Source organism: Chanos chanos, chromosome 5 (genome assembly GCF_902362185.1).
Source record: "Chanos chanos chromosome 5, fChaCha1.1, whole genome shotgun sequence".
Lineage (NCBI taxonomy): Eukaryota > Metazoa > Chordata > Actinopteri > Gonorynchiformes > Chanidae > Chanos > Chanos chanos.
In genome coordinates, this window is record NC_044499.1 from 16,563,457 (window position 1) to 16,685,352 (window position 121,896).

The 121,896-nt window shown below is 40.7% G+C and overlaps 5 protein-coding genes across 7 annotated transcripts; all 5 read left to right on the top strand.

The window, feature by feature from the left end:
- Nucleotides 1-10,478: 10,478 nt before the first annotated feature.
- grin3ba (glutamate receptor, ionotropic, N-methyl-D-aspartate 3Ba) lies at nucleotides 10,479-34,704 on the top strand. The gene is made up of 9 exons (XM_030774706.1): nucleotides 10,479-10,931; nucleotides 22,860-23,500; nucleotides 26,029-27,124; nucleotides 27,319-27,464; nucleotides 28,962-29,077; nucleotides 30,448-30,599; nucleotides 32,799-32,963; nucleotides 33,592-33,659; nucleotides 34,125-34,704. The coding sequence occupies exons 1-9, from the start codon at nucleotides 10,479-10,481 to the stop codon at nucleotides 34,702-34,704; spliced, it is 3,417 nt and encodes a 1,138-aa protein (XP_030630566.1).
- Nucleotides 34,705-43,584: 8,880 nt separating this feature from the next.
- plppr3a (phospholipid phosphatase related 3a) lies at nucleotides 43,585-48,945 on the top strand. The gene is made up of 7 exons (XM_030775608.1): nucleotides 43,585-43,668; nucleotides 44,526-44,711; nucleotides 45,045-45,174; nucleotides 45,590-45,785; nucleotides 46,229-46,286; nucleotides 46,860-47,033; nucleotides 47,629-48,945. Exons 1-7 carry the CDS (start codon nucleotides 43,588-43,590, stop codon nucleotides 48,943-48,945), a joined length of 2,142 nt encoding a protein of 713 aa, XP_030631468.1. The 5' UTR covers nucleotides 43,585-43,587.
- A 7,871-nt stretch (nucleotides 48,946-56,816) lies between these two features.
- Nucleotides 56,817-69,171, top strand: palm1b (paralemmin 1b). The gene is made up of 7 exons (XM_030775840.1): nucleotides 56,817-57,183; nucleotides 62,713-62,758; nucleotides 63,382-63,462; nucleotides 66,184-66,311; nucleotides 66,487-66,565; nucleotides 66,717-66,738; nucleotides 67,214-69,171. The coding sequence occupies exons 2-7, from the start codon at nucleotides 62,714-62,716 to the stop codon at nucleotides 67,609-67,611; spliced, it is 753 nt and encodes a 250-aa protein (XP_030631700.1). The 5' UTR covers nucleotides 56,817-57,183; nucleotide 62,713; the 3' UTR covers nucleotides 67,612-69,171.
- Nucleotides 69,172-70,627: 1,456 nt separating this feature from the next.
- Nucleotides 70,628-81,943, top strand: ptbp1a (polypyrimidine tract binding protein 1a). 3 transcript variants are annotated; one of them, XM_030773353.1, is made up of 17 exons: nucleotides 70,649-70,656; nucleotides 71,463-71,502; nucleotides 71,944-71,957; nucleotides 72,302-72,329; nucleotides 75,227-75,293; nucleotides 75,405-75,577; nucleotides 75,870-76,016; nucleotides 76,185-76,340; nucleotides 76,435-76,545; nucleotides 77,625-77,802; nucleotides 77,894-77,974; nucleotides 78,061-78,218; nucleotides 79,503-79,536; nucleotides 80,550-80,642; nucleotides 81,188-81,404; nucleotides 81,489-81,566; nucleotides 81,681-81,943. In XM_030773353.1, the coding sequence occupies exons 1-17, from the start codon at nucleotides 70,649-70,651 to the stop codon at nucleotides 81,811-81,813; spliced, it is 1,716 nt and encodes a 571-aa protein (XP_030629213.1). In that variant the 3' UTR covers nucleotides 81,814-81,943. The 3 variants fall into 3 exon arrangements, with proteins under 3 accessions (XP_030629212.1, XP_030629213.1, XP_030629214.1); XM_030773352.1 differs by lacking the exon at nucleotides 71,944-71,957 and having other exon boundaries at nucleotides 70,628-70,656; nucleotides 71,463-71,510; nucleotides 72,299-72,329; XM_030773354.1 differs by lacking the exons at nucleotides 71,463-71,502; nucleotides 71,944-71,957 and having other exon boundaries at nucleotides 72,299-72,329.
- A 5,437-nt stretch (nucleotides 81,944-87,380) lies between these two features.
- efna2a (ephrin-A2a) lies at nucleotides 87,381-121,681 on the top strand. The gene is made up of 4 exons (XM_030774707.1): nucleotides 87,381-87,493; nucleotides 118,452-118,744; nucleotides 121,086-121,151; nucleotides 121,560-121,681. Exons 1-4 carry the CDS (start codon nucleotides 87,384-87,386, stop codon nucleotides 121,679-121,681), a joined length of 591 nt encoding a protein of 196 aa, XP_030630567.1. The 5' UTR covers nucleotides 87,381-87,383.
- Nucleotides 121,682-121,896: the final 215 nt, after the last annotated feature.

The following is a 121,896-nucleotide window of genomic DNA, read 5'->3' on the forward strand; positions in this document are numbered from 1 at the left end:
GCACTTCACAATTGGGACACCAGTGCTTTCAAAGGTAATCCAGCCCCCTTTCCTCAATGCTTCTGAGAATTGTTTCCCTTCAGGGTGCTCTCCTTATCACTGTGGTCTGAACCGCTGCAGAACACTAGACATGGAAATTTGGTATCTCTGGAAGCTGATATTAGACACTTCACTCGTTTGTCGAAAGCGTTATTTAAAAATCGATTGCTCTATTTCGTGCTGATTCAGTGTCACGCTGAGAGGCCCTCACAATAGGTCACGCTCTCCAACACTCTCTAAAACAGCACAAAAGCCACGGCACAGTGAACAAAGCTCACAATTGCCGAAGATGATTACTGAGCAAAGCGTTGTTACATCTGGTAGGAGGTAAAAGACGAACATGTCTTCTTCTAAACCTCCCAGAGAGACACATCTGTGACTTAACGATTACAAGAAATTCCACTGATGCATTATTGGCAAAGACTGTGATGCAGGGCCCAGCACCAGCACCCCGAACATCAGCAGTTCTCCTGATGCTGCTCCCGCTGTGCTGACTGCTCCTACTGCTCCCACTGCTCCCTCTGCTCAAGCTGTTTGGCCTGTGTGTACTCATCTGTGCCCTCATCACTCTCTCAGTGGCCCTGAACACCAGATTTACTGCTGCTGAGCCTCTAGTACACATTACACCTCAATCTGTCTCGCTCTGTAGATGGAGCAACAATCGCTGTTTGATAAGCAGGGTGTTATGACCGGCTGTTGAAAATTGAACACCGATGGTCCGATTACAGCGCGGGTCATCTTAACCTCCGATTACGATACATCCACAACTTTTACTCCTTTCCTGCCAACTGGAAATTACCACAGATGTCGCCATGCAAATGATCCGTGCTTTGCATGTCGAAACCTTTCAGAGCAACGCTTTTTTGTTTTTTTTTTAAGAGAAGTCAATTTTTTCTGCACTATTTGACGTAATTGTTTCCTTCACACTAAATTTCAGAGTAGCAAAAAAAACATCAAGCAGGTTTTTTCGTCTTTCATTCTGCAGTTAAACGTGTGACGCTGTGCCTGGTCCAAACCCGGTATATTGACAGAACAGAAGGTTACTCATCAGCATAACCTGCAGGGTTCTGACTCTGACAGGGGGATATTCACTGTCAACAGCAGAGACGCTAATCCTTGTTTTGGTAACTTGGTACAGAGTGGAAGGGAAAATCAAAGCCCTGGGCACAATATAACAGCGTGTTGCAACTTCAGTTTTTCATTTTGCCATTTAAGACTGTTATCCGCCTGTCAACTGTAAAGTTATCCCAGATCAAAGAAAGAAAAATGCATCTCATCACAAAGCGTGTCTAATCCTTATGATAAGTTTTGACGACGCTTGATGTCCAGCATTTTCCCGTGTTTGTCGTCCTCCCCCCCGCCCCCCACAGTGTTAAATCCAAAATGTCTGTCTGTCTGTCTGTCTGTCTGTGTTCTCCTGTTGTGTTTCGCAGCAGCCAACAACCAAACAATGATCCTGCTTCTCGTGAAAATGATAATTGCCTGATTTAAATATCAATTTTAGTAAAGCATTGCTCACAGCCAAACAAAAGAAAAGAAAACAGAAATAAAACAAGGCCTTTAAGCAGTTGCTATGAGAGACGGACTCAGACGAACCAAGAAGACCAGCTCTGTGTTTCCATTTCTCACACTGAGACATAATAGAAAGATTGCATTGCCTCCATCCTTGCTCTAGTGTTCTGAATAATGTATAAAAATTCAACATGTATTTCTAATTACAAGAATCTATCAGTATGTGCATATTCTCCAATAATCAGAAAAACAACACAGAATTGTATTGCAGCACTTGTATTTCAGAAATGAATGTTGCAAGATGGTATTATAATATTTACAAAATACCACGATTTCAAATGGTTCGGAGTCAACCAAATCAACCAACTTCATGGTCAACCAGATCAGAAAATTTTTCTTCAAAAAGTTTTTCCTTCAGTCAGGATTCATTAAAATGACACGAAATTGGGAAGAACCAATAATTACATCGGCACCCAGTCAAGCATTTTATTCTTCAAACAAATACAAAAAGAATGTGAATAACTCATTTATATCTGTTTTTCAACAGACAAATTGGCATTGATGTCTCTGTGGTTTGGAGGAACCCAGGATCTGGTATCATATAAGCTCTTATTTGCATATTTATGGGTAACATATGTCAGATGTTTAATATGTCAGTTTGGGAATTGATCTAGAATCATTCATTGCATTTGTAGAGACCACAGTATTGCTTTAGCACACAGACATTAGAAACAATGTCAACACCAAACCAGTTCTTCCATGGATGAGGAACAAGCCCAAAAAATCAATATTGGTTAAAAGTTTCTTTGCAGAGGCAAAAGTTTATCCCCAACAGTGTCCAGAAGGTCTTCTAGGAAAGTAAATCTGCTTGTTAAAGGCATTAGGCAGGCTGAGCCATTAGCAATGGGTGGTTACCAAACTGTAAGATTTACATTGTGACTTTGACAGTATAAATCAGGGACATGGTATTGTTAGTGTGCTTTTGACCGTCCTTGGCTTGACAGACTGCTGACTCAGCACTCCCCCGAGGAGGAGTTACTGCTCCTCAATTCTGCTGTACCACTGTCAGGAGTTCCCATCTCTCCTCACACACCCAAACACATATAGGCAGTACTTCACTGTTACAGTCCCACTAATCATTGATGGAGGCTGGTTGGGATGTACCTGTTGAGGACAATGCCAAACGTGAAGAACAGTACACAGATGAAACATCAAATCAGAGATGTATGAGAGACTCAACATGTTCAAACTGATGGTGGTCAGCAGCCTTTTTTCTTTCCTTGTGTGGTCCATTAGCATTCAGTAAGATGCTAACACTAATCTCTCTGCAGCGAACGGAAAATGTAAAAGATGCTAATCGATTTCTTTCAGCTATCAGCTAGCTTATCGTCCATTAAAAAACGAGATGGGCAGAGTGCTAGCCAAAGCTATGACACATTAGGCATCTGTCACTTATGTTTTTAAAAGGGAAGGCTTCAGACAGCAAGGTCACAGAGGCTAAATGATTTGTTACAATTTTCTCTTTATTATGATCTGTATCTAATTTTGTGTCATCAGTTCAAATTAGCTCTGATGTCAGCCATCAGCATAGGACACGCACTGAAGGATGTCAAAACCGGTTTTAATTCAAGTCATTCTCTAGCTTATGGATGAGTCTGCAGTTCAGATGATTTACTGATTATTCGTATAGGATGATAGTTAAGAACATAATAAAAGAGCTGGGAAAAATTTCAAGGACTTCTTTCATCCGTGGATTGATCTTGGGATCACAGAGGAAGGAAATGGGACTTGGTCAAGTCCTCAGCATTTTCCACTGCTTATCTTCACACACACACACACACACACACACACAGACAACTAAGAAAAGATTCAAGATGTTTACTGTATCTGTCAGTTGGTGAAATATAGTATTTATAAGGACTCCCCCTTCCCACTCTGTAAAAAGCATCAGGAGCCTGGTAGATTCTCTGAAGGCTTTTTTGGCACACTGCCTTTGTCTAATAGATGTTTTAGGCCAAAGTCTTCATTTAAATATTTACTTCAAGGTAGAGCTCCGGTTTCTTTCTTATGCATCGCAGTGGGTCTGCTGTCTTGGTTGATGGATCTTCTGACCAGTGGTTCCACAATGGCACTTTGACATTACAGCTGTTTCATCAAGCAAACTGTATGAGCGCCCACGGGTTTCTCCACGACACGCGAGTTTATGAAGTTATGAGACCAAAATAATGCAGCAAGATTAATTGAATTGTTCTTAATGTGATTTCAGAGAACATGAGTGCAAAGTCATGATTGAATATCTCTGCGGCAGAGATAACCGTGCTCTGCCGCATGCTGCTCTCCATCATCAGCATTGAGAGCGTGACTGACTGTGGCAATTTAACTTTATTAAATTCTCTAGATTAAATGGATTATATTGTTATGCTTGAGTCAGTTTTGATAGCTTAAATAAAGTACACCAGGCTGTTGACCTCACAGTTTGTAAAATACTTTATTCTGATTTTCACCTGACACTGTGATATTTGGATAATTTCTGGAGAGGTTCGTGTGATTTATATTTATATTGGAACTCTTACGTGGGTGTCCCTGTGATACATTGCCTGCTGTGCTCATTTTAGAGTAGACATTTTTGCAGAGAAAATCTTTTTTATAGAGCTTTTATGGAGTAATGAAGTAGTTTTAATTATTCATTGATTATCGTTGTGTTATTACAAGTTTATAATAATTATTAATTGACTAACAGTCAATCCTATTACTAATTATTGTTAATTACTAATGAATGACAAGTTTTATTGCACGCAAAAAACATTTCAACCACTGTTAGATTTTAGCAGATGAAGTCTTTGTTGTTGGATTGACTCATACATAACCTATGTTGTTTGTTTGTTACTTGTTGCATTTGTACTTAAAGAGGTTGGAAAGACTGCTTAAAATGCATGTCTTGTCCACAGTAGATGAAAAGAAAAACAACCATTTTAGTGTGTGTCCACTGATGTTTTCTCTTTCATCAGCATCCTCATAACAGGCTTGAAATCCGTAAATTGTATATTTTTGTTTATTTGTTTTCCAGAACATATGGAATATTTCAATTCTCTTGCCTCACTGATTGGTTTCATGGACACCTTTACTTTCCACATTCTGCATATGTATTTGATATCAGAGTGTCTGAGGCTCTGTGATGTAGGGGGTGAGAGTGTGTTTGGCTGTGTGTCGGCACGGAAGAGCACTCACTGTCACGAGGACGTCAGCAGTGTTGACAGCAGTCATGTCAAAAGCGGCGTAGTTAGAAGAGCAGCAACCATGACCACACTGTATTTCTCATGCCAGCTTTTCACATGAGCACTTTCCTTTTGCCCCTGAACGTGCACAGGTCGACCACTGCAAATCACCACGGGAGGAAAGAGACAGAGAGGGGGGGGGGGGGGGGGGGGGGGGGGGAGAGATGGTGATTCCACTCTCTTTTATTAAGGCTGTCTGAAAGCCGTTAGCCGTGAACTACAAAAGGAATCACTGAACCCACTAATCATGCAGCTTGTATTAAAGACACGCTTCGTAGATTAATCGGATCGAAAGCTGAATGGGTTACATACGCTGATATTTTCGGTGTGACAGGATCAGTAGGGAGTGGGTGTTAGCCATTTAAAACAGAAAAAGGAAACAGTTAATGATATCAAGGTTGTGTTTTGAGACAGCTCGGAATGGTGGTTCGTGGCCTCTTTTATTCACCATTACTGACCTCAATTACCTGAGAATGTAAAGGCCAGGAACCTAATGATGCTTTGGACGGCTGAGAGAAAAGAAAGGAGACACTGTGCTCCATGCCCTGTTTGTCTTAACATTTTTTGCTCTGAACAAGTGTCATGCTGTCACACTCTATTCTTGCCTCCTGATGACTTCAAAGGGTTCAAAGAACAAAAATATTGTGTGCGTGTGTGTGTGTGTGTGTGTGTGTGTGTGTGTGTGTGCGTGTGTGTCTGTGTGTGTGTGCGCGTGTGTGTGTGTGTGTGTGTGTGTGTGTGTGGATGGTCTCGGTTCTTGTGACACTGTGTGGACCAAATGACTCCATGAAGATAAATTTCTCACCAGTGGGGATAATTGTGTTGAAAACCACTTTTTTTAATGATATTGCTTTCTGCTCTTACAGTGTTCACTTCTGCCTTATTGCACTGATGTATTAGCGACGCTATGAGTTGTTAGTTCTGACGGAAAGCAAGCACTTAAACGGCAGTGTCATTAAACTAAGGTATATGTCTCTTCATCGTCAGACAGGCATTCATTACGTCTTTAAATTTTAGTGATAGAAGTTGTTCACTGTTTCAGCTATAAAAAAGTCTCCTGAACTATGTAGCAGCCTCAAACTAAAATTTATGTTCACTGCAGTAAGAGACAAGAACCATATGCTAAATGTTCTCAACTACACAGAGCATGTGTGACTGTTGAAAAGGCACCATAGCTTCTTTAAGTGAATTATGGTTTATAGTCGATGGGTAAACCTAATCTGTTGCCTCAACATTGTCCTTGTGCTAAGGCATCTGTTTAAAGATCAATAGAGCTATTCCTCATGGTGCCTGCTCTGCCTTAAGGGAAAAGATAAGGAACTAGATGTCACCAGTGCATGCTGAATGAGTGGTGGCTTTGAACTTCATTAACACACACATGCACTCACACACATATGCACCCGCACACACACGCGCACACACACACACACACAAAAGCACACACACACACACATACAGCAGGCTAAACTAGTTACTTTAGTCTGGACGACCCTATCTGTATTATGTGAATACAATGCCAGCTACATAGCACCAGTCAGCACAAGCCGTAATCGGTGGAACATACTAAAAGAACAGACATCGTTTCTGTCCAGTCAGCTAAGAATATGTGAGAAAGAAAACTTTCTGGTTATTCTCAGTTTTCAGTTCCAGTTCACAGACTTAACGCCATTCTGAGTGCAAAGGCAAAGTTGTGTGTGTGTCATTGTGTATGTGCCCTTTTATTCACGTAGCCCAGAAAATAACCTACTCTCTGCCACACACAGCTACATCACAGGTTTTGCATTGAGACCAACAAAGAACAAAGTTCTGCAGTCCACATCAGCATAATCTCAGCCTCAGATTTGCCAAGTTCACCATGGTGTGGCATTTAACTTTACACAATAAGTCATAAAAAAGTTAATTAAGCACAGAAAACTCATTAGCTTTTATCCACAGAATCATCCTCACCCTGTGAGATAAAACAGAAGGGCCATGAATTGTTTGACCAAATTAAATGAGGTTTCATGCAGATACCCTCCTGCTGACAGCTGGCCCATGAGCAATCTCTCTGCCTTCCAATGTTTTTTCAGGTGCCCTACTGTAACGCAATCTTTCATCTTTCTCTCAGCTGTAAACGTAAGGCAGACACCAACAGCATTTTCACATAACCCCAGCAGCAAAAAAAAAAAAGAGAAAGAAAAATCTTGTCACGCAAGAGGAAAATCTGCATGTTCTCCTCTTTGTATGTTCTTCAGCGGTCCAACACGCAATGGAATAATACCGTATAAATAAATATAGTGTTTCAGATTTCTATACACCTGCATGTCCTTTACAGTGGGAAGGACTCAGATCAATTCATTACGCCTTCTTTGTGGTACAGAACGTTCTCTTTTTCTTCATTAGCAGTGTTGGCTACATAAAATGTACGGTAATTACTCAAGTAGGATGTGCCAGGAATGTAGAAGTCACTCACTGACATTTGAAAGCAACCTCTCCTTGTCTGAGGTTCCTTTGTAGCATTAGGGTGGATTATGGAGTCCTGTGACATCCATTTTTATAGCTACGTCACCAGCGCAACATTTATCTACATGTTACAATGGTGAAGCTTTTGGATGGAGGGGTAGGTTCCTTAAGGCAACTCTTCAAATTCAATTTTAACACACAGACAAAGTGTGTCAGTGTGGTATACCAAACAGTGTAGGTGTGGGATTGCTTTCTGTAGTGTCCGCGTTACAATTACAGTGCGAAATAGTGCGGAGGAAAAATGAGGGGATTATCTTTATAGGAACTCACACATATTAAATAAGGTGGGAGTAATCCCACCAAGATAAATTTGTATTTTAATTGGTTTTCTGATGAAAGTATAATCCATTTTTTTCAGTATCAGAAAGAGAGTAACAGTCTGGGGAGGGTCTTCTGATATTGCGTGGTCAAATTAAAATTAGGGGTGTATGAATGAATATTCATTCACTCAGCTGGAGTCCACTAGAATGAAGGTGAGTGAGGGAGTGCACTGGATTCCTCCACAGCACATGAGTTAGACGGCAAGATCAATGCTCAAATGCAGGACAGTGTTCCAACAGCGTCGGTTTCTAGTGAAATTTTTATTTACTTTTAAAATCTCCTGCCTTGAGGACACGTCAGAACATTGTCAGTCTCAGAGCAACTGAGCTAAGAAACAGAAAACCAATAAAACAAGAATCATCGAACGTACCCTACACTATTACTGACATTCACGGCACACCACACGCCATTTAGTTGGAGTAAAACATACAAGAGTGCAAATTGGTTTTGTGGAAATTACTAGAGGGCAAGAAATACGCCTCGCAGTGGAAATAACATGATCTATGATATCAAATTTGCCCTTGAAATGATTGCATACGACAGACCAAAGGGTTAAAACTGGATTAATTGTGAAGGACTAAGGAGTACAAACAAATTTCCCATCATCTCTCTGACCACAACATACAGTTTTCTGTATTTGAGGGGAAGGGCTGACATGGTTTTCTTTAATTCTAACACGGTTCATATGATCCATGCTCAGCCAGTTGTGTTTAATCCCTATTTAATCTTTGACATCCGAGTCCTTATTACCAGAAAATGGGGTCGGGGACGGAAAAACAGTCCAAAAAACCATAAGTAATATTGTAAAACAGTTGTGGCATATGCCAAACCAAATAGTTCTTTTTTGTTCTTGTAAATGGAGAATAGGGATGCTCAATACTTGTGCACCTGTCAGGTGTCATCCATATCTCTGCATTTATTGCAGACATTTTTCAGTGGTTTTAAATGTGCCTAGATGACATAGGCACTTTTTCTCTTTCTTGCTGATTCTTGATGTGACCTATATAAGACATCACAAACAGGCTGCAGTGAAGCTTGAACTATAAGAGGAAAAAGGTGCTTAACAGAAAAAAAAAAAAACTATCATACCCGCAGGAAAATGTAAAGCTCTCCTACCCTCAGGAACCTCACTGCTTTCACAATAAATAAATAAATGAAGTAAAGAAATAAATAAATTAAAGCTGTTGTGAAATTTCCTTGTGATAAGCGAGTTTCTCTTCACAAATTGACACGACTTGGAGAAATGGAAGAGGGGGGGGAAAAAAAACATTAAGCTGCTTAATTTTTGTTTCTTATTTTGAGGGATCGCCGGACTCCAGAAAGACTCAGTTCTCTAATGATGAAATGCTTGATCTTGTGGTGACTCTATGACAACTATGCATTAGAGCTCATTTTCTCAAATACATTAGCTCGGAGCTCCCAATCCTGTTAGGCAGCATAAGCTCTTGTAATTAGCAGTTATCTATGGAGATGCTGTATTATCTGTGAGGTTATATGTGAGGTTATATGAGCAAGGAAAAGAAGGACATTATAGTTTAAATTCAAAATCACAATATCTGTGTCTCTGTAAGATGTATTTTTATATGTCTTGTATGAAACATCCTATCAGGAGTGCAGCCATTTGTATATAATACCCCATGGATTGATCAAAAAACAAATTATGAAGCAAGTTAGATCACTTTGGTTACACTTTCACACTGACATGCCTTGTACTTATATGATAACTGTATCAGCAAGTATTAGTATTGCTGCAAAATGTATGCAGTTTGCTGTATTGTAGGGTACAAACTTCTCACATAGTCATTAATTGCTAGCACAGACTCATATTATAATCACAAGCGTGTGCTGACCCATGCAGGCACACAATGGCTCTCATGTCTTGTCTAGTTAGTTTCAGATTTATTAGAGACACTGGTTATAAAGGCGGATGCAGAATGTATTAACAATGGAAAAGCATGAAGGTAGATGTTTGTGGATATCCATTGTGTGGTTTGTGTTTCCTACGGTGGCTTATGCAGGAAATTCAGTGAACTATAGTCACTGAAACAGTTCATTTATAGGAGTTTGTCCATAATTAATAGCTATTTTGGCAAAGAGGAATGGTTTTGGTTGAGTGTCCTCTCTTACTATGCTACTAATAAATAATATGGAAAGCTGTGGATGTGGCGCCAGCGATTGTATGGTGGCTTTTTTATTGAGTGTTAAGTAGTTGAAGCGATTAACCTTGAATACCACCCACCTGTCTGAATTAATAAGGCAATGCCGAACGCTGTCTTCTAATCCCTCCCTATAAAATCTGGCTCAGTACATAAAGTATGCAAGCTGTCAATGCAACCTTCAGAAGCTGTAGGTTTTTGAGTTATGATGCACCTGTTCCGTTAGTCTGGTTGCATTATAGCCAACATTTTGTTATAATCACCGCGTGCTCGTTATTTTCAGTTTATTCTACATGGCAACAGTTAGACTTTATTTGCAATGATTTTGTTATATTCTGATAATGATTATTCGGACCGAGGGCAACATTGAAAAGACGTTTCTTGCTTGACGTAGCCATCACACCCCAGTAGCAAGTCTTACCCAAGAGCGGAACTGTCCTCGCACCCTCTCATTGATAGGAAGGAGGCTCAAAGTATTGCCAGCACTCTGTCTCCAAGGCGCGAAGTCCACCTCATCTCCGCCACTGTGGGAGCACGTTATGCTTATACTTCGATCAATTTAACTGGATCCACATCAACGTGAACGACAAACGGCTAGGGACAAGGCAACTGGACAACGGGAGAGCGATGCCATCTTCTGACGAGACCTCATTCCAGTTGCGAACGGAGCAGGATGAATTTAGTGCTCTCAAGATTCTTGGCATATCTTCACGTTGGGTTCCAAGTCGCTCTTCATACGTTTATTTATCCCTGTCATTTGCATCCTCAGCCCTGTCACATCTTGGCACGCATTGGCCATACCGTGCGCTTGGGCGCGCTTCTGCCAACCCGCCAGCCGTCCAGAATACAGTCTGCCCTGAACCGCGCCCTTGTCCACCTTCGCCAAACTGGGAACAACTTCTTGCCTTACAATCTAAGCTTGGAGGTGCTGACACGGGAGCCGCTGAATGGCGACCCGGAGTCCCTCTTCAGATGCGTCTGTCAGGATATTGTTGTCCAGGGAGTCTCCGCTGTACTCGCCTTCCCACAGACCCACGAGGAGCTCATACAAGTTGAATTTATGTCCTCTTTTCTGGAAATACCTTTCATCAGCATCATTGAACAGGGCGAGCCGCTCAGGACAAAGGCAAGTGATTAACTTTTTAAACTGATAGCACGCGTTGAGAATAGAAAGCTACGTTCGAGTTACAGCTGCTCTCCTCCTCTTAAATTAAGACGTAAGATACAGGCTACGCTCTTCTAGCCAAGATATTTTCCTAGAAAATGACCGTCTAAAATTGGATTCGGTCACTCTCATTCTGAAATGTGATTTAAACTGTCCTAGACGCAATGTTCCTTATTTGACTCCTTTTCTTTTTCCTCTGTTTGATTTTTTTTTTCTCGTGTGTGCGTGTGTGTGAGTGCGCGCTCCTGTCTAAAACCGGTTCTGTCACTCTCATTCCCAGCCCGCGGCGTCCTTTGCCAAGCACAGTCTGCACTGGACTGTAGATATGGATGGATTTGGTAAAATAATCTCATGAACCAGGGAGTCACATAATGAACCAGAAAATGAACTGGTGGAATACATTCACTTTCTCAGCTACAAAACAGTATAAAAAGAACTCATAGGATATATTGGGTAGATATGTACCCAATGTATTCTGAATATTCTAGAAATGGAAAAATTACTCTTAAAGAGATTATTATCATGGTCATGCATCTTCTCTTTCACACACACTGTTCATTCAGTCTCCTCTGACATTCTAAGCTATCCCATTAGCACAGTCTCAGTACTGTTTAAGGTTGATAGCTGAGTCCAGTGAACACCCTTTAGTATTCCCAGCGGCCATCCAAAAGGGTGCCAGTCACACCAGTTGTTTCTGGCTTCAGCAGTATAGCCCCTTGCAGCAGTGTCCCTTGGCAGGAGAAGCTCTGAGGAGTTTTTTATCATTCATCCTCTGTCAGCATGTGGGCTCAAAGAAGCACACATGCCACAACATTAGGCCGGATGAGGACGGAACATTAAGTCAGAAAAGAGTGGGTCCTACATTTTTAGTGAAAACATCTCTTTCTAGAAGGGCCACACAAGTTGAGAACTCTCATTTTCATAAGTGACTTGACAGTTTTATCTGTGATTTCACTATCAGTCTTGTTAAATTTGCTTCACTGTGGAAGGCAGTTGCTTCACGTTGGAAGGCAAAACTAATATTTTCTTTTTTTTTCTTTTTTTTTTCTTTTTAAAGTCATCTTACATCCTGAATCTGAGAAAGGCTTGCAAAGCCCAGAAATTGAAATTGAGCCATTTGCAACAGCTCAGTCCTTTACCACAGCACATACACCACACTATTTCTAATTGTTCTAATTTGCTGTTTTCTATGAAGAGTGTGAAATAGTGTCTTCCTTTTCTGAGAAAGTGCCAGTTATACCATGCCTGTCAGCATTTAAAGCTGTGAACATTCAAAGCTGCTTAAAAGAATAAAAAACGAGATAGATCAAATACTGAAAATCTCATTTCCCAAACTCATATTGGAGCTCATGCATTTATTCCAGGTCATTCTATGATGACACACTTAAGATTTTGAAGCAGGCAGGAAAGTGTCTGGTAATTATTCAGCCTTGGTATTATTTCTCCCATCTTAGGCGACTTCAGTGTCCCTCCAGTGCTTTGGCTAGAATTTTTTGTTTGGGACATCATCTGAAATTTTAATCTAGTTCTCATACCTCAGCTAAAATTGTGCAGTTTATTTCATTTCAATGTTAGAATCCCAGAGCAGCCAAAGAAGATGATTATAGCATCCCTTTGTCATAAATGAGAATGTTTGCTGACTTAATGCTGAACTTCATTATTTCCTAAGTCAAAATTTTCATGCTATCAATCCGTTCCAAAGTTGAGCTTTCATTAACTTTTTCTCTGTCCTTAGAAGATATTTCTGTACAAAATGGAGATTAAGACATAAAAACTCAATTTTTCCCTTTGAATGAATTACATTGTAATCCCTGGGTCTTCACTAAATTATGTTTCATTGTGTCTCAACACTGGACAAGTACTGGGAAGGTTATTAAGCTTAATGTAACCTCAGCTTGAGAGAACTCTTCTTATGTCTTCCTCAATAAGAGGGGTCGTGCGTAGGGGATGTCTGAGGTTCGACAGCAGCCAAGGAGTGGAGATATGTTTCAGTATGTTGAGTCTTGTATAATTCACGTAAACTGTCAAATCATGTAAAATACTGGACTCATTGAAATGTTCAAGGCCTCCAAGGCCTTGTTAGATATATTTTTGATGGACTTTCCTTTGAAGATATTGTGGTAGCCTGGAAAACCTCCCAGATCTTAGGACTGCAGGCTGGAAACCAAGTGATTGTTGGTTTGAATTCAAAGTTCAGCCCTAAGGGAGAATGAATTGGTAAACAGTGAGCTGCAAGCATAAAGCTCCTGGTACTGAAAAGTGCTGTAGGCACCTTCGGCAAGGTGAAAAACTCATTATTTAGAGCAAATTGTTCAAAGTGAACCCACCCTGGTTGAAGGGGGTCTAAAAACAAAAAGAAATCATGCTTGGTTGTCCAACAGCCAAAGCAAGCATAGCCCTGGGAGAGCTGTATATGATGTTAACATAACTGTAGATTTTCGGTGAACAGGACAGTACAGCTGTGGTGTTTCTGATGACTGTTTAACATGAAATATTCAGACTTAATCTGCTCTAATAGAGAAATAAGTAACTATATCTATTCTGCTCCAGTGATGGCTCTCTCAGAGTCTCTCTCTCTCTCTCTCGCTCTCTCTCTGTCTCTCTTTCTCTCTCTCTGTCATGCACACATACATGCACACATGCATGCACTAGCGCATGCACACACATACATGCAGTCAATAATCACAAACAGCTACACACCCTGTATTTGTGTCAGCAAAGGGAAAAAATCTGCTTTTCATTTAGCAGGATTTGCACAAACACTTGAAATGTCACTGAAAAACTTAACAGAAAAAACTACGGACAGAAGAACATGGAAAGATTTAAATCATCTACCTAACAGACAATTACTTTCTCTTAAACGCTAACCCACAATTCCTCAAAATATTCAGAAGCAAAAACTGTTAAGCTATACATTTATGATAATACAAATGGATGAGCAGTGGGAATTATCTCGGTGATATCTTTCGTCCTATTCTCTCCATGCACACGTGCACACAGTCAATCCCTCACTCCCATCCCTGACAACACCGATCATCCGAGTGCTACCCAAGCAATTGTCTGAAGCCTGATCGTACCATTATGGGAAGGAAAGAAGTGTAAATAAAGTGTGAAATACCTGGAGGAGATGGCCTGTAATCTCTCACATGTGCGGGCCTGAGATAAGCTCGGCCAGGCCATGGGGGTATATGTCAATGGAGCCGCGTAAGAGGGGAGGTGCCCTCGGAGTCAGGCAGGTGAGGAGGAGAAGTGTTCGCAGGTCCATTTCGGAGGGTCAGAGTTGCACGGTGTTGCCTTGGCCTCAGGCAACTGAATGAGCCTGAATGATTAAACACCATCTGTATCTGCTTTACTGCCCATCTGGGCACTATATATACTAAGAATTGTCTGACCTATCAAAATTTGTTCATCAGCTTATCCAAGACTTCCTTCTGAGAGTTCTGAGTCTTGTCTGCCTCATGAATTCTCAAACAAATCAAGCTTATCATTTTGCAAGATCAACAAAACTGTTCAGAAAAGTTAAATACAATTGCAGTGTAGTGCGGTCCTCACTCAGGAGTAACACATGGGTAATTTTATGCTCCTAGCTATATGCTATTTCAAAAAATATTTCCTCAGATCACCCTGTACAAGAGCAGCAGCATACTGTCATGTCCTACAGGGCTGATCAATTTCTAAATCTCATTTTAAGGTTTTTGAGCTCTCTGCAGACATAGCAGGGTTGACCACATCATGACCTGTGTTACTGTTTGCAGTTGGGTTTTTTGGGAACCCAGCTTCTGTCACTTCAAAGTGAGACTAACTGCTCCCTTTAGTATGCTCCAATTCAGCATGAGGTTACTTGATTGAGTTTGTGTTTTGTCCTCTCTCTCTCTTTCTCTCTCTCTCTCTCTCTCTCTCTCTCTCTCTCTCTCTCTCCCTCTTTCTCTCTCTCTCTCTCTCTCTCTCTCTCTGGCAGTACATAGTGCTGGATCAGGCCGAATGAATCAAACTGGCACTCATATCTCAGCACAGAGATGATTCATTGTGTTTTCTCTGGCAGCTTCCAGCCTTATACTGGGCTTGCTGTTCTGGACAGACTACATCACATGCCAGTGATTTCCCTATAGCACATCAACATGGAACTAACAATATATTGCTCATTCTTGTTATATAAATGCTCTGAAACTTTCTGATTGTTTTTTGATTAGAGCATTAGAAGTTTTAACGGCCTCTTCGCTTCTGTATTACTTCATCAAAGCATCTTAAACTTTTAAAAGCGTAGAATCCAACAACAAAAAAACAAAACGTTTAATGTTAATTGATGACCGTAGAGGATTAAAGTCTGTGAATTAGTTGATTGATCTCGAATCAGTTGCACGCATTCGTGAGAAAATGGAAAGCGTGATGTCCATTCAGTTTGGCCCAAAATAAATACCCGATAGCGCTCACAGAGCATCCGAAAAAGGGAAAATCAATTTGCATAAGAGGGTATTACAGTTTTGTGCCATGGATGCATTTGATACAAAGCCAAGATCAGTTTCTTTGTGAGTCATTTTCACTCTTTTTCCTTTTTTCTGTCTTCTTTTTCTTTCATTTGATTTGCATTTCTTCTGCCTTATCTCTTCTGCTCAACTCTTTGACTGTATTTCAATTATCATCCTCCGCTACTCAGAAAGGACGGGGAGGGCTTTGACTGCATGACAGATGTCTGATATGATTATTGTTCTCATCACGAGTGTGGCTCATGAAAATCATGCAAATCATACATTTTGTGTCATGACACTTCACATGATACATGGTTTTGGTCTCGGTTGGAATGTTTCAAACCAAAATGTATTATGAATTTTTCCTGTTTTCTGAAATCCTGGGTAGGAGATGTCACCTTCTGAGCGGGACAATGAATGTAATAAATTTTGATAGCTGTTCTCTTGACCCGGACGGCGTGTACCCACTTCACTAACTTCACTCACTCCGAACGGTCATGCAAGGTTTGACTCTTCCTGAGAAGGAGATAAATGGTTGGCATAATTTTTTAATACCCCAGAACCATGCTGTGGAGTTTATGACACTTGTTTATAAAAATGATCTGATTTTATGTCTAGTTGTGGTCTAGTAAAAAGAATTAAGTAGCATCCTGCTGTCCAGTAAAATTCAAGCACATCTGCTTTGATGCAGTAAAAATTGAACTGTGTGTATCTCATAGCTAGAAATGCAATACTTGGAATCCAAATTTATTTCTTTAAAAAAAAAAAGAAATAAAGAAAGAAAAGCTTTGCCTTCTCATGCTGTAATGGTTCAGAGTTGATAATAGTCAATTTCCATGCATTCAGGAAAGATCTGTGTAATGTCAAACCTAGTTACTTGTAGAAGATGACCAGTGATGAATGCAGACACTGCAGCGAATTGCCTACTGTGGCTTCCCTTTCCCTCTGGCAAGATTTTCCAACTTGCGAAAGGCCATACCCTTTTGTACAGATTTTTGTCAGCTTTCAAATTTCCCCCATTTCTTCCAAAATGTTGCATAGAAATTTAAAGATACAGCCTATTTGAACACACTCACAGGCAGTAGGCGATTTGTAGGGGGGATGAGGGGGGAAGCTATCCCCCTTGTTAGCAAAATGACCAAAATCCATCCCCCTAGTTGACCTGCCATCGTCCTATATACTCTGTAGGGTAGTGTCAGTGACCACTGGGCCTTCCCTCCGTCGGCCACTGGGCCGTCCCCCCGGTTAAAAAATAACAAATCACCTACTGCTTACAGGTATTGTTTTGCTATGCCTAAGACTGTAGGGATTTCCGTATAAAGTAAATAAATACCCTTTGCAACAATTTTTTTTTTTGATCCCCAGTCAAGCTTTTTATACCGCATAGTCTATTGATCCTCTGCCCAATGTATTTAATTTAGTGCTTGTGTGCTTCATAAGGATGTTTTTTTGTTGTTGTTTTATATATATATATATATTATATAAAACAACAAAAACGATATTTTGTATGCTGTGAACAGCACAAACGCTTCCAAATTTGTATTTATTTATTTATTTATTTATCGGGGGAACCAAAATGACATTTTGTCTTTCAGGTTCATCACAGACATAAATGAACCAGACACAATTCTTCAGGTACACTGCATTGTGTCTCATTGGTGTATTTTATGGGGACTGGTCATTCTCTCAGACTCCTACACACAGACAGATTCTGTACTCTCTGCAACTACTGCGCTTAACAGATCTGACTGAATACATCAGTCCTCTCTTTATGTGTCATCTCAGTGAAACCTGATGACTTTTTAACCACAAACTCTCTACTCCCTTGACACATCTGCCTCCTGAGAAGATGAGGGCTTGCAGTTTCTCGGCACTGATCCAAAAATGTTATTCTCTCCGAGCGGCAACCATGCAAATGTCAAAACGAAAGAGAAAAAGAAACATTGATCCATGCGTAAAATCACACTATCTGCAGCCAACAGACTAGTATCCAAAATGGGAGAATTTTAACGATAACAACAAAGCACTGGAAAAGATTTGCAAAGAAAGGAAAAGATTTGCAAAATAATCCTTTTGAATGTCTTTTTTGATGAGCATTTTCCTATAAAGAGAATTTAAAAACTACATTTTCTCATACAAAATATATCAATACTGAAACCACGCTAATTACTCCTCTCATTAATTTTGCAGCACTAGTGATCACAAGAGCATTTTCACGGCATTTGTAACGCCAACTAAATCTTTTACAACTGAAATTGTTGTGAATGATTTCAGTACATTTAGTTTTCAGTGAATTCAGAGCATGTTAAAAACATGCCTCCTACTTTAACTAAATGATGAAGGCTTTTAAGGATGAACAGTTCTCACCTGCACAGGGAAGAATTCCTCCCCTGTTAATTCAACATTTGTTAATTATTGATAGATTAGTTAATCACAGGCCTGTCACAAATCTTCAGATAAATTACATTCCATGCATCATAAATTAAGATTCTTTCTTGAGCCTTTTCACACACACACACACACCACAGCTCGCGCAACGACAATTCTCTGCCCTATGTTTTCCCGTTTTTTTTTTTTTTTTTTTATCACATTGAAGATTTCAGTGGAGACTTTCACATGTGATGTCCTTTGCATGATCCTGAAGCTATCAATCAACATTTTGAGTGCAGCTTTGCATATAAAGCAGCTGGATGAGTCTGGACAGGGCTGGCTACGCATGCTGAGGCCTAAAGATAGAGGATTTCTCTGTGAGCACGGCATGTCTGATCTCTCTGCTCAGTGCTGGCCCAGCTAATAGAGTTAAACCCAGTTCAAACATACTATATGTCGCAGAGCAAAATTACCCCTTCGTTTGTTAATTAGCTTCCTCATGTTTAAAAGCTTTTTTACAGTCCATACATTTGAATTCATTTTTCCCCCACTTTTCCGCTTAGTACAGACGGTCAGTGTCTCTCAGTCTGAATAGATTGTTCCCTGAAATGTTCTTTGTCTGGCTTTAATGGAAGAGTTTTTTTTTTTTTAATCACTCCTCTCTGGCTCATTGACTTAAGTGGTGGTGCCAGGGGCCAGTGGGAGGTCTGATAATCTTAGTTCCTCTCCTCCAGGGTTTGGAGTTTCCGATGACCACAAACACACAGATAGCATTCAGACACTCTTAATTGCTCAGTCAAAAGTTACTGACAACTCCTTCTTATCAGTCTGATAGGCTAAAGCTGTTTAATGAGGAGGTCATGGAGTTTACACTATGCCTTTGTGTTTGCATCTATTTCTGGCTTGTTTTTAGAATATTGTTGAATTCTGCTACAGAAAATAATCTGTGATTTTGCTGTTGCATGTCTATAACTCTGCCGTTTAGCATGAGACTGAACTTTCAGTTATGATAGATTTTTGGTGGTGCGTTCATTTACATAATTATTTCAAAGGCTATTTTCATTTCATTTAAAAATTCCTAACTTAGGGGTCAGAGAAATATGAATGAACATTAAAGGTGATATTAGCTGTCATTGCCAACAAACTATGTTTTCACTGCCAAACAATGAAAGCTTTGCACATTACTGCCTGTGTATGAAAATACATAGATCTGCAGCTCTTTTGCACCTGAAACAGCATTTTTGGTTGTTTCAGTGATGATAATTTTCTACTTTATTCTCTCCTGTAATTTTAAAAAAAGACATTTCTGGGATAAATTTAAAGCCTCAAAGCCCTTACACCCCTGTGGGGAATCACCCTTAATACTTCACACTAATATCCAAATACTTGCTTAAACACCATGTTTCTCTCCTCACTGGGCTTTTGAACTTTCATCAAAGGAAAAAAAAAACCCTTCAACCTAAAATATCTATTGCTAAAAGTCCTGTGCAAGTGAATTTAGGCAGGTCATTTACTAAAGCACCTCATCCATAAACGTATATGTCCCCAAATGGCTCTCATTTTCCAGCATTATTCTATCACTCTGCAGGAGTGCCACTCATAAGGCGTAATGTGAAGGATTGCTTCTATTATGAAGTTTAGACTTTGGGTTGCAAAGCCCCAGACACCTCATTATGGTCGTGTTTTGTAGCCTATGGTGAAATGAATATATGTGCTTTGGTTCACACCCATATAATTCAGCTTTTTTTTTTTTTTTACAGTGGGGGTTTGGGGCTGTCTCTTTCAAATGGGATTTGGGAATATTATTAAGAATAATAAGGGGTTAGGACCTCAAGACCTGACATCTAATAACACGTTTGCTGTTAAGCTTTAAGAAAGCTGGAGGCGACATATGTACAAACTGAATGGATTACTGAACAAAACGCTCCACCTGGATAATCGATCAAAAAAATTTACAAGAGAGCATAGGACAGTTTGACAGACCTTTTTGATTTAGATCATCTGTATAATTCATTCAAAAAACTCCTTCATTTCAAATGATAGATAAGAGCTGTTGTCAAGGTCTTTGACTGCACATTAATTTCATATATGTATAGTGTTGTGTTAGGGTCATTAAATAATGTTAGTTATTGATGAGTGCATACCTGCTATAAATATCTCAGGAACATAGCTATGCATTTCATATCTGATCTATAGAGTTGATCTATAGAGCTGCAAGCATGCGGAAAATCATGAGACTGTGAAAAATGACAGACTATCACTCAAACTACTGGACAGCTACCCACAGGATATAGTTCATACCTGTATAAAGCAGCATAAATCCCCTTTCATCTCCTATGATTTCCATCATGCCTGGATTGGTAAAGAGGCAATTTCACTGTTTGTGATCTTAAGATTTATTTGAAATATCTCGGGCTAATAGAAATAGTTCTTCTCTTTTACATTGTGTAGTTTTAGACTCAGTACAGCATGGTTTGGGATTTTTTTTTCTCCTTCTGAAGGTGATGGAGATGCTGATGGAGGACCAACGCTGGCGCTTGGGTAAGAGAGTAATGTTGTGACAGATCAGAGTAAGGAGAATCAGTCACATGCTCCTTTGATGGATCAGACTGGATGTGAAGAGGCTGGAAATTCAGTCTTTATCTGATCCTTAAGCAAGCCTCTGGCACAACTTAACACACAGGATACCGGCAGGCTCTTTGAAATGGAACTTTAGTTGATAGTGTGAAAATTGGACTGGATGTATATATTAAACAATCTAGAATTCAGGTGCAAAAGGTAGGTACATATTGTCCTAGTGCGGACACATTTTTTTGCTTCTGGTCCCATGTTAGTGGAGATCTGTGAAACATTACTGCCTCTACATTTGCACATGAAAGCTTACATTAAATACGATGCTTCCTGTTTAATTATCATTAAGTTTGTAAAGCCCCTTCACATGTTCCAGGTTTAACTACTGTAAGAAATCATGTGACTCTTTCTATTTTATCAGTTTTCTATATCTGTAATTTGATCTAGTTTATTGTCTCATATTAAAAAGTGATAAAAACCTTAACCTGTGAAAATAACCATTCTTTAGGTCTTGGAAGCAACATAATTATTCTATATTGTTGTATAATGTATTTAAAAACTGATTCAAATCCATAACCTGGAGCAGTTAGCTTGAGTTATCCACAGTACCTGTGCTGAAGATTACGTGCAGTGGACGGCTCAGTGCTTATAATACTTTATAGTGCTACATCATCAGCTTATGCTGTTCTGGGTCTTAGTGGGGTGAAAATGAAAAAAAAAAATGCTGAATACAATAACCAGTCTATAATCCTATAATTATAAAGTAATTTGTTTAACTTGGCCAAACAGTGGCATATCTGAGAGGAAATCAGCAGGGTGTTTTACAGCCTAACTGCCTGCTATGCACAGATAAATGTAGTAATTTACTGGGAAGAAGTGTGTCATAACTGCAATATGTAACGGCCCAGTCTTACGACTCGCTTCAGCGCTTTGTGAGTATGGCAGATAAATACAATGCATTCGGCTTAGTGAACATGCAGAAGGTTTGGGTGAAACATGTAACAGCCCCATTATGCGTAATCATGTTTAACCAGGCATGTGGAATGTCTCTGATATTACATGTTAATGAAAGGTTAGCCAAAGTATTCATTCTCTGTGACTACAGACCATTTTCTTAACCCCTTTTGAAAATTTCTGTACTATAATTTTGTAACCTTGTAAAGCCACAGTCCACAAATCCCCCACATACCGGCTAATGCGGCATAATAAAATGCCTATGTTAACCTGAAAGCAAAAACTCTCGGGACCTCTCAAACCTTTTTTTTTGGCCAAGTTTTGGATCCGTTTTTTATTCCAGTGGTCAGGTACTGCTATTACAGACTGGATTTTTTGTGTTTGTCAGATACTGTCCATTCTAAGATCATTTTTTGTTGAGAAATTTCAAAGCGGGAGAGATCTATGTAGCAGATGGTCAGTTTCTCCGCTGAAGCTTTGTCCCACATGGTGAAGTTTGGATATGCTGCTAAATAAGAGATGAACCCACTGCTCTTCTAACTCGTGTGAACTCCCAAATGTCTGTACATCACTTCCCGAGACCTGGTGGTTTTTCGTATTTTTAATGCTTTTTTTTCCTTTGGAGGGGCAAAGAAGCACGAAAATCAATCGCTCTTCTGACAAAGAGCATCCTATATTTTGAATTCCTCCTCAATTTGTAGTGCAGCACAAAACTTACATTTTGCACTCATTTGCTTACGGGTGTCAGACAAATGAAGGTGACAGTCACAATGACACATGTCAGAAATGGATCAGTGCCTGTAATGGGATTCCAGTCACGCTATGGCTTTACCTTCACACAGGGAATCCTCTACTTCAACACTCCATCCCCTGCTGTTTGTTCACACAAACACACATACCCACATCCACACACACACACACGCACACACACACACACACACAAGAGGTTCAAACATGTCCTTTCCCTCTCACCACATAGGGAGCCCTTCTCTTAGCATATTCATGGACTTCATAGCATAGAGACCCATCAAAAATAAACGCGCTTCTCTCAAAAAGTATCCAGGAACGATTCCAAAGACTGCTCTGTTTACCTGTGGTTCTTCATGTTTATGAACTTCAAGCTATTTCTTTCAGGGAGCCCTAAAGAAGAGAGACTTCTTTTGCTCTGTTTTTCCAATATCCTGTCATTCAAACGATTCGGATGAATCTGTCTTTGTGACCTCTGTGTTGTCAAGTATATATAATAAAGAAAGATGTTCTTGCCTCCCATAGTGACAAGGTCGATTTGAGTTCAATTTTATAAAAATAAGCCATCTGTCTGTGTGCCTTTGAGAAAATGATATCATTAGGGAATATAAATCTTCTTCCTCAGAGTTTCCCCTTTTCTCATTCAACCAGGGAATAAAAAAATCTTCTCCTTAAGTTTTTTTTTTTTTTTTCATTTGGAGAGCTACTGTACTCAGGTGTTAAAGAAAGGAAGAAACAGAATGTGTTCAGAATGTATTTGACGCCCTTTTCTTGCACACAGAACCGGTTCCACCTGCAGATGACGACGCGTGTGCCTCCCTCTGGACTGGCAGAGCTGCTGCTGTCAGTCTTGCTTAGAAGTGGCTGGCAGGGTGGCAGTGCCCTGCTGTGTTCAGACTGGGGGAACATGGGTATCTTGGAGCAGCTGGAGGAGCAGGGCAGGCTTGGGCTAGATGGGCTACATTGGCATCTCTGGGAGACGCTGAACCTGTCCCAACCGAACGATGCAGTGTTGCAGGAGAAGCAGGTGGCAGAGCTGCTCTCTCAGCTCCTGGGCAGAACCCCGTCGGGCCTGGCTTCATCCTTGCTGCTCTTTGGCTCGGACCCCGAGTGTGTCGCCACCGTTCTACGTAGTGCCCACCAGCTGAGCCTTACTCTGCCCTCCTTGCACTGGATCATAGGATATCCTCTAACCCTTGACACTCTCCAGTCTATTGGTGCTCCGCTGGGTCTGCTGGCATATGGTGAGGTGAACCGCAAGCCTCTGAACTCCTACATCCGTGATGCATTACAGCTGATCGGCAGGGCAGTGTTCGCTGCTACAATGGTCCGGCCAGACTTAGCGCTCATCCAGAACATGGTCAACTGTTTCGACAAGCCCAATAAACATGAGGTGCCCTCTTCTGGACAATACCTTGCCAGGTAACTGCACTATTTGAAAGGGTGTGTTTGAATTAGCTTTTAAATTAGCATTGGCCTTAAAATTGCATGATTATGTAATGCATACATTAGCTGTGAACAATTGCTGACAGATTCTTTCCCCAGTGTAATTCCTAATTAATAAGACTGTCATCGCTTACTTCATTTGTTATAAGGCTGAGATCTTGCTCAGCATTGACAACTGAGAGAGACTGAAAGACTTAGGTATGCTACATGAAGTGAACATAAACCATTTTTCTTGCAAAAAAGGGTATTATGATAAAGGATATCACACTATATAATAATATATAATGATATTTTTCAACATTTTTTTACTTTTTTGTGACTCCAGTCTTATTATGGATCTCATGTCAAAAGATATTTTCAAATGAAATTACATTTGATTGATTACATTGACTCAAGGGCCTTTGAATATATCTTTACAGTATTAATCAATCTGTACCCTTGTGTATTTTCTTTAAAAAAAAAAACAGACCTGTCATGTTAATCAGTGTGAAAAATGACTCTGCAGTGTAAAAGTAATAGGGGAATACTTTTCTACTTCACTTTTCCATCTGCATCTTGTAGCTCCTCTTTGCATTGAAAACTCGTCTCAACTTCCATCAAGATGGACAGGACAGCTCATCTACATTCATAGGTCTTAATCTACCCTTTGACATTTGAAAGGCAATGTACAGGGCATTTTTAAAAAGTTGGATCCGTTCTGTCCACCGACCTTCAGTGTTGTTCTGTATCATTAAAATCCCAAGGCACCACTGGGAGACTTTGTGTGTATTAGTGATTCAAAGCTGAGATACTTGGTTACTTCCTGAAGGAGAGGAAATTAATGTATTTGGGCCTACGGGAATGAGGGGTTTACTACTTCTCATTCAGTTTAACAATCCACAAGGAATTGAGAGATACAAAACCAGAATACAAATTGGAACGGATGTTTCCAAGTTGTGTTTCGTTCCTACTCCACAGAGGGCAAGAGCTCTTATCACAGGAAACTGGAGTGTGCCGTATCAGTTCACTCTTGCAAAGAAGATTTTTTTTTCTTTTAAGTATATAACTTTCAGATGATCTTAATCTTTTTTTTCCCTGATGAGTAAACTTCCAAGAAAAGATAAAAAAAAGTTCACATAATTCAGTTGGGAATGGACTGCTGTAGGATAGACTGCTGTTACCTTCTCTTCATCGTCCAACTCACTATCTCACTCAAGGGTGTAGGTTCAGTCTCAACACTGGTTGGCACACAAACTAACGCTAAACGATATTTTAATTTTTTGATCAAAATTATTGCCAGGGACAATTCAGTAGTCACTGGATATTGGTAGGGACATGTCCCTGCTGTCCCTGCCAAATTCTACGCCCTTGGTATCATTCGACCCTTTAGATCACGAGTCTTCATACTTTTGGACCAAGCTGGGGGAGGGGGGGGGGGCGCTTTATGTTGCAAAATAGTGGGAAATGCAATGATTAAGTGGTGATCCAGTCTAGTACACCATTTGTTATTCAGTCATTTGCATTGCAAATCATTTAATGAAATGAAAGTTTAATGAAATCTGGCAGTTATGACAGGAGAACAATATCTTTGCTTTGGTCATGTAGTTACATGATTCACCAAATCATTAGATCATTAGAAATCTTCCAGCAATAATGACTGTGATGGGTTTTTATAAACTTTGTAAATATCCTGTCCTATAAACTCAAGAACTCAAACTTTATCCAAGAGGTGAAATTAATGAGGCAGACAATCAATTTAGCCTGTTTATTTTCTTTCACTCTTTTTATTTTTAATGGAGGTAGCGTGGAAGTGATGGCGCTGCACATAGCATAAATAGCTTCATTTAGTTCTGTATCTCAACCATTAAGTGATGAGCAATTTTCATTTTCCCTCACTGACCCAAACATCATCCAATGGCCCTTTGACTACCCAGCATCCTCTGCTGATTTATTGATGAGAACGGATCGCCCAACTAAATGCATTCAGCCCCATGAAAGCAATGTTGTGAGGGTATGCAGGGAATGGTAATTATATTAGCTATCCAGGAAAGCCATCTCTCCTTAGTGCAGCGTGTGTTCCTTGGAAGCAAATCACCTTCACTGACAGATGCTTCGCAATGTAATCATGTTTGGTGACAGAGGAGAAGGTGAGACAGGCAAGCTACCAGATATCTTCAGTAGCAACAGAGTTCATTTGACACAAGTCACTAATGATCATAATGTGTTTCTATCATTTTCCCTAATAAAAACTAGGTTAAATGAAGAGATTAATTTCCATTAATAAAAGCTGCAAAAGTACCTTAAACTAACTTAAGCTCTGTTCCACTTTTGGCAGAATACTTATGGTTCCTATGGAAACACTCTCTTTGTTTCTGCACTAGTTTACCCACATTTTTTACAGTTTGTGCCAATACAGCAGGTTTAGGTTGTCAGATTTGGCCTACTTTTATTTGTGCTGTGTGTTTAAACCAGGTTTCTCTCTTTCTCTTGCAAACGGACTCATCTGACATCTCTCCTGTGTTCAGGTTCTTGTCAAATACATCATTTACAGGGCTGACAGGCCCTGTAAGTGTGGAGCATGCCCACTCCAGGGTCCTGACCTCCCAGCGATTCCACATCTGGAGTCTGCAAAGGGATGCCATGGGTCAGCCCAGCTGGGTCACTGTTGCTGGCTGGCAGTCGGGCCATCTGGAGGTGGAGGAGCAGGGCCTGTGGCCCGGCATGAGTCAGCGGTTACAGGAAGAGAGCCAGAGCGTGAGGACAGGCATCCGTTGGAGAGCTGGCATCCCAGTGGCGGGCACCCGTTTGCGTGTGGTGACTCTGGTGGAGCACCCATTTGTGTTCACACGGGAGACAGACGACGAAGGCCAGTGCCCGGCCGGCCAGCTGTGCCTGGACCCTCACACCAACAGCTCAGATGTCCTCAACCAGCTTTTCCTAGAGCTGGAACAGGCTAACAACAGCAGCTCTCTGCCGGCAGATATCCGTAAGTGTTGCTATGGATACTGCATCGACCTACTGGAGAAACTGGCGGAGGATATGCAATTTGAGTTTGACCTCTATATCGTGGGTGACGGGAAATACGGTGCATGGAAGGGGGGTCGTTGGACCGGGCTGGTAGGTGATTTGCTGAGTGGGGTGGCTGACATGGCTGTTACTAGCTTCAGTATCAACTCTGCACGCAGTAAAGTAATGGACTTCACAAGCCCTTTCTTCTCCACCAGCCTTGGAATCCTGGTGCGTAGTAAAGACACAGCTGCACCCATTGGGGCTTTCATGTGGCCACTACACTGGTCTATGTGGGTGGGCATCTTTGTGGCCCTTCACATTACCGCACTCTTCCTCACCTTGTATGAATGGAACAGTCCCTTTGGCATGACACCGCATGGCCGTAACCGTGTCAGGGTCTTTTCTTACTCATCCGCCCTCAACCTCTGCTATGCCATCCTGTTTGGCCGGACCGTGGCCAGCAAAACTCCAAAGTGCTGGACCGGACGCTTTCTGATGAACCTTTGGGCCATTTTCTGCCTGCTTGTTCTGTCAAGTTACACGGCTAATCTGGCAGCTGTCATGGTGGGGGAAAAGACCTTTGAGGAGGTCTCCGGGATTCATGATGCTAAGGTAGGATGTGCTGCTGAACTAAACTATGAACTAGACATAATTTACAACCAAAGCATGTAGCTACAAGTCTTTCATCTGTTATAGACTGAGGGTATCATAAATATCACAACAGAATAATACACTATCTCTGTGTATCTTCCTCTTTTTTTCTCTCCCTGCTCAATCAATTCCTCTTTCATTTCTGCTCTTCTAAGCTCCATCATCCCTCACTGGGGTTCCGCTTTGGTACGGTTCGGGAGAGCAGTGCTGAGGATTACATGAAGAAAAGCTTTCCTGAGATGCACGAGTACATGAGGCGCTACAACAAGCCCACCACACCTGACGGAGTCTCCACCCTCAAGTAAGAAGAGACCAGAAAGAAAAAAACCAAGGGACAAAGACCTTACTTGGGAGTTCAGCTTAATCACACTCACACAGTGCCTTCCGAGCACAAGAGTTTAGCTCTTGAACTCCATGAATAAAATAATTCAAAAGCTTAGTAAGATTTAGTGAGCCACCCGGGAACGTGCCATCATACACTCAAGTCATGCACAGCGGGGTACCCCTGTAAATAGAATGCTAAAGCTTTGATGGCCTGCTTCAAGATACCATTCAGTGAATATTGTTCAGTAATTGCATGGTGCAGCTTGAGATGTAGGCATGCAGACAGCCATCAGCCCAGCGGCATTGGGCTTAAAAGCTCGATCCAAGTGAACACATTGGTCTTATGATGAAATGAGAAAAACACATAGCACTTTGAGAATAGCAAGTCTGAAGTGAGTACTCATGCTCTGAAGAGCTTTGAGGCAAGGACACTGTGGATTTATTGAATTTCTTGTTTTTTGCCAGAGGTATAGAAATATTTTAGGGAATTAAGAGCGCCAACCCACGCTCCCATATAAACAAATTACAAGAATGTCAAGAGACAGTAACAAGTGTCTCTGCTCGTCTCTGGGAATGTTTCTCTTTTTTTTCACAATGAAGCTCCGTTCAGCCCAAAGAGAGTGAAGACAAGAGCAACCTTCAAACGCCAAAGCAGGCAGAGTCAGTCACCCCCTCTCCTCAACCTTTTACACCCACTGCAGGGGGGATAGATCTCCTCAGAGAAGACAGATCAGTCCTTTACACATGCTCACACACACACACACACACACACACACACACACACACACACACGAGTCAGTGAGCATAACACACGGAAGTCCAGAGGATTTCTAGGATTTCTATTTATGTTTTCCTCCTTTTATGGTTGGAACTGATGTTTTCTCTTATGTGTAAAGTTCCCAACTCTGTCCTCAGGAGATGACTTACAAGGTCAGCATTTTTTAAAGCTGAACTTACAGTTTATTTCCTAACTTTGTATTTTGGTGTAGTTTTGCAGGTTATGTTCTGTGGCAGAGCTCTAATACTGGGAACAAAAAGGCTGACATTCTTAACTTTACAAAACTTGCAAGAAGCCACTGTTTCAATCCTTGAAAGGCAGCAATATGGTCTCTGTTAACAGAAATACAAATAGGAGGTCTAAGAAAATAGCCGCATGCACTCACATTGCCCCACAATTCATTTTCTTAGTATAGAATATGCCATTTGTGATCCTTGTCTTTAACGTTTTTTTCTTCTTTTTTGTCTTTCTTTTTTTTCTTTTTTTTTTTTTTCTTTCTTTTTTTTTTTTTTGCTTATTGCTTCATTAGTGCTTTTATTAGTTTCTATGAGAATTTATTGATTAATCCTCGTTCTCTTTCTGTCCTCAGGAAGGATCTGCGTTTACTGAGTAAAAAGAAATGAATTTTTAAAGAGCTGGGTATTTGGTCTGTTCTCCTCTAATTCCTTTGTCCTGTTTGTTGCCTGTGTGTTGAAGGACAGATCCCCCTCAGCTGGATGCTTTCATCATGGACAAGGCTCTGCTGGACTATGAGGTGTCTATTGATGCAGACTGCAAACTGCTGACTGTGGGGAAACCATTCGCTATTGAAGGTCTGTGCTCTGTATTTGATGTTTACCATTGTCATCGTCTTCTTTTTTTTTTTTTTTTCCTGTCAGAATAGCAGAACAAACCCTTCTTTTGCAGTCATACCTACCATTTCATATAAGTCATCGCTTCCATATTGTGTATTCTGGTCAGGTAAAGAAGCTTACCCTTATTTTTTCCTTCCTCTATTACAACTTGGTCATGAATATACACAAGTAAAAAGCCATTTACGACCTTAGTTTTTTGAATTTCTGTAGCTCAGCAGTCAAGGTTGGTTTTGATGTGATTTCCCGGCTGTACCACCGCATCTTACATTTGCCGTTTCTTTAACTGTGCTCAAGGATTTTTAGCAGAGCCTGCTCAACCTATGATCCCCCACATCCGCTTAAGCTCAGAATTTATTCAATCACTGATCCAGGAACAGCCCGCAATTAGTGTTCCCACTCTACCTCAACCACGGGTCAGTGAACAAGTTCGATGGAAATATTCAATAATGGCCATAGTTATAGTTTGTACCCTCAATACAATGGACTGCTCCTACAAGCGCTGGCAAAAAAAATAAAAACAAAAAATCAATTTGCCAGCTGCAAGCAGGAGTCTCTGCATTCTTTGTGATAAAGTCTCTGCAAATTGATTATGTTGTAATACAGAGAAACCCTCAGTTCATTGCATGCACCGTCCTCACAGAGGCAAGTGGTGGGAAAATCCCTTGCTTATTGTTTGAGAGGGTGCCAAATAGTTTATGACTGCTTAGAGACTATCCATTAAGAATATTACATTAGGCAAAGAGTGAACCCCCACCCCTCAACCCCCCACCCACGGAGTTCAAAAGCACACATTCGTTTTGTTCTGGCAGGGGTCGGTCTGAGGGGAGTCTATCAGGATGCGGTAGGTGTTGTTGTTGTGGGGTGGTGTGGGGGGAAGGGGAGGGAAAGGGGGGGAAGTGGGGTTGGGAGAGGTGGAGAGGATTGGTTGCCAAGAGTGATGTGTGGGTTTGCTGTGAGTCTAGAGCTTTGATGAAATTCATTGAATGTCAGGGCACTACTCGTAGCTCTCAGCCTGACTGGCTTCGAAGACAGAAGGGTGACAGACACGCTGTCTACTGTGTGTTGGCACAGAGCAGCTAAGATTCATGGTTGTTTCTCTGAAGCAGTTCGGACATATCAATAATGCCCATAACAGTAAGAACTCTTGATTCATCCCACACTAAAAAAGAAGGATAGTCTCTCTCAGCATAATATAGAAATCATGCTAATCTTCACTAACCATCAAAACCAATAGGTATTCTCCTGTAGCTGCTGCGTTAAAAGACAGAACATTCAGGGCGGTTGATGTTGCGTGACCTTCAGTTGCCCTTGTGCTTGTCCTGTCTTAGGTTATGGGATCGGCCTGCCTCAGAATTCTCCTCTCACTCGCAATGTGTCTGAGTACGTGAGCCGCTATAAGTCGGATGGCTACATGGATATACTGCACGACAAGTGGTACAAGGTAGTCCCTTGTGGCAAAAGGGTCTTTGCTGTAACGGAGGTGAGTCATCCTAATGAGATGTTTGTATGTGTGTGTGTGTGTTTGTGTGTGTGTGTGTGTGTGTGTGTGTGTGTGTTTGTGTGTGTGCGCGTTCAGACGAGCATGTCCTTGGCTTGGACTTTTTAAAAGTTTCAGAAGACTGTCAGGAAGTGGGATGAGATATTTTACAGATAACACGCTTTTTACTGCGAGGAAATGACTGTCTCCAGCGGGCTGATATGTGTTTTATCAATGGGTCTTGGTGTGAATATAATCAGTTCTCATTCCCAAAGGGCCTCATGTCAGGTGTACCTCCTCAAACCTGTGGGGGCTGACTACCTGCCACCCACGCAACCCATCACCAAAGTCTCATCCAGTTAGGATGTGAAGCCCGCAGCCCGTGAAACAATATGACATTGTCGTGAATACACTGGCTTCATTAGCAAACTGTGATTATGAATGGGAAACTTCATCAAGAGAAACAATGGCATTTGTGTTCAGTCACTCTGCCAGCTGGAACTCAGTTTGATGTATTGTCACACTCTGGCCCTGTGCAGGAGCAGAAGCTATGAAGAACCCACACTGTAGCTGTGCCATTCTATAGTGTCGTGTAATTACCACAGTCTAACACAGTATATGCTGCCGCTTCGTATGTCTTCTTCTTTTCAGATATTTTTGGAGGTTTTTGGTATCTGCTCCATGCAGAGCTCTGTTTACCAATTGCAAACTCATACAGCAAAATTGCATCTTCTCACTTCTCTCTCTCTGATGGAATATTGACTGAAAATATATTAATAAAAAAACGCCTCTTCAGACAATAAATTGGTCTTTGGCAATGAATTACAGCTTACTGAATACAAAAGAGTAAGGGCTTTTTTAAAAAAATATTCAATTGGCAAAAACAACATAACTTCGGGACTTCAACACGACTTGATGCCGTCGACTACATTCCTAAGGCTGTCAAGATGTTGTAGATCGTTATCATACAACAGAGTATGTAAATTTCACTAATGAGATCCGAGAGGAGAAGGCGGCGGGTTTGGAGAATCAGAGAAGGCGGGACGGAAAAGCAGCGGTATATGGACAAACCGTTACACACTGCCGTGCACATTGAATCTCCCAGCATCCCCTCTGGCCTGTCACATATCTGACAGTGCTTGGCAGCGGCTGCCTGCAGTTAAACAGCACAGCAGGTTGTGTTTGGACTTAGGGGTGGATTGGGTAAACTACTTTCCCTTTTTAGAGCTTGTCACTTCTCACCTACCAACTTCTCTCTTTCTCTCTCTCTCTCTCTCTCTCTGGAGTAAAAAAAAATTGGCATCTGTGAATTGTGTGGCAAAACCTGCTATGTGTTGAAAATGGACTCCCACCTAGGGAAAAGATTGATGGATATTGAGGGGAAAGGTCCACTGGTTCATCGGCTCATGCGTTTAAATAAATAAATAAATAAATAGATGGCTCGGCATCGAAAGACTATTTTCAATCTTTCAAAATGTTACGGTGATAAATGGACAGATGGCATTATAGTTTCTGTTTATGGATGTTTATAGATATCTGTATCTACTAAGGTCCAGATCCATTTGCAGATTATAATTTTTATATGAGATGTGCCCCGTGAGAGAGAAGGGCAAAATTGAATATGTTGCCATCTTCAGCTATGCAACGTCAGCATGAGTTTAATTTCAATTAGGGAAGCAGTGCTTTTGTAAAACTGTGATTAGTTCTAGTCAGCAGGAATCCCTCTGCCCCCCAGATCAAAGGCATTTCAGGGGAAGATGGATTCCTCTCTGGATGTCAGTGCTACTGCTCAGGGGAAATTACTGAGGGTCAGGCAGTGCTGGAGCACATTCAACCTTGGCCACTAGAGTTCAACCCAGGAAACACGCTGCACTACAACTGCACAGTCTATTAGTAGATTACTCCAAAAATTGCTATCAGACGGCACCATCTGGATTAAAATCAGTAACTAAGTAAGCAGTTATTAAGTTCTCAATAGTGCTTAGTTGTCAATAGAGATTAGTTTTCAATAGAGCTTAGTCTTAATTCTGGATTCCAATTAATCCTCAGTGTGTGTGTGTGTGTGTGTGTGTGTGTGTGTGTATGTGTATGTGTATGTGTGTGTTTGTCTGTGCGCGCGTGCGTGTGTTTATATGTGTATGTGTATGTGTATGTGTGTGTTTGTCTGTGCGCGCGTGTGTGTCTGTTTGTTTGTTTGTTTAGACACTACAAATGGGCATCCAGCACTTCTCGGGTCTGTTTGTGTTGCTGTGTGTGGGGGTGGCTGGATCACTGCTTGCTCTCGCAGGCGAGCACGCTTTCTACCGGCTCATCCTGCCTCACCTGCGGCACCATCAGAGATTCAGATACTGGCTCCACACCAGCCAGGTAAGCCCACACCGGCCTACACACTGTGCTGTCATATGTAAGAAATAAAACAGTATCTGACAAGTGTTAGGATGACACAGAATATGGTAACGCTGTTTAAGTCTTCTGGTCAAAAAAAATCTATGAGTAGACAGAGTTCCAGTCCACTCATTTAAAGTGGAATATTTTAAACTTTTCCCACTGAGAATGTAAAACTCATTACTTTTCAGTTTAAACACCTCTGTGGTATGTTCACTATGGTAATGGGTGTCTTACAAAACTAATAGAAGTCACACAGTTATTTGAGCCGACTGGTACGCATAATCTTTAGGATAGCATCTCTTAACATCCCTAAAGTTAATCTTACATGATTTACTGTATCACAAATCCCTTTTATCCCGCTTTATACTGCCAAACTTAGAACAGTTAAATCAATTTTCCATCAATAAAAACATGAAAAAGCGTTGTAAAAAGTGATCGTAGTTTTCATGAGCTTTTTATATAGGATACAGGCTCCATCTAGTGTTGAAACAGTGAAAGTACTGGCTTACAAAGGGATATGGGTAATAAAGCTACTGTTATTGCCTCTGCTGTAAAAAATTGATCGAAGTGCATGACTGTGTCCTCTTTTCATCTTTCAATACTGTAGAAAATCCACCGTGCTCTGAACATGGTCTGCTCGGAGGAGAGGAAAAAGGAGATGAGCTCGGACAGAAGGTGAGCTGGCCATGACTGAAATAACGACGCCTAATCATCCCGGCTCTGGGCTGCATACAGCCATCAGCCAAGATCTGAAAATTACACAAAAACCTGAGCATAATGCTGGTATTAACATATTAATGCAGATGTAAGTGGAATACCTTTTAATACCTTTGTTAAAATGAAAATATCACATGGCTTAGCTTGTATTGAGTTGGACATAGGAGGCTGGGTGCAGTGCATAATGTAACACTGACAAAGAGAGACAAGATATAAGGTACAAGTCAATAATGGTCTTTCTTGTATCTCAGCGCTCAGTGGATCCTACCTCCCTGAACTGCTGTTTGCTCCATTAATGATAGATTACACTCACTCCCTGTGCATATTGATTGCTGGATGTCGTATAGAGCCTCTTTCAGCAGTGGCATGACTCTTGAGGCGTGTTTCTGTGAAAGTCTGATGGAGGTCATGTTTCTATTGCAGCCCTTCCCTATGTCTGTCTGAGAGCTGCAGTCTGCATCGCCTCCCGCCCACTCAACCTCCCTCTCTTTCTCCTTCGGCCCCCACCTCCACCTCCTCTGCCCCGTCCTCTACCACCAAGTGGAATAATGAGGGTGCCAAAGCCAGCGTGAGAGAGCCCAAGGACAACAAGCGAGTCCACTTCAACCTGGAGACGCTCAACAGTTATAGGCTACAGGCACCTCCTGCCGGGCCTGAGAGAGAGAAGGGAAGGGGGAGGCGGGGGTTGGTGGGCAGCCCCCCGACCCAGCTCTGCGAGAACGGGGGACCATCTCTGGGCTTAAGCCTGGTGCTTTCTCCACCCGCGTGCTCATCCGGCCATTCGGCGATGTGGGAGGGGGAGTTGCGAGAGCTCCAAGGCAGAATCGAGGAGATACGGGACCAGCTGAGAGCCGCCTTGGCCAGGAGAGCAGAGCTCCAGACCAGCCTTGAGAGAGAGAGGAGAGAAAACCAGGCCAGAGCCCTCACACAGACCAGCCAAGCTACTGACCATCCGCCACCCTCCACCACTATCTCTGCCAAGGACAACAGCAGTAGAAGGTGATGTATGCGTCTGGGTATGCAAGACAAGGGCAGAAACCAGATGGGGGTGGAACAGGATGTCCTTCACTTAGAGAATACTGAAAGCCTGAATCTTCGACAGGATGTGCTCTGTCACTGTTACTGGGAACCATCTTTCCGATTCCAAATCTTTACTGCTGTGGTGTTAGAACTGGATGTAATGGAATGTGTTGGATGTTCAGCTACTTGGGACTATTTAATAAGGCTCATTTCCTTTCAAGCCAGTGTTCACTGATTGAGTGTTCGGCCAGAACCGACTCAACTGGAGGTAGTTACTAGGAGCTTACTACAAGGACTTAAACTTTTCATGGATTATGCTAACAGGAGTGGGGGAGAAAAAGATGATCTGTCTGTATTACATAAACATTGAAGTGTTTTTAGATTTTTGTAAATAGGACCATTCATAACAAGGATCAGAAACAAATCAATGCAGATACTCTAAAGGGTTTGACTTAGTCCTGTAATAGTGCTTTCTTTTTCACATGTACATGTTTGTCAATAATAATCAGTGATGTTTGCTTGTCTGTAGGAAATGAACATGTGGCGATATGGTTCAAACAGGGGTACTTGATGTAGAGCTATCAATAAGCATCTAAATTAGAGTGTATTATCTAAATGTCACAGAAACTTGTACAAGCATTTTGAAATAAACATCATTTCTACATGTCCTGCGAAACCTTAACTTGAATTTTTTTAAAGCTGCCTGGAATGGCCAGATACACGGTTTCACTCAGACCTCCCTGTACAGATTCATTTTCAGGTAAATCTGTTATCCATGTAATGTAATGCAGGGGGAAACAATTGTTTTCTAACATTCATCTGAATAAGCTTGGTGTAGCCCTCATTGTGAATTTTGTTCTCTATACATCATGACTAAACTGGAAATCCTCAGACCTGTTTCTTATGAGGCCTTAACTCTGTCCTCAAGTTTTTTACGTTACCTCAGTTAGAAGTATTAGCATGTCTGTTGACTAATTATAGTAATGAGTGATTCATTAGAGGCAATGTCAGTCAACTGTCAGATTCCCTGCCTAAAAAAAAAGCTATTCCATCCAATCCATGCCAATAAGGTCCACCAGAAGTTGAGAACAGTGCAGCTGGCTGCACACGATTAGCTTCAAAGTGACCTTGTAAAACTATCTTTTATTGGTTAAGAAAAAAAACATTTGAAGACAGACAGTGTAAGGCTGAGGAGATAGAGCACTGGGATGACAGAGAAGCTGGCATGTTCTTTGGTGGGGATGGGTGGACAATAGATCCATTATGAAAATGCAGTGCTCTTTCAGAATGTGACCATGCTTGGCTGACCATTATGGTTTTGATGAAGTATGTGGTAAAAACGAGGAGCCTACACATCTTGAACTGCTGTCAGGAAGCATTTAAACACTTTGGCTCAGCTCCACGTTGAACTTTAAAAGAGGATTTTAAATTACGGGGTGAATGAAAAAAAAAAAAAAAAGCAAATGTAACTTTACCTCAGTCATACGCATTTGATTTTGATTGCTGTTATTGTTTTGCAAGACTACAAACTCCCCCTGGAATTTTCATCTGTCTAGTATCAAAGGAATGCACAGTAGAAATGTTTTTGATGTCCTTCAGTCTGTCTCAGTCTGTGTTTAACTGTCCGTGTATCTGTCAAAATGGGTGGCTAAATGAACTGATTAGTTGAGTACATCTGTGGACATGTTTTATGACATTTCTGAAATTGTGTCTACATCTCTGCCACTGTGCAAGTACGACACTGGTCACAATTCTGAGCCGTGAACAAGAGGATATATTGCCAACACATCAACACCTCTGAGAATCTGACTAAAGCTGAGGTCTGGAATCAAGAAAGAGGAAAAACAGACATCGCAAATAACATATGCTGTTTGAATTCTACTTCCTTAGGCCAGAAATGTTTCATATTTTGTCAGGAAAAAAATGTCAGTGTTGTATGTTGTATGTCTATGTTGTGTGAGGACGCAGCCGGTTCCAAATTGTGATGAATGGACGCGACAGCCGTCACTGCTGAATCCTGTAATTCCAGAAGTAACAGGACGTACTCTTTAAGGACAAAAAGAAACAGTCATATAGAGCATTGTCACTGTCACACATACTACAGTTTATTATCGCTGTCATCACCATATCTTTCACACTGGAACGTGTATGCTTCAGTAACCTCTTGACCCTGCTGTTCTTGATTACACAACATGTTCTCAGAAGGTGCTACCATATGCTACTTTGATTAGGGTTTTGTGCCTCATGCCGACTGCCACTGCTGATTCTTCACTGTCTACAAATCTGTGCCTGCGAAACAGGCTTGAGTCGACTGCTCCGTGGTGTTATTTGTTGCATAGTAGATGAAGTGTAAACATAGCCGGTATAATGATTTCATTTATTTAGATCTTCTCAAATAATTCTGCGACATGTTTGTACGGCAAATTCAAAAAATGACCTCAATAACATCAAACACAGGCAACAAAATTGGATATTAAAATATTATGCAAATAAGAGCAAGATACATTTGGTAATAATTCAAAGACACATATTTGATTTGTTAATATCTATCAAATCTGATGATAACAGCATTCTCTAGTAAAGTTGCATTCCAAGTTATATTTTCTTTCAAGTTCAGAAATACATGGAAATGGTGAATTAATGCATTGTTTATTTTTCACAATTCCCTCTGCTTCCCCTTCTCTGGCAGCTATCTGTCAGTTTCATTTCTTTTTTTTTATTTTTCTTGATTATCCCTCTGTCCCTCTGCATTTGTCATTATACTGGCAAATAGATATAAGAGAAAACTCTTCAGTTTTTGTTTTGTTAAAACATTAGAAAATATTTCAGAATGATTTCTTGTGTGAGGTCAGATGTGCGGTAACTTTAAACAGACTTTTAATAAAATCTGTCTAAAACCTTCAGTTTGATTTTAATTGAAATGGAGAAATGCATGTGATGTTCAGTTTATATCTTCTTTCATCCAGTTGTCTAGTGGGTGAACATCACTGACAAAAGAGACATTTTAGCTGCATATCGTCTGCTGGATTTTCAAATTTGACATTTCACAAATTTGAAAAATTATTTTTGCTTCCAGGGGCAGCATGTAGTAGGGCAGTGTTTACAGGGAAGAGCGTAGAGACACAAGCATACTACAGATCCGTGTGGAATAGTTTACATCATATTTACTGTACATATTCAAAAACAGAACCTCCTGTGGAAGTATAAAACTGTTTCCTACAATATTTTAACAGGATTCACCTCAGCACTATATTATTATAATATAAGGGACAAAGCTTTTTCCAAGCAATTAAAACACTGTTCTTAAAAATTCAAGCAGAACGGTTTTATCAGCAATGACTCAGAGCTCTTGTTACTATGACAGCCAGGTGAGAATTCTCCTAAAATAGTACCCTTAGACTCAAAGGTATTTTACAGAATTTTACTGAGAGATTCTAAGTTTAAGATATGTCTGAAGGCGCCCAGGTCAAAAGATCTAGGGGTGAGTTAAAGGCTGGGAGCTGAAGGCAGACAGTATGCAATGGGGTTGTGCTGTTCTTCAAATAATACTAAATATTTGTCCTTGACAATGGCATATATTATCCACCAGGGGTCGCTTAAGTCCTTTTACTGAGGACAGAGTTCCCCCATACGCATGGACGTCAGAATAATGGGTTTCCCAATAGGATCTATGAAAGCATTCTGGCTTGATATTTAAACATAAATTGAAAATTTATCTCCAGAGTGAAAACATTTACTCGAAATCTTCAACAAGAGAATAGATCCATGCTTGTAGACTAGAAATGTAGCTTATCGTCTGTAGAACACTGTGATGAGAAACAAAAGGAAGGTCCGTACACAATTACCTCATATGTAACAACACATGCTATTTTTACATGGATTGTGGTTATTTGTGAGATACCGGCCGATTTCCATTCCAATTTCAAAATATTACTTTACGGAATTCGAAGTCAGACCAGGACCACGGTTGTGTCACATTGCCAACTCAAGACGCTCTCTCAGGCAGAAACATGTAGTCGAGGAATACCTCCTGAGAATATCTGACCAGAAGATTTCCGTGGTGGCTCAGGAAAGCACAAATTTAAACAGTTGCCTTTATTTGCCGATGTAACCCAGGCTCTGAGGGGAACGGGGCCGCAGTTGAGAGTGGGGCAAAAATCAATCACAACCCAATCAGTCACAGCTAGCCCGTAAAAATGGAGTCGGAGAGGACGGGAGCAGTGCGTTTGGACGGTGTAATTGGGTCAACCGTGCGAAAAGTCAAGAAGCATTTTAATCAACTCAAGAAACAAATTGATCCCCGAGGCATTCAATTACCACTCATCTAGGCAAGAGGTTTTTAAAATTAAGGTTCTTCAATAGATTTGAATGTTTTAACCAGAACAGAGCATGTGACACTGTCAACACCAAATTGTAAGCTCCTGTCCGGCTCAATTTAAGAGACAGCGCGACTGCGTGCGTGTGTGTGTGTTTACATGCAGGAATTTATGAGTGTGTTACGAAAGCATAGAAAGCGTTGTAAATGCAGTCGTTCCACACTGACTATGCAACTAATTGGCTCAAGAAGACATTGGGAACGTAGCTGAATGGCTGAGTGATGAGTTTATTAGCTGTACCGCAGCTGTGCCCAACCCAGAGGTATAAGAAAGCTGCCCAAGAGGCCTAATACAATCTCCTGGGCAACCAAAAGTAAGCCTATTGCTGAGCGGAGACCCCCCTATTCTTCTAGTGAGGGAAGGAAAAGGGGGGGATGGATGTGAAAGGTTTTTCTACCGAATTCATAGCCTTCTACCAAAATGCAAACAGCGTGCAGAAACCAATGCATGACATATCAGTGGAGTTTCTTCGAAAATCCCATTCACTGTATACAATTGATTAGTTATTAATGGATGGAAGATATGCAGTTGAGTGGTTCTCATATTCAATGTACAAGATCTGTTTCTTCAGTAAAAGACGTATAAAGAATTCATAACCGTGGGAGTCCTGGATCGACAGATTAGGTTGAGTGTATGGACGATCACTGGTGAAACCAAACGCATACATTAAAATCCCGACAGAAAAATCTTAATACAGTGTTCAACACTGTATATGCTGTATACCATTATTCAGTCAAAATGTTAATATGTGGAAAGTGATTGTATGATTCACCCACGCGTTAAGTGGGGGGGGGGGGGGGGGGGGGGGGGGGGGGGGTAAGCATGCGCGTGCCTGACTCTTATGACATTTTCTCACTGGAGGCGTTGCCCGCCATGTGCTGTCTGCCTATCTGTGATGGAGAACATAGCGAGACACAAAGAGGCGCATGGTCAAAAACGTGTGTCCTTCGGTCGCAGTAGACACAGGAAATCATATTGCGAGACACACGAGGGCATTATATTATTGTATTCGACACGAGATATGTCTAACATTATAAGAAATCAAAACTGATTTGGCCATGACTCCGGAATAGACTTGCAGAAATAACAACAACAAAAAATCAAATTAAGCTTATCACACAATGTAGGATTCCCCGCAGCAACATAACCAAGCCCACAAGTATCAACGTCTTTTGTTCTGCCAGACTTATGCACTTGAATCCATATGTAGGGAGGAGGGACATGGCAAAGGATTTTGTGTGTGTGTGTGTATGTGTGTGTGTGCGCGCGCGCGTGCGTGTGTGCGTGTGTCTGTGTGTGTGTGAAGGAGCAGACCGCCTCCTCCCTCATTTACACGTTGTCCCCTCCCTCCAATACCCCCAACCCCCCCTCTTTGTGTCCACTGTGCCCTCCACACTGACTGCATTCCTATCACCGTTTACTATCACTCTTTATCAAGAGGTCCGCATTCTGAAGCACTCTTGGGAAAGTGGCTGAATACCCATTCGTCACGATAATCGCAGGTGCTAAGACAAGAACTGAATCTCGAGTTTCTTTCCGATGCTTTCAGTATTGTTGAAGAAGAAGTATTTTCAGTTAGACTTTCTTTACCCTGCACTCGAAATCTCGAAAGAAAGCTTACTGGACACAAATTTCGTGTCCATTCAGTCGAAGGCTTCGGTTTTAAGAGCGTGAAATGGATTAGGTTGCAATCAGGAAAACTGGAGCACCACAGACGATCGAAAAAACGGGGAAGGGGTCGCAAGGAGTCGTTGAATTTACACAGTCAACGAGAAAGAGGTGAGATCAACCTTGTATGTCTGTGCTGATTTGTGGAGTCTCTTGAAGGAAATGGAAATGAAGCAGGCATTCTACGGCATGCGGTTAGGGCTTGGTAAATCCAAAACATTCCTTCTCAGGTTATTGTTACCCTTATTGTTACGATTCTGTTCCATTACACTCCAAGTAGTCGATTCACACAAAGAGCATGTCGAAGTATTGCATTGCTAATGACAGATGTAGTGACTGCTGATTATGTCGCCATATGTGACAATATATCTCTCACACTGCTCCTCTGTCACCCCCTCAGTGGAGAAGAAACAGAGCAGTTTTAGCCAAAGCATGTTTGTCACACATAACGAGAATGCACTGAGATGCCCAAAGATGGTTTCATTCATTGTATTATTTATTTATTTTTTATGTCATTATTTCTTTTGTTTAAGTGCCACTTGACCAATACATCAAGGGTTGGGGGGTGTCCTCAGTTCGTTAGAAATTGTATGGGATAGGTGCACTTCTAGTCTACAATAATATGAGATTCATTTTTGTGGGTCCCAGATGTCAGTCAGTGCCTATTTTTCGTCTCATTATTTTCCCGGTATGTGAGCTCGGCATGCATTCATGCGCTCAGAATTGATTCAGAACCATACAGTGGACAGCGCAGTTTTACAGAAGCTCACTTGGATTCTCTCTCTCTCTCTCTCTCTCTCTCTCTCTTTCTCTGCTGCCCCCCCCCCCCTCTCTGTCGTGTGTGTGCGCGTGTGTGTGTGTGAAAGAGAGAGAGCGAGAGAGAGAGAGAGAGAGAGAGACTTTGCTTCGTCAAGACTGATTTCTGTCTCAGCTTGAGAAACGTTGACTTTTCATTCACCAGGGTGTAACACAGTATAGGAGCTGCAGAACAGATCAAATATATGAATATATGCCTATACTCAAATGTATGACAAAAAGACAGTACTGGTAAAGTTTTGTTTTTGGCAGTAATGGAACATAACTTTTTGTTACTATCAGAAATGTATCCTATATAACTGAGGTTTATATAACTCCCACACCAAACAGTGATCAACCAGGAGTAAGAGGCAGTGTCTATACAAAACCTTTTGCATATGTAAATTTTCTTAATAGAACTTAATCTTGGAGTGTTTCTCAAAAGAAAACAAGGAAATAGTTGGTATATCTGAAAGGGTTGGATGTACTTGGCATGTAAAATGGCAGTGGTTGTTTCTCTGCTCTCTCTCTCTCTCTCTCTCTCTCTCTCCCTCTCTCTCTCAGCCTGTTCTCACCCAGTCTGGTGAGAAGATTCCTTTAAAAGCTTGTTTGCTCCTTTCCTGCTTTGGATTTTTTGAAGGCTAACCAACAGACTGTTTCAGTGAACAGACTGGAGTCTGTTTAAAACCAGCCCTCTCCATATCCTCTACTCTCTCCAGAGACAAATGCAGCTAAACAAGATAAATAGTCCACTTTCCCTAGAAAAGAACCCCCTTTGTTTGGTTTAGTGTGTAGGCATGGATGCGTGTATGGCCACCATGTTTTGGCCCAAACTCAATTATCCCTCTGCCAGTGAGGCAACAGAGGACAGATCAAGCCTATTACATACCCTGACTGAGAATGTAAGGAAAGGCAGGAATGCATTGGATGTCAGGATACGGCCTGCACAAAAATAAGGGGGAGATGCTATCATCAGCTTAACCTTTCCATAGCTGGTTGAATTGTCTACTACAATCATATTGTCTTCCAAAACAGTGTTGGTTTGTGGTTAACAATCCCTGATTTAAAATAGACCTGTCAGGTGTCACACATTGTCAGTAACACTAGCCTATGTTTTCCTATCACTACCAATTCAAATCACATTATGATGTAAATGTAAAAATTCACATGTAAAATGTGCATTTGATTCATTTTCCTTGGATTTATTTTAAAAATCACAGAGAGAGAGACATTTTGTTTTCTGTGGAAAGTTCTAGCCTGATCTTAATTTTTAATATGCATTTCTTACATTGCATTCCAAGACCCAAAGACCGAAAACCCAATTATTTCATGCAGAAACTGACACAGGATTTTCAGAAAGAGCTTCCATAGTTGTCTCTGCAGCACTTTAACTGATTTATTTCCCTCTTTCAAAGATGAAAGCTGAAAAGACTACAATTTTAGAGCTTTTTCAGTTTTTCAATTTTATAGGGAACAGGGGAAAAGGTTTCATAGACAGGACGGCTGGTTACACCATTTGTTTTTCTTTAATGTCTCATACACAGATTGGCAGCAGCTTATCTTTTTTGTAAATCCATGGGTTCCCAAACAGATTGTCAGTATAAACAAGAATTGCATATCTCTTCTGACCGCAGGAAAAGTATGTGAGTGACCTACAGACTTATATTTCAGTAGGTCAAGCTTAATAGTTTTAAAAGGCTCTCAAAGAAATCAGAGATAAATCTTTTTAATAACATCAGTGCCGAAAATGCTGGACACGCATGCTGCATAAGACGTAATAAGAAATGTCATTCAGACACGTACGTTATCATTTTTACGTGGCTTATTTATCTCCACATCAAAACACGATTGTAGATGAGAGTTTGATTTTGTTCTGTAAGTGCCAACAGAATGTTTGTAGTTTTTATTACGTTGTCTAACATTAGATAACTAAACACTAATTCTGACTGAAAATTAAAAGGATATTAGCTCTTTTCATATCTGTCAAACCGTTCTTCTCAGGTTTTACCTCACGCTCCAGCCCCAAAATGATGTCTCCAAAAGACAAGCCCAAGAAGAAACCACCCAAAGACAGTATGACATTACTGCCTTGTTTCTACTTTGTAGAAGTAAGTATTGAGGGATTGACAATATGACAGAATGAAGCAAATGAGGAACAGAATTTAATTAAACATACCTGGAGGCACAGGTGACATGCATTCATACTCACAAGATTACAGGATAGTTTTTCTTCACTCGTTTATCATCTCAGTCTTGTGTTAAACTGTGAGACTCTATATCCCATGAGTTCAGCCACTCCAAAGACATTTTGACAATACTGCTCCCTCCACAAATGCTGTAAAATGATTCCGTAGATTCATATGCTTTTTAAAGCTGGCAATGCGATCGTTGGTAATTGTTGTCTTGTGGTATAACCTTAATATGTGGTCTTTAAATCTTTGGGTGTTTCATAGCTCATCTCCAGTCAAAGAAGTGACAGTTTATGCACATAATATTTTATTTGCGATGTCTTGATGGTTGTATTTGTGTGAATATTTACGTATGTTAATGTTAACTGAGTCAGTCATTTTGGGCCAAAAACTTAGAATGGCCTCTCCAATGTCTGAATGAGTTAATTGAGTGTGATTATATGTAATTGACCTCAGACATGGCTAATAGGCTTGTGTTGACTCACAACCTGGATTATTAGGGTTTAAACAGCTATCCTGTCTGTTTAATGAGATTAGAACTTGACGTGCACTTAGCAAAAGCAACAGATTTACTCCAGAACGATAATAAATAGAGCTGGTAACAGTTTGGAGAAATGATTTGAATAATTCAGGAAATTTCCATAATTCCTACCGTTAACAAAATGTACTGCTATAATGTTTCTTTTTCTGGCTGTCTGTACGTCTCTCTCTCTCTCACCCTCCCTCTCTCTCTCTCTCTCTCTCTCTCTCTCTCTCTCTCTCTCTCTTTCTCTCAGCTACCAATCGTGGCCTCCTCCATGATCTCTCTGTACTTCCTGGAGCTGACAGATGTGCTTCAGCCAGCTAAGGTGGGCTTCCGTTGCCATGACAGGACTCTGAGTATGCCGTACGTGGAGACGGGGGATGAACTCATCCCCCTGCTCATGCTACTCAGCCTGGCTTTCGCTGGCCCTGCTGCCTCTGTGAGTACCACACCACTACCACGTTTTATTATAACCTCACTGCCAACAGTGTGTCACTATGCATCATTTCATTACAATTCATTCACAATGAATGCCATATAACATTGTGCTAAATGCTACATTTTGGCAATGCGCGTGACACACTGAAACGGTAATCTGTAAACGTCTTTTACAACATTTAACACATTCTAAATGAAATATTCCCAGGATATTTTGCCTCATTCTGACTTTAACACTCTGAGTATCACAAGAGATGTGTTTCTCTATTCATATTTCCGTAATGACGTCGGTATTATTTAGTGTTGTTCTCATGGGGTTTTTTTTTGTGCTCAGATCATGCTGGGGGAGGCTCTGATGTACTGCATGCAGTCCAGGCTGAAGATCCATCCCAGCTCTGAGGGCAGCATCAATGCAGGAGGCTGCAACTTCAACTCCTTCCTGCGTAGGACTGTGCGTTTCGTTGGTACGTCCCATCTCTCTTTTCGTTATTTCGCTTGAACATTTTGCAATGAAGGACCACCACTTGTAATGATCGTTGAGTTGAAAAGACAGAAGACAAGCGGGACAAAATGCCTCCTGTGTTTGCTTAGGGCATTTTGTACCAGAGAATAGAATCACTGATGATTCTTGGCATTCATTATTCAGACAGTCACTGGCAGTTTCATGGGGCTGTCTATTTATAAAGAAACATATGGGAGGAGTGGCTCTGGTATAAGAACAAACCACCCCAGATGGTTACAAACAGTTCACCATTTTGTGCTTTATGTTGGTTTTTCTACTGAGTAATGCTCTCTTCTCCCCTCCTCTCCTCTCCTCTCCTCTCCTCTCCTCTCCTCTCCTCTCCTCTCCTCTCCTCTCCTCTCCTCTCCTCTCCACAGGTGTTCATGTGTTTGGGCTGTGTGCCACAGCTTTAGTGACTGATGTAATCCAACTAGCCACTGGCTATCACACTCCCTTCTTCCTGACTGTCTGTAAACCCAACTATACAGTGCCGGGTGTGTCCTGTGAGAAGAACCCTTACGTCACGCAGGACATCTGCTCTGGCCGAGACCAGTACGCCATCCTGTCAGCGAGGTGAGCGCATACGTCCAGTGCATACAGCGCGGAATGATTATAAATATCTGATATGAATGTTGCAAAAAACGTCCAGAAAGTGAACAGAGTTTGTTGTGAGTTAGGATCAGTTTATTTACTTATCTTACTCCAGTGCTCCCTGATAAGGATTAGCGGTGGATTTGAATCGACTTTGCGCCCCAAATCCCACACTGTAGACACAGATAATGGATCTGAACGCAAAAAAAAAAAAAAAAGAAAAATGTGGCGTTCGGTTTTGCATGCTCTCTTATTTACACGTGATGCTTTCTTCAGTCCTCCTACGTATCTCCTTCATCTGGCCTCATTTCCATATGACGTGAGACATGTGCCTCTGTTCTGACTGAATGGAGTGTTGATTTATACGCTAAAGTGTCTCCCTCTCTCTCTCTCTCTCTCTCTCTCTCTCTCTCTTTTTCCATCAGGAAAACTTTTCCTTCACAGCATGCCAGTCTCTCTGGCTTTGCAGCTGTCTACATATCCGTAAGCATTTCTCCCTCTTTGTCTCAAGTATCTCTCCCGTATACCAAGTACCGTGTTCACCTCGTATGTCTGTCTTCTCTAAAAAATAACTGATACAAAGTAATCTGATCCACTGACATTGAAATAGTGTGTTAAGCTCTGTGTTTGTACCAGAGTGACAGCTTTTCCCAGACCTGCTGTTTAGCATTTATAACATGTCAAATGCTGCCTGCATGAGCTCTGGTAATTGTCTAACAAGTGCATGGTGAGGGTTTTATAGGCCAGGGTCAATGTGCCCCCTCCCAGCTGTAGGGCAGACAGCTTTAGCCATTCATTAGTCCTCTTGTGTTAGTTATGCTTGGCTGACCTCAATGTGGGATTCCAACTGTTAATGAAGTGACTACATCTTTAGTGTTTTAAAAGACAAACAGACAGCTGCAGCTATGCTTTAAGTGTCACAGAGAGCACTGTGATATATCAGCTATGACACTAGACGGTTTTGAGAGGACGGACTCTAATTTTAGGGTGGTACGTGTCAAATACTGACAGGTCTTCAAAAAAAAAAGTAACATTTTATTTTCCTCTGGCTGTCAGATGTACTTCAATTCCACCATCTCCAACAGCACCAAGCTGCTTAAGCCCATGTTGGTGTTTGCGTTCGCCATAGCAGCGGGCCTGGCTAGCCTAACCCAGATCACCCAGTACCGCAGCCATCCCATTGACGTCTATGTGGGTTTTGTGATTGGAGCAGGCATCGCCATATACCTGGTAAGCACCTCTCTCGGTGGCTTACTAACTGTCCAAGATTTTTAGATTGTTCGCAGCCATTGGGTTGACCTCAAATAATGTATCATAAGAGCATGTCTGGTTCTCTCTGAAAAAAAAAATAGCCTTCCACCTTTTTCTTTTGGTCTTCTCTGCCTTGGTTCTGGGTCAGTGAAGGAAAACTGCAGACTTATTTTTCTATTGCAGTGTTTCCTAATCTGTCTAGTGAAAGAACTATTTATAGGAATATTATTCTGTTGCAGTGAGAATTCCTAAAGGATTTTTCAGCTGCGATTTCACAGCTTTTTTTTTTTCTCTTTTCTTTTTCTAAGCCCCGTCATCTCTTTACTCTTACTTCTCTCTGATGCTTTCCTTTTTACTGGTTTTCTCAGTGATCTTAGAAACAGCCTTCACTGTTCAGATTCAAATATTTTCATTGAATTTCACTGAATTACCCCTTGGTGACTGATGGATCGAATAAATATTTCATCTAAGAGTTGTGTTCGTGACAAAAAAAAGTTATTTTAATTTTAGCCGACGACCTCATCCGAAGTTTGTTTTGGTAGTCACATGGCACTTGTCCTGCTGTTCTTTCCAGGCACTGTTTGCAGTAGGAAACTTCAAGTCCTCTGAGGAGTCATCTCCAAAGCTAGTTAAACAGTCCCATCTGCACCAGAAGGATGCTCTGAGAGCGCTGACACAGCGTGGTCATGATTCAGTGTACCAGAAGGCACACGCCTCCGAGAGTAACGATGAGCTTTCCATCCCACCCCATGTGGCAGGCCTGAACCGCAAGGTGCGTAGGGAGAAGGCGTCCATAGGCAGTCTAAAAAGGGCGAGTGCTGATGTGGAACTCATGGCCCCGCGTACTCCCATGGGTAAAGAAACCATGGTGACTTTCAGCAACACACTGCCACGCGCCAGCACCAACGCCATGGAGGAGCCCGCTCAGCGTCACATGACCTTCCACGTGCCTATGGATCCACAGCGTTCCAGACAGCTGGTGTCCGAGTGGAAGCAAAAGTCCATTGAGATGCGCAGTCTCAGTTTAAGAGACGAGGAGCAAGAGGACATCACCGAGGCCAACATCGGGGCGGAAGGAGGATCCAAAGAGGAAATGGGCATGCCCCCCACCCTCTATCCGACAGTGCAGGCCAACAGAGGAGCCGCTGCGGCTGGAGCGGGCGCTAGGGTGGTGGTTTCAGCCAGGCCTGGGGCGCCACCATTAGTCCACATTCCAGAGGAGGCGTCCAAACCTCCGCCCGTATCCCCTAAAAGTGCCACAACACGGGCTAAATGGTTGTCCCTTACAGAGAAGGGCCCAGTGCCAGCCGCCACCCCAGAGCCCCCACGTCTGCCCAACCAGCCGCGTGTCATGCAGGTCATAGCCATGTCCAAGCAGCACGGCTCCGTCAACACAACGCCAAAGTCTTCGGAGACCGCCTCCTCGTCTTGCGCTACGTCAAGCACCGGCTCCGAGTCGCCTTACTACCGCATTCCCTCCGACCGCGATAGCACCAGCATCGTCACCGTGGACGCGCACGCGCCTCATCACCCCGTCGTGCATCTCTCATCTGGAAATGGGAACACCTGGGATTGGAGGAGCTCGGCCAACGGGAGCAGCGTGGACGTCCGCGAGGTTCACGAGCACAGCCGAACCCTGCAGAGGCAGGAGAACGTGAGAGAGTACCACCCCGTCAAAGCAGACTCCTTTGGCTCGTCCACCAGCGAGTCTGACCAGGCACCCCTGCCTCCACCCCCGCACCCTGACCTGCTGCTGGACAGCCACAGCCACCAGTCACCCCTCCACCGCAAACCCTCCATCTCTGCCAAGGAGTGGGACAACACGCAGCCCCACGTGGAGCCCGATCACTTCTTCAAGAGCTTACAGACAGACCGACGATTCAAAGAGTAAAACGGGAGCCTTAAGACCAGTATGCAGGATGCTGAAGACTGTGAAACTATCAGGTACATTTAAAAAAAAGAGCCCTGTCGATGTTTTGTTTTTGTATTGTTTTTTCTTTCCACGGTGGATGGAGTAAGAGTATCGTTACTCTTGGTAGGCTTCTGGCGAGCATCTGGACTGGATTAGAGCGTATGAGGGCCAGAAGGTCCATTCAGACTCGAGGGGACTGTCAAGTTTACATACGCAATCTGTGAGGAAAGCTGCCCTGAAAACCTGATGAGCTGAAAGGAGATTGTCATGGATTCATTCATCCGGAGTATGAAACCACACCATAAAATTTGTCATAATTTCCTATCGCTTTCATTATGGATTTACGAAGTGAGGACATTCACTGAGCCTCATAATCAACCCATTTTTACATGGTCTGTCCCATGGGCGTGCTCCGTGCCCAGCATTTTGACAATGTATGACATGTATACAATATCAGTTCCTCACTAACTGTTAGATTCACACATAATGATCCATAGAATATGAATTTGTACTAATTAACAGATGAAACAATTTCTTGGAGAGGTGGGAGACATTTTCAGTGTAGTGTTGTACTAAAGAAGGCTGGCAAATATGCTCACCACTAAACTTCTTTTCTGAAACTGGATGGTTGAGTTGCCTTGTACTGAAAAGCTTTTTTGTTACGTAGGCTTAGTGAATTTTCTCCCTTTTTATACTTAACTATTGAGTGCTGTCGCTTGTTTGTTTGTTTGTTTGTGTGGGTGTGTGTGGGTGTGCGTGTGTGTGTGTGTGCGTTTGCATGTGTGTTTATTTATGTACTGTGGGTGAAGTACTTGGAAGAACTGCTACATATCAGCAGAAAAAGGTTCTTTAATAAATTTCATAAAATGCCCATTGTTAAAGTTTTGGTCACAATAAAATTGTAAGAATACAGGAGTTATTTTTATGGAACTGCTCTGTTTATTTATTGGTAATTGGGTTATCTTGATGGTGAAAATAAAAATGCTCTTTTTGACAAGATAATATAATCTCAGAAATTAAATATAATGACCTGCAATATTTTCAATAGTAAAAGTGAAACATGCAGTATTTGTTCTTATCAGTATTTAACAAAGAGAGTTGAACAGTGTAGTGATATAGACACGATCAGATGAAACCATTGCATTTACTGTCCCACTGTATAAATGCAGTCTTTATTATTCATATTGCACTGCTCTGTAACTCCGTATCAAATATCTGAAATGAAATCTCCCACTCACTCAGTCAGAATGAAACCAGCGCTAAACATGATTCATGTTAGACCATTATAACCTGAAAAAAAAAAAACAGTATTTCAAATCTCAGAGGATGAAAGACTGCATACAGAAGCAAATCAATTAGATATTATCAGAGAAAGGACTGCATCCACAGAGAGGAGTGGAGGAGAGGAGTAGCATAACATGCCAGGATGGGAATGAGGTCTCGCTCACAGGGGCCTTTCAGCACCTCAGGCATGAGTCAGTGCTGCACTTGTGTGTGGTGTGTGTGTGTGTGTGTGTGTGTGATTGAGGAGCAGCTAGGCTAGGCACCTCCTTACTGGGTCATGAGGCGTCCCAGTCTGACCACACTGCTGCTGCTGGGGCAGAGTTCTGCCTGGCCTCTGACTGTCCCACGCGCTGACACAATCTTCTCACCCAGCTCTGATTCACCATGAGAAAATCAAGGGGGAGATACAAGACATGCTTTGTTGTCTTTCCTTGTTTTTGTTCTTCCTTTTTTTTGTTGTTCTTTGTAATGTTGTTTGTTTGTTTGTTTGTTGTATAGTTCATCTTGCTCTGACTGACTTCCAAACGTTCCGTGAGGAGGAGAAATCATTCATTCATCATCATCATCTGCAGTGGCCACCCACACCGGTATTTATGATCTAAAGTATCCGCACAGAATAACATAACCCCCACACATACCCGGGAAAAAAAACATTTTCTTTAGCTAGATGAGATGTGTGGCTCTTTTGTACTAAATGCAAATCTGGCTGCATAGACAAGCAAGCTTTGAGCTGGATTTTAAAACTCTTCAGTGGACTTGATGAAACACAGAATGAAACCCCTGAGTGCTAAAACAGCCTAATAATCCAAAGGTCTTTCCTTTTAACATGCAGATCTGTGTATCTTTTATAATGAGAGGGTCCCTTTAAAGGCTGCAGTCTCAGAGGAGGGAGTTTGGAGTGTGTGAGCTTGAGTGAATTGATTTGAATTTGCTTGCAGATGCATGAGCAAGATCCTACACAGTTATGCTGCTCTGAAAATATCCTGAAGGCTTCACAATGCACAATAACATAGTGACACAGTTATTAGACCACACTAATTAGGATGACTGTGTATGTTTGTGTGTGTGTGTGTGTGTGTGTGTGCGTGTGTGTGTGTGCGCGCGTGCGTGTGTGTGCGTATGTGTGAGCAAGTGAGTGACTGAGTGAGTGTATGAGTATGCGGGTAACAGAGAAAGACAGAGAGACAGACAGAGAGAGAGACAGAAAGAGAGGGAGAGAGAGAAACAGAAAGAGAGAGAGAGAGAGATGCTTGATTCATAAGGCTCTTGTTTTGTAACTGAAAAATGTCACTAGCTCAGGAAAGTACAAGTGACCCTGGTCATGGTGTCATGTTTTATTAGTTCACTGCTGTCTACCTGTGTGGCTTCATTTTCTCAATTACAGTACTTGAATAGGATTGACTACATGGTCTGTCAGGAAGAAATGTAATAGAAGCCACTGACAATGTAAAACCATGGCTCATTAAACTATACTAATGCAAGAGCTCATGCAATCGTCATATGTTATGACTACATCCAACTATGAAGTAGTTCTGTCTCACTAATATGCTTAAGATATAGCATTCACAGCACTGCACATCTATTTTGAACACAGTCAGAGCGGCTTACGTGCCCACTCTTATCACTAAAGAAACATATGGCTGCAGCTTGATTTTATCTCCGCATAAATTCTAATTAAACTGAGGCCAAGATTCTTCCGGGTAGGAAGATTTTCATCACTTGGAGTTTTTCATTTGGAGGGTTTGAAAGTTGGCAACGGTTACAAACTGACAGTTTGACCACTGCTCATTTCCATCAAAAGACAGAATGGTTATGAGTGAGGAAATGCTCTGGTTTCTTAAGAGACTTCAGAGGTGATGATCAGTGAGCGTTCATTCTGTTTTATTCAGTCTCCTCTCCAGCCTGACTGTTTGTGCTCATGCGGGGGTCCGTCTCCCCCCAGTCGAGCTGGTGCAGCTTCATTCTGTGAATCTGCTCCTGGCACAAAGCCCAGTTGACTGACAGGACACAGATGCCTTCACAGAAAACAGCCAGCAGCTGGTGAATGGAGAAGTCATATAGAAAAAGCTTTGCCAACATTTTGCACTTCACACAGCAGTGTTTGACCTTTTATCCGTGAGTAAGGTCAAAGAGGAGCAGGGACAGATAAGACCAAAACATTTCAAATCGGCGTGGTCGTCTCTCACCGATGGAAAATAAATCAAACGAGAAGAGGAGGCTTTCACAGTGGATGGGAAATGCTTCAAAGGAAATTTATCTTATTCTACCATGACAAAGTATCTGTTTAGATTTTGCAGCGGCTTCCTCATTCTCCACTTTCATTACACTGAAAGTTCAGATTTTCACCGCGTTTCCATTTATCATGCTAGCTTAAGACAAACTAACCTTTTTAAATTCAGAGATTGGTTTGATGCAATGGCGTGTCTCAGGAGAGTAGGATAGGATTTTTGATATCCCGACCCTTGCCTCAGAGACTTTGAGCGTCGGATTTAACTCAATTAACTTTAAAGAAAAGGTTTCACCGTGAGTGGATGGGCTGCTTGTTTGATCTTGAGGTTGTAGGAGCCCTGTGGCAGGAGCACTTCTGCTACAGTTGCTAATAGGCTTGAGTCTGAGCCTCCGGCAATTCATCCCTCTCACCTCCTTTGCTTGTAAAGAAGGACAAAAACACACTCAGTTCAATTTTTCAAGAATTTTAAACATTGATGTTCAAACATCTCAGAAGGTAGAGTTCATGTTAAACTTCTGATGGAGACAGCTAGCATCTTTTTTTTTGTCTAGCCACCCCCATTTTATCTTTTTCTTTCTTTTTTATTTATTTATTTATTTTTTGAGAGGGATGGGGGGGGGGCATATATATGCTATTGTATGCAAAGGAGAACAAAATGTGGGCTGCTAGCAGCAGCCAAACTAAGCATCCGTGAGTCATGCATTTCCCTAAAGGAAAGGAAAGAAAATGTAACCAGAACCTTTCATTTCTCAAACCATGGCGGGGGATCTCTTTGGCACTTTACTACCTCCTGCATAATGCTTTGTGTATCTTAAAGAAGGCACTCTACTCAACGGCATGCTCCTCATGTGCTTATTAATCAGATTTCAGAAACCACTAACCTGGTTTTGAAGATCAGCTCCAAGCGATGACGCCTTGAATGTACCTCAAGTGTCAACAAAGCTGTGTCCTCAAAGCATTCTCCGGGCACAACATCAGTCCCCTGGAGAAAACCACACTTTGTGTTGCCATGTCTCTGATGCAAGTGGAAGAAACTGTGCTGGTTTTGTTTTGTCATCCAAATCTTGCATGAGCAGGGCACATCCTTGTTATATGGGAGAGGTTACTTTGCACTGTGTATCTCTCAGACAGTGACATTTATAGCTGTGTGGGTTTTTTTTTTCTACAGCAATATTTGTTTTATTTTTAAGGGTTGTTATAGACAAAAAAAAGATCTTTATTCCCTGTTAACTTTTGCTTTGCCTTCTCCCACACAGAAAATGTCAAATACATCCTGAAGTAATAGCCACACAAATAGTACAGAATTTAATCCAGAATTACATACATACATACATATAAGCAAATACATACATATTAGCAAAGAGATATAAAAACACAGCAAGGCAGCTGACAAAAAAAACCATCATGAAGTATGATGAATTCTTTGTTGCTGTCAAGCTCTAGGCATTTATATCACCATTATGTTATGTTCTATATTCTTTTAATCATTTACATTTAATTGGAAGTGCGTTTATGTACAAGGTTCTTTATAAAACGTATAACCTGTAATATTGCAAATACATAGGGATTTGGCTGAGTACTTCTATATTTATTTAAAAATGCACAGCTCAGTCATAACAGAAAACACACACACACACACAATATAACATGATAAAACTGGAACACTAATGCCATCTGGAGGTTAAAGGAGATTTTACTTCAACCTTTGAAAAAAACTGTTTATATCAGTGGTTCTCAACTCCAGTCCTAGGGGGCCACTGTCCTGCACGTCTTTGTTTTAACTCTCCAGAGCTCAGGACTGACACACCTTATTCCACAGATCAGTTAAACATCAAGCCCTTGATTAGCTCAATTAACTGTGATAATGAAGAGTTAAAATAAAAACGTGCAGGACAGTGGCCCCCCAGGACTGTAGTTAAGAACCACTGGTTTATATTGTATATGAAATCCAGTTCTAAACAGCTAATTACAGGTTGCCCTATGTATACAAAGTTTGAATGTGTACTTGCATAGAAATCAGATATTTGTTTATGAGAAAGTAGATGTTTTTGTAAGTAAATTTGCTGCCCTTGCCTGTCACTTTTCTTACAGATCCAAAAAAAAAAAAAAAAAAAAGATTCTGGGGTAGGAATTCAGGACATTGAACATGGTATGCTGTATATAGAAGTCAAAATAACAATGCTATGTATACGTTTATTTTAATATACTATGTAATATGTAAAATTATTAAATTAGAGATTCTGTGCTCTGAGGAGACAAGAATCTCTTTGATGCTTTTAGTCGCCTTTATTTAGAGATGTGCGATTTTGAAGCTGATGACTTAAAATGAAAAATACTTCTCCAAAGGTAGCTTTACTGTGGAAGATAAAAATGTTATTCCCTGCCATTTAAATATTTTCCAATGGGATATTGTCATTGGTAAATTAACTGAGGTGCAGGAGACGCACTAAAAAGGATGACACTCTATTTTAAGGATCATGTGTTAGCTACCAATATATAACAATTACATCTCTGGACAAGTGCTCAGTAAAGTCTACATTACGTATTATTAATCATTTGTATATTGGTTATATTAAGATGACAGATATGTGATCCTTAAACTAAAGTGCTAAAACTAAAACTAAAAAATTGAAGTTGCTAGCCAGTTTCAAATTACTGTTCAGGTTTCTCTTGAATTACATTTGAAGTGACTGTTATGGCTGTGTGATTTTGGGATTACAGGTATGCTTTTAAAAACGTGTTTCAACAGTTATACAGAACAATGAGACACAAAATACCATAACATTAAAGAAAGTTTGAAAAAGTGCAACTAAATGCACCTTGCAACTATAAATAATAAATAAAATAGAAAAATAACATCCTCCGTATTTATAGCAAAATATCTTTTGTGAACATTGAGTACAACATTGTGAAGTACTTTTCATTTTTACATATCTCAGGGTTTCATAGAAAGATTTAAATTTAAATTTCATTCAAAGAAATGAAAGAGATGTAGGACAACTGTTTCACCACATAGGTTTGAAAATATTCATCAGTGAAGCCTATATGAATATAAGTGGGTTTTTAAGAACATTAATACAGAACAAAATAGAAACCCGATTGTATTTGGGTATATCTGACTGTTTTAGAGATAACCAACCATGAACTTCAAAACAAACCTCTTGATATTGAGCATGAAAAAAATCAATAATCTTTACGTTTCTGGAGCTACGGGACAGAGAATGCAAAATATAAACAATAAATAAAATATAAATGTGCCCTAAACCTAGCCAAAATGTTTACTTTGTAAAATTACCAGTAAAGTAAATAGAAGTAAATAGAAGATATAACAGTAAAGTGAGTTTCTTTTAACGTAGGTTGCGACTGAGTGTGAGATGTAGATGGAGAATGATCTCTCGCGTGTGAATGAATCTGTAGCTTGTTATAATGGATAGAATCATGGCTGGCTGCAGGGTGCAATGACTGAGGGGGCATTTGAGATTTGCAAAGGGGGCCAGCCAGGCACAAATGTAATGTGTACCTTATGATTAGGCGACAGTTAAAACTGAGGGGGCAAAAATTTTATCTGAGGGGGCACAGCAGCGCATAGAATTACTGTACACGCTACAGATTGTGTCTTGGATGACCTCTCAAGTTGATGTATTTTTATGAAAAACTATTTCTTACTGGGGTTAAAAGTAATCTATCTAAAAGTAATTCATTTGTAGATGGTGTGAGTATATTTAGAATAATCCTAAAATGTCAAAAAATATTTGGATTAGGTTTAACCCCAAGGTTTTGGACAAGCTTTACTGCCTAAAAACTGTTACTAAAAGGATATGTGTGCTTAAAACTTGTTTGAAAAATTGCCTTGGTTAGAAGGATTTTAGCCTCATTCATAAAGTGGAGCACAAAAATGTTTTTCTTATCCATCGTACTTTAAACACAGATTAGAATTAGAATTCTCCGGAAGTTCAAGCATCTTGGTTCATTTTCAGAAAGAATGCTGACAAACTGGGATAAAAAGGTTTCTCTGGAAATATCAAGCTTGTGCTGAAACAGATATTCTGAGGATGGGAATATGGATGATTTCACAAAATGTTACAGAGAACAGGAAATCAGTTGTACACACCTGTTAAACTGATGCCATAAGCATTTGCACAAACTGCACTACATTCAGAAATCCAGCAAAACACAGTTGTTTGTGTAGTTGTTTAAGTTGTGGGCTGTATTTGAATATCCATTATTAGCAAGGCCCCAGCCCCTCGTATGTCCTGAGGGAGGCGTATCTGGGTAGCTCTCTCTCCCCACTCTCACTACTACAGAGTAATTGCAAGGCTTGCCCGTAAAGCACTCGTGGAGTAGCCTGACTGCCGAGCGGGAAACAAAGGGCACTGTTGAGTCAATAGGATAGTCTGCGTCGTTCACCACCCATTCCAAACGCATTAAGCCATGTGAGATATCTGCTGTCTTGTTCGGTTTTAGAGGACAGCTTGAAATCTTCATTGTAGGGTTGAGCAGCGCTCCCCGAAAAACATTCGGACATCGCTACATTTTAGTCGTGGCTGGTAGTAAGTCGTGAGAAGATACAGTGGGTTGAGGATTTATGATAATCACAACGTCACATTAATAGCTTATTTCGTTTACGCCTCCAAGAGGGATTTTGTTTGAGAGGAGGCAGTGACATACGCTTCTGGAGGACTTAACCAGAGACAGGCTATTGAGTAAGTGAATGTTGTTTGTCTATGCTTTACCGTTTGTTTCCGTTCATTGACATTAATGACTGGTTGATAAATCGCAGACATAGGCTCTATGCAAGAAAACTCTGTACTGTAGCCTACAAAATTATGATAGAATTCTTCTATGAAGCCGTCTATAAAATATTTCCTGAAAAATAGATTTCTGTTTCCTACTATTCAATGTGCTTAGACTGTGGTGAAAAGCTCGCTATTTGTTGATATTTGCAATGGCGCTCTTAATCACAGATCAATAACTGGGACACATTCTGTATGGGAATGGACATCTGCGGGAATAGACATCTGTGATCACAAGATTCCCAGAATTAGTAGCGTGATTACGAACATGTTTTGATTAAAATGCATTTGGTGTGATCTTTATGGGCGGGACAGGGTAGGCTTCATGACACAACGTTAGGGCCATTCCTTTGCATTTTCCAAGATTTGTTGGTCCTTATATGTGTTGAGCTTGGGTATGGTGTCTTTTATAACAGGCTATTTTAACTACGTAGAGCAAGCTGCATTTCTACAACGCGTTGCTCTTTTTTACGCGAAATAAACACGGTAGACTACACTAGGTGTGAAAGGACCAGATTACACTTGCGTGTTGATGTGACCGGGTGGGATGCTCCAATATGGCCGTGTAGAACTGAATGTACCGACATAAAATGTTGAATTGCCTTGTGTTGCATTGTCGGTTTAGCTCGCATTTCAGCCAGTTTCTTAGATCAAAAGGAAACATCTGAATCCTATACTAACGTTTCGTTTTCCTTTGGATATACAGACTGCTATATTCGTATAAATATATTCGTATCCCCACCCACATAGTGTAGGGTACCTCATATAGGTCGTTTTAGTGGGGTGTTTTTTTCACTTTCATCTCACTGTTTGTTTCGGCAGTAAGGGGACCTAACGGGAGGTTCTGTCAGTAAAAATTCCGCGGTTCCAGATTAAAATCGGCCAGCACAGGATAACTAGCGGACGTGCTGGCGGATGCTGGGACAGAGAAGGGGCATGGTCACACTACTCTGACACTGTCAATGCCAATAGCTGTGTCAGTTAAGTTTGCGCCTGAGTGAACATCGGAGACACTGGGTTAGTGGGGCCCCCGAAACCAGGCCAAAGCAATATTACTGGACAGGAATGTCAAGATGTCAAGATGTCAGTTAAAAGCGCTGATGACACGATAATTTGAACCGCGGATTTTTGTTTTTCCCTGATATTCAAGTCCTGTGAGATATCATCTTTGGAAGTAGAGTGCACACTCTGATTCACTCACGTGGCTACTTATTGAAGAATAGAAAATTCTATGTATATTACTGCGTTCATTTTGATTTGTATTTGTTTGTCACAATTATAGCTAATAACAGGATTACACACTCATAAAAAATTACATTTTAATTGTCTTATTTTGTCTGGTTTGTGACTGCTGAACTGAATAGCTTTGTATTTTTGGACATTCCTAAGTTGCTTTGCTCAACACACATTTTGTTATAAAATTAAGTATGTGTTTTTCTGAGTAGAATGTTTTTCATACACAAAGGGTAGATATAAAATTGTTTCCAAAAACGTGACCTGCTTTGGTTGCCTGGACTGATAGTGAAGTGTGGCTGTTTTGAGCAAGTTGTAAATAGCTCATTTTGACATCTGATTGAGTTATTCGTATTCCAGTACTCCAGCACTACAGTCCTTATCTACTATAGGGTGGCCCCTGTTGAAACAGAGTGCATTCTTTGTTGAGATATGTGTTGCGCCCAGTGCATCTGGAACATGTTTAACACAGTGTTTTGTATCACTTAACCTCATATCCCTTCAAAAATGATGCATTAGGATTTTTTAGCGACTTTCGGTTAGTTATTTATATGTTTGCATAGAGTTCAGGTTCACGGCACGACAAGTCTCACTTTTAAATGTTAGATATCAGTTTATATTACAGACTAGACCGAGAAGTAATCAGCCATAGTAACCGCCCATCCTGTTCCAATTTATTTTTTGTGATGCTCTGCAACCTGATTAGTTGCATGATTTTAACATCTTGCGCTGGCCATCATCAATCTCCATTTAGTGCTAAAGTTAAACACAACTGATTACCCACTGATGTTTTAACTCTCACCCATGTCACATCCTGTCTCTATCTGTGCCATGTAGCTGATTGCAGCAGTGTCAACTCACATTCTCTCAACTCATCCTGTTGATTCTGAATTCCCATATCTTTCAGTTTTCTGTTTCAAAATAGTGCAAACACTGCATGACTATTTGAATGTTTGAAATGGCTTAGCTTCGGGAAAAAAAAAAACATCCACCAAAAACATACGTTCATGTTTTTGTTTTTGTTTTTTGTTTTTGTTTTGTTTTTTTATGTTTGTTTGAAAACATGACAAACTCCATGTGTGGACAAGGTTGAAAATGTTATTCAGTGTCAGATTGTGAATTTCAGAGGAACCGTATCTAAATAACAACTCTTGAAATTATTTAGAGAATTCCAGCCAGAGGCATTGTGAATCATCTGAGGAGTGCTGGCAACGGTTTTGGCTTTGATACTACATGTGGGCAGTGTAGGTCTGTATCTCTACTCAATGTGGTTGATTTAAGAGACCAGTAACCTCCCTTCCCTTTTCTCCTCCCTTCACCCAATGGGGCCATGCTTCATGAAGCCACACAAATGTGAGGCCATGTGCCCTTTAGAAACCGTGCCTTACCGTTCACATTGGACCTGTCCAGAATATAGGGATGGTTTTTGTCAACCAGTTCTAATATTGTTTGCTGTCTCCACAGTATGTTCAATATTTCAACAAATCTGCTTTTTAACAGAAATGTGGAAAGGATGAATGTTGACCTTTTCATGGTCCAAAAGTTGACTTTTATCCAGATCTTGATAGTTCTGACCAAAACCACATAAAACCGTCAACCTGATAGATCAAACAGAGTTTTACGAGTGCAAAAGTAACTTTTAGTCAAACGTTTACAAATGTAACTTTTAGTCAGGCCAACCTATTTATTTACAAGTTATTCAGATATCTATTTGTGGCCCTTCTGCAAACGTCAGTTATGGTGTGGCATAATGTATATCACAATATTGGTGTATAGTAAAAGTGAAAATCCATCCAATTGTGATACCCTTTAGCTCAGTCTGAATGGGGTTTTCTGATTCTTACAGATACAACAGTTGCACCTTTATTAACGTACATTCATGGAACCCAAGAAAAATTTGCACTTTTTCAGTTTTCACCATAAGATCAGTTATATCAAATGTTGAGTCTGGTTATGGCCAATAATTTATTGTTGATACATGAGCAATGGGTACTTTACTGTTCTTGTCACTCTAACATATCATCATACCATAATCAGCTGGCATCCATTTGTCACTTTTCACATTTAAATCATAATTATTGTCTTCTGAGGAGTCCTCTAGAAGGTTCAAGATATACTCATACTTCATCATCCAACAAAAGCACCAGAAAACGGAAAGTAGTTTAAAGAGAACTGCGTCTAAACAACAAATTTACTTTTTTTTTGGGGGGGGGGGGGGGGGTCAACTGCTCTCTCATCTTAAAAGGGTATATCATCAGATAAAATAGCTGTATGGCCCCATACATACTTTTTTCCTGTTTCATCCTCTTAGTGTACTCAGGAACCAAATGTTTTAGCTGTAAAACTCTCAGATCAGCTCTGTTTTCTGTGGATGCATCCTAATCCTATTCTTATGTGTTTGTTTTAGATAATCTCAGATTAGTTTGATGAAACCTGTGAAATTCAGGGTCAGATAAAATGTCTCTACGTGATAAAAACAGATTACAACACAGACGGCATGGGATAGCCATCAATACCAACATATCAGTTACTTGACTGAATAAGGCTCATTTGTAACAGGTAGTCAGGTCTGTATTGTGTGCAGTATGATATTCGTTTACCAGGGATTTAATAGATGGCTTGTTCCTGTTGGATTAGTTTTTCAGTACAAGACGTTTTCAATTATTGCTTGCTTGAACTGAATGTGGAGATTGTTGGAATCTGTAACCAGGATACGTTAAAAACCTTCAGCGATTTTGTAATGTTTATTTTTGTCTTCAACAACAAGGACTGGGAAGTTGATAGCTTTTGATGACTTAACACACCAGTTAAGTTAATGCATTGTGTTAGCTGAACCTACGAGAGTAAATCATAGTTAAACCGTTTTTCAGATTTTTGTCCAGCATGATCGGGCCCATTGTGAGAGATTCTCTTGAGTGTGAAATGAGAGGACAAAGAGTGAAAAGCGAGAGAGAGAGAACTTATACATAAACATTTGGCAGTTTGTCTTTTGAGAGGTTAGCATGTGACTGTCTCTCTGCATGGGTGGGCCATTCAGTTCTCTAATCAGCTGGATGACTCTTCCCTCCAGCCGTTTCTGAGGAGAGCAGCCCTTTTCTCAGTGGAAGAGTGCCCAACTCAGCTATAAAACAGACTTTGATAAAAGACGGCATTGTGCCATGTTCAACTTGGCCTTCCTTTGCACATCTCTCTCTTTTTTTTATGTGCTTGACCTCTTTTTTAACTATGTGTCCATTTAACTCTGATATTTTATGGCAAATTGTCTCAATTCAGGAATTCTGCGTTTTCCTCACTCTTTTATAATATGTGGATCAACACGATACATAACCACACATCAGTGATTTTGGAAAATGGGTAGAAGTAGTGTACACATTTACTTTGTTGCTCATAGTAGTACGTGGACTAACAAATCCCTAAAGCAAAGATCAACGGCTGGACGGTCTTTTTTTTTTTTTTTTACCTCTATAAAATTTTACACTCAACAAGTGGTCAAACTAAGCAGAGTAGTGTTTAATCAGAGATTTATCACTGATTGCTGGATAATCTTGTTTGGGTTTTCTTGAATTTCTAGAGCAGCATGAGGCTTCCCTCTGGGTCATCTTAGAAAAGGAGCTCTGGAATCAATTTAGGGAGGAATGCAAAAAGACTGTTAACAGTCCTAAAATTTACATGCCATTCATAACTCTTTCCTTCATGACTCTGGTGAAGTCTGCAAAACTGTGTTAAGTGATTGTGATATCCCTGCACGTCTTTCCAGTTTGCTTTCCGAGAAAAGGAAAAAGAGCTTTCCATTTTGTTATTGATTTCCATCGATCTGTTTTCCCTGAAAGGAGAAAGGTGCAAAACAGCCAGCCTGGGTTGGCTCATATTTTATCAGATAGGAACTTTAGCAGACAGGTACAGCAGTTCATATTTAACGCTTTGTTGATGTCTGTAAGGCATTTGTTACGTTATTATGTTTGTTATGAGGAGAGCAGGACGTCCAAAGTGCCCTGCATGTGAACAATCTGAAGCTGTATGTGTTGGTAGACAGATCTGAGGGCCTTGCCCAGACACACAAAGGCTCTAGATAAAAACAGCTACCCAAATGCTTTCCTTTCTTTCACTCAGTGTTATTTTTTTTTTCCCAAAGTACAGCATTGTTCTCACCTTTCCCTGATATCTCAACTGCTGTGTGAACTTTTCGTCTTTCTTCTTTCCTCATAGGATGTCGGAGGCTTTGTCACACCAAGAGAGACTTCAGGCCATAGCTGTGAGTAAGATCTCACTACACACTGAGAGTCATTTCTACATTAGCTAAACAAATTATAACTTATGCCTAAGAAACTCCAAATAGTTGACAGTGGACCAGTTTCCTCCTTTATGTAATCTATTGCAAGAGTGTAATAGGATAGGATTAAGCAGAATAGAGCAGTTGAAAACATGCCAAAACAGTACAGTCCACTGAGCAATTTAGCTCCTCTGTAATATCCATCGCATGGTGTGTCTACGACGTAGCGTAGATACTTAGCATGATGCGTGTCCAGCCTAAAACACACAACCCTTTTTTAAGGATAAATAATTAACATGGCTAAGGAGCTTCCCTTACCAGACATAAATAAAGACCTAATGTATTCCACTTGACTTGTGTGTACCTTGTGAAGATTTCCTGGATAAGATCAATGGGCATCTCAAAAATCTACGTCCAGCAGCAACATCTGCTGTAATGTTCTTTCAAAACTTTGCATTACATCACTATGTCTCATTCCATTATACTGTAGAGTAATGTCGGACCTGTCACACTGCAGAGCTGAGATTGATGGTATCCACAGGATTAACTTTGTGGCAAGTAATCAGATTTTTGTGTGTTGTTGTCTCTTGTTGTCTCTCTTTTAGGAGAAGAGGAAGAAGCAGGCAGAGATTGAGAACAAACGTAGACAGCTGGAAGATGACCGCCGACAGCTCCAGCATCTCAAAGTAACACACTTTTTTTTTCTTTGTCTTACTGTGGCCTGTCCCACTTCAATAAAGGATAATGAAAGTGTTCTTGCTTGTACACTGTCAGCAACATCTCTCTCCCATGTAAATGCATTACGGCCAGTGCGAGCAGACCTGCTTTTGTGCTGCTGCCTTGTGGATTAAAGTTTGGGTGTACGACATTAATAAGCTTCAAGGATGTTTGACTCTGTGTGTGTGTGTGTGTGTGTGTGTGTGAGTGACATTTTAAACTAGGCAAAGAGTCTTTGATAGGACTACAAGAGGTCGCCATTGTTTGGGCGTGTCTCATTTAAACACTGACCTCGCCTGTCTGAAGCCTGATGTGTCTATTTAAAACTCTGGTGTTGAAACTGGTAACGTGAGAGTGATTTTTGGCATTTTGTAGAAAGGGGATGGGGGTGTTTTAGCAGTAGCTTCCTGTTTTGAGGGTCAGGGGAAATATTCTGGACCCTCTGGCCAAGTAAACTGCTCATTGTTACAATGGGCTGAATTCCCTGAGAGATGAGTTGATTTTTGAAATGTCCACATTTTATCCCTTGTCCATCTCAAATCAGTGTGTTTTTCATAATGAGCCATTTCAAATGTGCCATTAAACTAATCATCTCCCACAAAATTTGTTCTCTGGAGAAACTGTTAAAGAAAGATACAAATTCAAAAACATTTTGTATAATACATATTATGCTTAATTTTTAGATGGAATTTAAACGGAGGCATTGGATGCTTAAGTTGCTTTTAAATACTTGCATAAAAATAATGTCATGGCATTAAGTCAAAGGTAGAGACTAAATTTCTGTGAAATATTTTGCAGAAGTTGAAATATACACAAATCTTTGAAAACTGACATGGATAACATGGACAAAACAGAGATTTACAGACACTAGAAACAAGCAAATCATCAGGTGGTTTTAGTTTGCCTGTGCACTACATTTAGCATCACTCACAAAGCCTTATCCAAAACTCATAGAATGTGTTACTTGGCACATAAAGAATTTAGAAGTGCTTACGTACCATCATCCATCAATTTTGTTTACTTGCAAAACCTCTTTTTACATCCTTTGCCCAATTTAACTATTCATGTAAATCTGTAAATCTGGTGATAAAGTCAAGCAACAACCAAAGTCCTCTGTTCAGGGCACGACCATCTAACAATAGCTTGGGATCGTGCTCCTCTCACCCCACAAATATCCTGTGAGGCAATGGCTTCCCGTTTGTTATCTGTCACTACGTGATACTTTTCGTTTGTTTGCTTTATATCTGCTATTGTCTTCGGGGCTTAAGAGATTCCATTTCTTTCTATAGGGAACAATTGAACAGGCAAGGGTTTCCTATTGAACAGGGGTTCTATTTCTTTGTGTTCTGCTCTCTGCTGTGACTGTATTGTGTGCATGTGGATGGGTGTGAACGCCTGGTGATGTCAGCAGATCTGTCACTGTGCCAGAGCTCTCTGCTCCACTACCAGAACAGGAGAAGGGTGGGGTGGGGGGGGAGCAGACCCTGGAGAGCCAGACTGTTCTTCGCTTCACGGCATTCAGAAACGCACAAGTCCTTAGCCAATGTAATTTTCTTAGAAGACAGATAGCTACTGGAATAATTTTCCATGCGTTGTAGAGTAGCCTATGGATTTTGTTCGATCCCGGCGCATAAATCTGGATTGAGGAGAAGCTGGATTAGGAAAGCTGAGAAAGGGAGTAATAGTGGGAAGGGCATGGTGTGAAAAAGAACCCTTTATATATATATATATATATATATAGAGAGAGAGAGAGAGAGAGATTTAAAAAGACCCATTTAAATAAGTGGTTGACACATCCAGTAAATATACCTAGCCTAGCTGCACTCACATCTGTCGCCTATATATCCTATTTTCTGTTCCAGAAGAATTTTAGAACAGGTTTTCACAGAATCTCTCGGTTGCCTCATCAGTTTCCTCTCACAGTCATCCAGCAGAACAACACTCCTGAGCCAATGACGGCAGTTCTAACCCGTGCTATGTGTGCAGTGGCCCAGAGCCCCGTCTCTTCATGTGGAAAATCTCTCAATACTTTTTTTTTTTATGACATTTTGCAAAGCTGAAGGTAACACACGGACACAGACAAACAGACAGAAGAGCCACTTCCCTTGGCCCTGGTCTCTGAACCCTACTGTCTCTTTTCGGCTCCAGGGAGCAGGGAATCATGGCAGGAAGCTCTGTTTTAGCTGGCGCCTGTCATAATGTTTCACTCACTAGGAGCGTGCTTGGCGTGCATTAGCAGCTGTGTGTTATGCCCCAAAGTGAAAAGCTAATGGATGGCTAATGGTCATGCGTATCTGCTGCCTGAATGGTTAATGATAGCCCAGACAGTCTGAGTGGAAGGATAAGGACATTGAATCACAGTTCATAGTGGAGCTGCTTTCTCCAGGGCTGTATTTTAAATGTATTGGAGTCAAGTTTAATCAAACTTTTAAATCCTTTCGCCGTAGACTGTACACATATTAATTGCGAAACTGTAACAGACTTGATAGAAAGTATCCCTATGTACATTGTCACCCAGTTGTTGGTAGTTTGTGTTTATATGTTTGTGCCTGTGTGTGTGTGTGTGTGTGTGTGTGTGTGTGTGTGTGTGAGAGAGAGAGAGAGAGAGAGAGAGAGAGAGAGAGAGAGAGAGCATGCATTGTATTCAGTCTGAGCCATGTCCAGTCTCCAACCTCTACCTCTAATCTCAGTCAAAGGCACTTAGGGAGCGATGGCTGCTGGATGGAGCGCCATCTAGTGGCTCAGGAGAGGATGAGATGCAGAAGCAGCTCCAAGAGGATGAAGCCAAGACTAAACAACTGGAGGAAAATATCCTGAGGTGGGCTGATAACTGATAGGCAATGACATGTTTTTTCAGTAGAGAGCAGAATACATAGATTTTCACACTGAACTGTCAGACTGCACTGCATAACCCAGCACACCATAAAATATCTTTCTGTCAATGAGAATCAAAGGTCCAAATTTTTTGAAAAGCTCTTCTTCTTTTGTGACAGACTGGAGCAAGAGATTGAAGAGCTAGAGACTGGAGTGCCTGCAAACAAACCCACTGGGGATAAACAAGAAAATGATAATGTAAGAATGCTTGTATGGAAAACTCCACATGCAGTCACATATCAAAAGATCATATTCATCCACTGTGTGGAGATGTGGTATAAAAATACTTGCTAACAGTTTGCTCATGATGACAATGGTATGACTCAGTTTTGAATCTCTTCTCTTTCAGTCACCTGCTGGCTCTGTGAAAGGTAAGTGCTTTGGTGACATTTACTCTCTCTTTGACCTCTACCCTTTTCAGTGAGATAAAAAAAATGAATGAATATCAGTATCAGTGTGTTTATTATTGTGGTTGTAATCCATGCAGTTGCACTGAAATCATGTGAATCAGCCTCTGGGCTAAAAACTTAGTCAAATGACCCTGTTCATTTCAGCCATATGTGCTAATAAAATACAAGAACTCTTGATACATAAAATCCTCATTTGTATGTCATGAAAAAGCTGATTGTAGTCATTCAGCGTGTTTTTGAACTTTTAACATAGCACTGTTCTAACAGATGCATCTGTAAAGCATTCTTCATTTCAAGTCTTCGAGCCTTAAAATCATCTCCACAAACAGTTCTCGGGTTTCAAACAGCCACTATACATTTAAACGCATTACTTATGGAGTCATTACTGCAATTCTCTCTCTCTCTCTCTCTCTCTCTCTCCTTCTGTCTTTTGCAGTGGAGAACGGTGTGCCCAGTCCTAATGCTGCCAGCGAACAAACTACCAGAAAGGTCACAGGCATTGAGGCCAAACTGCAGTGTACCAACCCTGACGCCGCTATTGAAAACGCCAGCGCGGAGCACCCCGTTACCATGGTGTTCATGGGGTACAAGAATGTAGAGGACGAGGAGGAAACCAAGAAGGCCTTAGGGCTGGAGAGCACGGTCAAAGCTGAGTTTGTGGTCATTGAAGATGGTGAGAGCAAAGGGGCTAGTGAGGAGGCCAAGGAGGACCAGGCTCCTCCAAACGGCAGCACGGCCAACCCAGAGAAACCCCAAGAAGAATCCAAGGAGGAGTCAAAGGAGGAGGTTAAGTCAAAAGATAAGCAGCCTTGCAAGTGCTGCACCGTCATGTGAGCTCGACTACTCACGTTTTAGGATTAGACTCTTCTTGGGGAAAGTAACAGCGCAACCACGTCAAGATTGAAAAAAAAAAAAAAATGAAACAAACTTCTGTTGTCCAATATGTATTTCTTCTTATTTTTTATTTCTATTAATATTTTTCTATATTTCTGTCTTGACATTTATATATACATATATTTTCATTATGTAATCTTATGAAGTTCAGTATTATTGCTTTTTGAAGGACAGAAGTAATGAGACCAAGATTCTATGTGGGGCTGAGATCTGGTTTGAAGGACATTGGCCTTCAGAAATGATGTACATTCCCCAACTGACTTGCATTGAAAGGAAACATGAAGGACACAGGTATCTCTCTATGACTCTTTAGCTATTTATCTCTCTCATATATGTTAGTGTTTCTAAAATAGTACTTTATAATTGAAATGAAACTATTATATTGATATGTAATGTTATTATGTTTTTATAATATGAGTATGTTTTTTTGTTTCGAAGTCATCTCCAACCACTGTGAGCATTGGTACATTGAGTGCAGTCCTTGTCCACAATTTTATTTTGGTAATCGTTATCATAGTGCATAATCTTTGTATATATAAGTAATGTTATTTATGACTGTTAATGCTGTGAGAGAACACTTTTTATCCAGAGAAAAATGAAATAAAAAAATTCATCAAAATTTCCATGTCTCAAAAATGGCTATCGGATTAAGAACACGTCACTTTTTGCAAAGATAACAGTTTCACGGTTCATCTCACACATTTACTGGATTCAAGTGCAGTGTTGTATTTTAAACCATAGGCACTCAGCTGAGTCCTTCAGAAGCATATTTCCTGTGTCTCCACCAACTCAGTACCTCAACACTGTATTAGACCTGATCCAACATGTCTGCTAATTGATTAGTAGGTAGCAGCAATGCAGTTTCAAGATACGTTGTTTCCAGGGACTGAGCTGGGTACCTCTGTTTTAAAAAAATTCAATCCAAAAGAATTTTGTGAATAACAACACAAGCTAAACATCTAATTCTAACTAAAATGCATATTTTGGTAAAACAGTAAGACTTTAGCCCCATTTCATATTTGCTTTTGAATTTACACAAAAAGTGAATTCTCTCTGTAACAAACCTTTTTTTTTCTGGAATAACCTCTGTCACCTTTTGCCTCTGTTTATGGACAATGGAATTTTCATTTTTGATGTACGGTGCTCACAATTCTGTTTTGTCGTTCGTGGTGTTGTTGCTGCAGTCTAACAATTTCCCTAAGAAAAGGGGCCCTATGCTTTCATTATTCAGATAACTGATCTCTCAGATAACAGATCATTGTATTGGCGTCCAACTTCATTGTCTTCAGTTGCTCTTTGAAACCTGTTTTCACTGTCAAGTAGTGAGGACTTTCCATATGTACAGCTTTACTGTCATTGTGATGTTTTAGCTCTAAATTGATTTCATTTTGGTGTGAAATAGTAGGCTTTGTGGGTATCTGAAATATGTCATGAGGTATAGGTGCTTCATTGGTATGGCCAATGCTTGTTTTGGTCCAAGTGTTAAAATCAGGAACAATAATAAAGAAAATGTTTGTTTACAAGCCATTGGTGTATACTCGACTATCATTTAAATGTATCTCTCTTTATTCTTAGCTCAGTCAGGCTTGTAAACTTATACATGTGATGTTTGATTACAAACCTAACTGCTCCTTCAGACAATATAGAGAATTGTGTCCATATTTAAGATGTCATCATTTCTGCTCATTTTTATGCTATCTCCTGCTGAACTGTTGAAGAGGTTGATAACCTTAGGAAGGTCTCCTCCTGTATTTAATCATGTTTGAAAAAAGAAAATAGATGGATAGGATAGTAACATTTGGCAGGGACCTTTAAACCTGGTAGGGATCCTACTATGCCTAATAGGAGACTGTTTAATGATGTCCATGGTACATAGAATATAATTGCTAAAATGATTACCTTTACACTTTCTGTAAAATCAAGCACTGGTTTACATGTTCACAGAAGATAGGTTCACGGTGCAGACATAGCTGTTATGATTACCTAAAAAAAAACATGCAAATTGGTCAAAGAAGGCAATCATTTTGAGACAAACACTATACCCAAAATCATATCTGAATATAATAAGGTTCTGTTTTATTTTCCTGATAAGATAGGCTGCCATCTGCAGGCTGAACTTGAGCAGATAAAAAAGGTGGGTGCTGGTTTAATTCGGTCCAAAATTAGTGATTCATCAAAACTCTATGAAAAGTGGGCAGCAGTGTATTGGAAAACATGGTCACAGTACAAATGTTAATTTTGTCCTCCTAAGTTTATCAGAGTAGCCGCGCCATTTTTTCATTACGACGTTGGCAAAGACAGAATTGATTACCTAAGGAACTGAGTTGAAGGCAATAGTTCAAAAGAGCATCAGGTCCACATTGTTACTGACTATTCCTTCTGGCCATTGATTTTCAAGTTAACATCGATTATTCTCTTCCTTCATCCTTCATCTTCCTCCTCTACTTCTTCGTATTATTATTATTATTATTACTATCATTAGTTGTTGTTGTTGTTGTTGTTGCTGACATTGTTTGAATCAGCAGTGGTATTAATCCGTTCTTACTTGCGGAAGAAAATGGTGTTTAAAGTTGGTCGAGCAGCAAACACTTAATCTCGGCACCTCGACTGAGTAAAAGTGTTATTTTCGTATAAAATTTTAGCCCTCCATGTATTATGATTAAAGCAAATCTTTTACTCCAAGAATGAAGAACTATGAGCTGTGAATAGTTACGCTGTGCATTCTGGTAGGAATTCCATGACGCCTTTCATTTGAGAAAAACTTTTCACAAACTTTTCAGGCCGCCTTGCAGGATTGAACGTCACTTTATCCAATCCTGTCTCAATTGAATATTTGAGTTGCCGCCCATTTTCGGTTCCTCCAAGTACATGGACTAATCAGAGAGCGCCCTTGCTTTCTCCGCCATTTTGTAGGGGTATAAGGAATTCTAGCATTTCTACTTCCCCGTTGCGCGAACCTGTAGTTTTCTGTAGTGCCATGGACGGGTAAGTGAAAATGCCTTGTACTTCAAGAATGAATAATATGCTGCCAGGTTTTTCCCTTAGCGGTTACTCTAAGTGTCTAATCGTGGGGTTAGTTTGTGTTTAAAGTCGGTGTGTATGCATCGATAAAAAATAACTTTTTGTTTGCGTTAAAAGAAATTAACGCTAGCAACCATGGTCTTGCGTGGGTGGGTAATTTAGCTTGTAAGCTAGCTACATGTGTTGCCTACCTTCGTAGCAACATGTCCGGAAGAGATGTTCATCGTAATTTGGCGATAGTGGTTGCGTACCGAAACAATCACCAACCTGTTGCTGAAAAGTGGTTTTTGACCATTTAAACAACATTTAAACAACATAATAACTTTCAGACCCAATATTCTCGTCTAGTTGACGTCGATTTACTAGACGAACAACGTGTCTCTGTTTCCGCATTGATGTTGGGTGACTGGCGTATTACCTGGCTAGCAAAACGAAATATCTAGCCGTAGCTAACATTACCTAGCTCATTAACACTGAACAGTAACTCAGTTGAGCGAAAAAGGACGGTTTTCCCCCCTTATGATGAAAATTTAGTCACGGGGTGAAGAATCGGTCCGTGGTGTGAACAACTTAATAATATAATATTTCGCCTTGACTCCAACAAAGTGAACACTTCCCTACACTCTGCTTAGTATTTTTCAGACACTTAATGATGTTAATAGTCATCTACGCCGTGACTAAACATAGCTAAAGAAATATGGGAAGAACTGTGGCTTTTTACGTGGCACGTAATTCACAAAGATGTGTTTCTTTTACTTTCTCCCCAACAGACGTTTAGAGACTGATTTGTATCCTCTGGGATCCAGTTACGTCACTGAGTAAGTTTTACGTTTTTATGCGTGCCGCGTTTTTGTTCCCTTGACATTAATTTAGTCTTTATCTAAATATGTCTGTTGTGGTTGGAAGTCTAACTTTGACTAACTGCAATAGTAGGTCGGTCCTCAAGCCATTTAACGTGGTGTGTTTATCTGAAACCAATTTTGTTTTCTTTACTGCTCTACCGGAACCCGTAACTTAACAGTAAATACCTCTTGATAGTAGTGTCATAGAGATCAACTTAAAAAGTAAGCCTTGGATTTTGTATGTTACTTCTCCCTTTTTTTAAAACTCTTGACTCATTTGACAAAACGATTCTCACTTGAAGTAATGCATATGCAGTCTGAAAAAGAATTTCCAGTTCCATTGGAGTAAAGAGAGACATAGTTGTTCAACTTGCATTATTTGTTTCACGTTGGATGAATGTTTGCACAGCCAGAAGACAACCTGTATCTCCTGTTTAATGTGAAGTCGAAGTTGGTGGACAAGTTTTTTTTAAGCCGTTAAGTGCATAGTTGCTGATGTGGCTTCTTTTGTTAGTCATTTAACCATCCCACTGAAAGCTTCCTCTTATTGCAGACCCTGTTTGTCCTATTCAGCTTGGCTTTACATACTATAAATGTTTCCTTGAAAGCTGATATCACAGTGCTCAAGAAACCACAGTTTGGTTTAATGTGTTGACTTAATGTTTGGTTTGTATATGTGTGCTGACTCATGAACGATGCACATGTTTACAGAGGTTGTTAGGCTGTCTGTTGTAACCATTCTAACCTCGGTTTTTCCTCTGCAGCAGTGTCCATGATATTACAGTTGGCACAAAGGTAAGATCATCCCCATTTATCTTAGCTAAAGACTTACCACTCAAACAACTTGTGTCTTGTGATGAGGATGCTTTTTACCCGGCAGTCTCACTAAAAAGGCAGCACATACAGCATTCATTAAACAAGCTTCAACCAGTCATGAGTCCCATACTCTTAATCATTTCAAGATTAAGAGGCTGTTTTGTCTGATCTTTAAGGTATGATCATGAAAATGTCAGTAGTGTTTTTGTTGTGCTCCCTCACAACAAAGTGTTTAGTCACAGCAGGTTATGTCTCCCTTTTTGTTTTGTTTTTTTTCCCTGTTATTATCATTAATGTCTAGCCTGGGATAGTCTGATGTAGCCTTTTCCGAGCAGAGAGTGCTCCGGACGTGGAGGTTCTTATTCCCGCCCTACTCCCACTGATCCTGAGACATTGTAATTACTCTGGTCAAAGGTCACCTGCTGTTTAAACAATCACTCTGATAAGTAATGTGAAAGCACAAAGTGTAAACATTTTGGCCTTGTGATTGTCAAAGCAACTAGATTCAAACCCGAAAAGGCATTGTGAAAGGAAGATTCTGAAGAGTGAAATTTTTGTGCTTTGCTGTTTAGCTTTTCCACAGCATACTGGCCGCATCTGAAATGCCAACAAGTTTCCATTTTGATGACTCGAGCGTCTCAGTGGCTCTGAGATTGCATTACATTAATGTGTTTTCAGCTCATTTCCTGAATTGTTTTGAGCCTTAAGGATGAAGTAAGACATTGGTTTCCTGATTGGTTTTCCACATGGTTTAGGAGGCCGTAGTCCTATCATGGATGACAGCCTTTTAGGAGACTGTAATTAAGCCAGTCAGCCCGGGTGGTGCGTCTGGAATTCCATGGTTGCATTCCTGTCTCCCTGACCCCTGACTTGACATGAAACACTCTTAACCAGAAGGCTTGCATTTTGTCACAGGATGTAAACATGTTGGCACCTGCAAAGTCTTTGACTCATGAAGCCTTCTGTGGGAGGTGACGTGTTTAGGAGCTGCTTTTTTTTTTTTTTCCTCCCGCTTAGCAACTTCTCTCTGGTTGCCGGTCGCTCTTAACAGTTAAAAATAGAGGAAGGAAATGGAGGAAGGCCTTTGGGTGAATGAATTGCACGAAACAATGGATTTGTTCATCAGGAGAAGCGCTGTTCTCTGGCCCGGCCTGCCTGCCTGCTCTCAGGGTGTGATTCCACAGTCTGACTCTATGGGATGAAACCCGATGCCAGTAGAATTCAGCTGAATGGAATGCGAATGCTTGTCCTGGTTTGTGTAGGGAGACCAGAATCAGCCCGCCCACTTTCAGTCACACTCTTTCCCCTCATGTTGTTGCGTAGGTGACCTAGCTCTCTTAGTTACTGTGGGAGGTTACAGCTTTAGTAGGCTTATAAAGCAAAGAAATGCTTAGTCAACCATAAGAGTTATGCACTTCATATGTAGGGTGTAAAGTGAATATGTAAGATATGTGACCCTGGTGTTTAAAGTAGTAGAGAATGAGGGTAAAAGGAAGTCAGTTGGTGTCCATTTGTGTAGCATCTGTAACAAAGCTCTCCTTTTGGCCGGAACAGAACACACATTGTGGCAATGGGGAGTAAAAAGCTTTAGTTGATCCAGTACATGTGACCAGTACAGCAGGCCTTTGCCATTTGAAGTGGTTTATTAAGAGGGTGATGGTGAATCATTTTCTCCTTACTCCAGTGAGCCATGGGTCGGCCAAGTGGCTCCAGCTTGGCCTGGAGTGAGGGCCTTTTGTTTTGGAGTGGCTTTGGCTTGACACAGCTGCCTCTGTTTGCATTGCACTGTCTTTGTCCTGCACTTACCACGAGTAAACGGCAGAGTGATAACGTACCAAAAGGATCAAATATTGTTTTAAAGGTGCGGCTGTCATGTTTTTGGGACGTTGGCCAAGTTGTCTTGATTGACTGGGACTCGTTCTGATTGAGTCGTTTTGTATGGGTTTTTCATTTTCGCCTGTCGTTGAGCTGCTTTACTGATTTGCACTATAAGTCCAATTCATACTGTCAAAACAGGGTCAGCTCCGCCTGTACTCCCTAACGCACTCATTGTTTCTTTGTGTCGTCCTCTTGCTCTACAGCACGCCTCATTTAGTTAAATATTTCTGCGGCTCAATTTGCTCTGTCAGTTCTGCATTTTGTACATGAGGTGGCGCCCTCTCAGCAGCGCCTGGTCGTACCACTCCTGAAGTGCAAGCCTCAGATGGCAACTGCTCATTAATTTCACATTATCAGTAACGCAACGCCTTATGCTGCAATAAGTTACTCGCCTCATGCTTTTTTTTTTGGTTGTTTTTTCTTTTGGACTTTTTGTTTGCTTTGAGCACGTTAAATGATGACTCAGATAGCAAAAAGGTCCTGTTTATATCTGGGTGGGGTGTGTGAAGAACAATGCAGACCTTTGCTGTTCCCAACTTCAGAGTAACAGACTGCAGATTTTGTGGAGAATGTAAGCGTGTCTGTGCGTGCTTAGTTCTTTGAGAGAGGAGGTGGACAAGGAGGAGGAAGGTTCTTTGTTGTATCTTGAAGAGTGTCCCTCAGGCAGCAGATCCAGACATGAGAGGGATGTGGAGTCTTAGCAGAGTCAAAGTAATGACTACTGCATCCAGGCTCTGTCGAAACGCCCAGGGGCTCTTTTTTTTTTAAGTTTTGAAAAACAGGAATTTTGTTTCCTAATGGTTTGTTTGGACTTTTAAAAGTACTAAATTCATTTATATTGTGGCATAAACACAACATGGGGGGGTAGGGTTTTCGGTCACTGTGAGAATATGGACTTGGCCTCAAGCACATTTCCTCTTGATATAAAGCATTGGCCATGTGTTACCTCAGAACAATCTCAGATCAATCTCATACACATGTTTTATGTTGTTTTTCAGAGGGGATCTGACGAACTCTTTTCCTCCTGCATATCAAACGGACCATATATCATGAGCTCTGGAGCAGGTACACACTGTCGGCTTCAACATTTGTTGGACATTTGTTAACATGGTGTTGGACTCTGTTCATCAGTGCTATCAGGCAGTTGAACTGTGGATGTCTTGGTGTTCCCTACAGCAAATGGTAATGACAGCAAGAAATTTAAAGGGGACATCAGGAGCCCAGGCATTCCATCACGCGTCGTACACGTGCGTAAACTCCCAAACGACATAAACGAAGCGGAGGTCATCTCTCTGGGTTTGCCCTTCGGAAAAGTGACCAATCTTTTGATGCTTAAAGGAAAGAACCAGGTACCTACTGTTTTCGGTATAGGCTTACTTAAATCTGTCTGTAGTCACTGAAACATCTAGATAATTCTTTTCTTTTTTTTTTTTTTTTGGAAACCAAAAGCTTTGGTGGAGAGTCCCTTCTGTCTTAATTACGGTTTTGTTAATTGGGTGTTTTCTCAGTGGTTGGGCCTAGTTCAGATTTATTCCCCATGATAACATTGATCAATTTGCCCACTGATCTCGTGCCACTTTGTAGGCAGCTGGTGCATGGGGAATTACTACTGACAGCTGTTTTCCTTTGTCTTCTCTACAGGCCTTCCTCGAGATGAACACAGAAGAGTCTGCTCAGACCATGGTCAGTTACTACTCCTCTGTTACTCCGGTCATCCGCAACCACCCAATCTTCATACAGTACTCCAATCACAAGGAACTGAAGACGGACAATTCTCCCAACCAAGTGGTAAGTCGGCAACAAGCTGTTTTCCCACCTGGTATTCCAGTACACACAGGATGTGTGAGACGGTCATTTGCATATGCATTGGTATGGGTTTGCTCAAGAGGACTGATTGCTCTTAAACTATCCCAGTGGATGTGTGGTGACTGGATTTTCCCGCTCTTTTTCCCCCAGAGGGCCCAGGCAGCGCTGCAGGCGGTGAATGCAGTCCAGACCGGCAGCATGTCTATGGGGAGTGTGGATGGGTCAGGCATGGGCGGCCAGAGCCCTGTGCTCAGAGTGATTGTTGAGAACCTCTTCTATCCTGTTACTCTGGATGTCCTTCATCAGGTAAATCATCTCTCTTTTGAATTGAAACTTGTTTTTTGTGTAGCGTCTCTCTCTCTCTTAGGCATACACACATTGATTTTTCTGTTTGTTTCAGATCTTCTCTAAATTTGGCACGGTGCTGAAGATCATAACGTTTACCAAAAATAACCAGTTCCAAGCCCTGGTCCAGTACTCAGATGGAATGACTGCTCAGCACGCTAAGCTGGTAGGATACACTGACTGGCAGAAATAAGCCAGTTTTCTTTTTTTTTTTACTTTACCCTGGTTCCTGTTAGCTGATATCAGTCAGCTCCTCTCCATTAAATGCCAAAAGCAGATAAACCTAGCCAACCAGTCACATTGATTAAAAACCTCAAGTCTTTTAAACCTCTGAAGAAGAAAAAAAATCAGTGTGCTACAAACATTCCACCATTAAAATCTGCTTTGTGTCTGTTCTGCCTGCTTTGCGTCTGTTTTAAATTTTTTTTTTTTGTACCTTCCCAAAACGAAAGGCTCGCTGGCAAATGCAAAGCTTTGATGAACTGAATCAACAGTTGATATCCATTAAAAGTGTTTCTTTAAGAGAAACCCGCCAGACAATGATCTCACAATACAGGTCTAATGTAATTAAAAAAGCAGGCCTGTTATGTTTTTCAGAAGCTAGTCTAACTGAAATGTTCGTGCAATATCAAATGTCCATACATATGCCCATAGTTTAGTTTGAAAACAGTTCTGTGTTGTCATTTACCAATTTGAATTTTAATGAATACCTAATGCAGAACAGGTCGTTCAGACATTAAATATACTTGTTTTTCTTTGAAGTATTCATTTTCAGCGGTAGGTGAGTTATTCGAACATAAATGTTTTGTTTTTTCATGGTCTTCGCAAATTTTTAGGATGACTGGGGTGTGCTGCTGTGTTGCTTTTCATTAAAAGTTGTCATGTCACTAGAAGAATGTTATTTGACTTCAGTTAACTTCACATGCTAATCACACTGTCCATAGTAATTACTGTAATCTGAATACTCATTGTCATTCCCAGCACCGTGGATGGTCACTCTGATGGGTTATGGCCTTTATGCCTATGGATGACTGGGCAATTCATCAAATGTCTTGTAAATTAAAGTGCCTCACATCTTCACATTGTCTTGGGCTGGGCCAGACCAAAAGCAGATTCTACATGTCTTAATGAACTTTGTATCTGTTTTTGGGATTTGGGGATGACATTCAGTTTTAGTTGGTGAGGAGGTACTTTAAGGCTTCATGGCCATATGAATCTTGTCATTTGAATGTTTGTTCTCCACAGTCTTTAGATGGACAAAACATCTATAATGCTTGCTGCACCCTGCGCATCAGTTTCTCCAAACTCACTAGTCTGAACGTTAAATACAACAACGATAAGAGTCGGGACTACACGCGTCCGGACCTGCCCACCGGAGACAGCCAGCCTTCCATCGACCCCCAGACCATGGCAGCAGCTTTCAGTAAGACCTCCCAGACATCACAGAGCTCCACAGCCTGTAGTGATTCAGTACAGCCGTGTTTAATCACCGCCTCTCTCTCTCTCTCTTTCAGCCGCTCCCGGTATTATCTCTGCCGCTCCGTACGCCAGCGCTCATGGCTTCCCCCCGACTTTTGCCATCCAGCAAGCAGCAGGTCTGTGGCAGCAGTCAGCGGGGAGATAATCATTTTGTTAACGTATCCCACGGAGAAGTACTGATGACGTAATATGTGCCTTCCAGGTCTTTCCATCCCCGGTGTGCCAAGTGCCCTGGCCTCGCTGGGCGTGCCCGGGGCTGCCGCTGCCGCCGCCGCCGCCGCTGCAGCCGGGCGACTGGGTCTGTCCAGCCTCAGCGCTGGAGGTCACAGCGTCCTCCTGGTCAGCAACCTGAACCCTGAGGTTAGTCCAGCTCGAAACCTTCCTCTGTTAACACGCGGTCTGAGGGACAGGTTCAAATTAAAAATAAAGATAAGGCTAAAGAATATGGGTGTCGAAGTGCAGAAGAAACCACGCCTGAGTGGAGAGCCCTCAGCACTGGGGGGGGGGGGGGTTTCCATAGCTGCATACACTTCTAAATGAGGTTGTCCCTGCAAAGTTGACAAGATGAATACACTCGAATGGCTTTGTAGCATATTAACGCCGGCACTTGGAAGCTTCTTGTATCCTTTGACATATTTTTGTTCCATTTGGATAAACCACACACGGTACAGAAGCCAAGTTCAGGTTGCGCAGCCGTTCCTTATCATTTCTGTATGTCCGTCTCATGATTTAAGTCAAAGAGAGACAGTACTGCCCTCATGTGAATGTGTAATTTAACAGGCTCTTATGGTGTGCAGGTCTGTGCTATACTTGCATTGGTGAGGGACATTGACATCCATCTTTTGTGTTGAGTCAAAGCTACACACTTGATGCATGCTTTTTCACATTGGTGAAACAGATCGCTGTCGCCCAAACATTTAGTTTTGTGTCTGAAACCATCTGGAACATTCATTTATAGCATTTCTTTAGAAATACAAGTGTATATTGTCTCTTTGCCTTTTTCTGTATTTCATTGTTAATCTTTTTTTCCTCTCTCTTTCTTAGTGTTCCTTTAGTAAAAGACATTTTAATTTTTACCGAGTTCTGCTGACTGGAACACTACATTTTTCTTTGTGTATACTGACCTTGTTTTTTACTTCCTTTTTTTCTTGTTTCTCTCCCTCCCCATTCCCCTTCTCCCCTCCTTTTGTTATTTTAATACCTTGACCTGGAATCTCTTGCCAACTGACTGCACGTCCTGTTTTATTCCTGCCCCACCCCCCCCCTTACCCTACACTACCCCACCCCTACCCAACAATACTGCTCCTCATCCACTCCAATTCGGGGACACACCTGTGGTTTTGTCTTTTGTTTTGTTTTTGTTTTACCTCCCAAATGTAAATGTAACACTACCAAAACACCCCCTTCCCCTGTCTTTTTTACTGTGTTGGATGTCCTACTCTTACCCCCCCCCCTCCCTCCCCCTTCCCCCCACCCACCTACTTTCATCATGAACAATATCACCCACCTTCATGATCCTACCACCGTTTTTTCGCCATTCCTGTGGAACTGCCTCGCTGTGGACATGTTCAACCTCCACTCTCCTGCCTCCGATCTTTTCCTGTCCCTTCCTCCCTCCGCTGCCTTCCTCTGCTGTCTTAAAAGAGCGTTACGCCCCAATGCCTCTTTATTCTTTTCGGTATGTTATCATTGGCATCTCCTTTTATTACCTCTTTTGTTTGTGTTCATATTTAAACGTATTCATCTGGGATGAGTGTGGATGTCTGTCTGTTTGTGTATGTGTGTGTGTGTGTGTGTGTGTGTGTGTGTGTGTTTTTGTTGTGGATGTTTTTTTTTTTTTTTTTGTTTAATCTTTTTTTTTGGTGAGTTCTCAAGGGAATATGGCAACAAGCTGCAACATCTCAAAGAACATTTAGTGTGTGTATCAAAGATCCTGTAGGTTTAAGTGACGCTCTTCGGTTGAAGAACAAGTTGCTTTGAGCTAAGATTGGAAAGACAGTTTGTTGGTTTAAGATCTGCGTGCAGAGTCGGTTAGTGCACCAGAAAAAGCTCGTTTGCATGGTAATGTGCGTAGACTGAAATTTGGATGTTGCAGCTTTTGCCCCTTTTCAATGGACATACTTTAAAAAGTATGCCATCCGTTTAAAAAAAAAAAACAAAAACCAATGCTTCTGCATTTTCTAGGACATTTGCATGTTTTGATTTTATTTCTTGCATGTTTTTTGTCAATCATTAGTTGAAGATTTCTGTTTTCTTAGTCTTTTCTGATTTTTGCTACTTCAGTCTGATCAACCAATCATCACAAGGCAGTTAGTGCCTAGTCCCTCCCACTGATACAGATCTTTAGGATCTAGTAATCTGATCTAGACGTGTGTAATACCTTTGGGGTAGAGCAGTCCTCGCGTTAGCTGGAGTAGAAGATGACACAGGCGTAGAGACGGATGATGGACGGGCTTGACATAATGTAGATCCCCTGTGTGTCATTGCCTAGTGCATGCTATGTATTCATCCAGTGAAAACAATGAGATGTTTTGTCCTGTTTGTAAGAAAGCGTTTATAGAATCAGTCCTATTTATTGTTCCATTAAGGATTTTTTTGGGGGATGTGTTAACCATATTTGAATCATTTGTCATGGATGTTTTTTTAAAAGTCTGTTTTTGACAAACCCGCTGTGCTTGCCTCTTTGTTAAGGTGTTTATGGTGATGTAATGAGGGTGAAGATCCTGTTCAATAAGAAGGAGAATGCCTTGGTGCAGATGGCAGACGGAACCCAAGCTCAGCTAGGTACTGTCATTTAACTGTTTTATTTTGGCTCTCTCCTCTGTGTGCTTAATCTGAAAAATTACATAACATATGCTTGCATCAGGTCCTTTTTGGGGCTTCTCGGGTTAACTGGTGCCCTCTTGATTTAAATTATTCATTCATTCATTCACTCTACCTGGCTCTAAAGAGTAGCCTTTTTGGCTGTATCTTTAACTGTACACTGTTAATCATCTTGATGCTAGAGAACCCAGTTACACTTCTAAAGGAGCACTGTAGAGTATCTTTATAATATCATTTTAAGGAAAAGTGTTCACTGTTGGCCCTGCACAGACACCTTGCAAAATGACTTTGCAGGGGCTCACTGGTTTTAACCCAGTGTGTCTTGAATTAGTGGTTATGGATTTGAATCCACTAAATGATGTCAGATGGAAAGTGGTGCAAGTCTGCTCAAATGGAACCTGTGTGGTTATTGCTTTGCCCCCTTGGTTACTGCTTGTGGCTTTATTTTATGTCGGTGAAGTCGACGCGCTGTAAGGTTACGTCTGTCATATTTCTGTCATCTTCAGCCATGAGCCACCTGAACGGACAGAAGCTGCACGGCAAGTCGATCCGTGTGACTCTGTCCAAACACACCACTGTTCAGCTCCCACGCGAGGGCCACGAGGACCAAGGGCTCACCAAGGACTACAGCAACTCACCCCTTCACCGTTTCAAAAAACCCGGCTCGAAGAACTACTCCAACATCTTCCCTCCCTCAGCCACACTCCATCTCTCCAACATCCCGTAAGTCTCCTCCATTCGCCCTCTCCCGGCCGCCCTTCACACCCACTAAAATCAGTACATTAAAAGCTCTTTGTGTTTCTGTAGACCTTCTGTTACTGAAGACGACCTCAGGGGACTGTTTCTCAGTTCGGGTGCCACAGTCAAAGCTTTCAAGTTTTTCCAGTAAGTTCTCTCTCTTTTTTTTTTTTTTTTTTTTCTCTCTCCACCAGTTTACTTCAAATGCTAATCTTCACTCGTTTTAAATTCTTGAACCTGACTTTGATCGTTCATGTGCAGGAAAGACCGCAAAATGGCCCTCATTCAGATGGGGTCGGTGGAGGAAGCCATCGAGTCGCTTATCGAATTCCACAATCACGATCTGGGAGAGAACCATCACCTGAGAGTGTCCTTCTCCAAGTCCACCATCTGAAGGAGTGCGACATGGGGGTGGTGACATCACACAGGAGAGGGGCAAGGACTGACACTTAAGACCAAACTTTAAAAAAACAAAAAAAAAAGCCTTCCACAATTTATCACTGTGGACAAATATTTTCCACAAGACACACTTCATCATTCCTTAATATTATATTATATGAAATATATCTCTATATATAAATATATATCTATACACCATATGTATTTCTATTTAAAATGCCACTTTGAACCAGCAAACTGGAGAAAAACTTCAACCCAGCATTTTTATGTGGGTTTGAGCGAAGCTGTTCTCCACTGGTTTTCTCTTTTTAGATCTGGTGTAATTGTTTTTGGAGTTGGTGGTGCAGATCAGTTTGTGATCATAGATGCTGCATAGTTTACACTCTGTGCCTCTGGGGAAACCCACACTTCTTTCAGGTTGCACACTTCTTTCTAGCCTCGCTGTGTTTTTTTTTTTTTTTGTTTTTTTTTTAGTTTAATCTGACCCTCTTCTTTTAGGGAAAACTGTACCACTCTTTATCAGGTTCTCTCATTCGTCTGCCTTTCTGAAGAATGCTGTGCCTTAAACAACATGTCCGTATCTTCTGTGTGGACACAACCAGCCTCGCGGGCAGTCGACAGGTTTTGAAAAGTCAAAAAGTCTTAATCGCTGCAAGTGGCTCGGCCTGGATTGTGATCTTGTAGCATACTTGGTATTCGTAAGGACTGAATTTTCAGCTGCGCAGCGGTTAAACCTTTTGTCACAGTACAGATCTGTTTCTTTGCCTGTTAATTATTTCAGATTGTTTTGATCTTTTCCCAAATTGGTGGGCCAACTTGCAACATTTAGCTTCTTGCAGCGTTTTAAAACTTGGCTACTCCCCCATCACCCACAGAATTTGGATGACAACCTGAACGTCACAGATAAAAAAACTATCCCTTTTTCTTTTGTTTTTCTTCATATGCTTTTCTGTATAAGGTTAGAGACATTATAGTATTTACAGTATATTTCTATATAGATATGTTTTCATTCCAATTTATTAATGTTTTTAAAATGCATATGTTTATATTTGTATCACTTCTATACTGTATTGAATCTTTCTGGGCAGTGTCCCATTACAATCACTGTGCCTTTGCTAGCTTTGGTCTATGTTCCTCTGAAACTATGGGTTCTTTTTTTTTTTTTTTTTTTCCTCTTTCTCTCTCACCTTTATGGTCTTATTTTCTGAACTGCTTGTAGTTGGTGCAGCAGATTTGTTTTGTTTTTTTCTTTTTCTTTGTTTTTTGTGTTTTGTTTTTTTTAGCAGGTATGGGATGGTGATAGAGCATGGCTCAGTACCAAATGAGGGTCACTGTGTTCCACACCTGATGGGATGATCAAATCTTTCCTGCCTTAAGAAAAAGGCACAAAAAAATAGAAATCCCTTATTGAAGCAGACAAATGCATGTTAAATGTGTCACCAAACAGGAGTGTGTTCATTTGTGAATGTTTACATGTAGAGACCTTGGACCTGTCAGTGCTCACACCATTGCTGTAGTGTGAACTGTATATTTTTTTTTTTAAGTAGTATTTTATTTCAGTGTCAAATCTTACAGCACTAGAATTCTCTCTGTCTTAAAATCCAGTCTGAAATTTATCAACCAATTTATTATATTTCGGGGGGGGTGTTTTTTTTTTAGGGTTTTGTGATGCAGGGAAAAAATTTGAAAACCAAGGCTTTCTTAAAGCAGTCAGCCCATTTTTTAGATTAGGAGACACAGGCGCCTAATTTGGGTTGTTTGACTGAGTGTACTTGGGTCTTAACGCTTAGACATTCCCTTGTGCCTTCAACATTCATTAAGTGATTCCGTAAAGTCGAGAAACTCAAATGCCTCTTTCCTCATCTTATTCCAGACATCATTTGAGCCTCCATAATTTGCCTTTGCAAAGTGAACGTTTTTTTTTTTTTTTATTCCAAAAGGCAAAGTGACAGATGAGTATATTGCCTTTTTTCTGTGTGTGGGTCAGTCACACAAGTGTTTTTTGGTTGTTGTTTTTTGTGAAAAGAAAAAAATACAAAAAATAGAATCCTATTAAAGAAGCATCTTTAAACATACTTTTTAAAGTGCTTCTTGTTTAAAGTGCTTTTGGCTGTCTAGTTTAATTGATAGTAAGATGTATTCCTTAAATGGTCACTTCCTAGGCTTACATACAGAAAGACCAAAACGTTGTCTTAAGCATACATGGAGTCCTGCTCCAAGCTCATAGTCTTAGGTTGTCGGGGGGGGGCGGGGGTGTTTTTGTTTTTTCTTTTGTTGTTGTTTTCTCTCCCCAGCTTTCAGGATGTGTTCAGGGTGAGAAACAGGATGGGGAATGCTGTAAATATTCATGTTTATTTACGACTTGAGGTCATTAGAAATCATTACCAATTTTTATCTCAAACATGTATATTTTGATAAAAGCAACAGTAAAGATGTCCACTCATTGTACAGCATTATGTTGTTTTTTTATCACACAGAAAATTAAAGCTGTTCCAACACAATGTTAGTATGTGTACTTGCCCCTCTTAAACAAAACCATCCTTTTTGTGGAGTTCTCACGCTTTTCTGCCTTCAATAAATCTTTCAGTTCTTGCTTTCATCTAGTCTTTGATTTCTGACTTTTCTTATTTTTCTGTGTCTATATCTTTCTGCATGTTTCATTACCTTTTTCGTCCTTTGCTTTTTTTTTTTACTAAAAATATCTTCATCTTAATTATTCAGAAAATTTAACCTATATCTTTTTGGGAATGTACATACACTTACACCAATACTTCACAAAATCCTTCCCAGTTAAGCTAGAGTGGCAAAAGCAGCAGCTTTCCAGAGCACTAAGGGATATGTACCTGAAAAAAAAATGTAATTCATTTTTCAGTTTTACTGCTACACTTGTTCTGAGGAGTAGATCACAGTTCTTGTGTAGCATACCAATTACTCACCATTGAGCCCATGCTAGGAGCCCTGGGTATATCCTGAATAATGTATGCAGTATTAGTGGATACTGGTTGAATCCGCTGAACTTTTCTTTGTAAAGGTAGTTTCGTTCACCTTAATTATTTAGGATTGATAATGCTGTGAGATCCCATTTTATTTCAAATGTGCACCCTCAAAAGGCCACTAGATGGTGCTATATTACAATGGCTATTTTTTTTAGCATCCAATAAGTTATGAGCTTATGGTTTGTAAAACTTTTGTTTGTTGTGGTGACTCCTATTCCTAGTTAAAGTGTGTCTAACTCAGGTATTAGGGCTGGTTTCTCTGCAGCATGTTGGACATTCCGCTGCTGTTTTGATATGGACAGCAGCCTAAAGCAAACCCCCCCCCCCCCCCCCCCCCCCATCCCCTTTTTTTAAACTTGACCCTGAGCATGGTCTGGACATGCTTGACAGAGACACCTCTCAGTTTACTGACTTCGATAGTTAAACATATCAACACACTCCCATATTAACAATACACTGAATCATTTATCCACTATGTTCATCATGAAAGCCATCAATCTGCTATTGCCTGATTTATACAACTGTGCAGTACCACACACACACCACTTTCCATCAGTCTAGTGACTTAGTCCCCAATGAGGGGATGGGATCAGTGTGGACCCACAGGCCACACTGGAGCCAAAACACACATGCACTAATGAAATAAATCCACAAAAACATGTATCCTGCAGTGGCGGCATGCATTCAATGCCACTCTATGCTTAATCTCCTCAGCTAACATGCATTTATCCACAAAGATTTATTATACACAACCTATTAGAAGTAAGCAGCCTGTGATCAGTGAGCAGTGACTGGTTGAAGTGTTCTGGTATGCCCTGTTTGTTCTTTGCTCAGAATAAGTAAGTAAGTAAATAAGTGACTTCTAGTCTTAGGGCACAGAAAATCTGGAGTCAGTCCAACATGTGGTTGTGATAGAGGCTACACTGTTTTTTACAGAACGAAAGAGGTCAATACAAAAGATTCCTGTATGCAAAACTGAACTGCTGTGATGCTCTACAGTTATCTGCCACTGCACTACTTCATATGCACAACCATGCCAATGTGGGTCCTCCACAGAAAGGAAATGCAGATGGTCCATGGTCCTACCAACCTAGTACTGGATGCGCCTTTGGTGAACATTGAAATCATAACTTCAAAAACACTATGTCATCTCAACCAGCATGATCTCTCTGCTCTAGTCCACAGTAAATAATACAAGCCAAAACCTAACGACAGGATAAAAAAGTTAGTTGTAAAGATCAGTGTAAACAGCGAAATAAAAGCCTACGGATTAATTAGGCCTGATATGTGTGCGGGCAGTTAAGAGGAACGAAAGAAATAAAAAAGTTTGATTTTTCCAGAAAATTAAAGCTAAAATAAACAGAAGACAGGTACTACAGTTCTGCGTTGGTATACCAATATACCGACATTGCTGATAGCGGTGCAATATGCTTGAGGCACTGGTCACAGCTTCAGGACAAAGCGTTTTCTATCAGCTTGATGGTAGACTGACAGTGCAACTGAAATCGGCGCTTTCGCACTGTTATAAGCAAACTGAAAATTCTGGTTCTACAGCAATGCATCATTTCAGATAATAATCGGTGCAGACAGGACAGATATTAAAAAGGAGGAGTCACAGTTTATTTTCATGTTTTGTATCAACAGAATGATGCTCTTGAAGAACTGCAGCTTTTGGCGTGTATTGTTATAATCTATATTCTCCAGGAGTCGTTCGTATCATTGTGTTTGCAGAGTCGTTTGGGTTAAATAGGCTATTAATTTGTAGATGTATTCTAATTATAGAATTGTTTTTGCAGCAAACAGATTTGTCTAAAGTTCTCTCTCTCTCGTTCTGTCTCCCTCTCTCTCTTCTTCTTCTTCTTCTCCTTCTTTTTACTCTAGCAGTGCATTCTAAATGCTCTGCTATTTTCCATTGTTTGGAATAGGCTAATTGTAGTCTGATGTGTGCCGATATTGTTATGAAGTTCTAATTCACTATAGCCCCTCCTCTCTCCTCCTCGAAAGACTTTAAGTCAAACACTGAGCCTAACCGGCATTTCAAAATGCCCACCCTGTCAATGCATTCTGGAACCGCCCATGCAAAAGACGGACAAAGCATCAGTTGGACTTGTTACATTTGCTCAGATGCGTGGAGCCCACATTAGATAGAGCAAGCGATTTCTAGAAGGACATAACTTGAGGCATTGACGATTACAATAGTCCAATCCGATGGGATTCGTCTGAAAGCTATATTTCTAAGGAGCCAGAATGAGAGACTGACGAATGACTTAAAAGTTGTATGGACCGCTGTGGTAAAATCTCTCTGAATTATACGCACAGAATGGATTCTCTCTCTACGAGTTTGATTCATCGGTATCATTACTGAAATACGGCAAAAGATGCTGATTGTATCACACTGGTTTTGTGTTACGGACAAGAAATACATGGTGTTCATATGGGAACCTTCGCACCAAGACTGGTAGCACTTTGGACATATGTTTACCTGAGACATTTTGTATTTTAAAAGTAGTCTATGAAAGACTACAGTCGCTGTGTGAAGACCAAAAGCTGTATCCGATCAGTCATTCAAATGGAGTTGACATTGATGGTTTTTACGCTTGTGTGTTGGGTGTCCGTATGGGCAGACGACAGAATAATCTCAGATAGACACGCGGTTTACTGGAACAGCTCAAACCCCAGGTAAGAAAGCAATACCTTCTCATACCTGCCTCGGCTACAAAGTAGCCCCTAGCACCCGCTGGTATCTCACTTTTCATTCGTCTTTGGGGAAACAAGATGATGATAACTGCAGACCATGCCTGGGGCTCAACATGAGAGTGGATTAACATTAAGAACAGCATTGTTTATGTTGAAACTGCCTAATGTGTGATACAGAGAAAAGTATTGGTATTTCCATGAAGGTTACAATACTACTAGATCCGCAACATTCTTCTAATTCCTACCTTTATTTTCACCATATAAAATTAAACATAGACCATAGAATATTTTGCTGCGAATACTATGTGTATTGTTCAGTAATATTTACACCGTTCAAAGTGATAGGTACACCTTGTGGTTCTGTAGGCAACCTCATCTAAACATGTACTTTCTGTAAATATAAAGTGTAATGCCATGTTACCTTCATGGTGTGGTTGGCATGTTTGCAGAAAGATGTTCGAGTGTTTGTCGCTATTGGTTTGAGTAATCTAACTGTAACAAATTTGGATAGCTTTTGAGAAATCACCCGTAATGCATTTTACCCAGTGTTGTTATAACCCATTATGCATCTGAATCTATTATCTATTTACCTACCACTTTAAACTTATACTATCTACCAAAATGTGTAGGCACAATATAACAAATGTGCTGTTCACTACTATTTATCATTTACACAAGGGAGTTACAGTGGTCCAGAAACATTATTTGCATCTATTTATTTAAAATAAAAAATCCTGAATGGTTTATATTTTCCTATACACATACATTTGTTGAAACACAAGAACATGGATATGTAATCTAACAATCTGACATCCTTCTCCTTTGTTTAGGAGCTATGGGCAAAGTCTAAGCCAGTTGTGTTGAAACTGCATTTCTTATGTCGCGACATGATAGTGTCACAGAGTTTAAGTTAAATCCTGAGCTTGAGGGACAGACGATATATATGTTGTCCTCTTAGTTTCAAGGGTATCTGTGTTAGGGTTTTTCCTCATTGACATGGAGAGTTTGCACAAGGGATGTCAACCTAATGGCTTTTGACAGCCAGCTCCTCAGGTGTAGAGCCAGGCTAGACAAATAAACACTCCGAAGGTGCTCTCACGGCTGAATTAGCAAAGTTAAGGGGACCATCTTGGAGTACATCAGTAGTCTGCCGAGGTTTAAAATATTAAAGAGGCTCAGAGGACGATTTCTTTTCTAGTGGTGCTCTTGCAATTACATCCACCCCAGTATAACATAGGGCTGAATTTCAGTATGCCTTATGCATCAAAAATATACCAACAATGAAGATTCCATCAACGGTAATCCTGGATTAGAGTTGGATTAATGAACGATCTATGCCTCCTTGGACTTGGCAATGTTAAAATAAATGTAATGAATGCACTGCAGGCTGTTTTGGGAAAGCTAAAACTGTATACATCTTTCCCCTTTTTTGAAAACCGATTGTTTTTACACATGAGAAAGTGAGGCTGTTTTTTGTCTCCCTATTTGATCCTCTTTTTTGTGTTTAATTGCAGGGTTACATTTAAATTGCTTAAGTATCCCAAACTTCATCCGTAAGTCTTTCAAAACAAAAGCATAAACCAATGCACAGCAAGGATCTTAGACTGGAAAAACATGCAGAGATCAACAATAGATTTGAGCTTGTCCTAACCCCTCAGCATCTGCCCTAGCAGGCATTATACTCACTATTGGAGCTGAGACTTTGCTGAGCAATTCACCTTGAGCATTTAATGTTTGCTATGAATCATATTTACCCTCCCCCTCCGCACCCCCCCACCCTTAAGCCATCTATCTGGCCATGCTATTGAAGGCAGCAATGAAAGAAGGTGGACATCTCCTCACTCTCAATATGGCTTCCCTCTTGGGGGTCTACATGAAAAAAAAAACGAAGCCTAGCTTTGTAACCCAAGAGGATCGGCTAATCTAATCCCATGGTTTATCCTTCAAAAGGCTTTCTCTTCTTGAAGGCTTTGAGGTTCTTTACAGAACTCCTGGCTCATCACCCCTCTCTCTCTCTCTCTCTCTCTCTCTCTCTCTCTCTCTCCAAACTTCTGTGGTGGTTATATGGGAGGATTGCTCATTGTTGGATGCAGTCTCTTGCCTTCATAAAAAAAAAAAAAAAACCTGAGAGGAAAAAGAAGTGAGTGGAGTTGAGGAATCTATTCCCCCCAGTGGTTTAAACATGGCCGCTGTCATTATTCCCCAGAGAACTAAGAATGCCTCTCAAGACACACACTGCCGCTCGCTTACGCGGACTTGGTTTTGGGTTTTCTGTTGTCACAGATCCTGTTGTCCAATGAACCATTTAGATCATGACATTGAAACTTGGAGTGTATAATTTGGTGGAAAGGATTAATAGATGTTATAAATTTACCCAGCTAAACTCTTTTTCCCTATTTTCAAAAGAGCTTTAATAGATTCTGTTTATCTTGAAAAATAAATATAAAGTGATGTATTATTCGCTCAAGGAGCAAACAAACTCTTTGAATTAATTAATTGTCATACATGAGTGTATTTAATTACTCACAACTTATCATGGGATTGCTAGTTTTTAGAGGGCGTTGCACAATACCTCATGTATAATGATTTTGGCAGTCTACAGCTGTTCTGATGATGTAATGTCTTGGAAATACTTCCCTTGAGCCCTCAAGACCTTATTAAAAGATAGAGAACTTAACAGCAATATCTCTTAGGTTCAGATTTGCACTCAACCTCTTGGTATTAGACCAGTCATTCACATAGAGATATGGCTTTTGTGGATTTTCTGATTATTTCAGGATGAATCCACATATCTTCCCCTATCTGTTTTTGACCTCTAATCCTTACTAGAAAACAGTATTTCCTATTTTGTTATGTACAGAGTGGCATCGAATTTTCTGTGGTCAGATAAAACAGCAAGGATTCAAATACCTGTTTACATAGCAAGTTTGCAGTAGCTGACTGCCCATTATTTAATTCAGCTGTAAGAGCATGGCTGAATTAGAGTGGACTTTCATGATGTTTTCACCCAGTTGTCTTTGGACTGGGTTCTAGGAGACGGTCTCATTCTGAGGCCTCAGAGATGAGATCCATTCGTGCTATTGCTGCCATGACTTTGCACTATTTTCAAAGTGGTTGCTCACTTCAAAAACGGTGCGAAGTCATGTCAGACATGAGGGAAGGTTGGAATCTTTGTGCAAAGCTTAAATGTCCTTTTTTTTTCTCTCATCTGAGAGCCTCTCTGGTTCTTATGGTAACAAATATAATATTCTCTGTTTTTGCTTTATATGTTTGTCTCGTGCTCCTATGGGTAAGCATGGGTTACCATGTTAGTGGCACTGCACATTGGTCTTCCTCCCTAAACTGAAATATCAAAGTATGTTTTCCGTAAAACATTTTTGTTGTTGTTGTTTTGTTTGTTTGTTTGTTTTGTGTCATCATGCATAGATCCAGTGTACATAAATCCTTGCACTGGGGTCAGTGTCACAGGGTTTTAAAATGGGAAAAACATGAAAAGCTTGGATTGGTAAAAAGCGAAAGCTGGAAAATGCATTTCAGGCAAACAAAAGTGTACCGTGAATCCACGTTGGTTTTAAGGCATTTAAATAGCACGAATGAATTTTTAAACATAACATCTTATTTTACTGCCCGCAAACTCACACATACATATCAAATCATAAATATTTCATGCACTTCCCACAAATGAAATGAATATTGAGTGCTGTTATATCTAAAATGCAATCACCTAAGTTTTGTTTACAATTGTGTATGTATGCTATATTTATGGAAGTTGCTATATTTATATATGCTATATGCTATATTTATGACACTTATATGAATGACAGTTCTTTTGTTTTCAACTTATTCCTACTTCCTCACAGGAAGAAAAAAAAAATCAAAGTTGTGTGTACACATTATTCCAGAAGTTAGCACGTCTGCGTGCATTTCAGTAATGAACAGAATAACATTTCCTTTTTTTTAATGGCCTAGAAATACTGAAACATTAAATTGCAAAAGAAATTCTACAATGAATAGAAGTCATGTAATTTCCTGAAAGATATGAAACAGCATGACTTTTGCCAGTTGGTAAAACTGATGTTAGTGTGGTGTAACTGAAACTTTGTATGTATGACCAATTACATTTTGGTGGAAAACACCAAAACCCCATAAGTGAATAAAATGTTAACCAAATGAGGCAGGTTCTTTGTTCTGGAAATAAAGTAAAATTATTCAATGTATTAAATGTATTTATTTAACGTTTCTGAGGACAATGACAGTATCAGACACTAAAATTACACATCCTGTGAAGGAGGTTTTATGTGTGTGTGTGTGTGTGTGTGTGTGTGTGTGTGTCATAATTACTTCTGATATTAAACTAAAAGGTTCTTTCAGACAGTAAACACATTAATGCCCATTACCCCACCCATTCCTCTGCTGTGGCCTGGCGGAGCAGTAGCAGATCTTTGCCAAAGTGAGCAGTATAAAATCTACACTTCTGAGCAGTCACATGGTCTTCTGAACTTTAGAGTAAAGCTTTCAAATGTGTAAAAATAGCCCATAGTTTAGCTTTTAGCCAGAGGTAAAGTAAGATTTATACACATGCTCTGTTTTCCACATCGTGCATTTCACAAGCACTGAGACGATCTATTAAAAAAAGCAACCTTTTACAATGAAAGTGCTTGGCCAAATAATTCAAGAGGTGAATTAACCATTATTGTTATTACAGTATATGTTTCATATCTGTTAATTGTAGTTCTTGGCTTTAAATAGCTTTTGCCTTTAACATTCACAACATATTGCTCTTAGACTTTACGTCATGCTCATCTTAGTGTAGTCAAATTAAATGGAAGGATTAAAGCTTCGAACATTATACTGTTTATATTGGGATTTAAGGCCCACAAACCATTTGCTGGTTGGTTCTCTCACATCATTACACTTGAATTTAATCAGCAGTGGGTGTTCAAGATCATGAACAAATCTTTACCACAACCAGGCACTCAGTGCAAGCGCGATCAATGGGCTAATTAAGTGATTAATTGATAAACGGTGATTTGGAATGGACCTGAAAGACCACATTTGTATTTAGACTTTTGTTTCTGCATTGGAAACAAAGGACATGTGGTGTGGTGTGGTGTTCAGTCATGCAGTCTCAACATTGAACATTCTAGTTTCATGACTGTGAGTCACCAGACATGGTTGATCAGCCCAGAGTCATGCAGCGTGAAGTTCCATTTCTGTTGCCTTGAACCGAGTTGTAAGTCCCCATTGTGTGAGGCAGAGGAAAGTAGTAGGGCTATATCAGACTCCTGTGTTTCCTGACTCCTTAAAGACATACCCAGGGTGCCTCTTAATTAAGAATGTTGTCACAGAATAAAACTTCAACAGATTGGTTATTGATTGGACCTCCTTTCCTGGCTATAGTCTCCAAATCCACCATGTCTTTTCGCTTGAGGCAGCTATTACACACCAAGAGAAGGGACTGCATGTGTAAGTTTTTCCATTACACACTAAAACCATTTTTTCATGCCGTGTATAATATATATTTACTTTTTACCAATGGTACCTTAAGTCCTGTATGTTTTTCTTTTATTTGCCTTTTATTTATTTGTTTATTTATTTATTTACCGGCTTATTTATTGTTCTGTCTCTCGAAGAGCCAATTTAAATCGGGGGATAAATGCAGAGACTAAACCTGTTTGTTCCTCTCGGGCAATAGGTTCAAAAACATGATATAATCCTTTCCTGAAGACCGGTCTCAAATTTGATCCTCATGATGTATCGCCACTATGATATTGGATATCTCATAAAATTAGTTTTCAGAACCAAGGTAAACCATGAAAATGACACATTATTTGGTGTGTAAGTCAGAAATTTTATGTTTACATTATCATTTCCCAGCTATAATTTCCATAGAAAGTTGAAACCCTCCTCCTTATCAGCTTTTTCAACTCATTTTTATACGGAAACATTTCATTTCAAGGTATATTTACCATACCCATATTTGGTAATACCACCAAATATGTTCACTACAGCCACCTTTTGATTGGTGGTTGACTGTTGTATAAGGGGGAAGAGTTAACTAAATGAAGGTTAGCACCATGAAGTCTTGTGGTCCTGTTATGGACGATAGCTGAAGAGGGAAAGCTTCTGAGAGATTGGAGCTATGTTGAGGGGACAGTTTTTTGCCCCCTCTGGCATCTCTGCCCCTCTTCCCTTTTTTAGTTTAATGCCAAACACTCTGAGAAGAATCCCAATGAGGTAGATGGCTGAGAGAAAGAGGGCAATGCTGATTTAAAATGCCCCCGAGGAATATTTTATGCTTTAAGTAGGAATGAGCTGCATAGCCTTTTGTTTGATCAGTTTCACTTCAAACATGAAAAAAAACTGACTTAACAGAGGTGTCGAACAAACATGCCCGCATTCAAAGTACACAAAAAATTTGTGAGTTTGAATTTGTCTGCAGAGAAACACTTTCAAATGTTTACGACGCCTCGGAAATAAACGAGCTGCCTGGTGCTCACGAAAGTACTGAAAATGATGTACGTTTCTGTGCTGTCTGGATAGACATTATTAAATGAAACTTTATTAACATCAAAACCGACTGAGATTGGTACACTCCTGATTAGAACAGAGTACAGTATCTATTTTGCATTGCTACCTGTGTCTTCAGTAGTATGAAAGATGGTTGTATTATATGGTGCCACAGAGGACACTGGGCATAATCTCCCCCGGAGACAGACCTTTCTTCTCTAATAGGTTAATCACAGCTATTCTCTGTAATGGCCATCAGAGGTTTGTTCCCAACACACAATCTCTGGGCAAGTGGTAATTAGATTAGGCCATATGATGATGAATGATTCTGAATGCTTCAGTATCTCTTATCAGAGAACATATGGAATACATTCCCTTTTGCTGTTATTTTTATCCCTCCAGAGAACTCATTAATTCCCAAAATTTAATTCCCACTCTTTCTTTACTTTCACTCTATTCTCTGTTTTTGGAGGTATTATCATTTAGGCCATAGCTATTTTAGTCTTTGTTTTGGGTCATTTGCACATTATATGTTGGAAATAAACTCATTGCGAATGAAAGATGAAACCAGTTTCTCAGGCAGCTCTCATCATTTTGTCTCCATCACAGAAAATAAGTTTAGGTTGTGTAATTTGCCAGCTATACTGCTGTCTACTTACTACTGCATACTCACAACTCACATACACTCATTATGCCCCTCTGCACCAGTATCAGAATTTTACATTAAGACATTTGGTGGAAAGCTTTATTAAAAAGAGATGAGCTTTAAAACTCTGAAGAAACGGAGGAAATGGAGTTATAGTATCTGTAAGATGTCTTGGAATTTTTTCAGGCAATCATATAAATGATTCTCTGCAGTGCTGAAAATTGCTCATTAGCAAGCAAGACTGGCCTCATAGCAATTCTGTTATTCATAAGCATATAAGATGAAAGCTGTGTTTTGGGAGAGCTGTAGTTTTATGATCGTACCTAATATTAGGAAACAGTTTCACTCTGCGTATTAGTCAGCTTGTTATTTTTCCCATGTTAATGTCCATTCCAAACCATCAAAAATATAAGCAAATTTCAAAATAAACATCTGACCATATGTAGACCCCCCCCCCTCCCTCTCCTTCAACCCCCACCCCACCCCTCACCCCATCTCTCTCACTCCCTCTCTCTCTCTGTGACAGTGGACATCTGTGTGCGTCAATGTGTGTGTGTGTGTGTGTGTGTGTGTTTTTTTCTGCGTCTGTGTGTGCACGTGTGCGTGTGTGTGGGTGTGTGTGTCTGTCTGTCTCAGTTTGGGCTGGGAGCTGCCCTGTCCCTCTCTGCTCATGTAGGGAGAGTCTCATGGTGCTCACTTTAATTCTGAAAGACAGCTCTGTATACATAATTCATTTCCCCCTTGCAAGCCTTATTTCTGCATGTGGTACAAGTGTTGCTGCCAGTCTGCAGGGCTGGGTATTGGGGAAATGCAAGGCGGCTACAAAACAAGTAAAAGAGAAAGCAATGCAGGCTCTCTGTGTTATTTTTTGACATTCACATGTCAAAGTGTCAGCAGTTTGCTCTCATATATGAGTTTCTTTTATATTCATCAACTGAGGACAAATGTGTAACTCCTTGGTTTAAGAAGAAGTCTACAGTACTGAATTCAGGATGTGTTTTTTTTTTCCTTTTTTCAAACATAAGATCTGAAATCACACAGGCACACACACACACACGCACGCACGTGCACACACACACACACACACACACAAACACACACACACACACATGAAAACCGTTTCCCGTTGATGGCCTGTGCTGTTTTGAAGGAGGCTGTCAAAAATAGACCGAAGCAGCCTACACCTCTCCTGCCTGCTCAGCCGAAAAGCTGCTCCTCTCTGGGGCATAAAAGAAGAGAGGACAAATTTCACTCTAATGGATGACTGAGTAATCGCACCAAGACTTTAGAACTCGGGGAGCAAAAAAAAAAAAATTATCTGTAAATGGGTATAGTTTTACAAAGAAAGTTTGCAATCAGGGATTTCGATATCTTGTTCATATTTAATGTATACCTAACTCTTGATGCATAAGACAGAATGTAAGATTATTTAAAAAAAAAAAAAAAAGGCTTTACCACATTCATTTCTCTGCCATACATGCTTCCATTTTGCCCCTTCTCAGCACTGATGTGCACATAGTGCCGCATGACTAGAATCTTTCTCTTTCAAATTTTCAAGTACAAATTTCAAACACATATAGTGCAGTCTATGCATTATTGCTCTCTACGACCATCATCTAAATTGTTTTTCGACTGAATTATTGGTATTAAGGGACATTAAAACAAGCCAGTTGTATTGGTATCTGTATAAGGGTTTTTTTTTTTTTTCACTTTTCGTTAAAGTATTGAAGTCATTTTTGGAGTTTTTCAACCGTTGTGAAAGAAGTTTCGGTTAATGGTGCAGCGCTGGATGTTTCTGTCAATAGTTATGTTCTAGACTTCTCTTAGTGGGAGAGCCAATTCCCAGAGAAGTGCTGTATATTTAACTTCTACAATCAGCCAGTGGCAGCCAAGGGCCAGAGAAAATAGTCTTTGTAATTCACTGTAAAGAGAGATATACCATTTATTGCTACTCTATACATTACTGTGTTGATTCATAGTCAAGTTGTATTTTGTACAACTTCTACACACAATTTGATTAATACAGCCAAGTTGTCCATAAGAAGATGTAGAAAAAACCTTTGTAGTTAACCAGCCCTGTGTTGAATTATATTCAGTAAGACTATACAAGTAATATTCCCATTTACATTCCCATTTGATTAAAAGGGGAGTAAATTCCAAAGACTTCTCCACTTAAATATGAAAAAGAATGTAAACATTGTTGAAATGTTTCATCAAGGTATCAGAACTTCTGCACTCTATATTTGGAAGGAAACCAAAGAGCTCTGCTAGCCACTCTGCTGGGCAGTAGTCATACTGTGTAAGACAATGACTGTTTTCAGCCTCTAACATAACAAAGGTAACTCCTCTTGACAGGTTTCTGATGAGTCTTTTATGCCTTTTATACCTGTGGACCAAACACATTGATGTTCTCAGTTTTCAGGGTTAATTGTGTTAGGCTTTTATTTTTCAGATGCTGACTCATTGTAGACTATTTTGTGTCAAATAGATTTCCATTTTTTGCGAATCTGAGCCATGGAAGAGGTAAAATACGGCAAGAGTTATAATAAGCGTGTTACACCAAGGTTCTATCCTCTCTCCACCCCCACCTTTCCTCTGAGGGTAGTTTTCTGCCTTAGCTTTCCTGAGCCAGGCATTAATTCCTGCCTGTAGTATTACCACTGATGGCCATCTCATGCATGCGATTCACTCCCTGCAATTTTAGGCCCATTTTATGACATGGGTTATTACGCTGCCTCAGAGGGTGACATTTCAGTCTGTAAGCAGGGTCTCTGACTGAAATTGTTGTGTAGGTTTTCTCATTTTCTTCTCATTTTCTGTTCTTGCCTAGCCGTGGGCCTCTAGGAGCTAAGCGGTGAGTGTGGGTGGACCATTGGGGTACAGGGATACAGAGTGTATCAAGGCTAAACCCCATATGTCACAGGAAAGATATGGTAGCTGTTAAACGGTTGGCTACTCCTTTTATAGTTTTCATACAGCAGTGGCTGTAACTATTTTTTTTTTTTTTTTCAGTTCAGTGGTAGGCCCTAAGGCTTTGATCAGTACACGGGGTACTGGTCTGCCTTGTCCACTTTAGAGAGGACGTGTTATTACAGTCTATGAGCATGTTGTCAAAGTAAACAGCTTTTCATCTAAAATATGCATTAACAGGTTCTGCAAGGGGCACTGTGTTAGAGCAGGCCTGACCTGCCATGTTATTTTCAGCTCCTTCATGTACGTCTAATGACAAGTCCTTTATACTGCGTTTCACATGTTCCCTGGCTCCCCCGCTCTCTGTCCGGCTCTAGACTATAGGCTATATTTCAAACCATTCATATCAAAAGAAATCCTTGATCTGTCCAGTTTAGTTGGTCTCTCTTGCCTGTACGTCAGATCACTGCATATTTGATTTTGTTAGTCTCGATTCTTTTTTTTTTTTTTTGTTCTATGTTCAGTGTCAGAAAACGGGAGGAAAAAACCCTGTTTCGTTTCAAGAAAAGTTACGAATTTTTTCTCTCGAGTCTTCTTTAACACTGGATGTTTCGTGGAGTACGGTTCTTCCCTGACAGTTTGTGATTGATGAGACTCCTGGGCAGTCTTGCTAACCAGGTGTTTGGAGACTAACTGTCTTTAGCACTTGTCGTGTTCAGGCATATTAAGAGTTTTTCAGCCAGTCTTAACAAAATCAATCCATTGCCATTTCTCTTGAAAATAAGTATTGACTTCTCTGAATTAGAGAAACTGCTTAAGTCAGCAAATTACAGCAATCAGGTATGGTCAAGTAGGATTGGATTGGCTCTTTAAAGCAGTGGTTTTCTACAAAAGGACTAGCTTGATAAATTCCCTGTCTGCTCCCCCATCAATAATCTTTTATTTTTGAACTACCAGTCACTTTTCATGTTCCATGCAGTCAAACATACTGCTAAAATGGACAATGTATTCTTCATTTTTCCTTCTATATGTAGATAGAGTGTGATATTTCTCTCTCTTTACCTTACAGCTTATTTGTTAGCAGAACCATAAAACCCAACTTATTTTTGCGTCTCCTCTATTTCACTCTGAACAGCTGAGGCTGTTCACCCATCTAGCATTGACAGGGTTTGCTGAAATAATTAGTGAAAATTTTCAGATTATAGTTTTTGCTGCTGATTCATGGCAAATGAGGTAATGAGGTTCTCCAATCGATACCAATAAAGAGAGGATGAGAGACCTGATTAGGATTAGCAGGATCAATTTAACACCATCTTTTACTTTCTTGTATCCATTCGGTTTGTAATTTATTTTATTGGATTGGAATCATCTCTCTGTCACATCATATTGTATCATTTGACACTGGGCTCGTCTCACTTCACCAGAAGGATTGTAGTAGAAGTAAATCACACTGAGTGTTTACTCTGTTTCTTTCTTCCCATTTTCGTCTAATTTAGAACGGCTTATTACCATGATCATAAATCCGAATGCTACTGCGTGGTGGTGACTGTCTCCTACTCTAATTGACCTTTTTGTGCTGACTTTAATAGAAATTGAAAGCATATGTCTAATATAATACAATTTAAAAGATAGTATGTTTATCCAGATAGTACTGAAGATTAAAAAAAAAAAGGCTTTCCCCAGGCAGTCTGACGAAATGTTGGGCAAAGGGTATTTTTCATAATTAAACAGCAAAATCTATTGATTACTGTAGCAACTGAATATTTGTCAAGAGATTTCAAGATATTGCTTTTCTGACATAATGTTCACAGAAGTTTTAGAAGGGTTATTTTAACCAATAAAAGCACAGAGGCATGTCAGGTCACTGATATGCTTGTTGTCAGAGCTGTTTAAGCGTACAGCAAAACGACTCGACCAAGTGTGTGTGTGTGCGTGTGTGTATACACACACACACACACACACACACACACACGTATTAAATTGTAAAACTATTGATTACTGTGGCAACTGTATATTTGCCAAGAGACTTCAAAATACTGCTTTTCTGACAGTGCATTCAAGAGAGTGTTAGAGGGTTATTTTAACCATCGAAAGCACAGAAGCATGTCAGCTCAGTTACATGCTTATAGTCAGGGTTGTTTTAGCATACAGCTGAATGGCTTGGCAGCATAATTCTTTTAAGGCAAGCTGTGGTTATGCACATTGCCACTGTCATTTTTTAGAGAGCAGGGAGCAACACTCACAGTCTGTGGGCATAGCTCTTCTAAGCGGGCACGTGGAAGGGATCAGAGAGCACCCAGAATGCTTGGCCGTGCATTGTGTGAACAGTATATTCAAGGCTCCAGAGAGGGGGATGACAGTTCCCTCCTGCCAAGTGGTGGGTCAGGCTCTCACAGAACCAGCACCCCCTCTCTCCTTCCCTCCCTCCCCCAAGGCGCCCCCCCCCCACCTCCTCTTCAAGCAAACCCCATTTCCCATAGCAACATCACAAAGCAGGGGTCAGGCAGGGCTGGAAAGAAAGGCTTTAGGGTTCAGCACTGATAGTTATTCCTCCCCATTTGTGTCAAACACTGAAAGAGAAGAGTAGCCAGGATTACGCGGGACAAGTTCTCCGACTCTCACTTCTTCCTTGTGTAATTTGCGTTAGGGCAGCTTAGAGGAAGCAGAGGAAGAGAGGATATGGAGAGCCGCTGGATTTGCGTTTTTTGTTTCTGCTTTCTGATTCCCTGCTGGGCATGGACCTCCACCAAATCTCACAGTGTTAGTTGGAGAGAGTCTAATGGGGAGAGAGAAATGGTTCAGTTTGCACACATTTCTGTGTTGATGACTTTACAAAAGATGAAAAAAAAAAAAAATGGGAATAGGTTGATGTGAGACCTCCACTTTGGAGACACCTTGAGTGCCTTTAAACAGAAAAAAATCTTCAAAATCACCATCACACATTTTGAAATTCTGTGGAAAACCATAAACACATAGAAATCAAAGGTCTCATCCATTGTTCGTATACTATACATTTGGACATGTTTAACCTTGGTGTGTTAATGGCAAATAGGAGAAATTTACTTGAAGGTCTTCTTCCAAGTCAGTTTGCTTGCACACAGTGTCTATGATTCACAAAGGAAATACGTCAACTGAATGCTGTAAAATGTGTTTTTCCTCTAAGCTGCCATTTCAGACTGTTACAGTTCTCAGAAAATATCACAGATTTTGAGCAATGTCAATTTCTGATTGCTCTGGCACAGTGTAACTGGGGTTATGAGCTATATCATAAATTTCAAATTTAATAGATTTACACTTATTGTAGGTCTCAGTGATGTTTCATTGTGAGTGTATTTAAAGATCATTTCATGATAGTGTTTTATGGAATTTCTAGAACATGAGTGGAGCAAAGGGTACCACTGTGGTGGTACTTTGTAGCTTGACATACATAAGCTCTGACAGATTTCTCAACATCCCACTTGAGTTATTATGTCTTACTGATATTATCTTAGCACTGTGCTCTTATCTGCTCTGTTGCGAAAGGTTATGCGGTTGGCAGTACCCTCTTGTGACTACGAAGAGGATGAATGAAAAAATCTCTCCAAATATGCTTTCAAGAAATAAAGAAATAAATGTGTGCGGAAACACAGTCCTGGCGCAAACAAACTCTTGACTGGTGTGAGCTGCCTTTTTTTTTTTTTTTCAGATCATTCTGCTATTCTGTGTTAATGCTTGCAGGCGTTTAATACCATTTATGGATCTTCTGAGAGGCATGTCACTGGCTTTATTGCGATTCCATTATCTGATGCATTCAACTGTAAAACAAAAAAAACCCCACTAAAATTGATAATGACACTGAAATTTCCATTAAAATTGGGACTTTTAATGGAATAGAGGTCACTGCCACACTGAACAATGTTCAACAAGTCATTGTTTGTTGTTGACATGCCCACAAACAGTAATCTGAGCTGCATCAACAGCCTGGTTATGCTGAAGAGTCTTGACAGCACTTTCAGCTAGAAAACCCAGTAGTTGCCATGACGCCTGTTTGCATTTTTTTTTTTAAAACGTTGTCATCTTCCCTCGAGTGTTGCGAACCACAGCTGGTAAAAATTTCTCATCCACGGAATGATTAATACTCAGGCTTATACAAACCTGTCCCAGAAACTGCTAGAAGATCCTCTGGACCTCACCAGAAGACACCTTGTAAATCATTTGTGTCTGATTGGATCCTGTCAGCAGTTTACTCTTCCACTGGTGGTCTGAAAAACCATGTGATTTATGGAAGATGTTGACTGATTGAACAACATGCAAGAAAATTACAGCGGGGGGACCCTAGCATGGGAATGGTGAAGCCATTATATTCATACCTGTAGTGTCACCATGCCAATGACATTTTCAAAGACAATCGACACTGAATAGAATGTAGCCACTGGCACAAGAGTAAGCATTTTCATCCCATTAAATCAGTCCATTACAGAGAGATGGTGTCAGATATTGTAACAAGTATAATGTGCTGAAAACATAAAAGACTCAAGATAATGCAATGTGATGAGAGTAGAGGGTTTGTGGCAATGCTGCTAGAATTAGTGTAATTACAATCCTCCAATGTCACCATATGGCTGCTTTGATCCATGAGACAACATCCGTTTCTCATATTAAGCCAGCCCAGCTGAGCAAAATCGGATATGGATTTTATCCACACTGAATCAATTACTGTAAATAATCAAGCACTGCACACACTCAAGGGCTGAATGTGTTATGTGGCGTTCGTCTTTTTCAGCACTCACGTGAGGCCGATAGTTAATCAATGAGATTTATGGTATTTCATCATTTAGGTCAGGTCATGTTTGGCATTTTCTCTGGTAAAGGTTGTTTTGATGTTTGTAGGGCTTGAAGGCAAACCAAAGAAAACCTGTTACTGAAGGCTTGAATTTAAGTTATATCCCCTCCTCCCCTAGTAGAAAGTGTGTGTGTGTGTGTGTGTGTGTGTGTGTGTGTGTGTGTGTGTGTGTGTGTGTGTGTGTTTGAGTATTTGAGAGAGAGAAAGAGAGAGAGAGAGTGATTCTGTCTTGGAAAATTAACATTTTGGTCTCCTGGGAACTATTTTGCATAGTTTTCTCCCTTTCCCTATGACTTTTTTTTCTCCTCCAATTGCATGCTTATACACACACACACACACACACACACAGTGTAAATAAATGTTGCTGTCCTTCTGTTTGCTCTGACTTCACTGAGTCACTGAGACTTCCTTAAAAGTGTCAAATTAAAACAATGCGTACATTTGGCCAAGATGTCAGCGTGTTATGTGCCTGTTGTGTTTGGCGCTGACAGAAATACTACTAAAATATGAGTAGTGAGCAAAGCAGACAGTGGTGTTCTATTTTTCAAGGCTATTCCCAGTTTTCACTTGTTATCAGCACAATGCAGAGAGCCCAAAGGTGGTGCTTGATGGCAGAATACAAGCCATTCGCATCTGTTATTTTTCAGAAAGCATATCTCCAATACTGTTTTACCAAGAGCCATGAAATTTCACACATAGCTGCATCTCCTCACAAGGGATGAATCTGCTACACAACATCTGCCAATTAAAATGTAAAAAGTCATTTTAATTATGTGAATTAAAAAAAAAAAAAAACTCTTAAGTTCTGAAGAACTCTGGCGGGTTTGTATTCCACATGTATTCTACATATAAATGTATTCACGACTTTTGAAAAATCTTATCAATTGAACAATTTTTTTTATTTAAATTGAAATTACGTATTTGCATAATAACCTGTGTAGTATGGAAAAAGGCATGTGTTTTTATGCATTCCAATATGTGGAAGCCATCAGATTGTGGAATACATGAAATTCATTACGTTAATCTTATTTGCTTATGCCTTATAGCCTGTTGCATACAAAGATGCCGGCGCTACAGTGGATAAAATGGTGTCGCCTAACCAAATAACACTGCCGCACAGTGCTTTTGGTTCGTGGAGCACTTGGTCCCTGTAATTGCTTTTTGCAGCTAGTTTTCTCTGCAAGTAATATTATCAGCTCAAAGTGTTTTATCTTGCGTTCCATGTAACTTCATGCAACAGTAAAGGGAACCTGATATTAAAAGGAATAGAATATGAGGATCGGAATATGTGATGACACAGTTGCTTAAACCCATTCCCGCAAGTCCGTGGTCCTGCTGCTCTTTGCCCTCCCCTTATGATTAGGAGCTCATTTTTAGCCCATTTTTCCTTAACCTGGCAGAACCCTGTCCAGTGATAACTATATGCAGAGGTATTAAAAAATTACAGATGTCTGTTAAATATTTGATGACATCTTCACCACATTAGAATGGTTATTAACATATACGTTATGTATTTTCATAGTCATGATTAACAATTTTGATCTTAAGAGGACTGTCATTTGTACAGCAGCTTGCATTCATTTCATTAAAGCCTAATGCCAGTCTCTTATTTGTGAAAATGTTACATGACTCTGCTTTGTTAATGAGATTATGAATTACATAAATAGCACAGTGTAAAACAACTTTTAAATCCATGTTGCTGTGTACACTTACATGCCTGCACAAGACTTTCTACCAGCTGTCATGTTTGTATATAGGGCTATATACCTCATATGGGAAATAAGTCTCACTCCTGGGTTATTTTATATTCATACATTCTCACACCCAGTGCAGATTGATTTCATTTGGATTATTTATTCTCAAACAACCCTTTGAGGCACTGCAGCCCTGAGGACTAATTATAGCAATGAATCCATTCATATTACCATAACAGACTAGGGCCCTTTTTGTTTTTCAAAACAATGAAAAACTGGAGAGAATGACGAGAAAAGGCAAAGCTCGGGGATATTGATAATACAGGGAGTCTCCAACGCATTCTCCACATACTCAAACACATGTGGGGGTGGGTAGGGATTGGTTGGGGGTGGGTAGGGGGTGGGGGGTGGGGGGCAGAGGATGGTCTCATATTACCTTGCCTCGTCATCACCCACTGGCACATCTGAGGACAGGTCTGAGTGAGCTGTTTTGGCAAGGCGTGGTGTGAATTGGGTTGCCACAGGAGGGCTGGAAGTAACTGTTGCAGTTGCAATGCCGTTCCCCGGTATTGTTGACAGGCTGGTCAGGTGTGGGAGTAAGGATAGGTGCTGAGGGACAGGGCAGATACTCTATGTGCTTCTCTAATTGGCCCCAAGGGAACAGTTGTGTCAGAGTAAAGCTGAGCTGAAGGAGCGTGGGAGCAGGAGAGGAGCTCCCAGTTCGAGGAGTTCCACCTCGATCAGAGGGAGAAGAATTGATCTTTGCTTAAACATTCACACTGACATATCCTGAGTGTTTTGTAATGATTTGCCCCTGTTTTTGATGAGACAGGACAAGAGGAATGGTAGGTAGGTGAGAATGGATAGCTCCTGTTGTGTAGTCTGTATGGTTAGTTAAAAAATGGAAGAAGAGTCAGTGGGAGGTAGACTGTAGACATTGTAGGAAAGCAAGACTACAAGGAAGAAGGACTTGTAATTCTATGCCAGTTTCATGTATGAGTAATCATATGTTTGTTTTGTTGCTATTTTAAACAAAAAAATAGGTTGACTTGTACCCCATGCAAGTTCTGTATATGAAGCAGATGTTGTGCAACCCAGCAGTGGGCTGTCCCTTATAGATTATAGATGTTAGAGAGATGCAACTTTATGTTAGACTACGTCATATCCTACACCCGCCAGGCAAAAAGAGTTGGAAATTTATAAAACTGTCAAGCAGAAGAAACTTCCTCAAGGTTGGCTAAGATCAAGTGACGAGCCTCACAGGGGAATAAAATCAAAGCACAGTTCAACATCGACTTCAATTAGCAAACATTCGCCAAAAAAATTGAAGCCGGCAACTATCTTGCCTTAAAGAAGCTTTGGAAGACCAACCTCTCTATCTCTTTTATCGGAAAGTTTAACCTACACAACAATTAACATGCCACTCTCCGTACGATGACTAGCATCTCCAGCTGCTTTGATGTGGAAATGAGCGAGGTTTTTTTTTCTCTGCTTCTCCGAGAGCGTGAGCCGAGTGTGTTTACATAACACAGAGCGCTGGGACCCAGTATGAGGCAGCGTGCCAGCACTGCCAGGAGAGGCCCGATAGATCTCACCGTCTGATCTCCGCTTAGCCATGGGCACCAAGAGGCGGAGGGAGAGCCCAGGAATACATTATCCACTCAGGGAATTTTAAAGAGGAAAAAGAGAGAAAAGGAGAGAGGGATGGGAAGAGAGGAGGAGGAGGAGGGGGGAGGGGGGGACAAGATTCCCACAGACCACTCCACTCAAAAAAAAAAAAAAAAAAATTCTCTCTCTTTCTCTGTGATGGAAAATGCTGTGGCCACAAACACTCCAATGCTGCCGTGTTTATATGTGAAAGTTAGTATTAGGCCTACTTTATTAGTTACTCACGGAGCACGGATGTCCTCTCAAGGTCAAATGCACTTAAGAAGCCTTATCTGCGTTATGTAACCCCAGTAAATATTCTCTTTGTTTCTTCTGCTTGACATGAATGTCATGTTGTAGTTCCTCGTTCAGAAAGTTAAGTAAGATTCCCATCTTTTAATGCTGACAGAAGAATTTTCTTAGAAGTATTAAACTTATGAAATGTCAAGTGAGAGTTTTTAGTGTTTTGATGATTTTTTATATTTGTAAGCTGTTTGTGAAATCATCTAAAGTCAAAGATGTGAAGCATTTTTTTAGTCAATGATCAGTTTGATTTTAGCTCTCAGTAATCCTAGACCAGTTGTGCTGGGGAAGATAACAGTTTTAAATTCAGTGGCAGTGGTAGACTGTTATACGAGGGCATACATTAAAGCCTTGATGATTTTTTATGGACCATGAACAGATTCGTGTCATGCACAAATATTGTTACCGTTAAAGTCAGTTTCTGTCCTTATGAATAAAAGACATCCACCATCCAAATTTAGATTTTCTGCTTTTAGAGACAAATGCATGGAATTTATCAGTTTTCATCAGAAACCTTCTCATGAGAGGGAGAAAAAAAAACTTATGGCATATGAAAGGAGAAAATGGGTTTGTGCCGAGGATTATTAGGAAGTGCAGTGGAGAGATGAAAATAAGTGTCTGTGAGAGCAATACTAATCTCGGGCCCCGATCTGCAGCTGGACCCTGACCAAGCCTCAATGCCAGCACAGCGGCAACAGCTCAGGAGTCAATCGATGTGACAAACTGCATGCCATCTGTTAAAGAGGCACTTTTCCCTTCACTGCAACCACCTGCGGAGGAGGGGCATTGATCCCTGTTAAGTCTCTGTGAGAAGATCATTAGCACAAAGTGCAGGGTCCTGTCCTGAGAAGCAACACTCGATCTGGGAGACTTGATATCTGCTTGAGTGCATCTGCTATATGAATCATTGCCGTGCTTAACACGACACTGACATATTGTTCAGTTATAATGTGCTCTCTTTGTCGTCCAATGATGTTCTCCAAATAAAGCTCTCACATACGGGTTTATGGCCTCTTGCACAGTTAAGGGACTTTTTACGGTCAGCTGAATTGGTAGAATGAGGCAGCATCACAGTCCACTGCGGTTAATTTGGTCCCATTTAGGATTATTTTGTTTTAAATGGCGAAGCAGCCTGCTGAGTGAAATCTTAATGTTAAGTGCTTGCTCGTCTTTTTTCCCTCACATTCTTAAAAAGGCACGTGAGGTTCTAAGCATCGCGCTGTGATACAGTTCTATCATATATTGCTTTTGACCTTATCCAGGGTTCATATTAGCAGATGGCAGGACATGGTTTGATTTTAAGATTCCCCCGGCTATCATGCTCTGGTCAATGTAACATGACAGCGGAGCTTTTATGTGAGGTATTTATAGGAGAAGACCTGGTGGTCTCCATTTCTGAGAATGTTAACTCATTTAGCGGCCAATCAAAAAGCTTCTACCTTACAATATCCATCTCACGATAAGTGAAAAAGTGTGTCGGCATGTTAGTCACCTGACTTGCCTTTTGCCGCTATCCTAATGCAGGTGGTGGATTTGTCTGTGGGTGAACCTGAAAAGGTTGGCAAATGAATATTAGTCAGTGCATGGACTCTGAGGAGTTGAGCTAAAGTCAGGCATACTGTGCAGTGAAATGACTGAAGAAGTAATAACACTTGGGAATATACAGGTCATTTCTGGAATGTTCTTTATGCGTTCCTGCTGAGTGAAATGTTTCAAGTTTGAAAATCATTAACTTGTTCATTCATCAAGTTCATTTAAGTCATATTACTTGTGCATTTTACGGTGCTCATTTGTATTCCTCTGTATCAAGTCACTCAGTTGATATATAAAAAATAAACTGTTAGTTCATGTTTATTTCAGCAACTGTTACATTTCGTTTAAGCTGTGAACAACTTGCTAACAAACAGAGGATATGTAGACACCCACACATACATAGACGCAAATTTCTATCACGATTCCCCAGCTGCGATAGCAATGTCACAAAGCATGCATCACTCTCTCTCTTCTCCCCTTTAAGGTTGTTAACCACAGTGGGAAAGATCACCCTTTTCTTTAATGCTAATTAGCTAATGCCATGTAACATGGGAGTGAGGGGTAAAAGGAAGGAAAATGGAACGTGAAGAAACAGCGGTGCTGGAATGCCTAATTAACAAACTTCAAAAGGAAATATTAAAAATGAATAAGGCCTGAAGCAACAGTTTGAAATGTGTGAATAATTTAATCAAAGTGCTTACCCTGCTGCCCAAGATTTCATTTGAAAAAAGAGAAAGAATACACAGTATATGGCCTTTTGTGTCTGCATCATTTATTTGGGTCCATTTTAGGTAATCAGAGATCAATGATTCTCTACTATGGGCAGGGCTTCAAACCAGATTTTTTTTTTTCCAATCAGTTTGTTGCGAGTAGAATCGGTATTTTCACGTTTCCGATTTTGAGTTCCACTTTAAAATTATCGTTAGAACCAAATGAAATACTGATAAATAATGTCCCATGTGGGGCTGTGTCCCTAGTGGAAATTCCAGTTCAAATCCAGTAGAAAATCCCAGTAGACATCCAGTTGAAATCCAAAAGACATCCAGTAGAACACCAGCAGAAAACCATTTAAAAACCAATAGCAATTTTAACTGGTTCCTATTAGTTTTTATAGGGAAATTGAAACTCATTCAACTGGTTCCATAACTGTTTTCTACTGGAGTGCCCAGTAGACACCCAGTAGAACACCAGTAGAAAATAATTTAAAAACCAAGAAATTTCTGCTGGAATGTATTGGTCTGGTTCGTTGAAAAACAAAACTGATAGAAGCTGCTGGTCTCAAATGGTCTGTATTGGTTGAACTTGTCTCAGATGGTCTGTATTGGTTGAATTGGTCTCAAATGGTCTGTATTGGTTTTAGCTGGAGACAATTGGGTTATTGAGTTCATAATGGTGTGTGAAATGTTACAGTTGGTCACGTAACATAACCGTATCTTTCGGACGGTATGAAAATGTCTATTGACAGATATGCTACACTATCATCTCTTTACATGATAGCCTATCTAACAAACACTGATGAAGCTGGTGTCTAAGACCAACAGTTTATAAGGTGCATAGCATAATATTTACCTCCTCTGGTTGCAAATAGGGAGACCACACCACATTTCACGTTCACGCTATATCAACGTTAAATTCATGTCCGCTGTCCGAAGACGTGTGACGTTCAGAGGAAGACAGGAAGTAAACTCCGCACCCAAGTTATTGCAAGCAGAAAATATTTTAACTTCTTGTAATTAATAAAAGAACGAAAAAATAACATTATTATCAAGTTACCATTATTGTAACTGAACGTCTATGTTGCAGAACATTAAAAAAATATAAAGTTTCTAGTTTAGTTACTGTTCCTTGTGAAGTATCGATCTGGTTTACGTTTTCGTTCCTTAAGGCGGTTCAAAGCCTTGACTATGGATGAAGATTTAAGTCTGTAATTCTAAAACTTTCATTTAACACAGATTGTCTGAAAGCCGTGTGAATTAATGCCACTAGCTCTCCATAGCTGTTAACTATACACTGTTTTTATATCACTAAGATTCAATTGTACGAGGTGATATTCCTCTCATTTGTGGTTCTGTTACTGTTACTCTAATGTGACTGAACAGGCTATGGACACTAGCAGCTTGACTTCTGTAGATTAGTCACTTCCATTGTGTATTCCCATGCTCATGGAGAAAGTATCAAAAATTTAAAAAGGTCTCTCATTTTTAGACTGTGCCCCAGGCTGTATTTGAAATTTTACCCTTTTTTCATGCCATACCCATTGACATTAAAATGAATGCACTGAGGTTCCTTATTAAGGGGGAAAAGGAAAACAAAGATGAGGGGTTGAAACTGAAGGTATCGTTTATCATTGGAGATGAGCTATAGTTTAGTGTGGTACATGAAACAATACCTTGAAATAGTAACTCTGAAGCCACAGCCTTACAATATATATATATATATATGTATTTTTTTTTTTTGAGCCCTGCTCTTATCACAGAGCTGTGTTGGTTTGGCAGAGTTAGGCATGCCTGCAGTGTAGAAATGGAGTGTTAGGTGCTTTCACGGCTTGAACTGATTCCATGCGACATGTGACAGGGGAGTTGGAAAAGACACATCTGGAAGTGGAGTCTGGAGGCAGTGATTTGTTCATTTGGTTTAAAATTAGGCTGCTGTTGGAGCCCAGTTTTCCCCTGAGCAGCTACCTATTTCAGGAGCTATCTGAGGGTCAAGGTTTGGTCATTGGAGGAGAAAAATAGCGTCCTCGTTTAAACAAAACCAACTGCCACCTTGGAAGTGTACGGGCTGAGATTTACATTCAGAGATTTACTGAGACTTTGCTGAGGCCTGAGCTCCCATGGCTACAGCATTTACACGCCTACTCATATTTAAAGGTTGACTTGTTTTAATAGATCGTTCTGAAACACAGAATGAAAAAGACGGCACAGTTTGACGCGACTACAGTAAAAAGGGTTTTACTTATGTTGTATTAATTCTCAGTACATTCCTGCTAATTAGCAGTGTGTTTGTGCCCTAAAAGAAATTGACTCAGTGCTTCTTTAATGTTTCAGTTTTAAAAGCAACACAAGTGAAGGCTACTTAAAAAAAGTCAAATATTTCGGGCACATTCTCCTTTTTTCACCACATCTGAACTGACTTCTGTTTGTCGTGTATGGGCTACTCCATGTCTGATACAAGAAAAAAAAAAAAGAGACACAAAAGAAACAAAGGATTTATTTTTTGTTTGAGTCCACTTTACTTTATTTGGTTACAGAGGGGGAAAGCCAGAGGGAAGCCTCCAACTCACGCTCCGCTATTAAACATGATGGAGGATTAACACGGGACTTACTGGGTCCAATGTTTACTCTGTGTGGTAGAATCACAGGCAGGGGGTACAGAAGCGTTTTAGATGATTAGATGCACTCCTTCAATGTAAACATTGATTCTTCAAGATGTTGACATTTTCCAAGGTGACAGTACCCTCATATACTTTGTTAAACTAATTTGATGAACACCAGGATGGCCTGCAGAGTCTCCAGATTTAAACAAGACTCTACCTTTATGATGCACTGTGGAGCACAGAGTGCAGATTTCCAACCCCTTCATCTCTTATAAAACTACAACCCGTATACATTTTGAAAAATGATCTGTCGTCACGGCAGAAAGGGTTCAAACTCCCATTTAAGTCCGTGTCAGGAAATATATAAACTGCTTTGCAAACAAAGGGCATTCAGCCTCCTTAGTGGTTCATAAATATTCATATATTGTTCCTGTTAACTTCTGCCTTCGTTAGTTAGGGAAAACGTTCTTTTTTTATGTGCAGGTTCATAGAGCAATGCTGACAGATGCATTTCCCATAATATGTCTAAATGCTTATCATCATTCTCAGCCAGTCTGCCATACCGCAAAACTGACTGAAATATTAATTTCAGACACCTGTTAACATGAAGCGCGGCACTGGGCACATCATTAAGATCAAGTTAGTACACTATATTTTTAGAATTGCATAACTTGTGCTCCCAATGAATATCTAGTCCTATTCTTGGCTCTTTTCAACAACTCTTGAATAGAACGGTCTAACTGAGAGTTGCCTTCATGCTTATTTGCTCCTTTGTGTTCTCGGTATTCAAATGAACTCTGCCAGCTCGCAGTTGCCAAGTTTGTAGCCTTGTGCCTCCTTGATAATTTCACTGCCCTGCCAAAGACCCATGAGGCTTTTCAGTGGTAAGGAAGGCTTGCCACAGGAGTTCTCTTCATGAAATCCACTCCATGCAAAGTAAATAGGGAATACATATGAGGTACTCTTTGGAACATATGCACTGTCATCTGGTTTTTTCCTTGGATAGGTTGACCCACATAGTCATGAGTCTTTGAGTGCTGTAGCTGAGCCATGTTTAGCTCCTTCAGATTTACTGCAGCGGGGCTGAGTATGGGTCATCCAAGCTTTTTCACCTCTGTTTATGAGAGTCAAAAGAAAAATGAGCACTGCTGAGTTGTATTTGACTCGGAAGACTGCTAAAGACATGCGGTTTTCGCCTGATAAATTTACTGAAAAAAGTCAACAGATGGCAGTGTTTGGGAACTGTCAGTACAATTACCATATCAATCAACTGACTTTGACCTTGACTCCAAATAGTCATAATGAAATTGTGACGAGAGAGATGTGTACTCTGTATCAGAACCTATGTTTATTTATTTGATGAACGCACTGAAGTATGTCATGGATATGAATATGGTTACAGGCCATGTTTGCCATGCTGTAATTTGACCAGGAATTGGCAGCTTTGTTATCTCTTTCAATTTAAATTCTGCCTGTTTGCCAATCAAGATTCTGGGCAATTACCACAGCATCTGGGAGGCACACCCCCTCTCAAAAAGAGTTCGTCACACTAAACTCACTACTTGGCGCTTCTGTGCTGTGCTAAGGTTCTAAAGTTCATCTCACGAAGGTGATCTGCTTTCGGCAACGACTGTTATATGAGGCCAAGAAGGAGTCAGTAGGACAGTAACTTTCTCCCACTCTTCACATCTACGCAATCAAGACACAGAAAGTGAGGGAGGAAAGCTGTTTGGTCCACTCTGTGAGAGGGCACGGCCTCATCGAAAGCTTGTGATCAAAGTCGCAGTCTTCGTGAGCACTTCTCACCCTCGCTGTCAGTTCACTGCCTGTACAGATTGGGGAATTAAAAAAAAAAAAAACTGGAGGCCAGTTTGGGCTTACTGGTGTGAAATTCACTCCCAAACAGCTCTGACCCTATTTCTGAAAAATGCTTTATCCGTAAACAGCTCACGTAGTGAGTGAGTGCCTCCTCTCTCAGGACAGCCTTCTAGCATCATTAGCCTTCTGGGAGCAGCCAGACATGTTCAGACGTTACTGTCTCTCACCTCCCCAGGTGATAAGGGTGGACAGCTCAGCCACCTAATATCTCTTATGGTCCACAGCACAAATTGTCTCCCAATCTGGTTAACCACCAGCCCGATCTAGGGATTTATACAAGGTTCAGAGCTCACTTGTTCATATCAAAGGATTTAGAAAACCACAAAGTGAGAGATTGGTTGTCCCTTTGCAAAAGCCTTGAACAACTCTTACCCAGACATTCAGCCATCATCATCCTGTTCAGCCTACTCAGGCAAAGGGCATATTGGATGGTGAGTCTGGCAAACAAATACCAGCCGTCGACTAAACGTACTAATAACCTGCAAAAGAGCACGTCATTTGTTGCATTAAATGGCAACTATTTAACGATAAAAAAAAATTAAAAATCATGCTCTAAAGACTGCAATTTATGCTGATAGCTAGATTAACTAAGTAATTTTCGATCTCCCCATGCTAATTTGAGGAAAGTTAATGCAAATTTTGCTTGGGCCCAAGGTGAATAATAGCTATTTGTGTGACAGATATGACATATTGTAAAAGCGTGCTTTTTTCAGGACTTTTCACTTTCCTCACTGTTTGTAATTGAAAAGCATAATGAACCAGAAATGAATGCTTGACCGACAGTGCAACAATAATTAAGAGGGTGGCACTCAATACAGGGTCAGTTAGCTTCAAATACGCCTGCAGAATAAAAATGCAAATAATCAATTCTACTAAATACCAGTTTGTTCAGCGGAACTCTTTATTTTACTTGTGTTCCACTTCAAGGATTTAGTGCTGATGCTCTGGATTTATAACAGTTTATTAAAAAAAATAGTTTAATTGTTTCCTTTTTCATAAGGCATTTTGTCATTTTCATTATATTAAAAATAATCTGTCTCCCAACACCTCCTTCTCACTGAGAATTGCAAAACACATTTTGGAACCTAATAGGGACTGATAAAATGATGCGCTTTCTCTTTTGTGTTATACCTACTTCTGAATCCCAACCGCAATAATGCATCGAAATGGAGCAAAAGCTTCTAGGCCCACCGCCATTATCATGCAAAAGACCCAAGAATGACTGTTCCCACATATAAAAGCTTATAATTTCACATTTAAAATGATTACTGCTCTCGCCAGGCTGCAGGGACTCCCTATGGTCTTGTCTGTCCCCATTCAGCATTAACTACACTAGCCAAGCAGTCTAAAAATGAGCCTGGTATTAGACTTGCTCTGCCTGTGGTAAAGAAGAGAAATAGAATAACACAGAACCATCCAATAATTCCATCTAGAGTATTATTTCCTCCCGTGGAGTTTGGGGCTGTTTCCCTGCTGTTTCCAGTCTGGATGGAGCATCGTAATGAGACTAGGTGTATGCTGGGAGAGTGCGGACGGCCTCTCTGGCCTGCTGGAGGTCCACAGAGAGGCCTGCTAGAGAACACAGCCCACCCTGACCGGAGGCAGAGTTACGATCCAGACGTCATTCATCATACAGCAGTCTGCTTGAGCAGTGGGTACCACCGATTAATCATTAGAGCCTAGCATCGCTGTAGGAGGAAAGATTTGGATTGTGCGCGTGCATGTTTTACGATTACAAAATTCAGACAATAGATTAGTTTACACGTTTGGGCTCAGTCCATTCATTATCTGTCATATTGGTGACTTCGGAAAAAAAAAAAAACTTTTCTATGAGTATTAATGTACTTCTGTGGGTAATGCTAACAAATTAAGTTTGAAATGAGAGTTTGAAATGTGTATTTTCCGGCTCTTAAGATGAAAGAGTTTTTTGGGGGAAAACAATTTTAAAAATGACATCATCTAGTCAGTCTGTCTTGGCTCTTGTTTCTATCCAGCATTGCTGTCATTCAGGAAACTCACTTGGCAGTTCCTGCACATCCACTCTGCCCTTGACATAACAAGGTCTGGTTCCCAAGCCCCCGCATCTGATGTGGGCAGCAGATAGCCTCTCCGATAAGTGGCTTTTCTAGTTTCTTTTATCTCTGGTGGAAGAGCTTTGCCTGGGAGCTCTACATTCACAACATTGTGGCAGCCCTGTGCTTTTTCCATATCATTAAAAGCTCTCAGTGTCTAGGAGGGTTGGCATGATGGCAAAGGCCTGCTTGTGGGCAAGTACACAATAAGCAGCGCTGGATAGTGGCCAGGCATACATCTTGGATAATAGAATGCACATCTTAGCACTATGTGTGGTTGATGAGTCTTTAATGCTAGTGTTTCACACCTGCTGCTTCAGCATTATGACCGTGGAATGTAGTGGAGTGTGTGTGTGTGTGTGTGTGTGTGTGTGTGTGTGTGTGTGTGTGTGTGTGTATGAAAAAGAGAGAGAGAGAGGGAAGGAGAGAGAGGGAGAGTGCGCACATGTGAATATTTAGACCCCTAAGGGATTCTCAGATAAAAAGAGAGAAAAAAGGGAACATGATTTCCTGAGTGGCTTAAAGTAATGCTCGTATCCTGTTCTCTGCCTGCTCTACTATTAATGGCGAAAGCTACAAATTCCCTCAGCCCTGCCACGAGAGAGATGAGAACAAGGCTTTTCTGTTTTCTGGTGTGTACTGCACTGTCAAGAAAAAAAGGGCCAGTTCGATTGCAAAAAAAAAGTGTCCACACACACTTGGTGCATGAATACAGTGTGCGAAATATAGACAAACCCAGGGATTTTAATAGGATTGTAAGCGTATGTTTTATTCTCACAGAATCTAGTATCATTTTTAGATTCTGTCAGTCTATACTGTGGTGCTGTAAAATGCCTGAGGCATTGCAGTAGCTTTTCTTATTTACCGTTTTTCAGCGTCTAAAAGCATTATCTTTTTTTTTTTTTTAATATCTGCGAGCTGTAAAGTCTTTATGCGTGTGATTTTGATTATTTGAATTGTAGAGTCTTAGATTCCATTTCCATACTCTAAAACTGCTCTACTAGTACTTTGTAAATTTCCCCTTTTTTGTATTTGCTTTGAGGTGTAAATTATAAGTGTTTATTTTCATGCTTGCATGCACATGCACGTGTGTATGTGTGCGCGGCGCGCGTGTGTGTGTGTGCGCACTTCCATATGTCTCCTCTGTTGGGCCTTAAATCGGCTGAAGAGAGGCTCCATATGTTTGAGTGAGGATGGCTAAAAAGCAAAGTTTTTTGGGGGGGGGAGGTGGACAAAAGGAAAGACAGACATGTGAGACAACAGCAGGTGAATGAGAAGCATCATGCTGAGAGGAACTGCTTTCTGTTTGTTTACCATTCTGCACGTTGCTCCGCCTATCAGGGGAGACAGAGAAAGAGGCAGAAACTGTGAGACGGAAAGAATGAGAGAATACTCTTTGATCTTTCTAAGCACGAGCAGCTCTTCTGTTTAACATTCAACTGCATCTCCATGACGTTTGTTAGCTCTATCTTTCTCCTCGATCTGAACGGCAGTATAATTTGCGATTGTTTGTGGGGAAAAAAAAGAAGAGACATTGATTGTGGAATCTTGCAAGTTGGTGTTAAAACAAATGAGAGAATAGCTATTGATGGATATGTTATGGAAGCTGCCGTAGATTCTGGTATCCATATTTCAAAATGAGTCATAAACAAGTTCCTCATGTGTCAATGGAGGTCTGCACAAGCAATTCAAACATAGCAGGGAAAATGGCCCCCAGGCACCACAATGAGTGATGTGTCTCTCGCGCACACATGCGCGCGCACGCACACACACACACACACACACATGCATGCACACACATGCCTATAACCCTCCACATGTGTCTGCAACGTCTACTTAATGAACAAGACTGTCTGCCTGAGCAGATTCCCAACTGTAATCCATTCATTAGAGGAGGGAAAGGGAGAAAAAAATTAGATGGTTTACAGTGACATTGAATAGACCCAAACTTTTAGAGAGAATCATTCTTCATGAATATATAAACAACTGATTGGAGGAACAAGTGACTCAGACATGTTTAAAAGAAACCGAGACAAGATACAAAGTGCAATTGTCCAGTTAATGTAAACTTTCCTTTAGATATATGAGGTAGAGGGAACAGTTAAATACCCAAGCTACTAATCTCCTGAACAGGTGGACATGATAAAGGTTCTGGGAACCACTCTGGGAATGACATGGAGGGATGTGTTCTCCAATAAGGAAGTGGTTTAAGGCAGATCTTAGGCTGGAAGTTCTTATAATGGAATCTGTGAAAGAACCTTTGAGTGAGAGCACAGCTTGCACCCTTTAAGCCAGACGGACCCTTCGTGTCAACTCTGAAAGCTACACTGTGAAGTATTCACTCCAGAGGTAGTTTGTCTTGTGAAGTATGTAGCAGAGACAGGCAGAAACCAGAGCCGAAGCAGGTGTTGTTGAGGGAAGCTCCTCTTCGATGAAGAGGTTCACGCCTCAGAGTGAACCATATAGATAAATGCCCAAACAAAATGCTCCAATGCTTGACTATTTTTGTTTTGTTTTCGGTTGGAGAGGTGGAATCCTTTCTTGTGTTTTCCTTGGAATTCCCAATGATCCACGAATAAGAGAGTTAACGGGAATAAATGTTACCCACCAAATATGAAAGACATGCTAGTGTCAAAAGTCTGTCCTCAGATGATACTTTAAAGCGAAATTAGTATGTGTTATGAATTGTGTGTGTATAATTCTTCTAAATGCATTTATATTATTTAAAGACAAAGCAGAATGCACATAGCAGAATAAATAGAACTCTGTTATCCCAAAAGACTTTCACACACATTTTCACTTTCTCTAAGGTCATGCTGACTTTGAAACTCTCTCTCTCTCTCTCACTCTCTCTCACTCTCTCTCTCACTCATACATACACACATACACACACACACACACACACACACGAAACAAAAAAAATGACAAGAGAGGATGGCATGAGAACCATGAAAAATCACTCAGTGAACTAACTTGGTTCAAAGCTCAGATTAAGTACACAGTTTAGTATGGAAATTGTGACTTTTATGAAAAATCAACACAATTTATCATGCAGAATGGATTCAGCCATCAATTATGTCAAGCTGATATACATATTATGTAGCCTAATGCAGTCACTTGGGATTATAATAAGGCATAATCAAATGTATTTCTGTATGCTATAACTGTGCCTATTGGGCCCTAATCAGAAAAATACATTTTTAACAGCTAGCCTTTAATTTTCATTCTTTTGCGCTCTCTCAGACAACGCTCTGATGTTTGCATGTTCTAGTTTACCAGTGGCTGTCTGCATAATTATGACCCAGATTTCCCTTGCCTCATCTCAGCAGTTTATTACCAGTGATACTCTGCCTACTGAATCTCTTATGCATGTTGTGATGTCAGGCTTTGTGTAACTGTACCTTGCGTGAAAGGAACATGACAAAATTCTGGGCTGAAAAAAAAAAAAAAAAAAACACTCAAAGTCTTTCTGTACTATGTGTCATGTCTTTCTTTCGCTTTCTGTGTCTGAGTGCAGTAAGCTGATGTGTCTTTTCTCTCTCTCTCTCTCTCTCTCTCTCTCTCTCTCACTCTCTCTCTCTTGCTCTCATCCTTTGATATTCTCTATAGGTTCTGGCATGGAGAATACACAGTGGCAGTCAGCATTAATGACTATTTGGATGTGTACTGTCCCTACTATGAAACCCCTCAGCCCCACAGTCGTATGGAGCGTTACATTCTGTTCATGGTTAACCATGAGGGTTACACGTCCTGTGAACACCGCATGAGGGGCTTCAAACGCTGGGAGTGCAATCGACCCCAGAGCCCCGATGGACCCCTCCGCTTCTCAGAGAAGTTCCAGCTCTTCACGCCGTTCTCTCTGGGCTTTGAGTTTCGCCCAGGGCACGAGTATTACTACATATGTAAGTGGTTGTCTCTTCTGCTGCCCTGCATTTCACATGGATGATCAGAGAAATGGACAGGGAGAGAGAGGGAGAACGAAGGGAGGGAGAAAGGAGATTTTCGGTATTTCCTCAAATGATATGAAGGGGGACTCTTGAAGTTGTGTAGTTTTTTTTTTTTTACTCTTCTGTAGCATGGACAAGAACAGCTCATTCCTATTAACCTCAAAGGGCTTCCGGACATTTTTGCTAAAAAGCAGAAATTTGTCTTTTAATTATGTCTTTTCTTATCCTCCACTTAAAGATGACACAGAATGCCTGGTCCTCTATGCAAGCACAAAACAATGTCACATTAAAACAGAAATAATTACGTTTTTGTCGTTCACACCCAGCTGTCAGAATAAGATAACATGAAAGAATTCTAAGATGCGTAGAGTAACACGGAGTGCAATGCCAAGTCACTAAATAATTTATATGCTAATTGCAATTCATAACAAGAGGAATTTTGACACAAGCAGACACTAAGGGGCTCACAGCCACCTGTGTGTATGTGTGTGTGTGAGTGTGTGTGTGTGTGTGTTATAATATGTAATGTGCCGAATTTTGTGATGTAGAACAATTTTGTCCATCATCCGCCATCCCTCCAAAACCCACTGCAGACAGATTCACTCTCCCATGGAGACGAAACCCAGATTATACACGCCTTTTATTTTAATGTTGATTATCTTCTGAGTGACAGGCGAGTCAGAAAGAAAAAAAAAAAAAAGAAAAGAAAAGAACAAGCGGATTGGGTGCAGTATGTTGCGGGGGCAGGGAATTTTTTAGGCAGTGTTTCCCCCACAAATCAGCAGGGCGTTGCACTGCTTATCATACACACCGCACTGTTGTCTCATCCGAAAAAAAAAAAAGAGAGAGAGAGAGAGAACGAGAGAGATTGCACAAAGAGCCCACCAAAAAAAAAAAGTTCAAAGAACAACGCCCTTCAACTGTGACGTTTCTGTCCTTGTGTCTCGCTCTCTCTCTCTCTCTCTCTCTCTCTCTCTCTCTCTCACTCTCTCTCTCTCCACCCACCCCGCCCCTCTTAAACTGATTTTGAATGCATTTGCCTCCCTGCCTCCAAGCCTGGCCCTACATTGTGAAGGCTTTTGTTTCAGGCTGAGGGTCGGACTGGGAAAGGCCCTTCTTCCCCCCACCCCACCACCACCACCTCCATTGAGGATCACCGCACCTCCTAGGGAGGATTGTTTAGATACCAGCAGCATGGTGGCTGTCTTAGGACCGGGGGGGATTGGTTTTTCGGGGTGGCGGTGGTGGTGGGGGGGTGGTAACACTGAAGAGAGATGGATTTGAGAGGTTATCGGGGGGAAGAGAGGGCTCCACTTGATTGTGTGCTGATAAAAGACCACGTCCATCAGGGCCCCACTCAGACTTAACCCCTCCTCCGTCAGCTTGCCGGGCTACATTGATCGACCATGATGACATCTTGACAGGCTGCCCTCCACCCAGCTGCTGGCGGTTGAGGTTGGGTGCTCTCCAATGAAAACCAGGATCCGGTGTGCTGGCACGTCTTAGGAATACACAATGACCCCGGGCCAGGAGGAGAAAAAAAAAGAGAGAGAGAGAGCTGAAGATGAGAAGAAAAGAAAGGGGGGGGGTTAAAGCTTAGGGATGAGATGGCCCTCAGCTTGACAAGAAACAAGAACTACGTAAATATTTGCATTTTTATTTACTTGTTGCAGCCAGGCATTTGCGAACTGCCAACAAATATATCTCAGTTATTGTTCCCAGAAGACAATCAAGCGATGGTTCTCAATTTCAGCTCAGACATCTCGTGGTACAAAGCAGGGCTGATAAATGTTCAGTCAGAGCAGTATTAGGTGGTATCTAACTTGACAAGATCCTTAAGAGTCTTGGAAAAGTGCAGATCCTGCCTGACATGGACAGAGTGACAGGTATGTGCAGGACAACTCAATGGGAGATCTTTGCTCTTTGCTCCCAGGTCAGAGACAACTGTGTGGAGTAATTTGCTATGGGAACATTGTGTGTGACGGGCCATTGTAAGTGACAGCACCATGCCACTGTGGGTCAGAGCAATTTCCGCCGAAAGAAACAAATATCAGACTTTGTTCCCGATTTGGCTGCTAAGGGGTCAAACTAAGTCTCTGGGCTGAGAGGCTTTTAAGTGTCTTTTCCGATTGTCAGTCATTCCCAGTAAATACATCTTTAAAAAAAAGTCAGTGGTTTTAGAATGGGTCAGAACTTTACACATGTCTACAAATGTATTAAGGTTTATTGCTTATTTACTCTCTCTCTCTCTCTCTCCCTCTCTCTCTCTCTTTCTTTCTTTAATTCTCCATCCAAGCTTCTCCTCATCCCAACCATGCTGGGAAGCCTTGCTTAAAGTTGAAGGTGTATGTGAAGCCCACAAGTAAGTCATGCTCTAACTCTCCTGTCCTGAACAGATGGACTCACCATAATAGAAACAGATAAAAGTAAATAGTCCCTACATGTGGAGTGGGCCACTTTTAGTTACACTGGCACCATCCTTATTCTTAAGTTATTAGAATGTGTGTATTAGATGTCTCCATACTAAAGTGATACCTTGGATGTAACAGCCATTTATTACAGATCCATTAAAAAATGGTTTGACACAGATGTCTATATGGTGTGTTTATTAGAGAAATGTGAACTAGATCATCATTCACAGTAATTAAACTCTAATTAGGTCACTATTGTAAATCCCCTGCTGGCTCTACTGCTGCGGTGAGTAAAGGTATCTATTTCCCAGCTATTTTCTAGTTCGTGCTGTCTCTCCGTGTGCGCTTGTGTGTTTCAGATGGTTCGGGCTACGAGTCCCCAGAGCCTTTCCTGACTGATCAGAGCCCTGGAGGTACAGCAGCCACCCCACACCCCCTCCTGCTGCTGTTGGCCGCACTCTGGATGCTGGTGCTGCTTTAGGACCACCATTCTGTGACTCCCTCAGGGAAAGCCCTCTTACTCCGAAATGACCCTCGCCCCTTTCTCTCTCCACCCCCCCCCCCCCCCCCCCCCCCCCGGCCTGCCTGAGGCCACTGTGCAGTTAGAGCCGGGCAGAACCAAACGCTGGCTGGGGCCATAAGCGCCCCCCCCCCCCCCCCCCCTCGTCCCTTCCCATCTCACATCATGGAGGAGCT

Coding starts and splice junctions, on each gene's coding strand:
- grin3ba (XM_030774706.1), top strand. CDS start 10,479: ATGAATTTAGTGCTCTCAAGATTCTTGGCATATCTTCACGTTGGGTTC. Junction 10,932..22,859: donor GCGAGCCGCTCAGGACAAAG/GCAAGTGATTAA, acceptor TCTTGCACACAG/AACCGGTTCCACCTGCAGAT. Junction 23,501..26,028: donor TCTGGACAATACCTTGCCAG/GTAACTGCACTA, acceptor TCCTGTGTTCAG/GTTCTTGTCAAATACATCAT.
- plppr3a (XM_030775608.1), top strand. CDS start 43,588: ATGATGTCTCCAAAAGACAAGCCCAAGAAGAAACCACCCAAAGACAGT. Junction 43,669..44,525: donor CTTGTTTCTACTTTGTAGAA/GTAAGTATTGAG, acceptor TCTTTCTCTCAG/CTACCAATCGTGGCCTCCTC. Junction 45,786..46,228: donor TACGCCATCCTGTCAGCGAG/GTGAGCGCATAC, acceptor TTTTTCCATCAG/GAAAACTTTTCCTTCACAGC.
- palm1b (XM_030775840.1), top strand. CDS start 62,714: ATGTCGGAGGCTTTGTCACACCAAGAGAGACTTCAGGCCATAGCT. Junction 62,759..63,381: donor AGAGACTTCAGGCCATAGCT/GTGAGTAAGATC, acceptor TCTCTCTTTTAG/GAGAAGAGGAAGAAGCAGGC. Junction 66,566..66,716: donor ATAAACAAGAAAATGATAAT/GTAAGAATGCTT, acceptor CTTCTCTTTCAG/TCACCTGCTGGCTCTGTGAA.
- ptbp1a (XM_030773353.1), top strand. Junction 77,975..78,060: donor TGCCATCCAGCAAGCAGCAG/GTCTGTGGCAGC, acceptor TGTGCCTTCCAG/GTCTTTCCATCCCCGGTGTG. Junction 81,567..81,680: donor AAAGCTTTCAAGTTTTTCCA/GTAAGTTCTCTC, acceptor GTTCATGTGCAG/GAAAGACCGCAAAATGGCCC.
- efna2a (XM_030774707.1), top strand. CDS start 87,384: ATGGAGTTGACATTGATGGTTTTTACGCTTGTGTGTTGGGTGTCCGTA. Junction 87,494..118,451: donor TGGAACAGCTCAAACCCCAG/GTAAGAAAGCAA, acceptor TATTCTCTATAG/GTTCTGGCATGGAGAATACA. Junction 121,152..121,559: donor GGTGTATGTGAAGCCCACAA/GTAAGTCATGCT, acceptor TGTGTGTTTCAG/ATGGTTCGGGCTACGAGTCC.